The sequence below is a fragment of the Gavia stellata genome, chromosome 5 (assembly GCF_030936135.1).
Source record: "Gavia stellata isolate bGavSte3 chromosome 5, bGavSte3.hap2, whole genome shotgun sequence".
In the NCBI taxonomy this organism is placed as follows: domain Eukaryota; kingdom Metazoa; phylum Chordata; class Aves; order Gaviiformes; family Gaviidae; genus Gavia; species Gavia stellata.
This window is the reverse complement of record NC_082598.1, coordinates 44,473,806-44,617,984: the sequence shown is the minus strand read 5'-3', so window position 1 is coordinate 44,617,984 and position 144,179 is coordinate 44,473,806. Positions and strand designations below refer to the sequence as shown.

At 39.4% G+C, this 144,179-nt stretch overlaps 3 protein-coding genes and 1 long non-coding RNA gene across 4 annotated transcripts; 3 read left to right on the top strand and 1 right to left on the bottom strand.

The window, feature by feature from the left end:
• Nucleotides 1-25,617: 25,617 nt before the first annotated feature.
• Nucleotides 25,618-29,736, top strand: LOC132317091 (uncharacterized). The gene is made up of 2 exons (XR_009483993.1): nt 25,618-25,821; nt 27,619-29,736. It is a non-coding gene; the product is annotated as an uncharacterized LOC132317091 (long non-coding RNA).
• A 5,213-nt stretch (nt 29,737-34,949) lies between these two features.
• On the bottom strand, nt 34,950-51,630 carry TMEM192 (transmembrane protein 192). The gene is made up of 6 exons (XM_059817975.1): nt 51,589-51,630; nt 48,633-48,779; nt 44,233-44,497; nt 42,046-42,180; nt 37,611-37,713; nt 34,950-35,224 (listed from the first exon to the last, which is right to left on the bottom strand). The coding sequence occupies exons 1-6, from the start codon at nt 51,628-51,630 to the stop codon at nt 35,101-35,103; spliced, it is 816 nt and encodes a 271-aa protein (XP_059673958.1). The 3' UTR covers nt 34,950-35,100.
• A 15,302-nt stretch (nt 51,631-66,932) lies between these two features.
• KLHL2 (kelch like family member 2) lies at nt 66,933-125,368 on the top strand. Its single transcript, XM_059817493.1, has 14 exons — nt 66,933-67,058; nt 71,501-71,607; nt 76,427-76,548; nt 102,110-102,272; nt 112,796-112,905; nt 114,365-114,481; nt 115,498-115,647; nt 116,793-116,910; nt 117,547-117,744; nt 118,511-118,612; nt 119,573-119,701; nt 123,975-124,115; nt 124,279-124,422; nt 125,089-125,368. The coding sequence occupies exons 1-14, from the start codon at nt 67,021-67,023 to the stop codon at nt 125,115-125,117; spliced, it is 1,668 nt and encodes a 555-aa protein (XP_059673476.1). The 5' UTR covers nt 66,933-67,020; the 3' UTR covers nt 125,118-125,368.
• A 2,085-nt stretch (nt 125,369-127,453) lies between these two features.
• MSMO1 (methylsterol monooxygenase 1) lies at nt 127,454-135,675 on the top strand. The gene is made up of 6 exons (XM_059818031.1): nt 127,454-127,501; nt 129,180-129,489; nt 130,513-130,661; nt 131,563-131,689; nt 133,501-133,655; nt 135,222-135,675. Exons 2-6 carry the CDS (start codon nt 129,235-129,237, stop codon nt 135,427-135,429), a joined length of 894 nt encoding a protein of 297 aa, XP_059674014.1. The 5' UTR covers nt 127,454-127,501; nt 129,180-129,234; the 3' UTR covers nt 135,430-135,675.
• Nucleotides 135,676-144,179: the final 8,504 nt, after the last annotated feature.

The window sequence follows — 144,179 nt, the reverse complement described above, 5'->3', positions numbered from 1 at the left end:
AAGCACAGTAAATGGGAACAATCGGGATATTCTCCTGATAGAAATCCTAAGTTCAGCAAGCAGCTGGACAGTGTATGATTTCATGAATGTACATAGTTAGTGTAGCTACACAAAAACTTGAAGTTTAATATGCTTACCTGCTTTGTTAGAATTCAGCCAAAGTACTCAGCCCTAAAATTTGACATTTTACTCTGTTTCACATAGTCTAACTTTAAGAGCTGAATTTAAATTAGGCCTGGAAGCAGTCATGCTGAAAGATTAAAAGTCTGTTTGCATATTCCTTTTGGGCTACTACTGTGGATTTAGACTTTAAGATTACTCTTTGATGTAGATTTTCTAATTTTTTTTTTTAATCTCTCCATTATCTTCTTCATAAGAGCTCTCTATGAAGAAGTAATTTATCAGATTCAAAGGTATGATCTCTTCAACCGGGTGAAACAGATGAACTTGAAAAGAAAAGCATGTGAAACCTGACACTTTTTTCTGGGTGGCAGGGTTTGTTGGTAAGAAATCATTTCTATCCATGTTCGCTCATTTCTATAATGGGATGATGACTGTAGTGAAGGTCATATTCTTTAAATATAGCACCAAAAAAATTGCATAGAAAGTTTTGAACTGTACATCAAAGAAACGTCCTTACCATTTTAATAATTTTATCTCTGTTTCATTAGATGTACCATTTAACTATGCATTAATGTGGAACTGCATAAAGTGTAGCAATTTAAACACTTGGATGCAAGTCCAAAGTAATAACCGGAATTATAATTGATGAAAACATAGAGCTTCAACTGTTGCCTCTACACCTCCGTGTATTTTTTCCTCAAGCAAAAGATTATTTGAAGTGAAATATTACGGCTTGAGAACACTACAATGCTCCAGAAGAGCTGCACATCCGTTAGTGAGAGGAAAGTGAAGAACTGCTTATATAGATGGAAGTTTTTCATCTTTTCTGCTTTCTTCAGATATCCTGGGGAACCAGGAAAATAATAGCTATGTAGCACGCAGCTCCCATGCGGGCTCTGCCAGCCCTTCACATCAGCACCTGTCAGAGCTTGATCTACAAGTTGATTTAACGTGTAATCAAGCAGAATGGTTCCTTTCATATGAAACCTCCTTATCTACCTGCTCTGGTCATGAGAGATGGAGGAGGTCATGGCCTTGGGAGGAGTTATTCGCAGACTTTCCCTCCCTCTTTTTCCTTTAGTTTTTTTATTTTAAAGGGAATCTGAGTGGTGTTATTTACAGCCCTGTTAAGGAAGATTAGCAGAGCTGAAGGACAAGAATACAGATATAAATTTTATGATGTTATTGCTCCAGGACGAAAGAGATGAAAGTACAGTGCTAATGACACAGCGTTTTGGTGTCTGCTTTCAAGTTATAGCAAGGAAAGTGAGGGTAAGAAAAAAATATTGACAAAAGTATTAAAGGGCTATGATATGGATGGGTGCTTTTGGGTATCCAGTAGTTCTCCTCTTCCCTCGTCTTCCCCCTCCTCCTCTTGTTCCTCCCCCTTCTCCTCTTCCCTCCTCCTCATATTCTTCCTCTCTCCTCCTCCTCTTCTTCCTCCCCCCTCCTCCTCCTCCACCTCCTGCCCCCTCTTCCTCCCCCTCCTCCTCTTCCTCCCCCTCCCTCCCTCTCCTCCTCTTCTTCCTCCCCCTCCACTTCTTCTTCCTCCCCCTTCTTCCTCTTCCTCCCCCTCTTCTTCCTCTTCCTCCCCCCACTCCTCCTCTTCCTCCCCCTCCCCTTCCCCTCCCCCTCCTCTTCCTCACCCCCACTCCTCCTCATCCTCCCCCTCTCCTTCCTCCCCCCCTTCCTTCCCCTCCTCCCCTCCCTCTCCCTCCCCCCTCCCTTCCCCTCCTCCCCTCCCCCCCTCCCTCCCCCTCCTCCTCTTCCTCCCCCTTCCCCTCCTCCTCCCCCTTCCCCTCCTCCTCTTCCTCCCCCTTCCCCTCCTCCTCTTCCTCCCCCTTCCCCTCCTCCTCTTCCTCCCCCTTCCCCTCCTCCTCTTCCTCCCCCTTCCCCTCCTCCTCTTCCTCCCCCTTCCCCTCCTCCTCTTCCTCCCCCTTCCCCTCCTCCTCTTCCTCCCCCTTTCCCCTCCTCCTCTTCCTCCCCCTTCCCCTCCTCCTCTTCCTCCCCCTTTCCCCTCCTCCTCTTCCTTCCCCTCCTTCCCCTCCCTCCCCCCTCTCCTTCCCTTCCCCTCCTCCCCTTCCTCCCCCCCTTCCTCCCCCTCTTCTTCCTCCCCTTCTTCCACCCCCTCTTCTTCCTCCCCCTCCCCCTCCTCTTCTTAAGACCCTATTAATCAACAAGAATGGAACTAGCAGTTCATATACCACATCTAATAAGCACAGCAGCTTAAAAAACAGAAAGTCTTGTAAAGCTCAGATTGCAACAGAATTGCAGGTTTCATTTAGAAACACTACAGGTATATTCAGCATCAACTACTGATTAACTGAGATTTTAGAAAACAGCCTAAAATATACCACAAAACCATAGTTACACAGGGGACAGCATGGTGATTTTAGCTCTCCATTTTGCAGCAGCTGGAAAGAGAAGAAAAGAGGAGACCAGCTACTATGAAGTAGGGCAAACCAACCATTTTTGTTGTCTTTTCTAAATTATTATTGAAGACTAGGAGCAAAGTAGAAAAGCTGATTTTAGTATCAATCAAGGAATGCTGGATCTGAAGACTACTACTGAAGAAAGATCTCAAATGAACACACATTTTAATATCAATAATCAACACAAAAATCTGCTGAAACACCTTCTCAACCAAGCTTGATTAATGTTAAAAATCTGAGCTAATCGTTCCATTTCATTCAATCCAGTTCATTCAATCACTGCCCCTTCCTGGGAAATGACCCTGTGAATTTATTGCCCTTATAAGGCTTCAGCAAACTTTTTATGTTATTCGTCATTACTCCTAGTCATTAGTTTTACAACTGTATAAACCTAGAAAATAAAAATATTATTGGAGAAAAAAAAATTGTGACTTCCTTCTGCATAGAGGAAGCAATCAACAAGGATGCATTTTATTTAGCATTTGGTAACATTTTCATTATTTCCAGAGCTGATATGAAAGACTTCAGTGTTTTGTGCTGTGTTATATATTTAATGCAAAATATTTATTTTACTTTACATTTATGAAATTTTACATCATTTTCTTATCCTTTATTTACTACTCCATTCTTGCAAATGTGTTTTTTTCAGAACCCTTTAGTAAAAAGTATGGATTTTCTTGCCATTCTTTTAATTATTGTATGCAAGTTTTATCATTTTGAGACTGTTAGTTTTTCTGCTTAAACATGGTATTTGAAACAAAGCTTTCTCTACAGCAAATACCCACCGTTTTTCCATGTTACATGTTTTTACCATGCTAGAACAAGCACCTCTTAAAACTACCCATTACCACTTGTTTCAGAATACAGCTATTAACGTTGTAATGTGCTGAACCAATTATGCATGCATGTGCAGAAATGCCTTTTCAGACCTGAAGTCTTCAGTCAGATACATTTGTAGTCATAGTTTTCATAGCTAACCATCTCAAACCCAGTCATAGCATCTGTGAGCATCTATGAATCACTAACTCTCTGCAGGAATTAATTCCCTAGAATGCCTACACACTCAGGAAAATGTTTCCCTTTTTTAACAGCATCTTTTCCTCTGTTTTCTAACCTTGTCTCAGAAAAGCTTTCAGATCCTTCTGCATCCTTGAGTTTACATCAATTGTATAGCTTGAATGATACTGTAGGGTAACACTGTCCCTCCCTTTTAAAATCCAAACTGATAGTGAAAGAATGTAAAGTAATGTATTTTTGTATATAAAAAAGTTAGTTGTAGAATTGTTATAATTACTGTATTTATTAAGATGTTTCAAACTGTTCTAAACTACATCTGTTTCATTTACGTTTTTCAAGAAAATTTGCTGATATTTAAGTAACTCATTTTTTACTTAGAACAATTTTTGGTTGTAGATTTAAAAGCAAAGAGTCAAGGACTGACCTAACTTCAAAACAAAAACTCCAAAATTTGGCTCGTCCTGAACATTCTTTAAACGTCCCCTCCTACTTGACATTTATAACTGCTCATCTTTGAATGATAACACATGAGCTTAAAGAATGAACACTGAATGAAGTACAAATATCTGTATAGCCACATGCCAAAACTGGCACAAACTTGGAGATTTGTTTTTACTTTTCCTTTCAAGACTCTGAAGCTGAGCTATTGGAGATGGCATACGCTACTACCACTGTAGCTGCTGTGGCCTTGGTACATTCAAACTGAGTTATGGAAAATGGTAAAAAATCAAGGGCATGACAAGAAGAATAGAGTCTGGAAGGAAGATGAGAGTTGGAGTCACAAAATGAGGGATAGAGAGGAAGGATAAAATGAAAAGAGAATTATAAAAAGAATTATGGAGAAAGGGAGTAGGGAAGGAAGAAAAAGTAGGATGAAGAGAAAGCAGGAAATCAAGCAAGAAAGAAATAGGTTTTGGACACAATGTTTTTTACTCAACTGTCTATCCCTTTTATCCATAGTTACTCAGGATCTTGTTCTAAAGAAGCAGCCACTGCACTGGAGTTCTTTTAATTGTTTAGTACAAGAACTACCTCTCTTCTTTGCATCACTTAAATGAATCTTAGATGTTTAAGACTTCTTTTGCTTTCCAATTTAGTTCTTAGTCTGTCTCTCTAAGTTCTAAGACTTTTTTTTTTTAAAGTCTTCAGTGAAAGCTTTTGTACTGCCATCCTTGGCTAAACAGTTGCTCATAAACACATGCAACAGGAAAATGTTATGCTTCTTTGGTTTGCTTTTCATACGTTTCAGCCAGGCATAACACTTCCTTGACAGTGGTGCCATTATTATTGCCACCATCAGCACTGAAGAAAGCACAACTGGCAAGCAAAATAGCTTCCTTTTTTGTCATATGAACAAAACCAACCTCAGCAAGTCTGAGAACACAAACTCAGCAACACTAAAACACATGGAACAAATTCTAGCAGAGAAAGAAATCACTATAAAAAGAAACTGAGAAAGAAAAAGAAACGATATCCCTCTTGATTAAAAAGAAATTGATGTATACATTCTGCATGCTCAGGAAAACCCAGTGTAGACATCAGCATCCATTGTCACTCATAAATAGCACAGTAAGCTCAGTGCTTGAAGAAAGTACAACATCCACTCATTCTTTAGAGCTCATCAAATTCTCCACCCCTTTTTTTTTCCCCTTCTTTTTTTTGGCAAAAACCTGTCTATGGGTGTTTTAGTTATCTCCTTCATCAAAGTATCAATTTCTTTATCTTTTGCATTCATAACGTCTCTTATTTTATTGCACTTCTCTTCTTTCTCCCAGATATCTCCCACAGACTTGGTGAGTGGGAAAGGACATAAAAAGGTGCAGTGGGAATACAAATGGCATTTCTCAACTAGTTTTCTTACATTATGTGTCTTTATCAACTTCCTGGTGTAGGGAAAGAAGTTGTCCATGGCTCCTGTTGTAGGCAATTTATATTCATGTGTTGTTTGCTTTTAAAGTATTTCTTTTATTCGGGTGGATATCTGAAAAGCAGTATTATTTCAAGGAGGTAGCTTTTGGTGTTTTGGTGACAGGTGGCCCTACTACCTAAGTGTTGGTATGTATTTGCTTAGCTGAATTGGCTGTAGATAACAGTTATACTGAATAGCCCCCTCTTTCCTCAGAAAGTGGTTAAGGCCCACGTAATCTGTGATAAAACTTTTCCACTTTCTCACTGTTTCTCTTCACAAAACCCTATTCCCTTTCTTCATAGCATTACTAACTAGGAGAGTAACCACCAGGAAGGTGCATGGACCTTAACGAGTCTTACCCAACAGCCTGCATCAGATATTTGACAAGTTCGTACAACGCCTCCTTACCTTTGGCACTAAAGGAAATTAGGACTGGTCAAAACTTTGCAAAGGAAGCCAGATCAGTACTTACAGATTCAGACTGAAAGTTCTCACACAGCAAAGCTGTTAAGCAAGTGCTTAAACTGATCTCTCTTCAGCAACCAGCCCTTGGACACATGCTTTAACAGCCTTATTGAGCAACGACGGCCCACTGAAATGAGGCCTGAGAGCAACCATAGCTCAACTCAAGCTGGGAGGTTCCCTAGTGACAATGACAGTATTGCACCCCTGTAATTGAAATTGTGGTGATTTCCAGCAGTCTTAGATTTTGAATGATTAACTTTTTTGGTTGAAATTGTTTTCCTACATTTAGGCTCTTTTTGAAGCGTCTTTGTCTTTCATCTGGAACTGTCCTTTTGTCTGAATTGGTTGCCTATGCTGAACATTAAAAAAAAAAAAAACCCACCCAACCCCCCAAAAAAGTTCAGTGGGTTGCAAAATAGAGAAAATGGAATTATATAAATAAATTGTAATACAATGGCAGTTACCAGAAACTGATGTTATGTAGGTTGCCTACAGTGACAAAAAAAAAAAGTTCAGTGCCTTAGTAATTCAACACTTGTTGAGGTATCTTTCAAAATGTAAAAATTTTACTTTTAGTCAAGTTCAGACTTCCCTTTGCTGAGGACAGAAGGTTGTTTTAAACTACTTCCAGTTCCAACCATTCAGTTCAAATAGGCATTGGTTTGTGAACCTAATGAGATTTTAAGGGTTGCTTTTAAGACATCAAACCAAATTTTTGAGTATGCTGAACTGCAACTTCTATTTTTAGCAAATCAAGAATTTCAGCATAAAGACATTGTCCTCATACATATTCACAAACTCCTAAATATATGCCTTGCTCATGTGAATTATTAACAACATAATAAAGAGGAATTTAAGACAGAATCGCAGTGCTCCATAAAAAATGAAAACAAAGAAAATTAGCATGTAATGTTTTGCCTCAAGCGGCTTCAGGAACAAATATGTAATAATTCACAACCAAGCAGTACCAAAAAAATGGGACAAACTAGAATTCTGCCCTTGATCCCCTAGCTTATTCTGGTGTGCATAGCCTTGGAATGGCAGAGTTTCACAGATTAAGGTGACTATATTTTCTCATTAGTAATACACCTCCACAGCTCACATTTGTTTTTACACGGCTGGGGACCTTTAAGTGACTGTCTGTGATAAGCCAGCCTCTACAACACCTTCTGTGGCCCACTGTGGTTCTGCTCAACTTACCTCCACTGAGATGGTCAGTGGTTATCAGTTGTCTCCAGCATAACTGGGTGCTATGACAAGATGGCCTTACAGCTAAGTCCTTCCCCTTCCCAAAGGATCCTAATACAGTTCATCTACTGTTTCTGTCCTTTGTTTTTCAGCATTCCCAACATCTTTTCATTTATTTGCATACTGCAAGCTGAAAAAATGAGTTTTCTGTGTTAAAGACCACCCCTGCTGGACTGTAACTCTTGTTATGTCCAATTATTCCTGAACACATGAGCACAGCTTATTCTGAAATGCCAGTTCTACTTCTGTTCTGCCCTTCAGGGAAGTTCCAAAGCTTAGGCTTAACCTAAGATGTTAAGAGGCCTCTGAACCACCATTTCAAGACATTAATACACTCAGAAAGACATTGCAGCGCCATTCAACTCGCAGCACACTGAAGCTCTGAGGTAGCCTAAAGATGCGTGTTTTCACATTTTTCATCTTCTTAAAATACTCCAATCATTATACTCATATATAATGTGTTTCAGACTGACATTAGAAATGGTTTTCTTTCATGTTTCACTGATAAGTATTTCTTTGACTCCTCAAGCATATATGAAAAAGTTCGAAACTACTTGATTCGAGAAATTCAGATTTTATATCCATTCCTATGATGGCAAGCTTCCATACCACTTTTATATTGACCAACAGACTCATGAGTCTCTATATTAATCTGTTCCTCAATACTTATCAGTTATGTATACTAGAAATAAAAGCATCCAGAACATTTCAGGCACCTCTCCAGTCACATAAAATATAGAAGAGACAGAATGCAGAACTATATGCATAGTCCAGGTAACTTGAAGTCCAGACAACTGTAATGAGAATCCATTCTCACAATTTTTTTCCTTATCTGACAGCCACCATCAAACAAGATGCTTAGACTGAAAATCTAAAATTTAAAATATCCAATCAATCACACATAGGACAGTTCATGACACAGCCATAAATTCCTACCCTACTTGAAAAATAGTTTTGGAGAAAGCATTTCACATATTGGCATAGACGATGGTTACAGGGCTGCTATACATAGTAGTTTTTCCCATAATTTTGAGTATCTCAAGTACTTAAAAACCACCTTGCAAGAGCTGTTTAGAAAGCTGTTCAGCAGTTGCTGCTAAAAGTTACCAATGCCTAAACTTTACTGCTGTATTTTACTTTGATTGACGATGTCACTTTTTATCAAAATAGCTACACTCCAGGATAGAGAAACAGTAATGTCAATAGAAAATACTCTCTACTGATAAAATATTAGGAGGCTAGCAATGCTTTTTAGTATGACGTTCTGGAGTAGACAGGTCTAAGGGACAGCAGCTGAGAAAAGGGTAGAATATGATCTCTTCAGCTAAAAGCACGTTTGCCCTGCGCTGTGGAGCACCATGCAGAAGTGTCCAACCCTGGTCTGATCACGCGAGCTCTTGAACTACAAGTAGTGAGGTCGCACTACCACAGCTGAGTGGCAAGGTTTATTAGCTTGAAAGCAGAGCCTATACAATCCAAGCCATACTGCTTTCAGGATACAAGCCACGGAGTGCTGCCCTATATTATGCAGAGGAAAAAGCAGAGCTGGCACTAGCTGTAACAGTACTGTTAAGGAGTTATTTAGAAAGAGCAAGCAAAAAAGACAACTCCTGAGGAAAATGAAGGAATCAGCGGAGAAAGCCTTGTGGAAAAACGGTAAAATGAGACACGTGAAATCGAGATAGTGAGGGCAGATTAGGAAGAGACCTTATCTATTCAAGAGAGGATTCAATGGTCTGGAAGCCAGGGAAGCTTGAACTCCCATACCTCTTTTCCTGAGGGCACTTCTAGCTGGGTAGCTCAAGGCATAAGTAGCCCCTGATGAACCCCACGAAGGACTGACCTGGGCAGTCAGTCACGTGTGCCTTGGCTGCATCCAGCCACACTAGCCCTTATGCCTGCCTGTGTGTGATCTCATTTACTTACAGATGAGCAGCACATCTAATTAGAAGAGTTAGGAGCCATATTTCAATAGTCAGTAATAAAAGCCTAAGCTGAAGAGGTACTAGGCAGCTAATATAATCAGGAATTTTGACCTTGCCATGAGCTTTTATTCTGAATGAGGTTTTAACACAGTACAAAAACCTCTTCACCTGTGTTTGCTAAGGCATACACAATTGCTACACCAGAGCAAATATGCCCCAATGGTCACTGAATGTATTCAGGCACTATATTTTTTTAAAAGTACACAAAACTAATGATAACTACTTCTATCTTTTTGTGTCTGTTTGTTTTAGAAAATGCCAAACAAATTGAGCTTTGGGAGTTATAACTCATGCTGTTTAAAACAAACCGCCATTGGCAAAACATAAATACCTAGTTTTGCTGCGTTTTTTTCATCCAAAACTGAAAATCAAGGGAATAGACAGGCTGCTGGTCACTGCCTTTTAAACTTACTGATACTATTTCACCATCTGTCTCTTCCCTCTACTGTTTCTTGCACTTACATTATAAAAAGATTGGGATTTAGGAAAGGATGATACCTTTTATTAGGCTGATAGATGTAAGTAGGAGAAGCAGACAAGCTTTAAGATAGGTTTGAGATAGAAGCCACAGGTTGAGAACAGTTTCCTTTAAGCTTATATTAATTATGTTAATGAATTAGACAATCTGAGGGATAAAAAAGTTGGAACAGGTATAGTAAAAGTGGGTATTAGTAAGCAGAGAGAATTCAAGATGATTGGTTCTTGTGGGACAGAGCCCAAAATGCAAAACTGTTAGGTAATGGTAAAACATATGGGGAAAATCACATTGTGCTATAAAACCAATACCTTTACTGCATTCCTAATAGCAAATATTTTGGCTTCCATCTCAGACCTAAAGTAGGGCTTGTGTGCCTGAAAATTCATCTGTGTTTCCTCAGAGACTGGGTTGATCTAAAGAGAGATTCATCCACATATACCATCCACAGCCACAATAATGCTATGATTATACAGTGCGGTTTTGGTGGGCTTCAGCTTTGTTTTTGTACGGTGCCTACAGCAACAGGCAGCGACTGACCCACGTCCAGGCTGCCTGGGCGCTGTGGTGCCAATACTAGTTGTGCCAACACAGTGGTGCCATTACTGACCGATCGCTTCTCTCCTGCTTCTTATTGGTCTTCCAGATCCGGGATAAACTTCTGATGAACATGGGACTAGATGGACCAATGCTACGGTAGGAGGTTCAGTTGTTACAAAATTTGTTACATCTTCTAAAAAAGAAGATTTCTGAGTTTGTATAGCCAAGGACCAGCAACTGTGACAAAATCAAAGCCTAATCAAATGCAAATGGAACTGTATAAATTAGTACCCAATTAGCATTAAGTTGTTATGAGAAAACACTAAATCATCCATTATTGTTACAAAAGGAGCAGTGCCAACATACAGCAGAATCTAAAGAAATTAAGTCAGCACAACTCCTGTGTCTAAACAACAATCACAGCAAATTAACACATTCTCTAATTGTGTGTGAGCAATTAAGACAAAATGAAGTAATACTGTAGCAAATGTATTTTTAAAAATAAGTGATTGACAAAAAGAAATCAGGGATCCCTTTCTCAATAAATCTTCATGAAAATTTGCATTTAACTACTTCCTCAACACCCTTTTTTTTTTTTAAATAAAAGACTTGCTGGTTTTACATGTTTGTTAGAAGATCTGGTTTAAGGTTTTTATTTCGTCTTAACTTCCCATTTACACAAGAATTTCAAATATTCACTTATGTTTACTTTTTTGGGGTAGCTCACTTCTAGCAGTTTTGGGATGATTCAGTAAAGAATATTGGAAAGGTCTTTTACTATGTATGTTAATGGGTAGATGTTCAGAGGGCAATTTAACATACTAGTGTTAAATCTGTTTTAACAAAAAAATAAATTTACATGTTTTGCATTAAAACAGTCTGATTAACTGGGCTACTCTCATCAGTATGCAATGCTGGGATCCCCCACTTTTGTCAGACAAAGATAATTCTGGACAAAGTAGTGACTATCTAATGCTAAAACAAGTGAACACCCTGGTTCTTTTAGTTCTTTCCAAAAATAGAGAAGAATGCATTTTGATTTGGATAGCCTTTTTCTCCACACAGGATGATCACTAAATTGATCTGGATAAAATGAAAATTCAAGGACTACAGCTAGTTTTGGGACGAATAGTTCCAAAGCATTAGGGATTGACGCTACCCTTTACGCAAACCTAAAAATATACAAAGAAATGGAAATGTTTCTTAAAATCTCTTAAACGTTTTTAGAAGGGATATAATTGTCTATAACTACTATAACAGATATAAACACAGCCAAGGCCTTTCAAAGTTTATTCTGTTAAACACAATAGGCCTTTCTTTATAAATTACCCTACCAAGTTTTTCCTCCCTATTTTTTTCTCTGAAACACCATCTTATTTTTAATACAGAACAATACAGGTGTCAGCTTGCACTGACTTTGAAAATGAAGATGTTTGCTATACATGTGATGAATCCATTAATTCTAAGCCATGCTATCTTACCAAAGGGTGGTCACGAGGTTGGAAGGAGAGAACATCACTCTCTCTCAGCATTAACAAAACCATTCCGAAAGGGACACTCTTCATCTCGTTTGTAAGACACATAGTCCCATAAAGACAAGATTTATAATGCTGTATAAATTATGCATACATGTCAATGAGACAAAAGCAGTCTCTGTCAGCACCAGGGTGTGCTTTCCATTGCTTAACAAAAAAGAAAGGAGTGTGCAATTTTCAAAATGTCTGCTTTCATCACCTGGAAGCTAGATATCTACAGGATAAACTGAAAGCGGAAGCAAATTTATTATGCTCTCTGAGTATATCCATTGGGCTTACGGTTAGACAAGGACAACCCCAGGGGGTGGGGGTGGTGTGAGTGTCAAGAAAAGAATTAGCATCTTTGCTGTGAGAATTTGAAATCTGTAACAAGCTGGATCTTAGATGCCAAGTTAATGGGTGAACAACTATGTCACCTTACAGAAATAAGACTCTTTAATTTACAAGTGTAAAATAAAATATGCATTTATTGTTAAAAATCACAATTCTCCAATGTTCCTACACATTCGTTCAAGTAAAGGGACAGTCTTACCACAGTCAATTAATATATCATTTACCTCACGTTTGATTAATTTTCTGCTTCTGCTGGCCTTTCTGTATGGATAAGGTAGCTAAAAACAACCAGAAAATATGAAAATATAACTATTAAAAACCCCAACCAAATTATTACAAGGATTTAGCTTTGTTTTCATTCTTTAAAGCTGCACTACATCATGGTTGGTACTCAGTGTGGGATTATATCTACATATCAAACCTGGGAGAAATTAGTTATAAAAAAAAGGACCATACATGAAGACGATTCTCTTTTTCTTCACAAAAAACCCAAGCGAAAATACGCCACCCCAAAATACATTCCTAAAGTCATTCCAGTTCAAGATGTTTAACTTCAGGTAACTAGGTTTTATATATCTAATATCATCGGTGTTACGACAAAGCTGGTAATATTGCTAAGCACAGTTCTGACATCACTGAAGGCAAGGACCCTTCTGAGCAGCAATTATATTTTCTGTAAGTGGAATCCTAAGGAAATTGAAAACCAGGCCACTTTTTTTATCAGCCTCAGGGAGTCAAGATTAATCTTTTCTGTCTTCACCCAAATAAAATATCCAATGGTGTGTACGAGTGCTAAACACAGGCTAGCTCCACCTGCTTCTTTCAGAGCTAATCACTCTGGGAGATGCTAGAAGTGGAAGAAACTTTGGGGAGCCAAATGCAAAGAATGGTTGGTTGATAAGACTGCCTTTCAGGGGCAGTAAAGCAAAGACAGGATTTCCTGTTTGATAACAGACAAGATAATGAAACTCTGAATAAACTGATAGTATTTCAACAACAAAACAAAAAAAAATCAAGAAAATACTTTTCCTTCTCTATGTTTTATACCAGTATTTCTTAGTGGTCTCTACCACTCACTAGGAGAGGGGCCTCGTACAAATGTCCAAATAACTTACATTTTCATTTCTGTTAGGTTTGCTTGATATTAAGAACTGATCATTAGTTTTCCAGTGCAAAGTGCAAAGACTTTGAGATCTTCTCCTGTATTTACAATGAAATACTTCAGAAGATAAGAAGATACTTTTCCTATAAATTACCTCATTAAAGAATGTAGTTATTTTCTTTTCTGCATTTCTACTTACCATGTTATTCCAGTTAGTGGCTGCTGCAACACAGTCAATCCATCAATCCAAATTATATCAAAACTACTAGAGACGATGTGGGGTCAATATAAACTATTCCCTCCGAAATACTGGGCTGGGGTGGGTAAATAGCTGGCTTTCAATTAAGCCTGACGTCATAAGAAACATGCCTATTAGCCTAAAATCATTACTTTCATGGTTCTGCATGCATCATGTCAGCTATAATGATAATTTCTAGGCAAGGATAAAACAAGAGTACATTAAATGTATTTATGATCTCACTAACTGCAATCAAATAGAAAGCAACACTTTTTGTAGAGAAAATCAGTTGCTGCTCACATACATTAACGAACAGCAACATAGCATGCTGGACGAAGATGTTCTCAAGTCTTTCACCTTTTTGTACTGAAATTTTTTAACAATACTTATTTATTCCATGCCACTTCGGTCTAGCAAGGTATTCATTCCTGTACATAATTTTAAGCAGACGAGCTGCCTTAGTGAAGCTGATGGATCTACTTATTGGCCTAAAGATATGTATACACTCAAAGTGCACTGCTGGATCAGAGCCTACAAGCTGTGAAGGATGCTTACTTGCTACAAAATTCATTGAGACACCCAGGAATTGTAAGCTCTCAGGACCTCTCTGTATGTTATGACCTCATTTAGAGCTTCTGATCAGTTGCCAAACATTTACTTAGCTGTTAGCACACTGTTAGTTAATGTGTAACAACTGCAACAAACCCTGAAAATAATGCATTTCAACTAGCTAGCTAGTCACTAAGTTTTATTTAAAATCTCTATAAAAATTCTATATAAAAAGCGTAGTCACAGTTCTATAAATATGAACTATGTGTCACAAGCTTAATTTAGAGTGTAATAAACCTCAACTTTCTGTTTGGGTTCTTCTCAGGTCTTCTTGGAAAAACTGAAGAGAAAAAATATTTTTGCAGTATAAATGTTAGTTTAACAATTCAATTATTACTGATACACACTGAGAAAATTATATCGTATTGTCTTTATCAATAAAACTGTGAGCTGAGTTTGTTGCTGTTGAGGTTCAAATAAAAGGTCCTAGTAAATACACATTAATCTATTAAAAAACAGGACAAGGAATAGCAAGTTTGTTGGTGCCTTCCAAAGATGACTGCAGTCAATTTCTGTTTGAATGCTGAAAGAGTTTTCATATTCCTAGTATTGTAAGTATTTAAAGTCATGAAACCCTCCTGTTAGTACAGAAAAGTACATGAATTATCATACACAAATAGATCATGGTCTATTTATACTGCTACAGGCCAGAGACGGACAACAGATAAAAAGAATAAAAGCTGGAGCTGGTGGCCTTCAAGTAAAATGCACTTATATTAATACATAATTATATATACCCCTTATATAATTTATTTAACTCTCTAAGTACACAGCATTTAATGTTGGTTAATCAGGATGAAATTAGTACCAATTCAATGATGGCCTTAAATCAGTTAGCTCAGGAAGGCTACCCCTGTCACCATGGCAGCATGGCCCTAAGAACAGGTTGTAAACACATCAGAGGATGTGAGCAAACACTCAAGAGCATGGCTATTTCACTGTTACACCGCTATGGTTACCTGAACTAACACATCTAAACCTGGTATGGGTAAGTCACTGCAGTGCTAACACAGTCTTGTAAAGAACACCTCTGATACTCATTCTATAAATTCATTCTTCATTGGGATTTCCAGCTGAAATACCATCTACAAGTTGCCCAAGCTACAGTCTGCAGGACATTTTCTGTCTGCCAGAACAAGTTGTGGAGCTTGTAACACGTTCTCAACTGCTCCCAATCTTCAGGCCACAGCACCCTTTCCATATCTTCTGAAAACTATACATCCATGATATGACAGATGGGAAGCCAAAGGACTCCTCAGGAAAGACAGCAGAAGCAAGATGCTACTGTCACAAAAAAAATACATCCAGCTGATGTTCTCCGTCCTGACCATTCCTGAGAGTGAAGACAACCAGGAAACGGCTGGAAACCAATAAATGCCTGGACAGTGGTGGCCCACATCTCCGGCCACCTTCTCTCAAAGCAGCTTGGAGGCCAAGAAGCACTTGCATGTGTCACGAGTAGAGCAATACATACAAAGAAAGCCCAGTGCCTCCAAGACCCCATCCATAAAGACGCAGACTGGCAGATCTGAACCTCTGCAGTGTCCCAAACACGTGATAGCGGAGTGCTGAGACCTCACCAGGCTTTCCACGCTGGACATCACCAAAATCTACCGTACATAAAGAGTAAGTCTGTGAGCGCAATCTGTATCGAGAACATGAGATAGATGTGTAAACACTTTGGGTTTCTTTCTTTCATTGTAAAAACTATAAAAGGGAAACAAAAATACTGCAAATAACTGCAGTCATATTGAATCCAAGCCCAAAGTTCTTGAAAAGACAGCTTTGCAAAGATGATGGTATGTGATTTCATATTCAGTGGACCTTTGCTATGGTGCCCTTATAGCAGTGGGACAAGACAAAGGGGGCATCGGGGAGAGGGAAGGTGTTACTGAGCCCCTGTGAGACAGCTGGCGACTCACAGCACCGAAACGGCAGCGGAACTACTGATAGCTGCCTCTGCCACTTCCCTGCCTACTCAACCTCCTTGACAGAAACAAGCCTGGACTCCTGCATCCCATTAATCCCTGCCTGTTGTCATGACAGCTCCCTGGAGGCTTTAAAGACAGTTTAACCTAAACCTAAGTAACGCAGCCGGGACACTGCACAGCTACCTCACATCTACTGCACTCGGAAGGACTACGGACTGGCTCTGGTTTACTACCTAGCAGAACCACAATACATACTTGAGCTGTGACGGTCATGCTGGGATTTTACCATCCTGCATGTATCATGCTGGAAAACTGCTAAGCCAATTTGTTATTTTAACTACAAAGGTACAAATCACTTTGTCTCCAAGTATATCCTGTAAGCCCACTGCTAGCTATCCACTAGCTCTTCCTGAAAACGTTTAAACAATACATAGCCGTTTTCATGAGCATTAGAAACAGCATTTCAATCAAGTTTTTTTTTTGTGAGAAAACATCATGGGTATAATCACGGAAAACAAATGAGATGATTGTCTTACACAATCTATCACAAATGAGCAATGCAACTTGATTTTAAGCTGTGCAGTATCAGTCCAGAAAGCTAAAATAAATTAAAGATTCTTTAAACTTACATAGTTAAGAAATTCGATGAAATCACTAATTACTCCTTGACCCTGTATACACATTTATATACATTAGCATCTTCACCACTGTATCAATAATAACATTATCTTTGTATTTTTACAGGATTCAAACACTGCAATCAGGAATAAGTTGAAAGGAGCAAGGACCACATCTCCTTTTGCAAAATAGACTTCATAAAAGAGAGCACATCATAAGGGAAGTTCCTGGGGATCTCTGGTAACAGAGATTTTTATGACTATTTTGTAGAAATTTGCAAGCTGAAAATATTTACTAGCCTCAAAAGCAAATAAAAACACTGCCAAATTCAACTGAGAGTTTCTAAAGTTGTGATGCAACACACCTCATGAACTGCACTTCCTGACATTAGGTTAAGTTATGCACGTAACCTAAGGTAACCTCTCTTCCACGAAGCATGTATTTTGTCTGAGGGTTGGTGTTTTTGGCTGCTGTTTTGTTTCCTGGATTCATCTATTTTTGAGTGAGTACAGTATCCATTACAAAACTTCGACGAGCCTGGAGTCTCAAGATCATCTTTGAGGGCTTAACGCAAGGATCGACTCAATTTACTTTGAGCTTTGCTTTGTGCCTTTTATTCACGTTAAAGATGATTATTATTTAATACATATAAATATATTGCAGAAGCAAAACCAGTGCAAATCATCATCACCTTTCAATCCAAAACATTGCTGAACTGCTGCATAGCTGCTTCAGCTTCCACAGGATATTCCTTCACTGTACCCTGTACCTAATGTCAGGCATTGCAAAAATTTCCACTACATCATCCCTGCTAATTTAGTCTTTGGTCCTTCCATTGACAGAGATAACCCTCTTCCATTAAAAAAATGACCGGACCTTATTTGGTATAGCTATAGGTGTTATACAGCCAGTAATCACCTTATGGGATTAGAAGGGGGTGACAGGTTACAGTGCTCTGTCTTGTAGTAGGCTTTTTTCCTCAAAATTTCCTATCAGTGCAGCTTCAACAGTGGGAGAAGTAGTAGGGTCATTAGTGTACGAGATCCACAGAAAGCACGGATCAGAGCAGTCATCTAGCAAGTGCAGCAGTTAAAGCAGTGACAGCTTCTTCAGAGCAGTCTTTTCAGTGGGGCGGACTTCGTTACTGCTGCACAGTAACTGAATTATCCAGTGTATGTAATTAAAAAAAGATGCTGGCTTAGACAGGTCTCAAGTCTATGACATAAATCTTGTCCCTTGGAAAATCTGTTATTAGTTAGAAGTATACAGTATCTAGAACAGCTAATAAAATACGCAAGGCTAGTTATCATGTAGGTGCTGTTACCCTAACTAAGAGTAAGCACTGCAAAACTTTTCAATAAACAAAACTGTGTAATATGCAACTGGAAAACATTGGCCTTTCCCACACAGCAGTCAAGGGACAAACAATGTAGGAATTCAATAAGAAATTCACCATTTTCCTAAATAAAAGCTTGACGTTCTTGTTGTCCTTCTTTTCCATGCATTGATATCTTTTATTTGAATGTAAGCTTGCAATTCCTGCTTTTCAGCTTGCCTGAAGTCTGGTTCTCTGTTTTTGCACCTCTCACGAGTTGTGTCAGCAACAGAACAGACCTTCCTGACCACAGCAGATGAAGAAATAATTCAGATAGGAAAAATACGAAAAGGCAGTACCACAGCCTAGCCGTTGATGAAGAGGAAGGCAGAGCTGCTATCTTTTTGCCAGGAGGCAAAGTTCAAAGGACTGTACTAGAAAGGTCCAAACCCTCACAGGAAAACCCATACATAAAGTGCACATTTCACCTTGTTGCAAGTTGGTGACCGGGCTTGCAGAGGGTTAATTTTAATGGTGACAATTATTTGGAATGCTAAAACATCACACCAGGTCCCCTTATAGGAACTTGAGCTTCCAACAGAGCTGCTTCATGTGACACCATATCCCTAATGATAAACTGCAAGCAACAGAGAAAAAACCCACTGAAACTGCAAACCAAATTTACTACCCAAAGTCAGAAGTATAAATACGCAACGAGCTGGAGGGTCATTTGAAATTCTTTCTCAAGTAATTACTCATCCAATCTCTACAGAAATTTGCCAAGCACGTCCTAGCACTTCCTGCATTAAAATTTTGCGGTGGCTAGTGGCTGCCCAGATCCGAAACAGAAGATCAGTTATGTAGAAAATGATCTCCAGGAAATTAAATCTTTCTATCTGAAAAACTTCCTGACATTTGTACAACTAAATGGATAGATTTAGATAAAAACAATAATTTTCCAACCACATGTGAAGCTCTAAAACAGAGTTTAGGACAAAAATACATCTGTGTTTCTCTACTGAACTTTCCCTAGCAAATATAAACAATAACATGTATGTTAAATACTGCAGCAAGCACCTCTCACTCCTCAATGTGTATGTTAGAAGCTGTAGCAGAAAGGTAACCTTGCTCACCTTATTTACATGATCACTTATGAGAGTTTTCATTACAACATGAAAAATACACTTTTTAAAGACTTTCCCTGCTGAAACCTAGGGCACAAAGGGTCTAGATATGGAAGGCGGTTACATATTTGAAAGTTAACCAGCAAATAAAAATTAATTATAGAACCTTGTGCTTCACAAGCATTGCGGTTTTTTTCTTGAACATCATTAATTCAAGACAACATAAATGTCTCTTCAAATTAAAAAAAGCTCTGAAATTATGACTGGTGCCAGAGAAGAATCTGACCCCAAAACGGGTTGCCTGAAACGGAACATGTGGTCGCTCTGGTGGGGATCACAGGCGCCACTGCTCCAGAGTTCACCGTTGCTTTCCTATTAAAAAAAAAATAAAAAAATATATATATATATAATGTCCTAGATGAATCTTAGAATCAAATTTACTTGTTAAGGCTAGAAAACAACTGAAAAATAACCGCAACTTCAAGCCCGTGTAAACGTCTTTTCCTTAAATAAAAAGAAAAATCCATCAATACAGTTCTGTAACTGTAATCATCATTTGTCTAGGAGAGACTTTATGATTATTCAGGTGTGTGGCTGCTATGACTTTCATTGTATGAAATGAAATCAACCCTACAGATTGTAGGGTTACAGAAGGAAGACAGACTGAAGTCTACCAGAGAATCTTTTTCCTTTTTATTATTATTCTAATAATTACAATTATGACTTGTACTGCAGTAAGACCCTGGAGATGCTGCCATGGACACAGCAAACTTTCTTACCAGTTTAAAATGAAAGAAAATGTACTTTTTAGGTTGTGCATCTCTGTAACACATGTGGAAAACCTCTCAAACAGGAAAAAAAAGTCAAAATTATACAAGGTTTAGCCTAGTCTGAGCCGTCCCCCATTTCCTTTCCTTGAGCACATCTGTCTCCAGTGTCAGGTTACTGGTGCGCATTCCTCTGCCTGATGACCACCATTTTCTTCCGGAGCACTGTCACCCCCCAGGCAGGAAAGGCAGCTGAGCACAAACAGGCAGGGAAGTGGATTTTTTTTTTTTCCTCCAGAAAAAGCAGAAAATGCAAAAGAGGAGGAATGGGGTTTAGTTTCTGAGTGGGTTTTCATTTCCAAGCACAGATTAAAATCATGACAAAGTCCATCATTTCCTCATGAAATCATAATTTTCAAGGTAATGACTTTTGTCTAGAAAAAGTAGCCTTCACGATTATAGTCAAAGAAGGCGGTAAACGTTATATTCAGCTTTGGACGCTGTACCCTGGGCTGAAGAAAAACTATCCTTTATGTTTGTGGTTGGCGCATAGACCCAATAAAACCATGAGATAATAAACCCAATGAAATTTGTGGTGAAAAAACCCACATCACAGATGCCTAAACAACACTTCAAAATTTATCCCTTTGAGCATTTCTTTGCCAACTTTTTCCCCTCAAGCAGCAACTTATGTAATTTTTTTGCATTTTTTTCTTTCATTCGTGGCACAGCTCATATACCGTTTTGCAATGTAATAGAAAGGAACTAGGAAAAGCCTAGAACTTTTCCTAATGATATTTGCCATTGAACTTGATTATTTGCTTCACCAAATTCTTTGGAAGTAAATGGTTTTATCCCTTATTTTGTCTGGTTAATGAAATAATTCCTCCAGATCAGAAGGTTGGATAAATTCAGGGAACACAAAGTTAGAAAACCTGATTAGAAACTCTGATATCAAATCTTATCTGACACTTCTAAGCCAAAATAAACAAGAATTTTCATCATTATCATCACTCTGCTGATCATTCGGCATGTCTTCTCATAGCACAGTAGAGATCCACAATGATCAATGTACTTTTACAGATCACTAGGAGGGGAAGAGGTATTATCCAAGGGGGTATCCAAGATACAGAGATTGAAACCAGTATTACCATGTATAACAATTAATTCGTGTACTTGAGAAGCATTCAAAAGCTGTTCTCAAAGATTAGTGACAAGCGCTGTTTTCCGCTAGAGTTTATAGTTATGTGCTGGCCTTCAAAGGAAAGGTAGGATTCAACTTCTGACTAGCAGCCCAATAGGGAATGCTAATTAATCCCTTACTCCATACTAGGAAGTGCCCCATTATCCTTCTCTCCTGTTGTTCTCATCCAACTCTGCCTATTCTACTTCTTATTACTCTTAATTTTCCTGCTTCTACCTATTATTCTATCTTTTGTGCTTCTGATCCTCTCCCAGTACAACTCCTGTCATATACAACATCTGTTCTCAGAAAAAGGCATCTTTCTGTAAAGAAGCATCTACACTCAGTCCTTCCATCTCCCTGCAAAATTTGACTTAAAAATGTAACATTACTTGGTCCCTCATTCAAATTATCAAAAGATTTTATATTTTTCCATATGTGACAAAATAATTTGATATTCCCTCACTTGTTTTTTCCCTCGTTTCTCCCAATCCTGTTCTTAAAAATGGCATAAAGATTTCCAATTATTTTTTCCCCAAATAAATAAATAGGCTGTAACAGACACTCTGTACTGAAAGTGCCATGCAGAACTACTTATATCCTGTGAAGTGATACAGTACTGGATATGACTTACCGAAATGTGTCAAGCAAAAGAGAATGCCATGCGTGTTGCTTACAGTTAATCTTTGCTATCCAGGAAAGGCGGTTCTAAATTTTCCTTGTTGTAACTTTTGAAATTATTTCTGCTACGTGCTAACTGTGTTTTTCACTTTCTGGAATTAAACTGATAATTTGATTATTTTGATCCTATCAAGCGGGAGGTAGGGAACAGAGTACTTGCTGGAAAGATAGCAATGATACAGGTAATAAATGCTGAAACCATCATCCTCTTACTGTGTTCCTTTCAGGTTATAAAAGAGAAGGGAAGCTTTTGATTCAAAGAACTACCTCTTCTAGCTCATAAAGCATTATCTACAGACCTCCAGCTTTCCTATGTACTTTACATTCCCTTTCCTCTAAAGCCAATTAAAAAAAACCCAAAAACCAAACAGCGAACCATGAAAAAAGCAGAAACATCACATTGTTACATTTTGGTTGTTCTTTGCCTAATTTCAGGTAGTGGTATGCCATATAAAAGTAAGTACCTGAAGGAAATCTGCTTGCAAAAGAACTATAAATTCTAGAGTGGGACTGTAATAACACATTTTAGAAATTTCTTCAGCGGGTAAGCATCAAAATAGTACACTAGCTTACATGAGGATTACAAGAAATCTGTGATGTTCATGTTACCGTGACTTGGATTCATACAAACCTTTGAAAACTTTTGCACAGAGTAAGCGTGGATTGAATAGCTCAAAGTAAGCTAAGGTTAAAAAAAATAAATATCGCACTTAAACATTGTACCTTACTCAATTCCCTGAAAATGTAATGTCTCCTCAGAATGCCTGTAAACTTCACCAAATACAGGTGCAGAAGAGGCCCAGATAGCCCGAGGGACTGGTAATGGTCTATGCATTCTTTCTGCCCTTTTAGCTATTTACAGAGTCCCTATCACTTTGAAGTCTATACTAGTTTTCACCTTAAGGTTATGAGTCTGAACCTTATATAGCTCACCGCCGAATGAAAGTCATCATCATTTACCTGGCTGTATGAATGAGGTGGCCAGCCTGTTCTCATTCGTGGTGAACAAGTGACTGCATCCCTACAGGCATCGGCGCAGAAGTGAGATTTAGGATATTGAGGACGTAACCCTGATGCTGTCACAAACTGGATGTGTGACCTGGCCATGCCACTTCCCTACCTCTGTGCCTTCTCCACCACCTTTCTATTTGAAAAGATGCACTCGTTAGGACAATTCTGTCACTGGCACCTTGGGACCCTGATTTCAGCTGAGCTATTGGCATCAATATTAAACAGAAATCTAGTTTAAAGGCCAGAGATCGTACACAGAAAACATAATGACCACCAACCTGTACAGACGAACGCTGGGAAGTGTGTGCTGCTTATGACAGATCAATGCGATCAAACAGCAGAGGATTTCCTTTGTTACTGTTTTGTCTGAGACATCTTCCTCAGCAGTCTTGACATAATTTTGAAATAACATTTAATAACTATTCCCACCATGTATTCAAGCTGCAAGTTGCCTTTTGATTCATACACACATACTTCACGTAGACAAATCAAGTAACCCAGTAATGATACAACTCTGTGAGAAGGGACCAGCATGTGCTATTGCATGAAACAGGCTTTTAAAGAAAATAGGAAAACCCACAACAGCGGAAAAATTACCAGGACAAGTGAATTAAAACACATCTATTCCTCTCTTTAGGGAATTAGGCAAAGAACAACTTCAGGCAACTTTAGATAATACTAACCTATTAATAATAGTAGTATTTCATCTATACAGAAATGTACTCTTTCCTGTATATTTTAAAACACAAACGTTTCCAAAAGAGGGACAAATTTCCATTTTCCAGATCACTAGGTACTATTCCATCCCAAGAAATCAGCAGGTTGAAAATAAGAAAAGGACCAGTCGAATTTCAACTGGTGCCAGTAATTCACCGGATTTCAAAACTGTCACTGCTGCTAACACATATCGCAGGGTTTCTTTCTTCTCTTCAGGCTTTCACATCTGCACTTTTATCACACCAGCTGTTTTCAGCGTGGTTTGTTAAAGCAAGCTCGCACCGTAATCTAGTACAAATATAATGCAATGTACAGGTGGGTTATGCAAACGTAACGTCCCATCCAAAACCGCTTTCCCCAAAATCGCAGTTATAACAGTTACATGGTGTAATACTCCTATTTTACTCGGCATGGAAAAAGAAAACAATCTCGCGAATTAATTCCAGAATATTCTGATCCTTTGAAAATACTTGAGGGTACAAAAGACGCCCATTAGCCTTAACTGCTACCAGTTTCACTTTGAATAGCCACAACTTCACAGCTAGTTTAGAGGAGAGAGAAAGCATTTGAGCCGCGAGGAGCGCCGTGCTCGGGGGAACTTCGCAGCCCTCGCTTTCGGGAGGGACAAAGGCGGGGGGGCCGGGGGGACACGGGACTTCCTGCCGCTGCCATTGCCTTCTGCATGTGGGACCAATATGGGCAATGCAAAGTTTAAACAGTTGCAAATGGGGGAGGGAACATCGGGGCTTGTTTTACATTTTTTTTTTTTTTTTCCCCTGCCTGGGTTGAATTTAAAGTGAAGTCGCTGCATTGTTCAGGAGGCTCCTTGCCCCTAGTGCATTGACAGAAGCTACTGTTCACACGGAGTTTTCATTCCTGCGTTGTTTGCTTATGGAAAGTAAGGGGGAGTGACAAAAAAAAAAGAGCGAGAGGAAGGGGAGAAGGGAAGAGGGAGGCACTGACCGCAGTGCAAACCAGGAACCTTGCCCCTGCCTGATCATTAACCTTGCTGGAAACGCCTGTGGCGGCTGGCTCCCCGGCTTGTCCCTGGCATGTGAGGCAGGCAGGGGGGCTGCCCGCCGCGCCGCCGGCCCCTTACAGCCACGCGGGCCGGTACTCTGTACATTTCTTCGCCTGGATACCCACACACACCACGGAGCGCGCCTCCACGCCGACCGCAGGCATGAGACTCCAGCTGCTCCTTTGCATCGTGTTCGTTCTCCTGGCGAGCCTCCTCCCCGCCGGCGGGCAGAGGCCAGGTAAGCCGTGCCGCAGCAGGACTGCATGTGCCGGGGGGGCCGTGCCTGCCATGGGGGCCTCCGGCGCCTTCCTCCAACCGCAGCCGGCAGACGAACTCGTCCCGGAGGGCAGAAGGCGCATCTGCCTGCCTCCCGCAGCCACGCGTTTCACGGGGAGGTTTTGCAGCCTGGATACGTGCGCTCCATCTCTACTTACAGCGGCAGCGTGAGATGATGCATCACGTATCTCGGGAGCCTGCCAACTTTAGGGGGGCTGGAATAAACCGGGACTCCAGGTGGGCAGCTGTGGCGAGCCTGCTCCCGGGGAAGCACGGCGGGCACGGGAGGAGCGGCGGAGGGCACCAGTAGCCCCCGGGGAGCGCCGGGGCCGGGGCCGCCCCGTCCCGGGAAGAGCAGGACCGCTGGTCCCCGCGCCCCGACTACCGGGGCGCGTTGCCGGCAACCTCCCCTCACGCCCTGACTCCCTCCCTCTCCCTCTCTCCGCAGCCAACCTGGCCCTGCGCAGGAAGCTCCACCGGCACGGCTGCTCCCACCGGCGCTGCATGCCGCTCCACTCCAGGGTGCCCTTCCCCTGAGCCCCGGGCGGAGCGCGGGCGAGGTAATCCGCGCGTGCCGGGCCATTACGGCAGGAGGGCGCAATTGCGGCCGCCTCCCCGCGAGGTGTCCCCGGGGAGGCGGTGCGGTGCGGTGCGGTGCGGACCACGGCCGGGCGCGCTCCCCGCAGACAGCACGTTTCCTGACTCACACCTGCGTTCCGGGAGAGTTTAAGAGGCGATTGACGAAGCGAGCCAAGCCACAGGTGTGATTCCATCTGCTCTGCGGTGGTTTGTCCTGACAGCAGGGCTGCGGACAGGCGCACGGGGGGACGCGGAGCGGCCGCTTCCCCCGAGCCCCGGCGGGCGCCCGGCTTGGTGCGGGGCGCGGGTCTCGCTCGCCGCCGCCTCCGCCTTGTCCTGCCCCGGGCCACCGCTCCCCGCGCAAAGGCAGAGGTGGGAGATGCCCCAGTCTGCTGAACAGGACGAGCCACTGCCCTACAAACGTTTGAGACGGTCGGCAAAGCTGCGGGCAAGCAGTGCAGGGAGTGTGACGGAGGCGCGAAGGGGAGCTGGAGGCGGAGAGGGTGCCTCGGGACCGCAGGCACTGGCGCTTCTTTCGGGTTGGATGCAGGGCGAAGTCACCTCACTCCGCCGTCAGTAACACGAAGGTAGTAGCATTTACCCACTTCAAAGGGGACTGTAATTCTTAATCATTGTCAGCAAAAGACTTTGAGCTCCTTGGATGAAAGGCTATACAAGTGGAAAGCATTAATGCTTTACAGCTGGCATATACATTCAAATACTAAGTGACTGCAGAAGCACACAGGTAGCATATGCAAATAGGGTGGGCATCAAAAGGAAACCAAGGCGCTCTTGCGATTTAAGGATGAATAAAACATGCAGCCAGTAGTCTTGCATCTTCTAAATTCATTATATATTAAAATAATGTTGTAGCCCCAGGCGTGACAGCATCATAAATAAATGATGGCAGAACCTGCACTCTGTGGACCCAAGATGTTTCGATTTACTAAGTGGTTAACACTGAAAAGGAGACCAAAGTCAACCTTTTAACAACCCTATACCAAGATTCTTGTCAATGCATAAACTGCCTGGGTGAAAAGGGCTCCCAAAAGAGCCATGCAAAAAGGTACCATTCCACTCTATAGTGCTGGCCTATAAACACGTGGAATGTGCATATGGGATGGTGGTAAACCGGCAACTTTGTGAAGCTGAAAAAAGATTACCATATCTTAAATTTAATCTCAGATGGGCTGCATACCAAGTGGCAGAATTGAGCTGCAAGTAGAAAGAGGGACATGCCAGAAGGGTGCTTTACTACTGAATGCCACGTCTCCTCACTGCGTTCATGTCAACAAGAGGCAGATTAAATGAGATTCCCTCACATCAGTTTAAGCATAAATCTAAAAAGATAAGCAATCAGATCAATTCACTCTGCATGCAGAGACTGAATGACAGGCACAATGGAATTTAGGTCCAGCAACTTCTTGAATCGCTTCTGAATGTCTTGCTTCAGTTCCTAAAAAAGTAAATTTAACCTCGCTTCCTCCATCCTCCAGCATTCACAATCTGGAGATTGTCTGCAGAAAATTATTACATTTTCTCTAACCTGCTCTGAAACAGTATGTAATGCATTTTGCTTGAGACTGCAGTAGCTGCACAATGCACGTGCACTTACACTACAGAATATCAAGATAAAAGCTATTTTCAGTGTTATCTCCTTCTCTGTGGGGAGCTGATTTCTTGCAACAAAAGTTGATGATGAAGCAAAACAGTGTACTTAATAATTCGTAATATATCTTGTAGACATTTAGCTAAAGATAATTCTGCTTTATAAAGCTGTCTAGAAATCCATAAAGCTTGACTGGGGACTAAGGGGTGACAGGCACCTGAACCAACTCTCTTAACTCCAGTCATCATTGTGGGTGCTCAGCTCCTTTATCTTAAGTAGGACTTGCCATCTACGTTTACATTCCCTTCCAGTTTTAGTCCTAATTCAGCAAATATTTACATGCCTGGGTAACTTGACTCACTAGAGTAATCTTACTGATCTCAATGGAGTTGTACATATGGATAAAGCTGTTTGCAGATGCAAACAGGATGAACCCTTAAGCCTGAATTTCAACAGGTAGTTGGAAACTGGGATGAACGCAGCAGCATTCTTTTTTGCAATGGCATTTGAAATTATGAGGGGATTGAACGTGATGTTTCATCAGTTACGTAGGCAAAACATGGGACAAAAAAAAGTGGAAACATCCCTTATATTTAGAGGCCTTCTTGCTTTTGGCTTTTTGATTGTTTTTTCTTCACCTTTTTGCTGAAATTTCCAAATTAAGAAACATTATCCCAAATTTCAACCGTTTATTTCATAAATAATATATTCTCTTTTGTATGAGACAGTTTACTAAATCTCTCATTAATGGCTATTTATCTCCTTTTTTCCCCAGCAATTTCATAATGGGCTTTTCAGTGTTTTAAAGGAGCAACAATTAAACCGATGGAGAAGTTAGTCAGAAGTCCAGACTGACAACAGCTGACCTGATAGAGCCACCACAGTCCCATGTTCAGCAGTCCTGTCTGTCACATTCTGCAAGATCTGGAACAAAGGCCCCTGGCTCACACCCTAGGAAGCGGGGGGAAGAAACGGAGGGTGGTGATGGGAGGATGCACATGAAACTCATCTGGTTGAAACACTCTGTATAAATTCTTTGGCTCTCATAACGACCAGTGAAAGTTAAAGACCAAATCGAACATCAGGTGCCTGAGACGGGTTTCCAGTAGCATGAAGAAGAATCTGTCTAAGGGGACTCTTAATGGTCTGTACTGTTCAGACTGAGAGAAATTGGATGTGCTGTTGCTACTCAATTCAGGCTGCGTGCATGGCAGTATTTAGGGTAAAATAATGTCAGACTCCAGCACAGAACTGTGAAAGTCCATTTTTTGTTTATACTTTTATATATTAATAATATATACATATATGCTTTAACACCCAACATTACATCTTTATGGAATTACCTTAATAACAACGTAGAATGTATTACTGTAATAGACTGTAATAGTACCAAAGTCAGCACTGCAGTAGTGGTCCTACTGGCTTCGTGTATAGTAAGCATAGTAAGGGTTTACAATATAAGAAAGCAAAGGGAGTATTATCCCTCATTCTATAGATAGAGAATTGAAGCACACAGAGATAAGAGATTAGCCAAGGGTCACGCAAAACTGATAACTCGGTTCTCTCAAGTCAGGCCTTAAGGTCAAGCCCATCCTCCTGTCTAATGAGCTGTTACTGCAAAGCCTATCGTTTGTTTTCTTAAACTGGGCTGCCAAACCAGGCAGCTAAAACATACTTGAAAATTCAGTACTACAGAACTATTTGCTTAATAGTAGTTTTTCCTAAAATGCCCTCTACAGTGTTATAAATAGAGCATAAAAATAGACCATTGAAAAGAAACCTTTGTTTGGTGAACCCCAGTGTTGCGTAGAACTCTATTCCTGTAATTTAAATGAATGGGATATTTGGAACATGCCACTACAATGAATGAGAACTTCAAACAGAAAACAGGCTGTGCTTTTCAGCACTGGAGGTCAAGAATACATTGAGCTTTTATTTTACATTTTGTCTTTAAAAATATATGCTTCACATCTCCTTTTTATATCAGCAGAAATTAAAAACCTACATATAAAGCAAAACACGATAGCCCTTTCATTAGCAGAACTAAACCAAACCTGAAAATAAATCATACCCAGATTTTTAAGTCACTGCACTAGTCTTAAAATGTCAACATCTTTCATAAATTGCGTAAAGATGAGCGAAGATTAGCAGTGTCACAATTTAAATCCAGTATTAGAGTTTTGTCATGCAACACTTATTTTCTAATAAGTAAAAGAACAGCAACCAAGAAAACAATTAAAATTTAACATCACATCCTATTCTGGAGCTTTGGAAAATCATCAGTGCCATAAAAAGATGGTCAAACTTTTCTATACCAACAAACAGCCCTGCAGGTAAACCTTTGGAGCTTTGAAAAATGCAGTTTTCCAAAATTGGAAGCATACTACCACTAATTTTGGGTTTTAATTATTTATTTAGCCATGGATACATGTGAAAGCTAAGTTATCTGTTGAAAAGTACAGGCAGAGTATGGAAAAGTAAGACAGGTGAAGAGTAACTATTTAACAGTTATGTCTTATAAATGAGTATATGGATTTAGTGTGGCACTGGATATTTTATGTAACCATAATTATTCAATTAACTTTGATAAAATTGTAAGAGAAACTTAATGCATCATATCAGAGAACTATATATGCATGTTCCTTTACGGATGTAAAAAATAAAACAAGTACCAAAGTCCTAGGAAGCCTGTTGTCAGTCTATAAAATTATTGTAAATGTCCTTTTTAGACATGCTGATACCATAAAATCTTCTTTAAAAAGGCATTGATTGTGATCTTTGATAGATATGTTTATAAACTAGCTGGTTGACTGTATATTTTGTAAAAAGATAGTATGCACTTCAAATAACAATGTCTCATTTTAAATAAACTTTGTACACATTTCAAAATTTATATTCTTCAGCTGTCAAAGGCAATGAATCTAAAGAAAATGGAGAATTTGTCTCATTTCCCTGTGGATTCATGCAGGATCAGTGCGTAAAACTTTTCCTTACCCAATTTCTGACACAAATAAATAGTAGTTATTCATGTAAACATTTTCCTCACATTTTCTACCTTTCTAAAAATAAGAAGCCATATAGAAAGAACTTAGTTTAAAACTACTGGTTAGTGTAATCACAGCATGCTCTAACATCATGATAGCTTGATAGGATTACAGCAAAACCCAGACTACGCATTGTCTTCGTGCCTAGAATAAGCAAGATTTTAAATTATCTCTGAGTGGTAGGTCGTGAAATCTGAATGTTCTGGCAAATTAAGGAAAACGTGTTTTCCTTATTTCAGGAGAAAAAGTGAGTTCAGAAGTAGTCTGAAGTGTAGCAGAAGCTAAAATGTGCAGTAACTTTTCCCGTTAGAAGTTGGATACTATGAATTTCTAAGTGCTAGATGTCTTGGCACAGTAGAATTATAGAGAGCCAAGTGATGCTACTACAGCACAACTCTACGTTGACATTTAACTTCAGTGGGAGCAGGGCTTCAAGGGACCTTATTTTCAGGTGAGCTGGACTTGCCTTTGACTTTGTTGAAATTACCCATTTTCTATTGATTTGTGCAACATAAGCTTCATCTGGTAAAAAACATTTTGCATGGTAACTGTGATTACATATATAAACATGAAGCATTTGGACATGGTGCTACAACAGCTGAACTGACTGAACTCTCCATGTGCATGTATGAGTGTATGTTTAAAGGACGTTTGTACAAATACAAATTGCTGTGTATCGAAAGTTAGAATTTACGTTTGCATGGATGCATTCTTAACAAAAGACTTGATCCAAATGTAAATTCAGACCTCAAATTCTGAAAGCCAAAATGCAAGTTTCTGAAACTTAGAATTAACTCCTTGTCTTGTAGAGTTACGTAGGAAAATTTTAAATTTTATTTGAAAGTCAGTTTCATTAAGTCTTTTAAATTGCATTGGCTATTTTAGAGTGAAATACAAAATGGTGTAACAGCAGGTCAACAGGAAATAGAGGTAAATGTAAGGTTGCGGTGAGAAACAGCAGATTAGTGTGTTCCCAAAGGATAATCAACAATTCACCTCTTCCCTTTCCAGTATGGAAAAAAGGAAATTATAGAAGAATAAAGACTGGAAATATTTCCCGTACGCCATATACATATGCTATAAATATCTCAGTGTCTGTACACACAAAGCCAAATGTTCCTAAGGGTCACATAAGATTTATATCAGCATCAATCAGGAGAAGCATTAGTATGGTAAATAAGTTTCAAATGTCTGACTATCATCAGACAAGTACAATTAGCATACTGATCTCTCACTACTGTCGATGGCCTTTATCTTTCTTGCTAGTGATCAAACTGCAAAATATTTGTGCAAAGTGGGAAACACTCCAACAGCACGACCTATATCTTTAGTTAGCAATAATACCTAAAAGCATAACTCATTTCAACACTGAGGACGCTTTTTCTCATCCCTTGAGTTACCTCGAGGTTAGATTGTTGTCTATCCAAGTGCCTTTGGTCCTCGATACTTTCTTTTTTATATTAAGAATGACCTTCAGTGGGGCAAGCCTGCATATTCGTGTAGAACCTTAAAGCACGAAAATCCCATTAAAATCTTTTGCCATCAATGATTTCCTTTGTGAGGTGAAATACTGAGGTGTTTATATAGAATTTCTACTATGAGCTACTCAGAAGGAGAAGACACAAATGTCAGCTGAGAATTTTTCCCTTATATATGAAGTGCATTCACAAGAGATCATCACAATGTCTTTTCTTTAATGTAGAAAGCATTTAGCACATTTCAGCATTTAATCCAGAAATTATTAAAAAACCCACAGTGTGAACATTTTTTGGGCAACCCTGAATCTTTTATGTTTCTTAGGTGGTCTGAAATACTTATTTTCCCAAACCTGAAAAACATATACTTGTTTTTCTACAGAAACAAAAAGCTATTGGGGTAAAAGCTGAATAAAAATAAAAAGCAAAATAAAAATATAATACATTATAAGGGGTTTTTTTTAAATGTACAGTTGCAACATATATTATGAAACATACCTTCTTTTTCATTATCTTCTTGCTGCCCCGGTTGCAATCCACTAGATCTTACCAATTTAAGACCTTGGACTTGCAAATATTTATGCATTTCAGTAGCTGTAATTACATAAAGAGCATCACTAATTTCTTCAGCTATTCAGATTCACATCTGTTCACCTATGTGCAGGTTCACCGCACCGTGCCCGAGAAGGGCTGCGATGGTGGTTAGCAAAGCGCCGCTTTGCAGCAGAGCACGTGCAAACCAGTGTTCACCAGGCGGTACATTTTTAACTGAAACTTGTCCCTAATACTTTACTGCTTGCTGAGTGTGCAGCACGCTATGAATTTTACTTCAGACAGCCAAGGTCCAAGCTGCTATCAGGTGCTGGCCCTGTGGGCCACGGGGGCAGTTACCCAGGCAGGCTGCATCGTTGGTGATGGACCAAGAGTTGCTCCGAAGCTGATCGGATGGCGTTCGCCACCACAATGCCCAGCATCTAACCCTACGATGGCAGAGGGTAAGGTTAACATAAGCAAGACACAGCATAACCATGCAAAGCAGCGCTCAGCGTCTGATTTCAGAGCCGTGGTCCGTCAGACACAGCGAGGCCAGGGCTGGGCCTCCTCTCACTTGTGCAACAGCAGCCATTTGTCCTTTTACTTCGCATTTCAAGCACCGGCTTGCGCAGCAAGTCTCCCTGGTCAGCACCGCCGCAGACTGACGAGCTCGGTCACGGGAAGGGCTGCACGGCACCAGGCAGCACTGGCCACACCAGTGGGACCTTCTCCTGCTCGGGGGAACCCACCGCCGAGCCGGCCAACAACACCCGGCATGCCGCGCCACACCGCCCCGCGGTGACGCCACAACAAGCGCGTAACGTCACAGCGTGCCTTGCGCGCTGGCAGGGAACGGCGTCGCCTCCCGTGCGGCGCTGGTGGAATGCTGGGGGGCCGGGGAGCGCCTCTGCCTCAGAGCCGGGCAAAGGCTGTTCTTGTGTCGCCTGGGGCAAAGGGGTTAGGGCTGACACGCAGCGGTGCGTGCGGTCCTGGCCATGCTGCAGTAGTTCCTACTCAACAATTTGTTGTAGCCCTACCGTGGCCGGAGGCTAGACAGCGTTCAGATGAGTAGTGAAGAGGGCGAGCTCCTAGTTGGAGCCTGTACAAGTGTGAAAAGCCATTTTTTTCAGACACTTAAAGATACTAAGAAAACGAGATACAGTGGGGGTATGATAAGATATAAACATGGGGGGTGGTTGGTGCAAGTTGTTAATCATTTGTGTACTTACAAAAAGCTATGAATTACAAAGGGCAGGAGACATGCGTGTTCACTCATGGAAACCTGCACTTCACTTTTCAGCTGCCATATTCCATAGAAAGCAATACTGCTGGTTAATCCAAGTTTTACCTTAAGCAGCCATTAAGGAAAGTAGGAGGGCAATGCTCTCAAAATACAGTAAATTTGTTCTGCTACACGACACAGCCTATTTCTCTATGTTGGAGAGAAACAGGACTAGCAGAGAAAGGCTGAAGTGTAACAGAAAAACATTACGCAGGAAGGAGAATAAAACTGAACTTTAAGCTTTGACATGAGTGCACAGCTATCCTTGCCATAACAGTTTTTGGCTAGTTTTAAGCACCAAAACTGTGCTGCAAGAACTTCAACATAACAGAAAACCTGCACAGATTGCCTGTTGGAACAGTCTTCACCAGCTGTACATGAGCTTAGAAATGACAGAATTCACGCTTTTTCTTAGTTGCATTTATTGTGCATGAACTTCACAGTCACATTTTACTTCTTTTCATAGAAATTATAAATTGATATACATGATCACATCAAAACCTGAGTTCTAAAAACAAAGACATTTGTATTCCTTACATGTATACTATAAAATTCTAGCTGCATTTTCAAGAAACAACAGTTTAGGAGAACAGTTTAGTGTTGGATAGCAGCAAAAGCTCCAATATTTATTGTTTTCCTTTAAATGAGACAGCCCCCATGTTTGTTGCATACTGAACAGTTCAGTTATTTCTAAAGTTGTGCCCTACAACCAAAGTAAGATGGATTAATTTTCTTTTTTCTTATATTCAACTACAAGACCACTCCTCATGAGAGCCTTCTTCCCAGTTTTGACTAGTTGATCACCCTGTCTCCCCACAGAGGTATTGGTTTCTAAACTAATTCTTGGTCTACCAGTGGTAGACAAAGTAGTACCCAGAACAGAATGGTTCTTTTACCAGCCTTCCCAATAAATCCATGAAATGGAGAAACAAGAATTTTTGGTTCTAACTTTTGGAAGACCCTTCTGTCTTCTGCTGCTTTTCACCTCCCCACATACACCATTTTAGCTTTTGAAGAGTCAAAGTAAAGAGCAAGTATGTGTGTAACTGATGCATCTTTAACAGGATCTTTAAACCTATTCAACACAAGTTAGTTACTAGGTCAATAAAAAAGCTTACTCAAGTATTTTTGTACTAAGTTAGTTCAGTCAGCAGAGTAGGAATCTTGTTGATTATTAGCGGACACAGACTCCTAGTAACAGAGAAGTCACCAGCCCTGAAGATCCCTCTTACAGGTTTTAAAGCCAGAATTCTGAACAACTGCTCAAATTGCTTATCATGACATTGTTTTGTACCACACACTTATGTGTGAGATTTGCCGTTCTAGGGCACCCACCACTTTTTTTAAAATCCCAAATTGGATGCCAAATTTTCCCCCTGGCACAGGCAACAGTTTCATTCCTTTTCTTGACAATGGAGAAAAGGTGACTGATCTAGAAAGCCAGTATCTACTTTGCATAGGATTATTGAAGTATACCACCTCTAATACTGGAAGTAAAGGGACTCAGTGACAGAACATGTCCGGTCTCAGCTTCAGCACTAGAAACTGAAAAGATAACCTTCACAAAATCAGATTTTTCTAAATTTGTGTTCTAGAAATATAAAATAACTTTGGTAGTTTGAAGCTTAAAGGTTACAGCAGTACAAAATAATAGCAACAACTGAACAAAATTAAACCATTACCTCAGGTCCAACTTCAACCTACTAGGAATTAAAAAATCCTTGAAGCTCCAGAACTGATGATTTCAAGAGAGCCAGAGTGTCCAGTTGTAATAGGTTTACAGTGTATGCAGAGCTCATCCTTCCAGCTTCTATTTCAAAATGTGAAAGGTGATTGAAGAAGAGTCCTCTGTACAAATCAGTCTGGATATTACGTTACCTCATGTTCCCTCCAGAGCTCCAGCAGCAGTTTTCCAAATGCTGTTAAGTTTTTATTTGCTGAGATGTTAGTGCCAATAGTCTCTTGCTGAGCAGTGCGTTGTGTCGCTGAAGATATTCTATTACATCTCCTTGCTTCTCAACTATCTCTTCTAAACTTGAATTTTCCCTTGAAATAACAAAAGTGAATATAGGTTTCAGTAAGTGACAACAGCTTTCTAACATATGAAATGTCAGAGCTAATTAACAAGTATTTAAACAAGTTCCTTCCTTCAGTTTTACTTTTCTTGATCTCAACTAACTTTTGAGGAAGTAGACAATCTATACCACCTTTATGTTTAACCTCTGTTTGGCATGAGAAGGCAGGAAGAGAAAAGAGTTCAGCTAAACTTCATGCCATGTATATATAATCAAGCTACATATTTCCTCGTAGACAGTTACAGAAAAAGTTGTAGTAGTATGAGGGTTCTTACTGTTTAACAAACTTAAAATTAGTGAGCCAGACAACGTGCTAGAATTGTACTAAGAAATCCGTGGCACCTTTTCCAAATACATTAGGAAGCTTATTTTAAGCAGGCATAGTAATTTTGTTCAGCTGTGGGGATCATAAGCTGTTTAGGACAGAAATTTCTGATTAACCTGCAGTAGTATACATGATGTACTACTGTATACAATGACATCATCTGTCACAATACCATAACAGCATCAGCACCAAACAGTTGTGCTGTTTCAGATCTACAACCTCATGTACAGCTAACCTCCCACTTCAAAATATCTGCAGCTTTCAGACATCCTTCATTTTAACTAGGATAGTAACACTGCAATATTAAGTAAAGCCAAGTTAATAGAGAAAAATCTGTAAGAGTACAGAATTTTGTCAAATCTGTAACTAGGAACTTTCAAGAATACAGCAAGAACAAGTACCGATGCCTGAGCATATTCCAGTCTTCCCTTACACATGATTTCTTCCTAGCTGACTTGGGAATCTGCCCTTTTAGTACACACGTGAGCATTTTGGAGCTTAGAAAGTTGCTCTTCAGCCTCGCAGCATTTTGTGGAGGAACATTGCCCTTTTCATAGTTCTTAGAAAGTGCTGAGGAGGATAGCTAGAGTGGAAAAAAGCTTAGGTCCAATTAAAAACCTACATAGTTAAGCTGGAAAGAATAAAGAAAACAAGTTTTGTAGACAGAAAGCTTGCAACCTTAACCAGTAATCTGCGCTACCAACTTAAAGCGCCAAAAGAGGTCCTGATCAGTAGCTTAGGTTGTAGAGGTCATAATACTCCAAAAACATTCTTTTAACCAGGGTCAACTAAAGGGCTGACAGGATTCACTTTTCAATAGACCTTAACTCTCAAGGGAAAGAGAGTCTGAGTTGTATAGAGTTGAATTAAAATAACTGTTTTGCAATCAGTTCTCACAGGAAGTTTGCACTCTAATCAAAAAATCAGAGTCTTTTCCTCAGCTGGTCATTGTTGCAGATTCATTCTCTGGGCATTTGAGAATTTCTCAGGGGAGAAGCTGAATGAGAAAGGAATGAGGTCTATAGTGCATTCACCATGGTGTTTATATCAAGATGGAAATCAGACATTGTATCAAAATTCAAGACAACTCTAAATCCTTCCTGTATCCTGGACATCTACTTCCAAGTTCCATAAAAGCATGTGCATGCTGTATTTGTGACACCAGGGGAAGTGCCAAAGTATTAGTCATCTCTACACTTCAACTTTTTATTAAGGCACACATACAGAAGCAAGTCATACTGTATTAAAAAATTTCTAAATAAATTCTTATATGGAAATCCATGTTAGTTTTGATGATTGGGTTTTGTTAAGTCATACCAGACTTATTTCAGCAACTGGAAGATGTTCAAGCAGTCAGAAGGTACATGAAAGGCAAACAAGCAACAAGTCTCAGTGCTTGTGAGGTTAGTGTTGGATAGCTTCTGTCTCACTGAGAACTTCCTTACCTCTTAAGTGCCCCACCCACCTTTAAAATTCCTTCCCAAACTAGAAATATATTCCAAACCCCTTGCTAGAATTTCATGTCCAACTGCTGGCACAGAACAAAGCTGCAAAGCTTTCTTCTTCATCTATCAACTGCTCACAATATATTTCCTTGCCTGAAACTGTTTGAAGAAGCTAGGCTTCTGTAGGCATACTTTAAGTAACAGTGAAAGACACCAGTATTTCTCCTCAAACTCCCATATAAAGTCAACCAACACAGATTAAGCACAGTTATTTATAGCACGTTAAAGATTCATGCAACCAGCCATAAGTGGTCAAATCATTTCTGTCCTCATGTTTGAGGATTTCTGTATCATAACAAATTGCCATTACTATGTAGGAAGTACAAGATTGTGCTATTTCTCATCCGTGCATGTAACATAGCAGCCTTAAGCATATAGTTTCCTTCAAAACTATTGTCCCACCTCTGCTTTGGTCAACAGATTTAAGATTACATGTAAGTCTACAGATAGTAATGCAATTACATTAGTCAGTGTTACCTATATACCATGGCTGAACACAGCACAAGATTAATACAGAAAAATCTTACCTGAATCCAACTTCTGAGGTAATGTGACTAGGGTAGGCATACATTTTTTCTTCTTCAATTATGTCAGGTCTTGGCTTTGCACGATTAAAGTTGCTTATTTTCACTGCAAAGTTTTATAAATTAGTTGGAAAGCAACCAAAAAAAAGCATTATCACCAGGCTCTAAGGTAAAACCAAAAAAATCTGTAACAGATGATTATAAGATTGCCTTAGGATAGGAGATGAAAATATAGTAAGGGAATCTGGGGAATGGGGAGGAAGGAAAGAAAAAGCAGAATCTGTATCTACTCATTTCTGGAATGGCTTTGATTGTAAGTTAGTGGTGGTTTTTATTTGTGCTTGTTTTAAGCCCTGCTGCTTAAAAGACCACAGTGAAGTGAAGACCTGAATGGGGAAGCTTGAACATGCTGCTTAACATCTGCAAAGTTTAATCTGTCACTTAAGAGAGGATGAAACCTTAGTTGCCTTTGGGAGGGTACTGAGATTCAGCCTCCAATTTCTGGCCATAAATTAAGCAACATGCCATAAAAAAGTTGTAAAATTTTTCATACTAGTATCTAGGTCAGAACTTATAATTTAAGCTCTTTGATAAATATTATTTTAACTAGACTACCTGCAATGAAGCAGTAGCTTACGTGCCTGCTCTAAAACTAGGGCAGACTGGCTACAGAAAGTGATTAAACATTCAAACTGATTCAGAGTGGCCCTGTGATCAGCTTCACATTGTGAACCTTGCAATATTGGCGATCTAAACCAGAAGTCATTCCTGGGCACCTGTGAATAAAGTTCACTCTTAAATTTAACAGATACGGAATGGGGATGGGTGGGAGAAGCTGTAATTACCTTCTGCATTATTTCTGCAAAGAAGCTGAAAATATTTGAAGCCATTCAATGTCAGATCCTGATTAAGGGAATGTACGGAGAGATCCAGAGTGTGCATTCTGAACTCTGCAATTAGGGCTGCTTGTGAAGCAATACATCTAATGCCACTGAAAACATAACAGCCTGGCTCCATGAGAAATCCACACTACTGCAGCGGAGAAAGACTGTCCTTACAAGTCAATAATATGATGGGGTTTATTATAGGCCACCCTGCTAAAACAATGCTGAGACCCTCCAGAGGTTAACTACAAGTTAGGCTCAAAGGTTAGTTATTTCTATGATGGTATTCCTCTACAAATAAAACCATGAAGGAATGGATGTGGAATTCCCAACATGCGTTGTTTGTGGGAATGTTAGTCTTTTATTCAAGTGATATTAGAAGTATGTAAGAAAGTTGTTAAAAACATATATTTAGTAAACCTTTTAAAGCTTGACTCCCTATCCTGTCAATGACAAACTTAGAATAGTAAGCTGACATTTAGAGCTGCCTGTATCATACTTCATTCCATGCACATTTACTTCACTCAAACAATTTATGTATGTCAAGTCTGTTATAGGTCAATCACAGCAATTCCTTGTAGATTTCTGAATCCCTGCCTCTGCATCCTACAGCTATATATACATACACTGCTGAATTGAGATTTTTAAGAAAGGCCATAGTACTTCACAGGACATTGTGCATCACACAAGTCATAAAATAGCTCCAACAAGCAAGAAGAAATATGTAGAATTACAATCAGGTATTCTCTGCCACTGCTTTCATTTGTAAGGCAGTAGTATTTAAATGAAAGTAAGTCAGGTACACGAACCTTCTACAGATAAGCACTTATACCTCATTCTAGTAGATAAATAATTCTTCCACAGTGGAGAAACAATGTATGAACTGGTGCTACCTTCCCTCCAAAATTTCAGAGTAATATACTAACACAAGAAGGGGGTTGATCATGAGTTGCTAGTGTAAAGTGACCTTAATCTCCCCATTGTTTCTCAGCTACATTAGCTGATACCGTCTTAATAGTAAGTGGTATCTGCTAAGTGCTTGCCTTGGAGAAGGGCGCTCTGACCCTGAGCAGAGGGCTGCCCTTAAAATTATCTGCTAAAGAAGCTTCATGCTTCCAGTCACACAGTCTGCTCTGTTTGAGAGAAAAAAAATAAGTTAGCGTGTTACTACAGATTCTCAGGCTATTTTCAAAACTGGCCAAATACATTTGTTTTGCTTCAGTAGAGCTTTAATTTGATGCTTAAAATGTTAAAAACCTAAAAACAGCACTACACACAAAAGAGAGACATGCAGGCAGTCTCTTAGCTTACCTCAAAATGTATTGGGATGGAAAACATGAAAACAAGTTACACCACCCACTGGAAAAGGCAACCTAGGGTGACTGGAGTTCTTCCCCATCTTGAGGCAAGTGTAAGTTACATAAAAATTAACCCTGGTTTTGCACACCAAGCTTTAGAGAATGAAGCTTAGACTGTTGTTTTGGGGCTGCTGAGGAAATAAGGTTGCTGTTGCCAAAAGAGACTGCCTTACTCCTTCCTACCAATGCAGCTCTGTCCCTCCTTCACCTTGGTTCCAGGACTCCCTGGACACTTCAAGCGTCCTTCAGCTGGAAAGCAAAACATTGCACCCCACAACTTCCTAGTATAAGCTGGTTAATGGATTTGGTGGGCATAGGAACTGGTACAGTACGAGCTAGGAAACAAGACCCTTTTGGTGACAAATAAGCAGAAAAGTAGTTTGAGAGCTCTATGGAAGTCCAGGCTCAGACCTTTACACTATGAATGTTGACTTTATTGCAGTTGCTTATCCTTTTCTGCCAGGGTAAGAGACACACAATGTAGCTATAAACTCCAAGAGGCCTCAGGGTAAGAAATAACGTTTCACTGGAATTCCTGACGTTCTATTTAAGTTTTGCAACTTATCCCTTATTTCCCCGAGTTTCCCAGGAAAGTAAGTATGCATACGCAAAGAAGGGATGATCTCCAGCATTCTTGAAATAGTTCTCTAGGACTGCCATGCTTGTGTTCCCTCATCATTGCTTTTATTCCTCCAGAGGACAGTTAAGTCTACTTGAGCCATGCTAGTCCATTCAGGGGAAAGCCTGACAAACCTACAGCATTCAGGCCTCTGCACAGTTGTAAGAGGAGGACATAGTTTAGAGCTGGGACCTTATCTCTTGGTGCATTTTGATTTCAGTGTTATTGCAGAAGAGTTAAGAACATATTTTGTTTCCTAGATGACCAAGCTACTCAGCAGTATTTCTCTGTGTGTCATTAAATTATTAATAACATACCAAAGTTTTCTTCTCTAAAAGAAAAGATATCCTAGATTAATTACTAATTATGAAATCACAAAAGAAGTCAGATTAACACAAATAAAGCCATTTCTATGGTGGTCATTAAGTTTTAAGCTTCATGCAGTCCTGAAGGAGGCGTTTCCACCATCCTTCCTCCTGTTTGTTTAGAAGTCAGGAGTAAACTATAAGTTTTGCCCATTGGTTTTGTTTTTTCCTCCCAGAGAAACCAGTGGTACTGAGGCTACTTAGATAAGGTATCATCTCCTAGTTTGTAGCTGTAAATAATCAGAAAGCAGCATCTTGGAAGCAGGAGTATAAACTAATTGAACTCAAGAGCAGGAACTACATATCATTTAAACAGACATGGGCTTCACAGTAAACGCTCTATAGTTTTCTTCAGACAACAAGAATAACTGTATTTTTAGTGTCTTGTACCTTTTCAGTGTTTTTTTTCCCCAGCCCAGTTATTTTCATTTGAGTTGGTGCAAGCCATAAACCCAAATAGTTTAAGATGAGATTAGAGAAAACTATTTGGTTCAAGCATTTATTAATCAACATTTTAGATACTCCTGCAATAGTTTAATGGAAAGAGGTTTATCAAGTCTTGATAAGTTACACCAAAAAGCAGATAACCTTACAAGCAACAGTGACAGTACAAAGCCATGCCTCACAATTTTATGATGCAGTATCTTATTTTAGTATTAGCACAGATTCCAAAAGCTACGATTTTTTTTAACATTCATTAGAGGGAATCTTCCATTTTAGTGACAAAGAGAAACTGAGGCTTTTGGGGTGGGACCAGGGAAAGAGGAAGAGTCTGGAGACTAAGGCACATCACACTATGAACTATGCAAGTCTCACATGTAAATCCCAGAAGCAGTTCTGATAAAGCCAGCTAGCTCTTACCGCTTCACATCTTGTGCTGCACACATTTGAGAACACACTGCTAAACAGGCAAGCCTGTTCACAGGACACTTTTGCAACCCTTATGCATTTATCACCACTTCACTGATCAACAGCTTTGAGATAACATGGAACTTTCATTTAGCAGCACTTAGAGACCAAATCAAGCCTGACAACCTTGCCATTTATTTTGCAATTGCCTTAGTTCTCCTTCTACAAGCATAGAATAATTCTGTATTTTAGTTGCAGTTAAATGTCTTGGGGTACACCAGGTGAGCTACTGCGAGGGCAAACAAAACAGTTTAGTAGCAGCTATAACAAGTCTCACTCAAGAAAGCAAAAATTGCCTCTCACCTGTGTAAATTACTAGGCATGTCAGGGAGCTAATCAGCTCCAGGCCCAGGACTCCCAGGATAAGATACAGGTACACTTTACTGCGATCAGGAAAGGAATGCTGCATTGACAGAATCAAAAGCAGGGCTGCGTTACCTAGAAAACAAACGTTGTATTTTACAGGTGTAACAATTTCATTAGCTGTTGAAAATAACTTAGTACCCTCTTAACCGCAGTATCTGCATTAGGTTGCAATATTTCAGTAATGCTTTTCCATTTCATACCATACTTGCCTCTTTGGCTAGTTTCCTTAACACACATGATGCAAGCTTACAACTGCCAGCAGCAAAATAGGGTTTCATTTAAACATTTGACTGTAATGTTAGAGAATTATGAGTTTTCTTACAGATATTTGACTTAAAAACCAAGAGTGGAAGAAATGCACTAGAAATACCTAGTATACATGTGTGGGCTTAAACAGTTTCTACCCTTGTTGCTGCTATCCATCCCCAAAACTGCTTGCAGACTATTAATTTCTTTCAGTTCCTAAAAGGTCACATCAGTCAAGTCAAAGTGAGAGGGTGTTTTCCTTCAAGTGGTGGATTTGAGTGTATTTAAATGAGGCTAACAGAGAAAAAACCTGAACACCTTCCTTTCAGAGAGACACTTGAATAGAATTCCAGTTGCCTGGCTATTATTTTAATACCTGCAAGTTACTGAAAGTTTAACTGACATGAGCACAATTAGTCAAGGAGAGCAAGTGTTGAATTACAGATCTAGCAAGCGTTCTTAATTCTTTACACACCCTTGTCTCCACTGATACAGAGAGTGAAATGTTCTTTTCTTTCCTGTAGAAATGCTATAACCAGTGTCTGGATAAAGCACTAAGTGTATTAAGACCATTAATGTAGCTAGGAGATGGTACAGTTATCTTTTATACTGGGTTAGGCAACTGAACTGTCAGGATGGAAGTGGTATCAGCAGTTATTAGCACGGCAGGGAGCTTGCAGTAATGGAGCTAACCACCTTCTGAACTACAGATTATTTACATCAAGAGTCCACAGCACACAACTGATTGCACCTGAACTTTTACACATGCCCAGAGTTTGTCTGGCAGGGGAGAAGTGGGCTTCATCTAAGACTGAAAACCGGGCTAAGTATTCCAGATTACACTGCAATAGGCAGAAATAGTCCTTTTACTCTTTTGAAACATCCTTAAGCCTGCTGTAACCCGATTTTAACACTACACTCCAAACACATCTTTATCTTCAGAGCTCTATCTAGTGGCCAGAGCCTGAAGTTTTGCACATTCATCAAGATGACTAGCTCTTTTAGTGACTGGGTGGAAAGAAAGTTAGGGTTTTATATAAAGCAGAACCACCTAACTCTACTCCAGTTATTCAGAAGATTTACAGAAGGGAGGTGGGATTATAAGAGGCAAAAATATTATGAAAGCCACCACTGTTCCCTTTTCCCCTGCTATTTCTGCGTGAAAAAACCCTTCAAGTTGGATGTATTTTAGATTTGTTGAAGTAGTTTGTTAGAAAAGCTACACCAGCTAATTGTACCAATACTTCTTTCAGCTTCACTGTCTGTGACGTAACTTCAAACATACAGAGTTAAACCACTCCCATACACCACCCTTTGTCCACAGAAAGTAGAAAAAGGCAGTCAGAAGTAGAGCTGGATGTTACATATAGCCCCACTGGAGATTATAAAATTGCTTATTTTACTGATTTCAGACAGCTGTTGAGCAACAGGCAATTCATCTGTTTCTACTTGAATTACGGAGCTAGAAAAGAAGAGTAGCATATTTCTTGGAAGGACTAGCAGTCTTGACACATATCCAACTAGACAAATGAGTATGCAAATCAACATCATTAGCAGCCAAACACAGACCTTGCTGGCTGGACATTTTATGGCTGAAAACTGGATGTGAAAAACTTGATGTTTTACTCAACTTCACACTTGTGGACATTTTTCCCACTACAAAGAGTTCTTTACAACATGCAACTGGCAGGCCAGAAAGGTCAGTCAGGAGATCCATCTGACTAAAATAAATATGAGCAATCATAAATGCTCATAGGCAGGTTTTTTTTAAAGTTCATTATATATAGATACATATGTTTATATATAAACTGTTCAGTCTTTTATTGTGTCATAATTTAAAGCTTTAGAAGAAAAAACAGGAAGACAAGTTCACTTCACCTGTGGAGTGTATCAGCAGTGGAAGCCTTTTTAGATGTCTTGTCGATCGGTATATTGAGAAGTAACCTCTGCTTCTGACTTTACTGTGGTGGTACTGGATGTATCGTTCAAAAAAACCATGCAGAATCCACAGAATTACTTTTGCAATGATTATGACAGTCTGCACTTTAAGTGGGCTAGTATAGTTTCCAGGGCATTTATCCTGATTTGGATTGGGGTAAGAACAAAACATAGCTGCTAAAAATGCTAGAACAACAAAAGCAACCTGGAAGAGAAAAGGAGAGGAAAACTCTTAAAGTCAAGATTTGACTATAAAAAGAGACAGGCTTATGTAATTTATTCATTATGCATTACTATATGAATTGATTTTATTAGTGTTGAGACAACATATAAAACATTAGACACTTACTACAACCACTACATGTCATTCTGGGAACATACTGATGACTGATATTGCCAAGTAGTAAATTGTCTTCCAGGAGGGCAACCAGTCTCCAGCTGAACAGATCTAAGAATCACCACTCCTCCATGAATTTCCTCTAAATCAATTTCACTGTTCCCCAAGTCTCCCCTTTGTAATGTATTTAATCTCATTTCTGCACCCTCTTTACTATGTCTGTTTACTTCAAGGGGAACTTGATTTATAATCCCTCAAAAAATAATCACATCTTTAGACTCATTCAATTACACTTGTTACTGCTCTGCAGGACAGCCTCATATCTTATTGGTACAGTCTACGTTTCTTTAAATTGACATTTCATAAGTGAAAATCAACGCTTTACTGTAGCCATTAAAAATAACCTCCAGGTTATGACATTAGAAAAAAGTGAAACATCATCATAGTAACTTACAAATTATTAACACTGGGTAGGCATCTTTGCCAGTTGGTAATCACTCTTTAGTATATTTACTACCAGATTTTTCCATTTTGCTCAGAACTTACATCAGAATGACCAGACTATAATCAGTCAGATTGTATATACACTTGTCCTTTCAGACTAGTGCCATTATGCTGTAACTTTTCCTGTCTTCTAGACTTTTCTCTAAATTTTCATCATCAGCAGTGAGCATCAGCAACCTTTTGGCCAACTAGAAGGCAGAGTCTTGGGTGCACATTATCTGCGGTATATGTACACACACGGGGCTTTCTTAATCTTTCTAGAATGTTTTTGTTATAGAAGATACTCTCTCTAATTAGTTTTCATTCAGTGAACAAGTAAACATGGTATTTTCTCATTCTGGTTCATTCTACAGAATAAGAATACTTTAAAACAGAACTGAAAACAAAAAACAACTCCACCAATACAGAAGTAAATTGAGAGCTGATATATATATAAAACAAAAAAACCCCAATTTGCCTCAAGTCTGTAAAAGTCTAATACCTCTAACATACTTAGCTTAAAAAAGCATCCAATGTTGTGCATCTCATAACTGACAGAAACACATCAGAACTGAAGATGGAGGAAAGTGTCTGATTTTCATTTGCTAGCTTTGTTTCAATATTTAATTCTATGGATATCCAAGAACCCACCACCCCCTTCCTACTCCCTTGAACTTATCTTTCATATTTTTGTGACTTCTCAAGCAACTTTCTTCACAGAAATTAACCTTTGAGAACCACTTAATTACTTTTGATATGAACTGCCCTTAGCTTGCTCTGGTTGTGAATAGAGTTACGTAATTGGAGGGAGGAAGAAGGCACAATAACTTTCAACACAATCATGAATACCTAAAAGAGACATTATAGAGGACAGACAGGGTAGAAAGTGGGAGGAAAAAAAAAGGAAGGGAGTGTGTATTCTGTATTATCCATAAGACCATTACTTCAAATACAAATTAAACACCAAATTATCTTGAGATAAGTAGCTAGATTAATAAGTGAAATAAGAGGGAGGGTTATCAACAAAACATTCATTTAATCTAGTATTTTACCACCTCCTTTTTTTTTTTTTAACAAAGCTAAGAATAATCCAGCTAACGCACATTTTATTTGGTCCATTTACTGTTTGGTTTGCCATTTTAAAACAGTAACGCATCTAGTTCTACTCCCTCCAGGTGTTAAAAATATATTTCAGTACAGAAGATGGCTATATTAACTGATATGAGCGGGAATGGCCTAGCATTGCAGCTCTACTACACCAGTGTATACAAGAGGAAACAGGTAGTTGGCATTAAGGGTGGCATTTGTTAAAGATGTTTTGCTTACATTTAGGGTAGTCCAACAACAGGTGCTTCACCCCAGTACAGGGGATTTTTGTATACAAAAAGTTATTCTTGGAGTAGTATTTAAGTTGTTTCGTATAGGAAATTAAGGAAAGACAGGGTTAATATGAAGAAGTTATTTCTAGCCTGTACACTTTACACTGCTCTCCAGAGTCTCCTGATAGGAGCCAGAAGCCTGCATAAAAGCAAGTCTTGGCAAAAGGAAAGCCACCCAAAAACCCAGGCCCACCACACTCCAGCATATCCTACCCAGACACTCCAGAACTGTAACTAGGCAGCTGCACTGAAGCAGCTATTTGCAGCCTAACCCCATTTCTTGGCACAGGAGGGTGTAGAAGAAATACTCCAAGTAACACGCAAATTACTTTAGAGATGCATTACAACTCTACCGCATAATACTATGATGGCTTAACTTCTCCGGGATACTTGCCCCTTTGGCAGGCTATGCATCAGAAGCTAACCTGGTGTCTCCATGTTCCATGAGGTTTATGCACATTTGCAGAAGCAGAGGGGAAAGAAATCCAGTAAGTTTGTTTTCCCCATCCATCTTTTCGGCAAGAGAGACAGCACCATTTCATGTGGCAATTATAATGCTGTATTTCACCAACAGAAAAGGATACTTCTCCACTTTGCTCCAAGGACCAACCGGCCACTGCAGCAGGTTCAGCAATAGCAGCAAGACTTTACCTGGAAAAGTGTGTGTTGACAGAGGCCTCAGCAGTTTTCTCTCTCTTTACCTCCCTACACTTCTCTCCATTTACAGGACATGGGAAGTGATGGGGACAGAAGAGGCAGCAGTTTCCTAGGATGTGGGTGACTGACATTTGGCTACATCAGTTATGGTAGTAGATAGTAAGGACCCAAGGCTAGGTGAAAACACATTTACTACTCTTCTACAATAGCAGCATCTACCTTTGTAATGCAGACTTCAAGTGCCATCCTAATGGGATGGCACCACTGTTCTTCTGGTAATGGAAGGGAATAAGGCTAGATACACAGTTTCCATTGGGAATTTTGGTAATTTAGGAAAGACCTCTGCTGAATAAGTCCACTTGACAAACAGAGGGACATTTCTTGATATTATGAAGTGGCCCACAAAACATTTACTTCTAAAATTAGAAGGCCGGGGCATAATGTTTGAACAGTTTTGTGCAGCTGCCCAAAGAGAAACCTTAGAGGTTGGTATATGCTTTTAAAGTTCTGGCAGAGAGTACGTTTTGTAGAGCACTGGGCACAGCATTTTTTGTTAGAGATCAAATGAAGCTCTAAAAGATCTAGCAACACATACATACATGTCTTGTGCACTCTCTGGCTTTATACACATAGTATCTTCAGGTCAGTGGTAGTGGCGTTGTAGAGTCATAGAAACATTTACATTGGAAAAGACCCTTAAGATCATCAAGTCCACCGCTAAACGATGTCTGCAAACACCATGCAAGTACTGTTCCAGTTAGATCTTAGGATCAGAACTCTTCACCCTTCCTTCTTCATGTTTGGTTTCCACACGCTCACAAGCAACAATAAGCCTCTTCAGCTTAACAAGGGTAAACTCACTACTAGGCAGGAGTCTCTCTACTTCTGTCTACCAGCCTTGAAAAGGCCTTCCTACTGTTAGGTACAAGATCTGTCCTTTATCTGTGTTTTTCACCCTTAATCCCCAGAAGTCAGAGCCAGAAGTAACATTTGGATTCCTTTATCTCTCCATCTACTACCATGCAAAAACCCCTGGAGCACCATGCAAAACCCCTGGAGCAAGTCCAACTTTACTTTTTTAGTTACCGTAAGAAATACCTTAAGCCTTCCCTGTGACATTAAGTTCAGCCTCCAGAAGGCACGGCATCAAAATTATCTTTGCTCTCTATAACTAGTCTAAGCACTTCTACAGAAGTAATATTATTTTAAAGTACATTTCCAACAGCATAGACGAAGAACTACTCAAAAGGCTTTTCTTCCTAACAAGATGTGTCACAGCATGTTAGCACCAACAAACAATCAGAATGAGAATGCAGCAAGTATCATGTAGCATCTACATTATCAAAATTCATTGGCAAGTAAGACTTCACTGGTTTGGAAGAACAGTGCATGTGATTATCGGGAGAATTCTGTCTACGTGACCTGTAAGAATTCAGAATAGAAACAGCAAATTTTCATAAGGAAATCCTGCTTCTTAAACTTACATGTATTAGCAACAGAAAATTGGCAAGAAGAACTGCTGGGATAGCATGAAATCTTGGCCTCAGTTGGGAATGCAATGTATGAGACGAAATAAGCGGTGTATCCAGCAGAGGATCATCTTCCAAACTCTGTGTTATTTCCAAGGAACCCTGGAACAGAAGAAGAGGAGGGCAAAGAGTAGTGACAGGTAAGCTCTACAAGTAAAGTACAAAGTTTTAGCAATTTCCTGTTAGCAAATCAAGCTTTGAGGAAAAAAAACTAGGTTAGTACCTCGAGACAAGCTCTTAAATTCTAGGTAAACTCTCATCACATCTTTATGCAAGAACTCAGTCCCTGAGGAATCCAATGCTAATCTACCTCCCAACATTGCACTGAGTCTTCAGGAACTTTAGTCTTTAAAATGTATTACAAGTATTTGAGCATCACTCTTGAGAGAGGCCAGAAGTATTAGTATGTTTACATGAAAAGGTGGAAAAAGCAACAACTGAAGTCCCTCACATACTTTATAGAGATACTGCAAAAATCCTTGTTATTCTTATTTCCATCCAACTATGGTTAGAGGCAATAACAAAGACAGCTGCAGCATACCCATAACTGTTTCAAGTGATTCAGCCACTAAGATGTCAAAATGCCTGCAGCAGTAGTTCAAACTGAACCCAGGCAAGAAAGAAGCAGCAGTTGACAGAGGGAAGAAGATACTACCACGTGCTGGGTAAGACATTCTCTGCTTTCACTAGAAAGCATGCAGCCCTTACCTGTCATGTTGGCACCAAGTATTGGAGCTTTGACTTCACATTCAGCTCAGATGTTTTGGCTATGTAAGTTCCCAGAAGTACCTTTTACTTTTTTTTTTTTTTTAAGTAAAAGATAAAACTAAGTATGGGTGGAGGGAAAAACCTTTCTTTGTGGACAAGGAACTTGCCCCAGTGCTATGTGTCTCTGCTCCCTCCAGGCCAGGACACAGTCATTCAATACATCTAAGCTGAACATACACAGCCACTATGAATGCTCAAACTGCTCAAGTTTCCCTCTTAGAATCCTGTTATGTCCCATGCTATGACTTGCTTACTTCAAAAGATAAAGAAACTCGAGATTCCTGATCAAGTTTTGCCTACTCTTCTCCTGAGTGATACCAACCACAAGCCCAGAACAAGACAAGGGCAGACCCCATCCCACTCCAGACTTCTGACTCTTTCAGAGACATGCCAGGGTTCACTGGGATATTTACTGTTTAACTGAGAACAGCTTCTTGCCATGACAGGAAGCAGCATAAGCATCAAGACAGATAAGGCATGTCATTCCTCTAGACACTAACACAAGAAGAGAGAGATAAATAAGTTTTTTGATTAGACCTAGGTTTATACTTCATATTAATCAGGACAATGTAGATTGACTCCCCAATGTTATTTCACCTACAGACAGCTGCCTACAGCAAAGGAACTAGTCATCAAGGCTTATTTCAGTCAGCAGTCACTTTTATTTTAGCACTGTGAATGCCACACTTGCCCAACCATCAAAGAGGGTGAACAGGCCTCCCTCACCTATTTGATACCTTTTAATTAGCCTAGTCTTTGACTGTAAACAACCCTTGCTGAAATACCTGCCTGGTAAGATGACCTTTTACTGCAGGCCTAAAGTTTTACAAATGTCACTCCTTTTACATCACTGATATAAAATCTAGATGCACAAGTACAAAGATGCCCTCTGTCCCTCATCCCCCATTTTCAGGGGCCAAGTACAATTTCAAGCTCTGAAAGCAAGTCTGCAGGACCAGCACTCCAGCAGCCAAGACATCTTGCCTCATTAATAGCAGAGTTAACAGCTCTCACCTCCCACAAAGGCAGTGATCCTCCTTAGGACAATAGCCTTTGTCTTATGGGAACAGGTGAACTCATCACTTCTGCAATACCATGACAGATCAGCACACTCCTTCACAGACAGAGCTTTATCAGAACATGTTTGACCATGTTACTTACTGTGAGACAGGCTACAATCCGTCTCTGCATCCTGAAATACAGCTGGCGTTAGGAAGTGCTGGATGACATAACCTCCCTGAGTGGGTATTATTACAGGCAACATGGGGAGGAGGGGAATTAAAGCAAGAGAGATGATGATGCCATACAGTCAATCTGACATTAAGAAAAATCTAGTAAATGTCCTAATTTGATGAAACACAGGTTTCGTTTGATTTAGATGAGCCAAACCCACTGCTGTTAAAAGCCCAAACGCCTTAAAAAAATGGGCCTTCTGTTAGGCAGTGATGTTACCACAAGCACAGGCTAAGGCTTCAGCCTCTTGCCTCCCTGATCCTTTTCCAGCATGTGACCACCGCCGCAGCAGCCCGGCACCGGGAGGAGGCGGAGGGCTGGCAGGAACAGGCAGAGCGGCAGCCAGCCAGCCCTGCCCGTGCGGGCTTCCAGCTGGCGGGCGGGAAACAGCCAAACACACAGAGAAACGCCGTGGTCACGCCAGCGCGCAGCATGCAAACCGAAGGCTACGCTTACAGGATCTGTCTGTGGAAAAAACAACCCCGAAGAACTAAACAAGCTACACGACCGCCTCAATTGAATTAATAACCTCCATGAAAGACAACCCCACAGCCCAGTTACTTGGGGGCGTTTCAAGCACGACTGCGGAGGAGCAGCGCTCCACAGGGCAGCGGCCCCTGCCCGCAGGCAGCGCGGGGGGCGGCGGCCCGGCCAGGGAGCGGCCCCGGCGGCCTCTTCACTTCCGAAACAGCCATTTAAGAGACGCCTCGGTCGGCCGCTCCCCCCGGAAGAAGATAAAGCCCTCAGCGCTTAGCACAGAAAACAGAGAGAACTGGAAGGAAGAGACAAAGCGAAAAGCGAGGCGCTCTCCCAGCAGTGCCCGCCGTTAACGGCAGCCTGGCCGCTCACCCCCGGAGGAACGGCCGCCGCCCCGGCCCCATTCCCGCCCGCCGCGCAGGCCCGCACTCACGTTGTCCAGGTCCTGCCGCCGCCTTCCCGCCGTCAGCGCCATCTCCGCTTCCCGCCTCGGCCGCCCCGCCTGTATTTAGTCGGCACCCCCGCCGCAGCCCGGCCGCCGGCTGGCCAGGCGCAGGCCCCGCCGCGCCGCGCCGCCCCGCCCCACTATTAGTGCTCCCGGCCGCTATTGGGCCCGAGCCCCGCCGCAGCGCCGGCCCCGGGGGCGGAGGCAGCCCCGAGGGGCCTTGTCTGGTGGGGGCTGCCCGCCTCACGGGGCGGAGGGCCGGGCGGCGGGGCGCTGCCGGCGAACCGCCCCCGGGAGCTGTAAGCCAGCGGCCGGGGCCCAAACGTGTGCCCCCCGAGCCCGCCCCGGGCTGCCGCGCTCTCCCTTGGCGAGGCTCGGTCGGGCTGACCCAGCAGCCAGGGGCTGAATTTAAACGGGGGGCTAGTTAATGCAGGCCCAGGGCTGCTGTCCCCGCCAGGCAGGTGGCTCAGGTGGCATCGCGGGGAGGGGAAAGTAAGTAAGAGTAAAGAGCAGCAGGTGCTTAGCAAAAAAGTGTGGGAATAAAGGCAGCGTAGTGTTGCTTTCCGCTTGTGTGTAGGTAGCTTCTCATCTCCAACAATTTGTCTTGGGGGGACTTGCTGAGGAAGGGACCGAGTCTATGCACTTAATTATTCTCAGCGGATCTCTTCTCTATGAACATGTCTCATTGCCCGTTCAGGCCGTGGAAAATTTTAGCATGCATGAGGCATGTAATAAGTCATCAATGACATTTCTGGCCCAGTTGTATATTTTATGAAGAAACACATTTTCTTTAATACCTGCCCACTGCTAATTTCATTTTATAACCCTTTGTTCTTGAGAGAGACTATGGCCACTCACAGTGTCCATGCTACTGACTTTATAGAGCTCTGTCTTACTACTCCTTGAAACCCTCTTGTATGCCAAATATTCCCTGACCACTTTAGTTACTCTTTGGTAATCTTTGTTAGCTTCTCTGACCTTTTTCAGCTGTATCCTTTCTGAAATGGGAATCATAGAATCACAGAATCGTTTAGGTTGGAAGAGACCTTTAAGATCATCAAGTCCAACCGCAAACCTAACCCTGCTAAGTCCACCACTAAACTGTGTCCCTAAGTGCCTCATCCACATGTCTTCTAAAAACCTCCAGGGATGGTGCCTCAACCACCTCCCTGGGCAGCCTGTTCCAGTGTCTGACCACCCTTTCAGTGAAGAAGTTTTTCCTAATATCCAGTCTAAACCTGGAAGGGTCAGAATGACACAGTATTCAAGCATGTGCATAGTATGAGTTTACAAAGCAGTGTATTTACTATCAGTTGTGTGCTCCGTTCATCTGCTGACGTTTCTTAACCACCTGTTTGCTTTATCATCCCTGAGCCTTGAGCTGGTGTTAGTGAAAACACTAAAGAGGATTAAAGCTGTAATAGGGGCTTGAAAGACAGCAAGATTGTGTCATTGCCAGGTTGGAATTGTTTATTGTGTACTGTTTAAGAGAAGCCAGGGCTGTCACCCTGAATAGCTGGTGTGGCTCTGCCTCTCTTGAGGGAGTGCTGAAGTGCCAAAAGGGAAAAGGTACTTTTGAGGTATGGGCTTCTTCAGGCTGTCCCAAGTTTTTCATCTCTGTTTCTGTGACTTCTCTTGGGTATCTTTTTGTAGAAAAATACCCAACTGAAACCTCCCACCCAGAGCATTACATTCGTAACTTGCATTCATTTGTTCTTGTTTTACATAGAGGCATATATATAAACTTGCTGGTTTCAGTTAGATTAAGTCCAGCTCCTGTGATAAGAGCCTGCTCAGTTCCACTTTCTCAGCCCAAATGTTCTTTTTTCCTCTTCCTTATTGTGCTTCCTCTTTTTTCCTTCCTCACAAGAACACAAATCCTACTGATCAGCAGCCAGAGGACGAAGTTTTTCTGTGACAGTGGTTGCTGTTCAAGTAATTGGCGTTATTTTTGTAAGGTGTACTGCCTTGCCAAGTAGTTAGCTTGGCAGGTATGGTCTACATCTACACAGGTCTAATAAACATCAAAGATAAGGGTGGTTCAATAGATCAGTCAGAAACTTGATGGTGCGATTTTTATGAGGATGCTGTGTGACTGCCAGAACTTCCCATTTCTTTGTATAACTATAAAATTTACCTCCGTAGTGCCTTTGTCTGAGCTTTTGCTCAACTTGAAAAGCATGAAGTCTTTACCTTTCTTTTGTTTTGCAAGGAGCAACAATATCTGTGTTTGGGTTAACGCGTCTGTTCTGGAATAACCAGAAATGCTAGTGTGCTGTATGTTGTACCTAGTCACACAGCCAAGAAGCTAATAACAGTGCCAGTTAATGACAATGGCCAGAATATTTTTTTTTTACTATAAATAGATTTATATTGATTAAAAATACTTTATAGCAGTTTATTTTTTAAAATAATTAAAATAGCATTAAACTTCTTGAAGAAACAAAAAACCTAAAAAATCCCCCAAAAAAGTCTTTTACAAAAAATAGTCACGTCATCTCATTGCTGACCTGCTATCGCTTTCATTTATGACCAAATAAAATGCTGACCTGCACATTTATTTCTCTTGTTTCCCCACATTTTGTTTTCTTGCTTATGTGCATGCTTAAGAATGCACACATGGTTTTGTCCTTTAATCTGGGAGGTTTGGATTCTGAATTTGGCAAGGAAGATATCTGAGGGGAAACAGTAGGGGGCAAAGAGATATAATAAAAAAGATATGAAGTGATTTAGAACAGTTGTTCAAAGACTTAGGAACCAAGAAGCCTAAAATCAGGGATTCGATTCATCACTTGGATACCCAAGCTCAAGCAACTACATTTTTATTAGCATAACAATTTCAGTCGTGGAAGTACTCCTCCTCCTGTTGCCAGTCTCTGTGAAATACTATAGGCTAGCTATAACCGGGTTTAGCCTGTTTCTTCGGATACCCAATAGAGTCAGGTAAGAAACACATACTTCATCTACATTATATCAGCAGCATACTATTTAAAAAGTGGACACAATTGCTGCTAAGTAGTTGCCGTTTCTCTGTGCTTGTTCAGCGATAATTTTCTAACAATCTGTTTGTTCAGAGATTTAGAAATTTGGTCTAATGTATAATCCATTACTGCAAACTGCTGTATACTTACAAAACACCTCTATTCAATGGCTTGCATACATATATGCAGGTTGCAGGATACATGCCACTAGACAAGTGTTTAAGATTAAATCAAATAAATACATGCTTCTAAGTATAATTTTAGAATCCTAAAGTCCCAGGAAGTTTACATTTATCAGCACTCATTTGAATATGTATATTTTTATATATAAGTATTTTTACTGAATGGAAAATGAAGTGTTCTCAATGGGTTACTGAAAAGCACAGTTGGGGAAAAAATGCAAGTTGAATTATTTGGAATGCATAAATATTTATTGTACACTACACCAGTTAGCATTTTTAGAAATATGTGACTGCCAATTTCAACTGGTTTACCTGAAATATGTATATAATCTTTATAGTAGTATTCTACTCTTGTTCTTAGTAGATCACCCAATCTGTGTTTTGTTTTGGTATATTGTTTTAATTATTAGATTCACAGGTAATTTTTATTACGAGAGGTTTTAATGATGTAAGATTCTCTTCCACTCAATTCCTGTTCCATCTTCTGGCAAATTTTGCAGACATTGCCATTTTAGTGCACCTGACTTGAAAGTCCACTCCTGAGGGCTGATCCTGTGCTGGGGAGTCTAAAACAGGTTAAGGTATTTCCTGTTCTTAAATTACTTCCTCTGCAACTCCATCAGCAATGATGAAGGTATCTGATAAGTATACAGTAAAATGATACAGTATGGCCCAACAATGCCATGCTGTGATGTCCTTATTTGCCGGCTGTCCATAAGGAAAGCTAGTGTAGATTAGATACCCAGGATTAAATCCTATACTTAGGCATAACCTTTTCCATATCAGTAATTACAATATTTGGGGACTTTTCACAGTTGTGTCCTCACAAAGAGGCCTAACATCTACTTTTCTTCCTCGCAGTTTTATTTAAAATTTGGCATGAATGGAAACAGGATTGGGCTCACAACCTTTTTCACATTCAACTATAAGGTGTAATTATTATTACTGTTTCTTATTCATATTGCAGGTACAATTAGTACTTAAACTGTATTCAGCTCTATGTAAAGAATACAGTCTCTGCTCTGAGAATATGGGGTTGTGACAGATCCCAGCATGACTAATAATACAAATGGGAAGTGAAAAGGTAAAAATAACAGTAAAGACAATTTAATTTGCATGAACTGGTTGTAATAGTCTTGACAGTCACACTGCAGTAAGCGCAGTCTATATTCTAGCCTCAAATCACAGACGCTTCACAGGTACTTGTTTTATTTCAAGCTTTTGTAAGTTTTAAAAATCCTATGGAGATTAAAAAGCAGTTCACTGCTGAGTACTTTTGAATAAAGGAACCTTTCTCTCCATGTACAGTTTCAGATTTTCACATCATATAAGTGTAAGCTTTTTGTGGTGAACAGCACGGGGCTGTTTATACACGGTTATCATGTAATCAAAAACTGCCACTTTCTGTGAAGTTTTGGCTTCATAAATAAAATGCCCATTAAAAATTCTGTAGCCTTTAAATGCAAGCTATTGAACAGAGAAGAGCATAGCCTGGAGAAGAGGAGGCTCAGGGGAGACCTTCTCACTCTCTACAACTACCTGAATGGAGGTTGTAGAGAGGTGGGTGTTGGTCTCTTCTCCCAAGTGACAAGTGATAGGACAAGAGGAAATGGCTGCAAGTTGCGCCAGGGGAGGTTTAGGCTGGATATTAGAAAAAAATTCTGCACTGAAAGGGTTGTCAGACATTGGAACAGGCTGCCCAGGGAGGTGGTTGAATCACCATCCCTGGAAGTTTTAAAAGATGAGGCGCTTAGGGACATGGTTTAGCGGTCTACTTAGCAGGGTTAGGTTTACGGTTGGACTTGATGATCTTAAAGGTCTTTTCCAACTTAAACAATTCTATGATTCTATGATAACACTGGTATTAATTAAAAAGTCTTTCAGTCTTTCACCAAGTCATATACAAATTTGAATGCTGGAGGCTTACTGTGGCCATTGGTTAATTCAGCTAATCTATTAGTACAAATCATTTAGCAAAATGTCCTTTGTGTCCATAACGAAGTCCAGACAGAGGACTGATGAAAACAGGTAGATAAAAGTTAGTACATCTATAGAGAGAGAATTTGGGCTGCTTAATGCAGGTGAGAGAAAGGACATAACATAAGAGTGAATGGAAAAATTGTGAACAACAGAATGGGCGCTCTTGCTTACTTTTTAAATTCTACTGAATTTGCGGCTATATTCAAAAGCAAATAAATTGAGGTTAAAGAAGGGATAAAACTCTTGATTTCATATTTATTTTTAGAAATATACACTAGAAGTATAACTCAAACTTTGAAACAGAGTATCATAATGTATCTTATTTACTTTGCACTAAAGATGAGTTTGAGAGTTTTAAATCATTTAGGGCTTAAGCAAATCCTTAATTTGCAGAGTGAAAAGTTTTCCTTCTGCAGAGTAATTTTTAAGTATGGATTTTATCACTTTCTTCTGACTTTTCAAAATAATTTCTGCTTATGTTGTATTATAAAGCCATCACAATAGCAAGCATTTACTTGTTGTAACAAGCATTTACTTGAACTATATGAAGGGAAATGCACAGCTGTTTCTGAAAATATTTGGGTTTACATTATATACCATCTAGGGTGTTTGTCATTGAAAAAGAAGAATATTTGAGATAACTTGCCCCAAGAAAACTACTGATAAAATTAAAATAAAGACAGAGGATGAAATTTCAAGGAAAAATTAGTGTTCCCCCCAGTTCTTTTTCCATCTTCTAAGTATTTTGTCTGAAAATCATAAAATGAACATGTCAAGAACTAGCTTGCATAAACTAACTTTTTAGGCTGTATGGTTAAATATTAGCTTTCTGACAAGGTAGTCTTTTGAATATTTTAGATTCTGAGGATACCTATTTTTTCCCTGGTATACTAGTCCAGATCACAATGTTCTCCTTTTGCATAGAAAAATTGGCAAAAGACTTTCCCTGATGCCAGTGATAATTGTACTCCAGGAACACCATATAAACTACTCCTTGTATGAGCATCTGCTTGTACCAGAATTATTGGAATAAACCTTTTCATACTTTTATTTTTGACTTAAATTTCCCCTTCATTTTGTTTATTTAATAGGAGTCCAATTTTACTAAACATTCTGGATAGTTAAGGGTACTGATCCTGAGCTCTTTTCTTAATCTTTACAGTGAGTTTGCAATACCTTCTAGTCTTTCTTACACAAATAAATAGACTATTCCAAACAAGGATTTACTAAGTTTCTTGAATAGCAGCATGATATGCTTTTCACTTTCTATGAACAACCTGTCAGTGCAAAACTATATGCAGTAACTGCACCTATATGATGATTATTGTTATGACTCCGTGAATATAATCTTCTAATATTTTAATGTCTTTGATTTCATTGCCTTTTTATACAAGAGAATTTGTACAATGTGTGAACTATATCCCACTTGCTCTTTCCCAGTCTACAGCAGTTTTCATTTTCGCTGAGTGACCCTCAGTGCTGCCCCCCCAGAAGACTCTGCAAATACTGTTCCTCCAGTCTTATTTATATGCATACAAAACAATACATATTCAGATTGATTCTTTCAGCATACTGTGTCACTTTTCACAGTGTAAAGTGGTCCCAATTACTGTTCTTAGGTAAGGTCACTATATGCACGACTACATCAAAGTGGTGAGTTTACCTATTCTTTTGCTATAGGCCAATCATACATACCAAGATCTATTGAAATTATTAGAATTTCTGTGTATAGTTGTGCATCCAGTAAGCACTAGATGGCAGTATATCAATTGTTTAAATATAATGTTAATTAATTAGCCATACCTATTTTCTTCTCAAAAAGCTGATTGAATTGGTTAGAACTGTCTTATAATATTACTGTTAGACTGGAGAATAATTATGATGGAGCAGAAGTGCACTGACTTTGATGGACTTACACTGATAGGTATAGTACTATACCTTACAGTAAATATCTATGAAGAAAACTACTTTTGCTTCATTTTTCAAGAAAATAATGTTTTGGCAAGTTAAACAAGTGTGACTGAACATAACAATAATCTACACTCTTTGAAAGTAAAATGATCAGGAGAAAAACACCAGTGACTGGCTACCTTAACAGTCCTGCTTATCCACATGATATATTGTTTGCTAAGGACTGGATCTTGTAAATCAAGTTGGGTTGGTTTTTTTTTTGTGCAGGCTGTACACAAAAACTGTGCAGAACTTATTTCAGTAAGGTATCACTCTGTTGAAGGGTGGAGCTCCATCATCAGCTTTGCCTGCAGCTGATTGGGATGGTCCAGCTTTCCCCAAGAAAGTCCTGCTGTGGGTTTCTGCTGCTACCTTTGCATCATGTCTAAGTAATCGCATGGCTGCAAGGCGAAATCTAATAATTTATGATGGGTTTTCTGCTGGTTCAGTGAATGGAACCCACTCAGTAAAGAGACCCGATTGCCTTATCCAGTGCGCAGGAAGCAACACAAGTCTGAAAGTAGGAGCTGGTCCACCTCTTCCACAGTCATCTCAAGGATACACCATACATGAAATCCAAACCTTCACAGCACTGGGCCTCAGATCTGCTCATCAAGATCTCTACTTTGCATCTTCGTAATTTGCAGTACTAATATGAATCAAAGCTATGACCTATACTTTCTTCCATTCGTAATGGTTGCTTGAACTAGGACTTCCTTTTTCCATGGCACTAAAATGAACTTGTAATCTATAGGAACACTGCACTGTTCAGTACTGACCACAAGGATCTGACTTCTCCATTGAGTAGAACTCAGAAACTTCATAGTATTTGCTTTTTATTTGGCCCTTCTTTTGCAAGACTAGGATTGGAGAATTTAAAGCCTGTTTACTAGACTGTGTGCCGTATCAAGTCTTTTCAGAAATTACACCATGTCTGGTTTTGAACACTTAAAAGCCAGTTCTTAGTTACTAATTTTCATGATCCGTGAACTTTACAGAATAAATCTTACTGTTCACCTGTTTTCATTATGTATCACTCTTAGTGCTCCAGCAATTGCTTAGACAGAAGAATAGTGGTAGAAAAGACTAAATATTTTTATCCATGCTTAATTGTATTTAACTGAATTTGGTCACAGTACAATTTATTTTTGATAGCAGCTGCTTTGCTATTCCTTATTTCACATTCCCAATTTACCCTTCTTATTTTTTCTCTCTCTGCCTACTCTCCAGTACATATTCCTCTGCAGTCTGGTCCCTTTCTCAGTCTGCTGCATGCACTTTTCCTTTTCACATTACTTTTCAACATAATTCTTCTCAACTGCATTCATGTCCTTAGCTCAATGGTTCTCTGAAACTTTAAATATTCCACTCTTCTGGGGGGAAAAAAAAGTCTCTTACACTACAGTAAGTCCTTTTAAGATTAATTAATGCTGGATTAATGCTGATATTAGTGCTTAGACAAAAGAATGCAGTAATAGCTAATGTCTATGTTGACCTCAAGTCCTGTCATGAATTCCACATAGGTCCTTGTGTATCTATTTAGATGCAGGGGCTTTGGTTGTATAAAAGTATGTTGCTGGATGGTAATGTTACTGGTGGTGAAATGCACAGGGGAAAAAAAAAAAGGATGTGTGCCCTGAATGATTTTGGATAAAAACATACTTATTTTTACATAAATTTTATACATAAATTACACAGAACTAAATTCAGTAAGCTACAAATACAAAAGATAACTGGTAACAAAGTGAGGAAGGACCTTGTTTTTCTATTTGAAGCAATACCAGACAGGTACTTAGATTAGGTCTTTACTTCTAGCCCCTTCCTTTCTTCTTCCTTTTTCGTGAAAAGAATCCCAGCCTTAGCAGCACCTTCTCATAAACATTGTGCCCAAATTGTTAAGAAGGTATGGCTTCTAATATCTGTAACGAGAGTAAATGTTCTTACAAACGTATTTTTTGTCCTTTTTGGAGAGGTCTTCCTAACCTGCGTTTGTTAATTAAAAATACTGGCAAGAGCTGCTTTCAGTGTTCTCTGTGGCTAAACCTAATACAGATTTCTTCTAACATGACCACATCAGCATGGTTCGTGATCCCTTAAAGATGCTTATAAAACACCATGTATGCATGCAGTTACATTGACTTTTACCAGGATTGCTTAATCCATTTGTAGGACTGTGTAACTAACTTGTGGAACTGTCTTGCTAGAAAGCAGAGCTTCGCTGGCATAGCTTCATTTTCAGTGGATGTACTTCACTGATGTATAGTATCAGGATTTCTGTGTCAGTAAAGTACTTCTAGTGTCAATATATCCAAAGAACCGCACAATCACTAGTAAGCGTTGGCAGCATTCCTTTGGAACTCTCTAAAACAAGTGGGAAAGGACCAAGAGTTATTACAGGGGCAGTCCTAACCATGATAGGGAATTTTCCTCAGTAAATGCAGTGATTTGAATTGCTGCAGCATAAACAAAAATGGCATCTGTTTCATCATCGTTAAGAAATGTAGCCTATTTCCTTTCAAAACTACATATATACACCCACACTTATATAAAAATAATTTTTTTCTCTAAAAGTTCTGTTCTAAGAAGAGATATTGGATCAAGCAGAATCCCATAAATATCCAAACATTGTATTTAAAGGATGTGTTTTCTCATGGTTAGATATGTAAGTTGTTTTGCCATAACCACATAATGTATTTTGGATGCAGTCATTTTTGTTTCAGCCATTTATGATTCCTTTCGGGATTACTGAAGTACAAAGACATAATTTTAGAAAAAAGATAGAACCCTGCCCTATTTGTGTTTCTTTTTGATGGTCTGTGTTACAGAAGTTACTTCAACTAACGTTAAATGTTTGGCTCAAAAGCCAAAACAACACTGTGAGAAAACGAGTGAAGTGACAGGTTGGAAATGCTTAATGTTCATTTAAGAATGAACATTATTAAACAGTTCTGCCCTGTTAACAAGGGGCAGAATCTGCAGCTGCCTACATGCTTGCAGGATCTATACGCAAGTAGTGTACAAAACCCCTCATCAGCTTCCGGACAAGTTTACAATGACTTCATAGTCTAATGTGGACCCTGAAAGACAGTGCAGTCTATTACCAGTAGGATTCACTTAGGTCTTATGGATCAGTAAAAGCTGGGATCCTTGTCTTAAAAAGTAACATGTACAGGAGTTTACTCTAGGCTATAGAAACCTGAAAGTACAATGTGACAGTCGTCAGCAACTCTCTGATCTACCCAGGCCAGACCTGCTTACAAACTCTGAACTCGCTGATGCTGTGACACCCAGAGCTGGCTGAATTTTAAACCTCCATTTCAGACCGCATTTTTGGTAGCTGGCCCCTTCAGAGCAGACTGCCCTGCAAGCAGGTTTTGTTGCGTCTTTCAAATCTTTAACAAGTAGCTTGTCTTCTCTAATACAGCCTAGAGGCAAATCCAGTTCTCTGTCTCTCTCAGAGACAAATTCAGCAGTTACGAAGCACAGTCTTCATAAAAACAGGCACTGACAACTGTGATTATTTAATTTAGAAGAACTTCCAGTGGAAACCCATTGAAAAAATTTCAAAGTGTTCCCAGATCAAACGTAACAGTGTAGTGAAAGAGGATTGGTAAACTGAGAAAACTAAAATGGCATTTTCCAAGTGAGGAATATTATTAGACATTAGAAAACATGAAATAATAAATTAAAATACATTTAGTTTTAATAACTTGTGATTTTATTAGAAACATTGGTGAAGGCTTTATGTATCCATCTGTAATATTCTTCACCCAAAACGCACCTGCCATTTTCTGTTTTGCTTTCTACTTAAAATGTGCTGTCCTCAAACTCCTCTCACTCTTAGAAAAATAGTGGTGGTCAGTTAATAACAGATTTATGAGCTTTAGAGTTACTTTGTCAATATCAAATCAGTTATTCCAGTGAAGACGCATTTTATTTTTACAGACACTATCAGACTTAAATACCTGAATTGTGTTCAGCTTGCTAAACGCATCTTCCACTACACAATCTTCTAAGATTTAGAAGTAAATTACAGAGGTTTAAGTACAGTAAATTCTTCTCAAATGCCCCAAGTCAGAAGTTGCTAAATGTAGTATTCTTCGTTACTGTCTGAATTAGTGTCAATCCCAAAGACACACGTTTGAAATAGGTCGCTGTCCCGCCTGTGTTTCTTTTTGCCATTCTGCATCACACAGGCTGCTTAAGCAAACATTAAAACACAACTCAAGTGCTTCGCGCTAAATGTCAGCGAGGCTGGCGATTGTACGACTGAAGACGGGAGGGCGGCAGCTCTGAGCGGCACAGCCGCTCTTCCGCTGGAGCAGGTCAGGCAAAGGCGGATGAGATACAGCAGGTCACAGCGAACTGGAGCACCGGCGTCCAACCGCAGCACCCCTCTTCTCGCCCCAGTGCGCTTTTGGGCTTCGCCTCGGCCCCCGCTCGAGCTGCCACCTCCCGTGCGAGCGGGTGTCGGGCCCGCTGCCCGGCCGGCCCGGGGCGAAGCTGCAGACGCCCCTCCACTGCGCGCGTCTCGGGGTGGGTCTTCTGACGGGAGAGACCTGCGACCGCTTTTAATTTCTTTGTCTGAAAGGAAAGAGTCCCGGCGCCAGGGCCTAGAGCACGGCTGTGTGCCCTCGCGAGCGCCCCAAGCCGTCCTCCCCGCTGCTGAGGACACCCTGACGTGGGCGCTCTGTGGGACAGGTCCCCGTGTGGGACAGCTCGGGCGTGCCGCTCTCCCGCCCCGCCCTGAGCCACCGCTCTCCTGGGAGGTGGGAGATGCGCTCTTGGGTGCCCTCGGACCGAGAAGGGCGCTGCACCCAGGCTCACCCCCTTGAAGGAGACGCTTCTTCCAGCAAAGGGGAACTGCACCGACTCGTCCCCCTCTTCCTAAAGCCCTGGGACGGGCCTGCCCCACCGAGAGGCAGCAGCCTGCCCCGCCGCCCCGAGGGCACCCAGCGCAGGGCCCGGGCGGGAGGCTCCGCTTGGGGGACCCTGCCCACCCCGGGGACCGGGGCCGCGCGAGGGGCGGCAGCCCTCCGCGCCGCACAGGGGCGGGGCGGGGCGGGGCCGGGCCGGGCGCCCCCTGCCGCCGCGCCTGCGCGCAGCGGCCCGTCCCCGCCGACGCTCTCCCGCGGGCGGGAACCCGGAAGTGGGCAGCGCCGGCGGCTCCCGGCGGGCCGGCAGGTAGCGGGGGCTCTGCCGGGCGGACCTAGCCGGCACCCCGCGGCGGGGGCAGCGGCGGCTGGCATGGTGCTGGCGGCAGCGCGCCGCGCCCGCGTTGCACGGAGGGAGCCCGAGCGGAGCCGCGATGGAGATGCTGCTGCCGCCCGTGTGAGTGCGGCGGCGGGGCGGGCGGGGAGGCTGACGGGCTCCCGGAGCCCACCGGGGCGGCGGTGTGGAGCGGAGCGCTGTGCCGTGCCGTGGGCTGGGGGCGCGGGGCCGGGCCCAGCCGGGTAGCAGCGAGCCCAGCTGCCGCGCCGCTCCGCAGCCCGCCTGGCGCGCCGTGCGGCCGGCCCTTGCCGGGCCCCCCGGCCCCAGGCGGGGAGCGGTGCCCGCGGGCAGCCTCTGCGCCGGCGTGGGGGACCCGGACCCGGACCCGGCGGCGCGGGGCAGCGCTGGCGGGAGCGTCGTATCGGCGACCCGGCGGCGGAGCCCTTGAGCGGCGGCCGAGGGCGGCAGCCGGTGTCCGGCGCTCCCCAGGGCCAGCGCGGCCGCCCGGTGGCTTGGGATGCCCCGTCGTGCCCGCTGCGGTGCCCGCGTCGGCGGGGCGCTGGGTCCCGGGGCGGGCATCGGCCGGGCGGGCAGGCCCGGCCGTGGAGGCAGCGGGCGCCGGGCTCCCCGCGGGCGGGCAGGGCTGCCGGCACCCCCGCCCCGCCGCCTCCCCGTGTGCCTTCCAGCTTGCGGGGACAGGCTTTTTTTTTTTCTTTTTTCCCCTCCTCCCCCTCACTCCTTCTGCTTCCTCCATATGTGGTCCCAAATTACTCCCTGTTTGACTCAGCAGTCATGCTCGTCACACTCTCGGTTTTCTGGTTATTTAGTTAAGCATCTTTTTAGTAGCAGTGCGCTAGGCAAGCCACGTTATTTCCAGCTGCACTTCAGTTGGGTTCAGCCAGTATTTTATATGCTCCACTTCAGCGTAGCTTCATCCCACGCCTTCAGGAGGTGCGTTTCCAGGTACGCTGTGGGCGAGGCTCTTGAGAACGAAGGAAAGGGAACCAGTTGCAGACAGCTTTGACCCACCTGGTGAAATGGTAAGAGAGACTCCAGTAACTTCAGGCAGACTAGCAGGTCTCAAAACAGAAGGCATATGACTGACAGATTTGTAGGCTTCATTACCTTAAAACAAAGTCATCCTTTGTGACAAACTAATGAAACTTCAGCAGATGAATTTACGCTTCATAGCAACTCCTCCATCTATCCAGGATCCTTGGCAGCTCTTTACAGGCCACTCTGACCACTTTTTTTTTTCTTGCATATCTCTATGTGATGTATATATAGTCTGTATAGGTATCCAAATATGTACACATCAGTATCTGATGCATTGCTTTGGGATGTAAAAAGGTGCCATAGAAGAAGTGTTCTTATCTTGGACTTCATAAGTCAGTGGTGTAATTAAAAGCTGGGTCTCTTCCTCACAGTTAGTCTTTGGTGTTTTAAATATTTCCTGAAGTCACCGATTTCTGTGTATAATTTTTTGAATGCTGATTACTACATATCTCACGTAATTTAGAGGGGTAATATTCAGTCTAAAGGATTTTGCTAGGTAGGATGTCTTTTTTCTTACCTCCATACAGCAGCATGTGTATGTGCTATATAACATGTAACTACTTTTTTTTCTGATTGATGCAAAATTTCTGTCTGTTACTTGCCCCTTTCAATAAATGAGTTGTATCATTTTCAAAATTGAGCATTAAACTTTTAATTCATAGCAGTTTCATGGTACAATGTAGTAGGTTGTTAGTAGTTTGAGTTCTGTAGATGGACCTTACTTTGTTAGCCAGTGTTTTACTGAGACTTTGTTGCTTGATGTTCCTTTGTTGCTTGATGCATTTTCATGTTGTTTTGCCCCAAAATTTTGTAGCTAGTTTCGAAATCATGAAAAGGAGAGCCAACTACTTTGCTTTGCATGTTGCTGTAGTGCACAGAATGTAGAGTTCCAGGTTAAAATCTTAAATTATTGTTGAATTTGTCTTTTAAGCTTCTTTAGACATGCCCAAGTAAAAAGTTCTAGGTATGGTAGAAGAGAGGCTGGAATTATGGGAGTCAATACATACATTCAATTTGACTATTCTTATCTAAAGCAAGTAAGATTGAGTTTCATTTGAAATCAGATTTCTGATGTACCAGGGTCAGTTGCCCCACCAAGTGACTTCAGTGACTTTTACAATGTAATTTGCTTTGTAAGAATAACATTGAGATTGTAAACACAAAACCCATTGGCTTGGCTTGGCATGAAAAATCCACTTGCTGTTTAGACAGTCCTAGTGACTGAGAGGTGTACATAACCATTTTTCTACAGAAGTTAGTGTTTGTAGAACTTGGGTATTTCTTATAGAAAGAGATAGTTGTAGATAGAGCTAATGATATTTCGCACTGCTTAGTTTTTCTCTTGCTACTTTGGGTGGGGTGTTGAGAGTAAGAAAAATGAAGAGTCTGGTCACTCTTGCTTTTCAAAACATTCAAAACTACCCAGTTTTTCTCATACTCACTTATGTCTGGGGAAAGCTTGGACAATTATGGCAGTCATCATGTGGTCTTCATGTTAGAGATGAACTGGGAGCTGTGTGAACCAGTAAGGGTAGAAGGACAGAGAGCAGCTCTTGTCTCGCAGGTGGTGAAGGCGTTGAGAGACGGGGGTGATGGATGCTGTGTTCTGCCGTTGATCTGTACGGGCACCAGGCTAAAAGTTCCCGAACCTCTGTTCCTCCCCTTACTTCAGGGCTTATTGGAAATGTTCTACGGCATCATCCTCATGTTTTTCTTAGTTGAGATTATTGTTAGTCCTGAGTGCCTCTGTCAACCTCACTAATGTTGGTCACCAACTTAGCGCTTCCTTGGGAATTCTACCTACTCCTCCATGCTGTTGGTAACAGGGAAACCAAAATTGCTTGGAGTAAAGAATAAGTTAAAGTGCAAATCTTCTCCTTCTCCCCAAGATGAAGGTGGAGAAAATAAGAGTGACAGAACTGGAGATTAGACGGAAGTATTAACTCTCTTCTTTTTTTCTCTTTCTTTCCAGATGTACCAAACTTTGCCATCAGAAGCCCTTGGATCTGAAAGATGATAACACCGAAATTCACTGTCCTGTTACAGTAAATCCATGGCATATGAAGAAAGCTTTTAAAGTTATGAATGAATTAAGAAGGTATTACTTCACTGTGTATGTCTGCCTGTCCATAATACATTTTTTACTTTCACTTGCATTTATTAAGTTAATAATAGTTTATTTATTAAGAACACGCAATTCCAGAAGTGTAGCTGATAAAAAGGATTAAATATACAATGAAGTGATAGCTGAATGATAGTCATGTGATGATAGCTGTAATGTGTGCAGTATGTTTTTGCCCCTCACAAGTTAATCAAAACTAGGCTTATGGGACTTGAGAAATACTTAGAGGTTACATTTAAGGAGTTACAGCTACTGATTCAGTCTTGTATGTAGTTGATCATGGATAGGTGAAAAGTGACTCTTTAGTTGAGCCTAAGGCTCTTCGTATGCCTGTTGTTGATTTTTGTTGTAGGCTGTGAACTGGAAAAATGTTAAAATTTTCTAGTCCGGAGACATAGGGCACAGTCTAACAAATGTAAACCAACTGACAGTACGCTTTCTTTTCTTAGTTATCTTTTGCTTGCCCCCTGGGAGAAACTGATGAACCCCCAAATCAGATGTTGAAAGTAACTTTTCTCAATAAAGTTTTGTAAGACCTTGAGTGATACTACCATCGGTTTCAGCAAAACTGGGAGACTGGTACTGATGCTGTTCTTAGCACCCATATTGATTTATTTTCTACATATGAGTAGGTGAGATGATGTTGAAAACTGTGACACCTGGTAATTAGAGCTCACAACTGAGCTCTGGTAATTAGGACTCACAGCTGTCACTGACAGTAATTCAGCTTTATAACTAACAGCAACAATGGAGAAATTAAATAAATAAAACACTTTTCTAGCATAGACACTACCGGAGGGTGTGAAAATCCTGTAGTCCTTTGTTATTTCCCATATAAGATTAAAAACTAGAGAGGCTTCACCTGAAAAAAAGACAGCAACTGATAACCTATTAAAGTATGCCTCTGCCTGTGATATTCCCTGTTCTTTGTGGGTAAATCTTTAATGCTATGGTAGATACTATGATCAGATCAATGTATTTATCTGGCTGTGACAGTTTGTACTGTACTGGAAGATTGGAGAAAATCATATGCTGACTATAAATGACTTAAATCCAGCTCAAAGACTTCCATGGTCTGAGGATAATGGGGTAAGAGCAGAGACTATTTTTCTAGTACGTTAACAGCCTAGTGACCTTATGCTGGAAGAACTGATACTTGTTGCTTCACCTTACTTATGTCCTTGGTTTTTTCAAGGATCCCAGTAAACATATTCAGTGTCTCAAGGAGTGTAATAAAGCCTGGCTAAATGCAGTAGCCATGACTTCCTAAGGATGAGCAAGAGTTTAGATGAAGAAACAGTTTCCCAGAATGAATCTTGCAACAGTTGCAGAAGTCAGAAACCTTACCTGCATTTTGTTGTGTTGCGAGTAAAAGATACATGGTCTTCCAGCAGAGTGCATTGTTGAAGGCCGTGGATTATTTTCAGAATATACTTTAGTTTCCATGGTTACTTAAATTCGAATTGCTGTAGAAGCAGTTTGAGCAATTTTGTCTTAACACGTATAAATAGTTGAAGTTGGAACAGGAGCAGTGCCATGCAAACGTTAACTGTAGTTCTTATTAAATAAGGTAGTTGATGCAGCAATGTTTACTGTTTAAGCTGAGTACAGCTTTTAAAATCGTAAGTGCCAATTAGATAAGATTATAAACATTAATATTTGCATTTATTTGTTTGAAATAATAAAATAAAATATTTTAGAAATGTTTCAGACTTCATTACTCTAAATGAAGACCTAATATTAATCAAGTAAATTATGATTTCACTGACTACATTTTTGAAGTGGTTTCTGTCTCAGTTCTTTTCATTAGTGTAGCACAAGCAGGTATTCGCCAGAGGTATACTTTTGAGAAAGTGGATAACTAGTGAAGAAATAATCTGCTTAAGCATCTAAAATACATTGGTTTTGGAATGCTTAAGTCTGTGAGTTTATATTACATTTTTGGTTGCTGTCAGGTTGCCTGGTTCTGTTAGCTCATAAGAGGGTTTTTCTGTGCCTTCAAATTTTGACAGATTTGAGTAATTTTGTCCTTGGTAGTTTTTGTCATTTCATTACTCACCATCACCTCAACACTGAGTCAGAGAGATCATTAGGGTAGCTAATTAGTTCTTGACATATGAAGAAATTACCCTCTGATGCCTATCTTGCCTCTTCATTATAATTTGCTTTTATCACAATGGAATTTGACCTTACCTATAGTTGTTAAAATCCTCATTCTTAAAAACAAGACTTTACCAAAATCTTTTGAAGATGTGGATAATGACCTTTCTCTGTATAAACCAATGAAGAATAACCTGCAAGCTGGTAAACAGTTACTGTTCTTAAATCTGTACTCTTTTGCCCCTCCATTTCTCATTTTCTCATTTCCTTTACGAAGATGGTGTACCCCCCACGGGTCTGTTCATTCAGTCACTTTATACAAGCAAATTAGTACAATATCACTTCAGAACGCAAGCTTTTCTAAACTAAATTGGTGTGCCCTCATGAAATGAAGGTGCTGAGTTGATGTGGAAGCCACAAGATGCTTGCAGCAGAGTACATGATTAAGTTTATAAGCTTTTTTCTTCAGTAGTTTATTTAGCTTGTCAGCTTTGTAGTAACGCAGAGCATATTCATTCACCTAATGCAGTTCCAGATGTATCCGGACTACCTCTAAGTTACCATGTCCGTATATGTGCACTGTAATTAATTATCTGGAGTTTTGCATTGATGTAATCCTGTTGCTTCTGGCTTCATTGTTATCTTTGGTATTTCTGTATAGCTAAGTATGAACCCTTTTGTTGCTGTTGTCAGGATAAGTGCAGGTGTCTGAAAAAGCTGGCTATCCGATGACCTGTTATGTGCAGCTTTCTGTTTCAATTTTTGTATAATAAACTTAATGGTTGTTTTCAAGCTCCTCTGAATTGTGTGTTTCATCTGGGTGTTGTTGTTACCTTGTATTATACATCTTTTCTTATAATAACCATATTGCAGGCTAAACTTAGGAGATTTAGATAGTTGCTGTATGTATTAAGAGCTGAAAGAGGGAAAATATTCTAATGCTAGGATTGCAATATGTCCCCAAAGGTTAGATGTGGCCACCAAAATTTTTGGTGTGTGACCTCCCCAAGGCCACCTTACTTGAGTCTGCACTCAAGAAATTGGACGATTGCAGAGGCTGAGAGATCATGGAGTTTTCTTTGGCCTGAGGGGAATATCTGAGCAGTTTGGCTGAGAGCTCTAGCTCTGTCAGAGCAAAATGCAACAACTCACCCCAGTCTCTGCTACAACTCTGCGTGGTGGTTGCAAACTATCAGAAAGTCTGCACTCTAACTGTGATATATATTCAAGAAGGTAAAATTTATCTTTTCAGAAGTACAGAGAACAAAGAACACTGGATTGACATACAGCTCTAGCTCCATCCCTAAGGAATATATTCTGTTAAACCATACTTTCCCCTCTTCCCTTTGTTGCCCTGGTTCTGAGTTTTGTGGATTGTATGCTACTTCTCCAGGGACAGTGCTAGCATGAGAGGGAAATAAGACAACTGTGACTATGGCTATTTGGATGCTGGGAAATTGCAGCCTTTTGGTGGTGTGGTGTGGTTCCCTGCCCCCCCAGCCCCATCCACCACCCCCCTTTCCATCTAGAAAATTGGATTATAAAGAGTACGTGGTGTGGTGAGTTTAACTGGAAGAGGTATATCCAATAGCTGTAAACTGCATTGGAAACACCTGTATTAGGAATGATTGTAATGAGATGTTACTTTATTTCAACAGAAGAGGGAGGAAATATGTATTACAGTTGCAAAGGACAAGAACGCAAATGCATGTAATGAAGATAAGTCAGGCAAGATACGAAGTTAACTATAATAAATTCTAAACTGGTCAGAGTGGAAAAAATAATTGCTATCGTGTGCATGGGCTGTGTATGAAAAATGCTTGGAAAACAGTAAATATAGATATGATCGAGTAGTGATTTTGAACAATTAAGTAGGCATGAGCTTCTGGTGTAATGTGACACAGGCATCACAATTGAAGTTTGGATTCTTTATTTGTAAAGTCTTATTTCTTACCTCAATTTTTTTAGTGTTGGGGTATATCAAATTCTTTTTTTCTATCATAATTATTCAGAGGCTCAGACTTCCAGTGAGAAGGTTTGGGCTGATACAAGTTTTGGTTATTCAATGCAGAAAACTTCTGTGCGAGAAATCACAATTCAGTAGTTTGATTTTTAGAAAGTTCTATGTACCCAAGCACCATCTGTAATCTGACTGAGTAATAGCCATGTGATTGTGTAATGCATTTAAAAACAATGCTTCATCAACATTGTCTGCCTGCCTCTTTTGAGGGCATGGGAAAAGAAATGTGTGTGATATTATATGCTCTTCTGTTGTAGTTCACTTATGTGAAATTGCCTTCTCTGATATTTCTAAATAGTCAAAACTTGCTGTGTGATGTGACGATAGTAGCTGAAGACATGGAAATTGCAGCGCATAGAGTTGTGCTAGCCGCCTGCAGCCCCTACTTCCATGCCATGTTTACAGGTACCAAATGTTTCAATACTTACTATGTTCTAATCCAACCCAACTGTATAAAGCACAAAATTAAATGACTTTTGCTTTTTAGGATCTCATTTAATTTTTAGATAAGGCAATAGGAACATTTGGGTTTCTTAATGAATTTTTTTTTTGCAGTCTAAGGACATACTGGCAACTTATTTTTTGTTAGCGTGAAGAATGCTTTAAAAAGCCTCCTTCATTTAAACAAATTTAAATATTAAGCCAGGAATAGTAGAGTTGTTATACCCTTCAAGGATCTAGTAATCTCACTTGTAGAAAAGAAGGTTAAAATAACTTTGCTGTGAATTTTGCAGTAAATTATATCCTTTAACAACTACTGCTGCTATGTTCTTCAGACCCTGAGTGCTCTAGGCTGTTAGTAGATACGAAAGCTTTCTGTGGCTTTGGCAGCCTATCGCTGGAGTGCATGTTTCAGTATTTTTAGGGTAATTCTCCATGACAGATGTACTCTGCATCATTGCCCCAACTTCTCTGTGCAGGCTTGATTCTGCCTCTGCTTGCTCCATGCTGGCCAAGTTACTGCTTTGCTGCTACAACAGGAATGCTGAGGGCTTACAAGGCTAAGATAGGTTCAGGTTCATAGGAGCCTCCAGCTGAATTCCTGTGCTGTGGGTTTAATTCCATAATGGTTATAAATCACATTGAAATCATGTGGAATTCAGTGCCAAAGTGAGAATGCTATTAAATCATGTTAAAATTAACTTCTGAAGTTTTGTCTGTTCTTTCTCAAATCTTGTGCCAGTTTGGTAGTTAATGTTGACTGTGTGAAATTAAAAGAATTCTCTGCAACATATTGCTTCTGACCGCGAGCTCAGGTGGAGGCAGAAATGTGACTCTTGGCCTACTAGTATACAAGCAAATTGGAGTTTTAATAACTTTAATTGTATGCAACTGGAAGATTGAAATTTGAAATACTGTTGTGTCCTGATTATTCTTGATTTTATATGCAAATATTTTGACACAACCAAATCTAGAAGTGGAGTCACTACTAGCAGCAACAATGCTTTAAAGTTGTGTGTAAAATTAAATATCTATCCCTCTAGTAGTTCTTCATATTTGCATTTGTGGTTGAGGCAAACATTCCAGGTGACTGAGACATTCTTTCTTAATTTTCAGCTCTTTAAAGTTAGAGTGAAAACAGCTGTTTCTACAGTTCCTTATTATCACCTTAGTAACAGAGAAACACAAGCCTCTTACATTAGTTCTGTATTAAAGATTAACTGTTGTTGACTGTCACATTGAAAATATTCTTTACTCAGAGTGTAAGTTTTATATTATGCTTCCTGTGGCAGACAAGACATTTCTGCTTGCCCTGACTGCCCTTTCTGTGGAGGAGTTTGACTTGTTAGGAGTGCCAGTGCAGCAGTGTCTGTGGCCACTCTCCAGATGGAATCGCTGAAGTCTTGGTCCTTTCCTTGCTTCAGTCCCTTTTAAAATTTTTTGTTTGTTTTATGTTGTTAAATGTAGGTCATCTTTGGCCCCCAGTGGTGTAGGAGGTGGGAATGCTCACCTGAGTAATGGGTGGGAAGCATTTAACCCATACATCTGTGGCAATGTTTGTGTAGTTGGTGAACCAAATTGGTGGGAATTTAAATAGAATTGAGCTGTGGCTTCAAGGTTTATCGACAGATTTTATACTACTATCATAGGCTGCTTTCAGCAGGGCCCAACTGTTGTGTTGGTGTGTTTCAATTGTTCCCTGCAAAAAAAATCCTGAAGTTCATCATAATTGTTATCTATGTGAACCCTGCAATTCACACTCCTCAGGTGGATTTGTAGTCTCATCCAGTAATCTGCAAGTTCAAATAAGCAAGTTTGATCCCTTAACCAGCTACAAGCAAATGGAAAAGTATCTTCCTCCATCCAGAATAAAACAGTGACTGAAAAGACAGTAAAAAAAAAAAAAAATTGCACTTCTATGCTTCAGGGTTACTCCTTGACTACAAATTAGAAGCTTATATTTGGACACACGTTTGCAGGTTACTTTCATCTTTGTCTGAGTCATTAGGTACTGACTGCTGTGCAGGATCGGGTATGGCATTAACCCTCTGCCTGGGTTTTTTTCCGTTTCTGCTTATTGCAATGGTAGAAATAGCCCTATTAAATACTGAAAAAGAAAAAGTTACTGCCTTTTAAAGTTAGTAACAATTATAAGTAGAGGGGAAAAGGAAGACTAAACATCTGGGACTATGTTACCAGGAATAATTCTTCCTTCTGTATACAGTGAAATTCTTCAGAAAAGTGTATTGTGATCTGAATTAAATACGCCTAAATTGTTAGAGGAAAATATTATAAAACATCAATGAAGGGACACTTCAGTGGCCCTAGGGCCTGCCTTGGGACAAGGTTTATTTTTCTCTTCTGCCAAGGCAGTTATCCTTAGGGAATTACCTCCTCTCTTCTCTTCCATCCTTCATTTGTAAAATTCTGTTTAAAAAAAAAAGAAAAAAGAAAAGCCTTCCTTACATTACTTTGTGAGGAACCATATAAGATTTTAGCCTTTTAGTAACTTCAACTTAACCAATGCTCTGCTGCTTCTACTTGGGAGGTTGGATCAGCTCAGTGCTTTCCTTTCTGTTCACGATATGCTTTCCTTTCTGTTCACGATATGCTTTCCTTTCTGTTCACGATATGCTTTCCTTTCTGTTCACGATATGCTTTCCTTTCTGTTCACGATATGCTTTCCTTTCTGTTCACGATATGCTTTCCTTTCTGTTCACGATATGCTTTCCTTTCTGTTCACGATATGCTTTCCTTTCTGTTCACGATATGCTTTCCTTTCTGTTCACGATATGCTTTCCTTTCTGTTCACGATATGCTTTCCTTTCTGTTCACGATATGCTTTCCTTTCTGTTCACGATACGCTTTCTGTCACTAACAACTCCGTGGAGATATGGTGGTGCAACTTCCCAGGCCTGAACTGAGTTCTTCAGCAGGTTGAATTCTAGTCTGAGATTGCCTAGCGAGTGAACCTATGGTTTCCTGCATATGATCTGTCAAACAAGTCTGGATCACAAGAGAACAGATCTAGAATTTTAGTGAGACTGCATGTCTGTTTAGCATGAAAGGTAGAAGCAAGTCTTGTTTTGTTTTTTTTTTTTTTTTTGCATATTCTGGGCTCTGTTGTTAAACGGAGAAGGTGCCTATCCATGGCTCTAGAAGCCTTGACACAAAATCTGAAAACAAACCTAATGTACTTGCAGAATATCAAACTGTACTCTCCCACACACACAATTTTCCCAAAGGACCACCTCCACAGCAGCTTGCATAATAAATAACTTGCAGCATGCATGCTCTGAAGATCAATAGGTTTAAGCTGTGTCAAACTAGAAGTAGAAACGTGGAAAACAGGGCCCTGCAGAGAACGTGCTGCAGTCATCCTTCAAAGGCGTAGGGATATGTTTCAGAAGAGCAGGTGAAAAAAAGTTCTGCAGGGGTTGGATTTTGCTGGTTTTGATGTTGTTCATCATCATTGCTTTCTGGAATGCTAGCAACCTGTGCTGCCATTAAGTAGTAGTACGTTGCTGTAGATGGTCTGCACTTCCTACCACTTATAGGCTTGATTTTTAAAATGCCATCCCTCACCCTTCAGCTCAAAAAAAAAAAAGGCATGAATAACAATAAATTTCTCAGTGATGATCCCTTTGCCAAATGCACTGGGTAAAATGCATTGTTTGGCACCAATCCTGGAGACCACAGGGTACCAAACAATGAAAATACGTATGTACTTCATAAGGAAATATCAGCAACGATAAGCATCTTCTGATTCACTTCCCCATCCTGTCTGCTTCTGTTGTTGTATACATTAAATTTGTTACCTCATCAATACCCTTATCTCTAGATGCCTAGGGGAGACAAATAAGAATACAACCAATATAGAAGAATAAGAAATGGATATATCCAGAGACTGGGGTATACTCTTCCAAAGTCAAAGTTGATATATCTACCAAAGTAACTGGTGTAGTTCATGTTTCATTTCCCAGTGCAAGTCAATGCAAAAAGGGTTAAAGGTCTGAGATGACCAGATGTGTGGTTGGTAGTCATGGAGAAGGTTGTAATCATTACTTCAAAATATATCTTTGGGCAATTATTTCAGATATAAACAAAATGTTGCATTTTGAGAAACATAATATTTTAGAAGGCAGAAGCTATTTTGCAGGCCTTTCTATGAAGATCAGTTGTGGCATATGGCCAATGGGTCAGCCTCCGCAAAACAAGATTCAACAAGTTTTCCCTTGCTTACCATCTTATCTTAGCTTGAGTTTTAACTATTAAATCAGATCTGTAACAGAGGTGAAGTTGCTAAGGGAGCAATAAGTAGGCAAGCAAATAAATATGTATGTTAATTCTTCTGTGGGGATATAATTTTTCTTTTTTAAATAAAATGACTCCAGACTGCATTTGGTATGCTCCTTCAATTAAGAAGTTAATAAAGTATATAGTATTTTAATAGCTTGCTTTGCTAGCCAAATGTTTTTGTATGCATTTGAAGAGTCTTATTTAAGTCTGATAGTAATATTTTCTTGATAATATACACTGGAGAAAATAGGTCAGCTGCAGTAAAAGTATTAACCCAGGTAGCATTTGCATGATGGTAACAATGAAGTCTTCCTTTCTCATTGGAGGGAGGAAGGAAAGAAATTGAATTATTATTATTAAAGTTGTTTTACTATCACAACTGATCATACACAAAAAGTTCTGCTGCTGGCAGGCAGGAGCAATTACTAGTAAACTTTTACGTATGTGCTGTCTAATTTACTTGACTAATAAATTGTATTTGTAGGTGAGATGAGTGAAAGCCGAGCAAAGAGAGTTCGAATAAAGGAAGTCGATGGCTGGACTCTAAGGATGCTTATTGATTATATTTACACTGCTGAAATTCAAGTTACAGAAGAAAATGTGCAGGTAAGAGTGAGATTATTTTCTGCAACAAAAGAGAAGTAGTATGCAGAGTCATTTATTTTGTCAGTGTGGTTCAACTCCAACATGGGAAATCTCATCTGCAAACTGGAATTTTTTCAGACCTTGTGCTTACAAAGCAAGTTGTCATGCTGTTTAAATTCTGGGTCAAATTCAAAGACTGTTGAAGTAAATGAAGAGTCAGTTGACTTTAATGGGCTTTGCAACCAAACCTTATGTAATACAATAAAATAGATGGTCTACTCTGCCTAAAATTAATGCTGTAAGCCACCTCTGTACCACCCCCTCTCTGATACTTTAGTGCAATTTACATAAACAAAGTAGATTTGCTCCTAAATGTAAAACCATGTTCTCCAATTAAGCTGTTCTGTTTGTTGTAATGTATTTTTTTTCCTGCTAGCCTGCAGAATAACTTACTTTGTCCTGCTCAGTCTCTGTACTTTGCCAGTGGTGCAGAAATTTTTAGGTACTGCTATTTTTTTTTTAAATCAAACCAATATCTAGCATGAAGGTATTGCCCATCCCACACAAACAGAGATAATCAGTTTTTCTAGTCGGCTGTCCTTTAAGCTGAAACTTCAATTAGAATAAAACAAACACAAGCTTAGAAAACATAGCTTCCTGCCCTTAATGTTTTCTAACCACACATCCTGAAGATGGACAGGGTAGATTTTCCTCCCACTGTCTTTTTGAGATTTGGTGTAGATTTTTGGTAAGTTTAAAACTAGTCGCATAACAGGCGATATATTTAATTCTCATGTTTTTTCTTCTTGCTCCTATGCCCTTGGTTCTGCTCTTGCCCAATGCCAGATTACTGGCAGTTATTTTGTTGCTTTTACAGGGGACAAAACCATGTTGCTGTATGTGGCATTGAAAACTTCTGTTGCAGTTGCGTATTCTGAAATTAATTGCTTTTATTTGGGCATTAGGCTGAAAGTAATGGCTTTTTATTGGCTGTTGAATCCGACAGGGTTATTGCTAATTTTAGCTGTGCTTGATTGAAGGCCTAGAAATGAGAAATATTACCAACTTGAAACAAAATATCCTATTACTAAACCTTCCATATCTTAGGTCATACCATAAGTCTTTTAATTCTGTAAGACTAATTTCTTATCACCTGCTTCTTAAGGAATTGTCTACTTCTGATCTGTACTTCTAAGTGTACATAGTGAAAAAACTGTCTGAAACTATGTTGTATCTTGCCAGGCTGGTGGTTGCACAAATCTCTGTATCATTGTGGAAGACCTTGTGCAAAATCCAGAGGTGTCAGAGGTTCCCTAATAGACCTCTTCTTGCTTGATCACGTTGGCTTAAAGCAGAATACTCTGTCTTGCTGACACGCCTCAATGACCTTAATCTTGTACTTTTGATGCGTAATACCAGACTGGACTTAACAGGTAGCCTACTGTGTTTTGGCTGTAGGTGCTGCCTAGGAGGATGCATTTTAGCCCATCGTTAGCAATACTGACTCTTCTGCGTTCATGGGGAGGAAAAGTCAGTGTTATGTTTCTTCCTCATACAGGACTCACTGAAGGCCAGAAATCTCCAGGTTTAAAGCTCCTGAGTCTGACAGGGCTTTCATTTTCACAGCTCCAGATTATCTCTCTGAAGATATATCTGATGATATTGGGGATGGTAATATAAATAATGTGGCCTGGTGAGTGATATTACAAGTTTGTGGTTACCTGAGTGCTGAGAAGATAGTCAAGCTTTTAAGTGGATTTGGATTTATTGCAATACAGTTGCACTTTAATGTTGATACTGAATATACTTGTAATATGACTGGTAATGAATGTAAAGCTATTTTTACTTTGTCACTTTCATCCTTTTTGCATTATTAGTACTAGATATGTACTGTTTATTGGCATTATGGCAGAACCAAACACTATGGATAAAAATGGATATGCTGATGCAAGTCCTTTTCCTTAAGTTTGAAAGCCAAGGTGGGAAAATTGTTACTGTGAATTTCTAGAAACCTAGGTGCAGACTGTCAGGCCTTAATTAAAACTGTATTCTCTCTATAAATGTGTTGCATGATCTTAAGGTTAATTCTAGCTCTCAACTTCTTGTCTCTATAACAGGAATAAGTATTGCTAGATGGTATTGTGAAATTTCGGTAAAAGTTAAGGACTTATCTTGTAGGAATACAGAATCATGAAAACCTAAGATGCCATGTAATACTCTAACTTTTTTATGTTTGGGCTAATGTGCTGAACTGGAGCTTCAGCTTGTAGGTAGCTGGTTATGATTCTTATTCTGATACCCTTCATGGGATTTCAAGTGTGTTACTCTGTCTCTTCAGGTTATACATAGTGAGGATTGCTGTTGAATTAATTTCTAATACGTGATCCAATATTGGTTTGAAAAGGGCGTGTGCACTTCATGTTTAAGTAATGCAGAATTGCTAAGTACTCTTTGGTATTAACGTAGCTACACTGTATATTTAAGAAAACTAATTGTGAATGAATACTTAATGGTATAGCCAAGCTCGCTGGTCTATCTCAAGAGGCAGGTAACTATGAGCTTTTTTCATTAGTATCTTACTTGATCTAGGTGTGGACAGGAGATTGCTTCCTTACCGTGCCTTCGCAACTTCTGAGTAAGAGCTGTTCATTTCTGCTCCCCACTGTTGTGTTCTCACTTGCATGTTTTTGGGCAAGGAGGGGGGAGGTGTAGAAAAGTCAGGTGTAATCAATGATTGAGGAGAAAAACACATTCCTCAACACAGGAGGCCCTCAGCACTGGTTGTTATCACTACATTAGTTAAATACAAAAGAACACTTGTTTTTTTTCTTCATTTCTTGGTTCAATAGGTTCCCCCCAGCCCCCAACAGTAAGACAGCTGGTATATGAACATGATGAATGTACATTCTTGATTTTCTTCTAGTATTTGTCCTTCATTTAGAAGGTGTTACTTTATCATTCGTCTCTAATGGCACTCACTTTCGCGTAATGCTGTACCAGTGTTTCTGTAATATTTGCATTTTATGTCGTATTTTCCTATGTTCTCAACTCTCTGCTCTTCATTTCTTTTTTACTTTTTTTTTCAGAAATGAAATTAAATGTCAGACTTAATGCAATATCACATTTTTCATGTTTTAAGAAGGGTACATCAAAGTTAATGTTTTCAGAAGGCAAATCAAGTTTCTCGCATATCAATTTTTTTCAATTTCCAGATAGGTATTAACTACACACAGTGCACAATGTGGGAGCGTTAGTTACTATAAGAAGCTCATGCATGAGGAACTCTCCCACACTGTGCCTATGCATTTCAGCATGTATTTAGTCAGCGTTATACCTAGGGCCTCCACTGAGCACAAATATATCAGAGAAGAAACTCCGGCAGTTATTTGCGGGCTGTGGATTTGTTATGGGCTTTAGAGGTCAGCCTGATACAGGGTGAGTGGGATGTGATTGGGGTAAACATGGGATAAAGTTGGTTGTGTTACTTTCTGATTCCGTGCTACAATTCTCTGTTCCTGTAGTTATGCTGATACAACTGTTCACTGGACTGCATTATAAACCAGATCACTAAACTTATATAAAAAAACCCAACAACAAAACACTCCTATTACCCTGCCTCCCCTTCTTCTTCCCCCCGGCATTTTTTTTTGGAGTTATTCTTAACTTGGATCACTTCAAGGATCTGGTTTATAACATGGCCCTGCCAGCTGTTGTGTTCACACAATATTGTGAGTTAGTGTATTGAAGTCTGGGAACATACACCTATGTTGGGAGTGGATGTTTTCCTGCTGCCCGGGGTAGCTTTACTTTGGACCTACTGAAAGAAATGCTATCTTGCTTTTAAACAAGAAGTGTTTCCAGAGAGATAGCAAAAGAGAAAATCACAAATAACAGTATTTTTACAAAGCTCTATCCTGGCATATTTTTCCCTTTAAAGAATTTTGTTAGGTACAACCAACACAAAGTTCAAAATCCTGAACAGGATCCTTTTTAATATGTATCATTTTTGTGTTCATTTTCTGAAATTATTCAAGAATTATGTTGCATAGTAACATACATATTATAAACACATGAACACACAATATGTATGCATCTGTCTTTTGTAACTCTTACTGTTCACACACATTGCCATCTAAAGTATAACAGACACATTTCTATTTGTACGATGCTATGGGGCATGGGCATAAGAGTTGACAGTACATTTGATTTGGGGTGCTGTCAAAATAAGGTCTGAAAAAACAGCTGATTTCCCTAACAAATCCTCAAAAAAGAACATCCTCGTGTTGTCCAAACTTTTTACTAAGGCAGTCATTCTACAGTACAATATTTGGCAACATGGGCTTTGACTATTCGTGCTGTACCTCATCACTTGTAGGGTCTACTGGTTGAATAACTTCGCAGGGTTGTTGAATCCTGAAAAGTCCTCTGGCTTGAAAATTAACAGATACCCCACACCAAAACCCAGACAAGTCCCACAGCTTATGAAAACAGATGTGCTTTTCAAGATGATCAGCTTCTGAATTTTGTTTGTGGCATGACCCACAGACAGTTGGATAGGCAGGACTGAGTGTATGTTAAAGGATCACAAAGGAAGAAGGAATGGGAGGTTACAGGGACTACCATAAAAGATAATTGCTGTTGAACCCTGTAAAGTGAAACAGTGACTAAATGTATCTAGTCTTGGAAGAGCATATTTAATCTAACAGTGGAAACTTCATAACAACCCTTATGTAGTTTGTTGCAGTTAATTTAATAGCTTTTCTAGTTAAAAAGATAGTATCTGACTGAAATGGTCTTTGGTCTGTACTAGACCAATTTCTGGTACTTCCTTCTGCTGTCTTGTAAAGCAACTTGTTGCTAGTTTTGCTGTAACAGTCTTAAGTATTGAAAGACTGTTCATCATAGACATTTCTTTGAAGGCAATGCTTCCTAAATCTTCTACTATTCTTCTTGCTCTCCTAGACTCTGTCCATTTCATCTGTATCTAAATTTTTAACATGTGATGGCCGAAATCAGACCCAGTAGTCCACTGAGGCCTTGTTAATGCAGACTAGAGTGAAATTATTACCCTGTGAGTAAAATACAGGGCCTATTTCTTTATGTCATTGTGTGGGATCTCTTTTCCAGTAACATGACATTGATTCTAGCAGTCACTTTCTCTTTATGCCAGTGGAGAGAGAGAGAGAATGAGAACATGAAAGTGGTCATCATGCAGTGGGAGAAGGAACTTGTGGCTATCTCTTTTGATAAATGCCAGTTTGAGTGATTTGTTGTTGTAAGTATTTATGCTTATTAGCGTAATGCTTCTGCTGGTTCTGTTTTTAGTTTATTAGAAGTCGTCATCTGACTTATAGTAGTAGAGTGTCTTTCAATAAGTGTAGTGGGGCAGACATCAGTTTCACACTGGGAACTATCTGTTATGAAGAGGTGCCAATTTGCAAGTCTGTTTGCAGAGTACAGCCACATGTTAAAACTGGTTTCAGTCATAAATGTAAAGAAATTAGTTGTTTTCTTTTTGGAGAAATGTTCAATTATCTTTTCAAACTCAGCAAGAACAGAAGAGAACGGCCTACTGAAAATGTTGTAAACTTACGTTTGATTTGGGGGTGGGAGGGCAGGGGAGGAGAAGAAAGTTGTGTACAAGTAATTTTAAAAATGTTTGAAAGAATTAAGTAGAATATCTTTTGAAGAGACAATTACACAGAATAGAATGCAGAAGAATTAATAATCCAGAGTTGTTTCTGTTGAGGAGGACAAAAAAACACCAACAAACCACCAAGAAGTAGATATTAGTTCCAATAAAATGTAGTAAAAGTATGGGCCATCAGGAATATGAAGTCCATGTAAACACAGGGTCTATGTTTACCATGCCTAATCTTTACTGGATACTAATTTAAAGGGAAAAATAAAATCCATACAGCATGTAACATTCCTTATTTGTTCTTCCGCTGAGCACTAGGGTAAGCTCAGATCAAAATATTCAGAATAAGTTGTTGTATTATATTTAGAAGTGCAGTTTTATGTGTGTGGGACATGTGAAATGACCTCTGTTTAGGGGCTACCAGTTTCTTCTGAAACTTGTATTATCAGAATATCTGATTTGGTACCAAAGTTGTTTTTCTCATGCCTGTATCTCATGATGGTTTCAGATTGCCTCCTTCAGTACCCATCCCACTAAGGGATGGGTACACGAGTTTACAGGAGTTTAATTGAAAAGGGGGTTCAGGAATATGATGGAATTACCAGTTTAGCAACTTACTACTGCACATCAGCTGAACAACAGCAGGTGTTTGTGTGTGCTTTTAGTGTGAAGAAAATATAAAACAACTTACTATAAGCCAGTTTGTAAGACTCATTGCTTTACTTAATATTTGCTACAGTCTTTGAGCACTTACATAATCAAATTACTATAGCTTAAATTCTAGTGATCGTCAGAGCCATACTGTTTTTGTATCTGAGCTGACAGTCTAAATACTCCTAGGAATATTTTGATGCTTGTCAAGCTTTATCCTCAAAAGAATTATTTTGTGTATACAAACTAGTGACTAATCTAACAGACTTTACATGAGTTAGCAACACTGTGATGTGTAAAGAGTATAAAGCATGTTTTTTGAAACTAGTTTCATTTTAGATACCTAACTTGGAGTGTTTTTCAAGAGTTTCTAAAGCCTACCAATAAATTATAGTTTTGAACACTAAAGAACATCTCTCTTCCCTTATTGAATCAAAAGATGGGGTATATTCAGTTTCCTTTATGAACATAGGAAATTTTCTGGTTTAAATGGGGTAGACTTTTCCTTTTCAGAACCAAAGGCTGGCTGTCTTATACAAATGTGTGATTGGGCATCGTAAGAGGAGAGAGTTAATTTCAGTACTTGAACAGAGATGTGCATTCTGTGTCCTGGAAGTATGCCTGCTGCTGTGTAAGTGGGTGGGAGAGATAAAAGAAATATTTATTCAACTGAACTGAATGCTGTGAAGCTTTCACTGAATCTTATCATACAGTAGGTTCTGTTTTAAATATAACATTATATATATAGTTTATATATATAACTGCTTTGAGACAAAGTAATACTGAAATTGCTTCCACGGGAACTTGGCTGTTCTCCTTCAGGGAGCCTATGAAAGAGATGCCTGGAAAAAAATGCTACACTTGATTTAGGAACCTAAAAAGGACAGGAAGGGAATAAGTCTGATCTTGATGCATTTGCAGATGTGCCTCTGTAGCCACCTCTTTTTTTAAGGACTTTTTGATCATCAGGGAAAGTGAAACAGCTTAAATGAAAGTATGCCTTGAAAAGAGGGAGTGCTACGTAGGCTGGATCTAGGCAATTACAGCCCTATTGGTCATGATTAACACCTTGCATGTCACCAAGAGACCAACAGATAATTAATCCACTACCTCCCCAGTCATGCACTCTGATGGAACGCAGGGGTCCTTAAGAAGAGTTTATCCTGAATTAACAGCAGTTGCTGAATGGTTTTCAAATAGACTATTATAAGCTAGATAGTGCAGTTTGGTGATGACAGTATGGGTAATGACAGCCATTTTCCTGGCTAGAAGCTGTCACAATCTTCTAGCAGATGCAGGTAACTTAATAAAACTAGTACTGCTGTACCACAGGTTAAATTCAGCACCCTTCAAGTTTTCAGGCTGGTTGTTGATAAAAGCCTTTTGTTTACTTTGATTTGCCTCTATTTACTGACCACAACTGCCTGGTGACAGCATTTTAAAATCACTCTTCAGAGATTACCTGTATTTCCCACTGAAGTCTTTACTATATTATTTATTAATTGAACACAATTTTGAGTTCCTAGATGCATGTTTTAAGCCAGTGAGGTTTTTGCCCCACAGTTCTTTGTACAGCTATCCTCTTGCACCTCCACAGTACCTGGACAGCCACTTCTTACAACTTTTTCATCTTGGTTTAGCTTCCAAAGTCTTTCCTGCAATACATGGCCACTTGCATGTTTGGTGCTGGAGACAGAATATTGGGCCATGTGAGTATCCTTCTGAGAGGGTTTCTTGCTAAACTGCATGCTTCTAAAGAATGAATTTAGGTCAGATAATAGCAATGCTATTGAATATACGTGATACTTTTTTTCTTCTAGAGAACAGTTTTTTGGAGTGAATGAGTTTTAAGTTGTTTCTCTTATTGTCCCTAAAAAATTGGAGCAATATTGCACTGATTTCTCTGTCAATAGCTGCAGCAGATTTTTTTTAATGAAAATATCTCTGACTTTACATTAAAGTTTATAAATAGCATTGACAGCATCTTTTGAGCTGAAATCTGTGAATCTGTATTTCCTGTGACTTAAATTTAACTTGCAACTCTCAGCGAAGTATCCTGGTGCAGCACGTATTTTTTTAGACCGTTAGGCCAAATGTTCATTAAAACATCTTTCAAGCTGTTCATATAGTTTTATTTTTCTGAGATGATATTGAAATCTGGTACTTATCCTGTAAGCTTAACATTTTGGACAGATTTGGTTACTAATAATTGATACCAAAAAATATTGCTCAAAGATGAGTTTTCCCTCCATACAAGGTTAAATAATGTGAGATGTTAAATTGTCATACTGCATAATTTCTCAGCGCCATTCAAACAAAAATGGTCTTTGCACTTTGTTCTGGTGCCTCAGGTGGGCACAAATGAAATCTTGTTTTGATGTTTTGGCCTGTTAAGACTTGATAATTATCTTGCATGCCACAACACCTTGTCATATCTGCCCCTGCAGCAAGTACATGTGTCTCAAAATTTTTCAGCTGAAGGGCTAAGTGTTAAACCATATACCTGGGCTCTTTTATTACTTCTGTGAGTTTCCATAGCTAGAAGATAATTTGTCAAGATAGGACTTTTATAAATGAGTTACAGGTACATTATTTTTCATCAGGCAGAAGCAGGTTTTGCACTGACAGACTAAATTGTCAGCTGCATTAATTTTTAGATGAAATACTGTTGTCAAAAATGAGTAATTAACACTGTTGTCTGTAACTACTGCTTTAAGCATTGGACCATGCACTTAGAATCAGGGCCAAAATTCAGGAATGCCAATACAAAATGTTTCTCCTCTGTTTTAAGTGCATTGAGGCATTTGAAGACTACATGGTGTGCCCCAGCATGCAGAAACACGCAGCTTTACTGGTGGTTCTCTTCACTGTGGTTCATGGGTTATGCCCTTGGGAGAACATCTTGGGAAGAGACAAAAGAGGAAGGTTGAAAGACAGCAGTATATGTAGAGGTCTTAAGAACAGAGGGTATCTCAACTGATGCTTTCAACTTTCTAACTAATGTGTCAGCTTTGATGTTCCTTTAACAATCTTTTACATGATAAGTCTTACAAAATACTTGCAGACAGCCCCCCCTTTCAATATATGATGAGTAAGGAGCTAATCACAGTATCATGGAATGACAGACATTGGAAGGGACCTCTGGAGATCATCTAGTCCAAATCCCCCCCGCCAGAGCAGGTTCACCTAGAGCAGATTGCACAGGAATGTGTCCAGGCGAGTTTTGAATATCTCCAGAGAAGACGACTCCACAACCTCTCTGGGCAGCTTGTTCCAGTGCTCTGCCACCCTCCAAGTAAAGAAGTTCCTCCTCATGTTTAGATGGAACTTCCTATGACCAAGTCTGTGCCCATTACCTCTTGTCCTGTCACTGGGCACCACTGAAAAAAGACTGGCCCCATCCTCCTGGCACCCACCCCTTAAGGATTTATAAGCACTCATAAGATCCCCCCCGTCAGTCTTCTCTTCTCCAGACTAAAAAGACGCACGTCCCTCATCCTTTCCTCATAAGAAAGATGTTCCAGTCCCCTAAGCATCTTTGTAGCCCTTTGCTGTACCCTCCCCAGCAGTTCCCTGTCCTTCTTGAAGCGGGGAGCCCAGAACTGGACACAGAACTCCAGATGTGGCCTCACCAGGGCAGAGTAGAGGGGGAGGATAACCTCCCTTGACCTGCTTGCCACACTCTCTTTGATGCACCCCAGGATGCCATTGGCCTTCTTGGCCACAAGGGCACATTGCTGGCTCATGGTCATCCTGTTGTCCACCAGGACTCCCAGGTCCCTTTCCACAGAGCTGCTCTCCAGAAGCTTTCCAGTTTTGTGTCATCAGCAAACTTGCTGAGGGCACACTCTATCCCTTCATCCAGGTCATTGATGAATACATTGAACAGGACTGGACCCAGGACTGGACCCAGTACTGACCCCTGGGGAACGCCACTTGTTACAGACCTCCAGCTAGGCTCTGTGTCACTAATCACAACCCTCTGAGCTCTATCTATCAGCCACTTTTCAATCCACCCCACTGTCCGTTCATCTAACCCACACTTCCTAAGCTTGCCTATGAGGAAGATGTGGGGGTTAGTGTTGAAAGCCTTGCTGAAGTCAAGGTAGACAACATCTACTGCCCTCCCCTCATCTATCCATCCAGTCATGCCATCGTAGAAGGCTATCAGATTGGTCAGACATGGCTTCCCCTTGGTGAATCCATGTTGACTAGTTATTGAACCCTGAGGTGACAGGTTACAACCCTGCTTGGTTCTGAAGGAATTAAAATATTTGTCGATGATCTTAGGCTCCTTCATCTTCCATATCCTCTACCAGTGGGTGTTTGCTGGACTTAGCTTTATCTTGAAAACTAGAAACCTCTCTTATGCTGTCCACTGTCATATTTCAGCTTACCATCACTTTTACTCTGCCTTCTCAGAGACCTAGAACCTTCTGTCCATAAACTCATTTTTTTTCTGTGCTAATAGGTTTCAGGCAACTGCACTAATTCTTAAAAGTGCTTTTCTTTACAAAAAGTGGTTTATGTAATAGAGCTATTGAGTGTCAAAAGCTATCAGCCCTTGGTGGTCTTATTCCCCTGACACAGATATTATTAAAGGTTTAGGAGGAGATGGAGTTCTTTATTGGATCATCTTTTAGAGCTGTAAAAATAAACAAGCTTTTAGTCTTTCTGTTCATCTCCATCATGGCTGCAGTGGCATAGCTACTAAGTTCTGGAAGCTCTTGCAAATTCTGAAGTTGTATCCAGAGTCATTCAAGTTAAAATGTTTTCTAAAACTAGCTCATCCTAATGAATTAATGATTAAAATAGAATTAAAAAAAAACCCCAGTTAATCCTGATGTGTGTTGAAACCACTCTTTATACGGTAATCCAAACTTTCACTTTTATTCTTTTATTATAAGAAATATAATATATAAGAAATACAATATATTATTATATAATATGTATAACACATAGTATAATATAATATATTATATTGTACTATAACATATTATTATAATGTATTATATAATATTAGGGGCTTGCTGACACTGCAGAGAGGTACTTAAATCCAAGCTGATATTAGTTTCATTACAAACCCTATTCATGGAAACATTATTAAGTCTTACTGGGCAAGAATTTAGTGTTGACTAAACAGCCTTAGAGTATCCTGTTTGATTGTGCGCTGAAAGAGTACCAGTGGAGTACCACTGTGTTTTCCTATTGTACATATTTTACACATTAGGCCTCAAGTAACCATCTGGTTTCCTCTTCTGACCCATTTTTTTGTATTTGTGACAACAGCTTTGAGGATTTTAATAATGTGAGGGCACAACTAGTACGTGGCTTAGCTGAAGGAGAGACAGTGGCACGCTTCTTGAATTTCTGTGCATTTTAAGACATGTCAGGCAACAGTAAATGATCTAATTTTTCGAGTGAAATAATCCTACTATGCATTCTTCATTTGCTTATACATGCCTGCCTGTCAGGAGAGTGAGTGTAGGAGGAAAGGGAAAGGAGGAGTGTGATCTTTCTACAGGCATATTTAATTACCAGTGCAAGCTTCATTAATTTGTGCTTTAAATGAGTAAGCTTCGCATAAAAGAGCTGCTGACCAAAATACTAAGCAAACAACTTTGTGGGGTAACTTAATATTTTGCTTTCTGTCAGTTTTCAAATGTGTATTGAGTAGTATGTATTTTTCTTTACCTTTTTTTCCATAGCGTATCTTTTGTGACTTTAGCTATTATGTATGTGTAAAGTAGAAACTGCCTGCTTTTTGGGGCACAATATTATTAAGTACACTGCAGAATAGATGTGGTTGCTATATTGTCACTCCCCTTTCTATGTTTGTTTTTCTTAAGACTGAGAAACTTTTTTTTTCTTTCATTGAAGGTGTATTCCAGAGCCTCGCACCTGGCTGCTAGGCATTTGATAATCTACTAAAAAGATTCCATTTCTGATTTAGCTTACTTGGTGATATGTGACAGACAGAAATCACACTGTGTGTGCTTAACATGAGAAAAGTGTTAAGGGTTGCTGAATCTGGTAGCTTGATAACGGCAAGGTGGCTGCAACTCCATGTCCCCAGGCTCCAGCTGGTAGTGAGGCTGAGCATGTAGTTCCAGTAGGTACATACACAATCACATGTATACAGCACACATACACGTGGCCAGCCACACAGATCAATGCAGACAGAAACACTCAGCTGCTGTCCCAATTCTGTCTTGAGTTGGGCTATTTTCCCAAAAAGTCTCTTGGACAAGTCTGTTCAACACCTTCTTTTTATTGTGGTGCTAGACCTAGAGCAGACCTTCCCAAGTTATGTTTTATGCCAAGCTGAATAAATACAATTCATGCTGCTTCAGTTAGGGATAAAATTCTTTACTGTTCTCTCATCTTGGTTATAGACGGTAGGGTGGAGTTCCAGGAGGTGGGTAGCAAAAGGAGTTTGTAGAGAAGGCAACTAACTGCTGTTTCTGTACAGCTATAGATTTGGTTAAGGCAGAGAGAAAAATGGTGGTGGGACCATCAGAACGAGGAGAAGCAGGGGTTGCACAGATATGGCAACTACTCTTTCCTGAGGTATTCACATTTTTACATTCCTGCCTTTTCTTTTCTGAAGATGTCTTGCTGCTATTTCTCTCTGTCCTCCAAGTGATGTTTTACTCACATTCTGCTGGCATTTTCCAGCCAATGAATCTTCTTATAACATCTTTTTTTTGCTATGGTCTTGCTGAATGGGAGATCCCAAAACTTTGTTCATAAAGAAAATTGGGTAGGCAGAAGGTTATGAGCCTGGTAAGAATGAAAAGATACCTGAATGGGAATTAGAGCTATTGTACACCAGCTTGTAGTTACTAAAGAGAAATATGTAAGGGAGAAACGGAACTGACAATGAGCACAAGAGGTAAAAGATGAATCTAAAATTTGGATCAAAAGGTACGAGAAATGAATTAAAATTGTCCTGAGGCTGTAAAAGACTGTCTTGGACTATCCAATGCCAGTGTGTGAGGGAGACAGAGAGAGCCTTGAACAACTTCTGGAGAGAGATTGAGGGCTTATGAACGGAATCACAGATTTTCTCTATCTCAAAATCTTTGTTCCTTCAGAAGATGTTTTGAGGGGTGGTGAAAAATGCTTGTTTCTGCTTATTTGGAAGCAAGACTTCTGGGCAAAGGCAGCAAAGAGGCTTGTAGCTTGACTGTGTCAGCGTGGTCTCAGCAAGAGCCAAGGAATGAATCAGAAACTCATGGAGGAGGTGATGGGGTGAGACAGAAGTGGGGTTGAGGCAGGAATACATTATAGAAGAGATACTGATGTGTAATCCTGCACTTCAGAAGCATGTGATTCTGATTACTGTGGGAGGTGAATGGGAAGTCACTGAGGGATTTAAACAGGAGTGTTTAATTTTAATGATAAAAAGAATAAAACACTTTTACTCAGCACTGCAGCTCTAAATATAACAGCTGTTCATTTCCTGCATATTGTTTCTTTAATGAGTGATTTAGGAGCGCATGTAGGCTGCCAGAGCCATGCATGAGCAAAGTGCCAAAAACTAATTAAGGTAGAAAGTCCCAGTTACGCCAACGGACTGTGCAAGGTGCATCCTCTTACACATCAAGGACAGGATTAGAGAAAGGGTCAGAAGATAAGGCACTGAAGCAAATGAGTATCAGATCACTAGGGCAGAAAGGATTTTATAGACACATACTACGTAAAAAATAATCCTTGCATACCCACAGAGAAGAAATTTTCAAAGTGAGGTGGCTGAGACTGTATAAAAATACTATATTCTCCAGCTGGCTATTCCTTGCAGTTTCAGCTCACATTTTAGTGAATCAGTACGATGTCACTAGTGATACTGAGCATTAGAGAGACTATCAAGGATTTTTTTTTTTTGTTAGTGTCAGGTAACCTGAGGGAAGTTCAAACTTCAAAATCAGAATTCTACTGATGAGTTGTGCATAGCTCCTAAAAACCTCCTGTAATTCTTTGAGTGGTCCAGAAATAACCATATCAAAGGCTTTTGAAAGTCAAGTTAGTTATAGTCACTCCTAAATTGTCACATGATGAGCAATAAATAGATCAAAAATCCCTAAGAAGCACAGGAACAAATAGGAATAAATAATGGGTTTTCACTGTGTCAAAATGTTTGTAATATGTCACAAGCTTCCAAAGAAGGATGGATTTTCTTTTAGTTTTGAAAAGTAGGTAGCAAAAGATGTAGGTGATAAACTGGTTTAAGGATTTTTTTTTCAAGACCAGACAAAAATAGAAAATTTCACTGCTTTCTGGCTAAGCTAGATGTCGGGCTAGCATGATTGCAGACCAAATTTAGTGTTGGAAAGTGTAAAGTAATGCATGAAAAGAAAAAATTGAATTGCTCCTACGTATTGCTATGTTTTACATTAACAACTTTTCCTAGAATAGAATAACATACTGTAGTCACCTTAGAAAAACTTCTGCTCATTGTGAAATAGTGGCTTTAAAAAGGAGTGTAAAAATGGCACGGCAGCATCTGTATATCACTGTATAAATCTGTGTTCTCACCTGTAACACTCTGCTGGATGGTCTAAAATATGACAGGAATAGCATGCTTTGAGGAAAGGCTTAAAGCTGTTAAAGGCATGGAAGAGCTATCATTTAAGAGAGGGAGAGAATTCAGGCCTTTTTTAGGTTGACTGTGAGACGACTAAAAAAGGACTCTATTTTTCCTCCAACATCTGTTTGTTTCAAAGAGTCCATATATCCTTTTTAAGGGTCAAAGAGCAAGTTATTTACTTACGCTGAAAGATAATAAGCTTCTCTTTAGGATATCTAGAGAGAGGATTGCACAAAAACATACATGTGTGTACGTATTATTGTTATTACACTTAAATAGTGGGTGCCTAATGAATAGAGCCTGTTGCTGCAAAATGCATGAGAGGAGCTGCCTAGGATGCAGAAGGTGAGCACTGTGCTTTTCTAGCTGCGCTGGTTGTTTTGGAAATGATTACCTGTGAACCCTGGGTTACCATTAGATAGACTGTTTTAAAGCAGGTATTTTCAGCCTGTATGGTTTACCTCCCTAATTAGGTGACAGCATATGAAGTCCAGGTCTGGGTTGGGTTCACCTGTTCTATTTTCCTCCATTCTAGGTTTCCTCTTCCCCTTTTCTTTAGAAGGGGGGAAGGCAGAGGAAGGGATGGTGCTGATGGAAGCAGAGCAGTGCACATATTGGGGAAGGGAGGAGGACGTAACAGATTCTGTCTCGAGCCAGCCACTAAACTTGCTTCCAGTGTGACTGAGAGTGTGGAGATCCCTGGCTGGTTGCAGCAGAGCTAAACAAAAACAGTTCTAAGAAGGGCAAAATTTTTGCCATTTCTTCCTCTTTATCTTCTACCCCTCTCCTACTCTTAAAAGAAGCCTACATCCCTGACCCATGTACCAGAACTATAGCCGCCACTACCACAATCTTTTACTATCCCCTTTCAAACCTGGAAGACCAGGCTTCTGTCCCATTGCAGCCCTTACATTTATTTACCTGTGAAGCACTGAACACTGCCAATGTTTCTGAAGTGAAGTTTGGTTTTAACTAACTAGAAATGCTGTTATATAAGGTAAGATGTGTCCCTGTGCTTCAAGAGCAACCTATTCCTTACATTTCAAGGAAGTGTTCTCTGTTGTGGCTGATTTACTCCAGATTATGAGGTTTCATGCACCTTTCTCTGATAGTGGCTTTGGTCTAATATATAGTTATCCCTGTATTTTCATTATTAACATGAGTTAAGGTTGATCTCGGAACTGATCTACAGCTTCTACACCAGAAGGGTGTTGGCTTTCTAAAAGCAAGGTGGGAAGAACATGCAAATGGAAGAGCATGCAGAAGGAAACTCGGAGATTGGTTTTTTCATGCAGTTGACTAGAGAGGGATGCATTGCGTTTTCTTTTTGGAAGACAGGGATTTTACCCATTATTTGAACATATATTTAGCTAAAAACCTGTAAAGTTCTAGGCTAGCCTGGAAAATATTTTTAACTGTTTGTTTCATGGGCCAGATGGGATTGGGATTCTGTTGTGAGAGGTATTACAGCAATAAGCTGTAAGTATGGTGTGGCCCAAAAGAGTTTACAGACTTGAATGGACTATTTAACAAAAAAAAAAAAGGCAAACAGAGAAACAATGACCCATGAGTAGGTCAGAAGTAATCAGGGCTGAGATCACAAGTTTTCTGATTCTAAAAACCTGGTGCCTTCATCCTGCCTCACTAGGATGTCGTTGCCCTTTAACTAGACATTGATGAATAAGAACTTTTGTATGTAAACTGCCTTCTCAGACTGAACAGCTTTTGCAGCTTTTCTGATTCTGTGATCTTCAAAATCATAATGCTGCTAGGCTGTGTTAGAGACGCTTCTCTGTCAAGCTGGATGAAAGTAGCTACTTTTGTCTCAGCTATGACCTTTACCATAGACATCCATGTATTTTTTTTTTTCTGTATATGACCATAAAGCTACCTGTGGCAAAGCCTGAAAGACAGCCCTTGCCCAGCTTAAAGTGCAGGGGTCATTTGCTCATTTTTAAAGCATTCTATGCAAATGAAAGCATGTGTGCCCGTCTACCTCCCTGTAAAATTCAAGGTGCTTATTATGAGTATCTAAGTCACTTAAAGAAGAGACTGCATGTTTGACATCCCTCACTTGCAAGTAGGTTCAGCAGTATGTTGCTACACATAAGATGAAAATTCTGGAAGCTGAATAAAGGCTTTCTTGAAAATGTTTCTGTTTTCGGGATATTGGTCACGCTTTAAATCATGAAACGTATGCATTAAACCTGCATCTGAAAAAAATTTCAAATGGAGGCTAGAGATGCCGTTTGCTTTGGGAATTCTGTCCATACATACTTGAATTTTATAAGCACATCATCTAGATTGAAGTGATTATGAAATTTGACACTAAGCCTAATGCTTTTTTTTTGAGGAGGTATTCCCCTGTGACATTTCTAGGAGAATATAAATATAGTCTGGTGTAGGAAACTGAGAATAGGTAAAATATTATCTCAATAAAATATAAAAACGTAACAGTAATGCTAAAAGCTCAGAGTAATCAAATGTCTTTTGAGTCCACTGAAGGGCCATTTATTGCACATTAGATGTTAACCTTGACACAATTTTTATATTGAAGATAAGCACCATGCACACAAAGCATTTCTACTTCATGCTATTTCTGTTGTCCTTGGTTCTTGGTTTTGTATTAATATAAAACCCGGTAGTATGGATGCATCTGTACCAGAGAATGGGATAACAGAGAAAGCAGAGGTTCACAATCTACTATCCTAGTTATGCTACTATTTGTTTCTGTCACAGGCTTTAGGGTTTTGCAAATGGTGTTTCAATCCCTCTCTTTAAGATTGACAGCAAATATGCAGTTATACTAGGAGAACAAGCCTTATTTATTACAAGTTAGTCAGTTTGTAAGGTAAGAAAAAAAACCAACAAACAATTCCTTCCTCAATGCGCTCCCCCTCAGTCCCCCCAAAGTCATCTTTCATACTTCAGGAAACATAGCACATGAACGCTTTGACTCTTTTGTCAGCCTTTTACATCTTTAGTTTTAGGGAATATTTTAAAAATATTTCTATCATAGTAATGTTTGGTATAACCAAACTCAGTTGTATCTGTCAGTGGGGTCTGAGGCTGAGGGTGATCTGGTGCTGAAGGTGTGAGATGTTATGGGTAAATCCTAGAACTGAAGCACACTAGCTAAAAGCATCTGCTGATACAGTGATTCCTTATGTGGGTCAGCCTTTACAGAAGGATTGAAGACCACATAGTGTGAGTTATGTTATCCTGCCTACTTAATTTTTTCAGCTTTTAATCCTTCTGCAGGGGAACTTTCTATATTATTTGACTGGCTAGCACTTCAGCTCCCATAGTTAAAGAATAAATTGTCCAGTTTGTGAATGACGAAGTACCAGCAGCAAGTGGTTTTGTTCAGACTCTAGTTAGTCTTGTTTAAATTATCTTTCCCTAAGAAAATATGGAGATATTTTTATGCAGCTGTATAATCTTATAAGCGCTGATTTACAGTATGGTGAAGGATTCTGAGCTTCCTTTTTAGATGACTTACTGTACATATATTTAAATTCAGTGACCAAAGTTCAAATCAAAAACTCTATGATTTTTTTCACTGAAAGAAAATTCTAAAATTAACTAAAATTATTTTAGGTTCAAGAATGTTTCACTCCAAGTGAGACGATGTTTCAGTTCTATTTCCAGTATCTTTTAACAGACGAAGAGGATATGAAAGGCTAAGCTCATGACTGTTAACAAAAATAACCGTCAGAATAGAAAATCAATCTGTCTCTCTTGTGTGGAGGCTTAAGTCAAAATGTGCTGTTACGTGGTGGTTAGGGCACTGTTCTGGTAGAGAAGATGTAGGATAACCCTCAAGTGAAATAAGACTGCATGGTTCTCCCTTGTAGACCAGATAGATACCATTAATTATAGTGTATTACTTGATTAACGTGACCCTTCTGTTACTTTGTTTGCTTTGTGCATCTTGGTTCTGCACTTCAGCAACCCCTAACCGCATTCCAAAACTTCCACATCCACCCTCTTCAAAAAAAAACAAACAACCCCAAGAAAACAACAAAACAACCACCTCCACCCAAAATGTTTTAACTAATAATCAGTAGTTCATTCAGATTAATCTTCTAAAGTGGTATCTCTGCTAAAGCCATTTTTTGAGCAAATCAGATGCTTTCTATAAGTTGCATGTCACTGTAACTGAATTGGACTTTTAAGTACAGATTATGATGCTGGTTAAAAAGCAGGTATGTAGAACATACCTGCTTTTTCCTTACTCTCCATTTTAATCTGTGACACTGCTTGCCAAGTTGGGAGCTGCTTAGTATTTTGTAGATTGTGTCAGTCATTCAAAATGTTATGCTACCATGATGGTTTGTTTGTTTTCAACTGCCACAGTGCTCAACCAATTTATGACTGGTACTAAGGGAGTGTGAAGGAATAGGACTGTATCTTGATTAGCAGTCTGATACCTTCCTCTGATACTATAAAACTGCCACCCACACTTAACTTTTAATTGGATGGGGCTTATTAAGCTAAAGGATAAATTTATACATCCAAGTCTTCACATAGCCTATAAAGTCAAGGATGTTAAGATAGCCAAAAGGCATATTTTATAAGATACATGGTATCATGTTCTAAACTTGGAGCTCGTGCATATCTTTAAATCCAGTGCAGCATCTTATTTGTGTGTATTTTAACACTGGAACAGTGCACTTGACTTGCACATGTTGTTTGTATAGAAATGCTAGCAGGGTTGAATTTTCCAGCATTGGAACTTCTACATTTTATTCCACAAATGCAAGTGTTAAAATATTTGTATCTATTTTAGTGGTTTTGTATGCATACTCCCAAATAGCATAATTTCGATGCAGTGCTGAATTATTTCACTAGAACTTGGACTACACTTCAGTTACAAACCACAGTTTTAATTACAGCACAGATGCATGTAGATGAGGATAAAAAAATAAGATAATTTGGATGATCTTTGACCATTATTTTCATTTCCTTCTTCCTTATGCCACAGTAGTATAAACAGCAAGTGAAGGAGTTTATTTTGCTGAAATCATTATTTAAACCTTAGAAATAGAGGTTAAGTTAAACTTTACTGTATTTCCCCAAGATTTCTTTTATGACAGGTATTAACATAACTGCTGCTTTCTGAAATTTATTTAATTTTAATGTCGTAACTGAAAATATGGAATATCTGCAATTAGCAAGGCTGTAACTTGCTCTCCTGTGTGCTTCTATGTTGCATTGTATTGTGTTTGGATTCTCACACATCTGCTTTCCTAGGTTAGTCTCTTTCCTAGTGTTAGAGATTTGATTTTTTTTTTCCCTCCATGTGATAAAGAATGAAATTTTTCTATTTTAGACAGCACATTATTCAATTCTCTTGGCATACGCTGCTTTGATTTTTTTACTGGCTTATTTGCTTGCAAAGTACTTTAATGTCCTGAGAAATTTTGGTTTTGTTTATGCTTGTTCCCAAAACCTGCAATAGGTTCTTTCATTATTTTCATATTGGCATTATACTGATCTTAATGCATTGTTCATGGGTAACAATTTGAATTTGGGTGAGAATTTGTGACAGAAATCTTAAAGAAATTCCAGGAAATTTAAGAATAGTGGAGATGAAAATATTACCTTAAGCATCTTCACACTGCAGGTAGCAGAATATGTTCTGGCTAGGAGAATCTTTCAGTAGAAAGAGGACTGCAAAGATGATAGCATGGATTGATATAAAATTACTGAATCAAATTGATTTAAATCAGCAGGCAGAAAGCTTGAATCAATTTAAATTTTACTTTGAATTGAACTTTTAAAAGCAGGTCTAGTTAAAACAGGTGAGGGGCCTGTCCACTGAATTTTGAATAACTCCATGTGTGGAGATTCTGCAGCTTCTTGGGGCGACCTGTTCCGGGGCTTAACCACCCTCATGGCTTAAAAAAACCCAAACACCACAACAGAAAGTAACAAAAAAAAATGAACTTAACTCCTTTTTTTCCAATCAGATTTTCCTGTGTTCCCATTTGCCTTTTGTCCCACTGCTGTGCATCTTCAGGAACAGTCTGGCTCAGTCTTCTCTACCCTCCCATTAGGTAGTTGTGGACGGCAATAAGATCTCCCCTTTGTCTTCTCTTTTACGGCTGAACAAATTCAGTTTTCTTAGCCTCTCCTTGTAATATCATACGCTCCAGCCCCCCGATCATCCCGGTAGCCCCTTCTACTGGACTTGTTCCTCCATTCTCAACCAGCAGGACAGATAGTAAAAGCTTATGTGTTGCATAAAGTGATACCAGCTTGTGGGAGCGAGGGGCTGTGTGAAGGGGAGTGTAGCACTGAACTTTGTTGGAGTGCATGTAGTGCGAAGGGATGCCTGTTAAGTCATCTAGCGGCCTTCAGGTAGGATGAACTCCCTTATCTGGTGCGGGGCACTCCAGGGCAGCTTCTCTGACCAGCTGCTTCTAGATCGTCCACGAGGAGGGTTTAATGTTTGATATAAAATTTACTTACTTGAAGATACTTGGTGCTACATGTATGCTATGTTTTGATTTAGCAGAGAGATACAGCAATATACTGAAATTACAACACAAGCAAAATTCAGCAATTGCAATATCCATTTGGATCACCATGCAAAAGTGATTCCCATTACCAGTCTCTGTATGCCCACTGTCTCAGGATGTTGGGCATCCCCAGTTCACTGGGAAGGATTATGTGGGATAAACCCAGCTCAAGCGTGTTGGTCTCTTCAGAGTTCCTTCTGTTGGTCATCCAGTTTTTATACTTTGTGTTGGGCTGAGCCACATGTACACCTCTCCCCTCACCGGTCTGGCTAGCTGGGGAAGACATTACACTCTACTAATTATCTCAGAGAAGGCTGTTTACACAACCTGATGACTCACTGGTACCACCATGTATTTAAAACAAAGATTATCCTCCAGTCCCCCTTGTGTTGAGAGCTCGGCTTTCTTTATGCTACTTGGTGCTGCTTGTTCCTTACACTTCTTCCCTGAGCTCATCTCCTCTGAGCCTTCTTCCATTGTAGTGGCTTGTTGGTCAGTCACGCAGGCTGTATCTCCCTGAGACTGTGGTAAACATGTTCCTTGTGAACTGATGGGTCACACGTAACTGGAGAGGTGCCTGCCTGTGCCAACTGCTCCTCGCCTCAGAGCTCAATATGCGTATGTTTGGGTCACATGAGGTGACTACATCCAGCTGCACAAGGGTGAACAGAGTCATGATGCTGTCTGGGGAAAAAAGAGGGAGAAAAGCTGCAGGCAACATCAGTACCCTCAGCCCTCAACATACTCCCGGCATGTATCTGAAGGACCACAAAAGAGGGCAGCAGCCTCAAATACAGGTTCATGATCTAGCTGAGTTATTTTGAAGGACTTGAATCTACTCCAGTGAAAACAGCACCCAAGTTTAGGGCCTTAAGTGGATCTCCTGACTGTGCAGGTGAACCCTGCAGGTGGATTTTAAAAGAAGTACTTGTACCTGGTCATAGTCCTTTTTGTCTCAGTGAAGTTGGAAAGGTGTATTGGCATGGCGGGTGCACACAGCTTTGGGAATAGGACTGTAATTTCAGGAAGGAAAACCGGGAGGAGATAACCAGGGAATAGGCTTCAAAGACTTGTAAGAGTTAAACGATCTGCTCTAGGAAATGTAGCAGTCATTCCAAGATTCATCACCACGACTTTGACACGAAAAAGAGAATACGTAATTTCTTACTTGCCATCTGTAATAATAATCTGTTCAGTTTCTTTGATTATGAAAACAACAACCTCTGTGATGAGGATACATTTTCATAAAATAGGCAATTGCAGATTTTTTTTTTCCCCTCTGCGTTTTTTGCAGTACAAAGCGGTATGCATATTAAAGTATTTTTGATCTTTAAAGGAAAGTTAGGGTACCCTCTACTGGCTATTTTTGGAAATAAATCTGAGCTATAGCCTACCAGTGTGGAGTCAGCAGCAGTTGAACTTCATCTGTACTGCAGTTCTAATATAGCTGCTTTTTTTTATGGATTTGAGAGCAGTTTGGGTTTTGGGTTCCCCCCCCACCCCAGCTTCAGCAGAGTGAATGTGCCTGTGATGAAACTGTATTTTTAAATGCAGGTTGCTACAGCTTCCAGGCTAACAGTTCTATAGGTACAAATGGAAATAGCTAGATGTTATCCCAGCTCTTGTTGCCTAGTAACCAAAGCCCAATGTCTAATTTCAGAGGGATAAATCTGATGCACTTTGCCTCTCTTCTCCTTTTTAGTAGCAGAATATACATAGATAGATTTATGTCTTATTGTCTGATAACTAAAATGTATTGAAATCTGTAACTTTACAAACTTAATTACAATGATTTAAGAGCTGATGTAAATTTCCCATAATGAAAAGTGATCTTCTAGTTCTTGTAACATTGCTGTGTAAGCAAGTGTCTCAGTATGACTGTGCATACAAATCTTGAATTCTTTTCTGCATACCATTCTCAAATTTCACCTTTCCATTTCATTTACTGATTTGATGATGATTTTACAAATTTTTCTACTGAATCCATTTAAACAGTCAAGGATCGGTCTCAAAATTATTTGCTCAAGTATATTGATAACATGCCTAAAATTATGTAGGACTGTGTTTGAATTAGTTACTGAAGTTGTAAGCAGGTGTGAAATGCTTGCTGCTTTGGGACAAGTTGTGTAAATAAATACTTGTATTAGATTTCTAGCCCCGATCTTTACTATTTAATTTCATATCTTATCCTAAAATTCACTATCAAATGAATTATCCACTCGCTGTTATAACTAATCATACTGTAGTTCTAGTAATAGAAATTGTATTACTAATATTCACATTTTCATAAACATATGCTAAAATAAAATGAGTTCACTGTACTGTTTTAACCTATAACCTTTAAGCTTACTAAATTTGTTTTGAATTGTGTGACTTTATCTGACACTTCTACCTATAACAGATCTTCTCCATCTATTTTGCTGGACTTACTTGATATTTGCAGGCATTATCTAAATTTAAACTAGTTTTTAGTTGTTTTGCTTAGCAGCAGTCTCTGTATCTCAGTGCAATCACTTTTGTGTTTTTCCTTCATTTCTCTTTCCTTAACAGTTGATAATCAAAGCAAACTCTTGCTAAATATATGATCCTTCTTTTTTGCTGTCTACATTGATAGCCAAATGTGTAAAACAGAGGCTATAGTGGATTATTGCTTCAAATTAAGGATTAATTTCTTGAGGAACAGAAAGATGGTTTTCCAGCAGGCTTCATATATGGCAGGCTGAAGGGAGAGGAACAGCCATGAACAGTAGAAGCTGGACCAAAAAATGAAGTTTAAAGCAGACATTAGCTTTACAAGGTTGTATCACCTGAAGTGTCCTTATTGGTTTAGTTTGGGTCATAATTGTTAGTTTTATTTGAAGAAAAAAGTCTGAAGAGTAAACAGTAGCTCTTTAGAAGCCAAGTAGATAAATGCTTACAGAGATAATGGCAAATACTTGATTCTACAGACAATTGCAAAGATTAAAACTTCTTCCAAAGAGCAGTTATGTAGAAGGGTATTCTGCAGCTTTCACATACTAAGTGTTACACAGGTTTCTAAATTGTTTTACTCTGCTCTTCCAGCTCTCTTCTTATTCCTCCAGTTTTCTTCTTGTTTGACTCTCTTTAATTCTACCCAAGTAATTGCTTAAATGAAAAGCATTAACAAGAGTAGTGCAGCCACTGTCTTTGGTGTATTTTTTGCTTGCTTATTATTGATGCAGCCCTATAGTATATGTTTTCTCTATATGTAAGTGAAAAGTTGCAAGACTTCTGTGTTTAAAATCTTGCCTGTTGTCATCCACTGAAGATGCAAGCTAATATGAATTTCACACTTGAATGTTCTAAAATAGAAGTCTCATTAAAATGTCAAAGGCATAGAAAATGAAAATATTGTGAAGAGGAAATTGTAGATAGCACTATGGAATTTCGCTCAAAGGCACAATTATAATTCACCTAAATCTCATGTTTAAGTTTTACTAGGCAAATAAGATTTATGTTATACATATTATTAAATTATTCTTTACTTTTTGCTTGCTTTGTGAAAGTTGAAGGACAAATGTCATTTACACTAATTCCTGACTGATAGGGAATTTTAATGAGTTATATAATATTTTATATGCTCAGGCTTTTAAATGTCTGAATTGTCATTCTTCCAAAGAAGGTCACAGACTTATTTGGAAGCTGAATTGAATCCTCACTGGAATCAGTTGCATAAAGTTGCTTATTGATGCTAAAAAAATGGTACAAAGTCCAGTGCTTGCACGTAAACAAGATTTACATATTCTGTCATGGTCTAGAAAACTTTGATTTATAGAAATATCTAGTGCTGAAGGTTTGGAAATGAGATTGTAATTATGGAGTGTTGGGAACAGTAAGAAGGGAACTTTTGAATGACTATTGGGAAAAGTTTACATGAAGTGTGAGAATTACAATCTATGGAATGATTTCCCAGTAAACACAGTGGTAGAGATGTTGCTTGTTATCTTAAATCTTAAATGGTATTTGCAGGGAGGTAAAGTCACATTAGTATTGCGTTTTAAGTTCTTCAGTTGCATAATGCTGAAATTCTCCTCTCTGTTTTAGTCTTTTATTTTTTTAATGGATTATTTTATTTTCTTTATTAACATTGAGAATACTCTTGCATAAGCTCAGAATTGAATTGGGGTATTAACCACCTGTTGCTTCTTACAGGTACTGCTCCCAGCAGCTGGTCTCTTGCAACTGCAGGATGTGAAAAGGACTTGCTGTGAATTTTTGGAATCCCAGCTTCATCCTATCAACTGCTTGGGGATTCGTGCTTTTGCTGACATGCATGCATGCACAGATCTCTTGAACAAGGCCAACACATATGCAGGCAAGTTATCATTAGTATAGCATATAGCTTGATACCTGTGTATGTGGGTACATACACATGGGTTCCATGCCCACCCAACCCCATCCAAAGGAAACCGAATTTTATCCACGATGTTGCAGACATGTATCTTCTGACAAAGAGTGTATTTGATATGAATGTCTTTAAGAGAAATAAAGTCTCCTGGCTGGAACATAGTTATAATAAGCACAAAGGGGCAGCATCTTCATGGCCTATCAGGGCCATACAGGGTCCAAGCAATTTCTAATCCAGAAAGAAGCTAGCTTGCAGTTTAAAATTTTGCATCATCACTTAGGGGAGGAGATCAGGAAAGAAGAATTAAAATTCTGGCAACTGCCACGAGCCAAAGTCTGTAGGAAGTACATGGGGGAAGAAAGAAGACGAGGGCATGAGCGGGGCTCTCTGTATCCCCTGTACTGCACTGGCTAAGAAGCAATACATGTACCATGCATACTGTGTTATCAACTTGTCTTCTGAAAATCCTACTCATCTAGCCCAAGACTTGAAATTTCCTACTATAAAGGGTACCTATAGTCTCATTCGTCTATCCTGACACAAAGTAGATAGAGGTGCATCTTCTAACTAACCATATAGCTCAACCAACAAAATTCTACTTACCTTGTAAAGAACACTTGCCGTTGGATTGTTTCTCATTTCTTGTCCTGAAAAAAAACGTTCACAGAATTCTTGATTTTATTACTAAAAGTGCGTAATCATGGTCATCTTAAAGACTGTTTTTCATATATGTAAGAGGACTGGCTCATGTCAAGTCTTGACATTTTTGAAAATTAGGTTTTTGTTTTGCTTGCTGTTGTGAAAGAAAAAGCAATTCTGATTCTGTGGTGACCTAACAGTAGCGTTGTATGAGGCGACGAGGAAAAATAATTATTCCCTTTTTCTTGAAGCTGGTGAGGCCTCAGGTGGAAAAATGCTAAGCCGAAATTTAAGATGCAAAAAGGCTGCAGTGAATCCAAGGAAGTCTAACATGAACATATTAAGAAAACAGATTGACCTATGACAAAGACTGTAAGAGAAGAGAGTCCTTTCAGTCAAGAAACTAAAAGGCTAGGAGGCTGAGAAGGAATGTAAATCTTCCTGTGTGTAAAAATGACTGAGAATGAGTAGGCTTAACTTGTGAGGTATTTTTTAAAGTTGTTTCATGTATTAAGGAAAAATCTAATGGTAACAGTAACACAGATCAGGCAAGCTGTCTGCAGTAAGTTATGGACTCTCCACTGTTAGGCAGCTGTAAAAAAACCTGGTTAGACTAACTTCTGATTTCGGTTGATCTAAATCACATCTGTGTGCAAAACTAGGTGACTTTAAGTTCTTTCTAGCTTACATTTCTGTGATTCTGTGAAGGCTAAAATACTTTTTTTTCCCCTTTATATTCCAAATAAATTTTCTACTGTTGGAAATTGATATACATGTAGTTTCAGAGAAAGTATTACTAAATTACTAAAATTACCAAATTTTTAACATAATGGATTAAAACCTTGTTTGACTGTTCTTGGTGCCAAGAAAGGATGCATAATGTAGATTACTAAAAAGTAAACAAAACTCTGTGCAAGTTTGTAAGTTTGTAGCATAACACTGTAACCAAAACTGAGGCTTTTAATTTGCTCAAGTAGCAATGATCTTAGTGTTCTTTTGTGTGTAGCATGTGTTGGGGTCTTGATATTTGAGGCGAGACTGAAGATGTTATGCTGAGGAATTACTTTTTAATCAAAGCTTTTTGTAGTGATCAAAAAAACCCCTCTTTTATAGGGCTTAACTTACTAGCCAACGAAGTGGTATATTTTGATTAGAGCTTTGGCAGTGAATATTCAGAGTAAGACAAATTTGTTTGGAAATTCAGAGTCACAGGTTGACAGAGCTTGAGAGTGACTCTCGGGTATGCCTCTTTCCATGCAGCTTGCACTATCTGCCCAGTCACAGATCTTTTCCTGTCTTTTCAGTGTATCTTGGATGTTTCATTTCTACTTCAGGTTCAGCAAAACTGAATTGCTTTCCATCTAAGCCTTTTTCCCTTCTCCTCTGTCTTCCTCTGTCACTGGTGACTTCAGTGTTCTCCCTGTTATTCAGGTCAGTAAACCTGACAACTTTAACTCTCCTCCACCATTTTCTCTCAACTACTCAGTTGCATGTTCCTCTATTTTGTTTCTTCCCTCCCTACCAAATCTGCTCTACATCATGTTTCCCTTTTGCTGCAGTGTAAATCTATCTCTGCCATAACTTCCTCTCTGTCTGCTAGGGTCATTTTGCTACTCTTGCAATATTCCTTTTCCCCCCAGATCAAATTCCAATCTCTCATCCTTGGCTTTTCCAGTTCAGCAGAATTACCCTCACTGGAATCTTTTATTTAATCTCTCTACTACTTTTGTGCTTAGAACTAACTTTCTCTTTCCTCCGTAATCAAACCACCTTCCATTTCTGTCAGATTCCTCCAGAAAGTACTTTCCTTGTCTATGGTTCCCTTTTTGTCATCATATTCTTGGAGTCCTGCTGGTCCGTACCATGAGCTGCCAGCTCAACTCCTACTGTGTTTTTGCTGTATCTGTGTGGTGAATTTTAAAGCAGTGCACACTCTGTTCTTACTCTTGAGATAAATATGCTGTGCGTAGTCAGGGTGTGAACTACTTCATTGCATTGCACTCTCTGCGCTGCCTTCCTTAATCCCTAGCACTCTGTCAGGCTTAGTACACGAGCAATACAGAAAAGAGAATTAAAACCAAAATATCCTGATAAGGCTGCAGAAAAAATTCATATGATTGTATTGCTTTTCGTAACTTTTCTAAAATGCACAGTGACCAATTAGCATCATTAACAATTACTGCAGGGTTAAAACTGAAGATTTTCCTGAAATAGAGCACTGTATGCTTCAATTAATATGTCTAGGTCCAAATAATAGGCTTTTTATTGCCTTGAGTAATTTTAGACCTCATAAAAAGAAGGACTTTGATGAATGCTTTCAGTTGCCTTAATTCCTAGAAAATCTTTTCCAGTATAGATTTTTTTTTTTACCCCCTTCCAGAGGATTATAGCATCTTTATCAAGAACGGATGTTTCAGGAAAAAACAGAAATGCAGCATACTCATATGATTAGGTGTCTGTCCACAGAATCCTTGGTTGCTGTCTTAAGTGTGAAACCGAGGTATACAAATCAGCCATACTCAGAAGTTTTTAATCTAGTGAAATTGTATTCAAATTATTTACATAAATTTAAAAAAATTCAAAAGCTATTCTGGTTGTTTTTGAAAGTACTAACTTATGTAATGCATACCTTACTTGAAGTTCTAACGTGTATGTGACTGAATGACTTTGTAATAACTGCATTTAGACTATTATGCAAAAAGTTTTAATTGAATCTTTTGTCTTTGAGTAATATAATATAAAATCCAAAAAGCTATCATGTTTTTGACCTTTTAAGCAATAGGAAGCAAGGCTTACATTTATTAACTAGAGTTCTTGTTCAGACATTTAATGTTTTAGGGAACACAGTTTGATACAGCAGTTGTTTAATTTTGAATTTTAAATTATTTTTTCCAACTTCTATTCTGACTATGTCTTAGTAACTTCAAAACTACTTCAGTTACTTCTAAACAATCTTTGTTCAATTTAGTAGCTGAAGCTAATATTTATGTAGATTACTTTCCAGAAATATAAAATCTAAGACCCTGGCAAGACCTTGAGTGCAATACTTCTTAAATGTGTTTGAGAGCACAGGAACTGTGTCCAAATTGTAACTCTCCCTCTCTGGGTCATTTTATTCAGGCATCCTTTGCTGGGCTCAGAGAGACTCTGCAAGCAGGATGCAGGCAAGTGGAAAGGAGAAGGAAGCTATTTGTTGGCCCTAGCTGGGACTTGCAAGCTGCTAGGCTGAGCACCGGCGTGCTCCGCACTCCTGGTAAAAATGCCCAGGGAGGAAGGGTTGGCCTTCATTTCTCCTTGGAATGGGCTGATCATTGGTCTTGCTGGATTTCTGTCTGTTGAATCCTGGGTTTTCTTCTGTATGGTTTTGTACCTTTTCAGGACAATGTTTCTCCTGTTGAATTTTCAAGCTGCTTACTGCCTGTATCTCAACCACCTTCTTTTCCCCCCGTTCGTATCTCAGATGGCTCTTTGTACTTTGTCAAGGCTCTTCCTTACAACTGAAAAAATTTTCTCAAAAGTCTGAGCCAAAGATGCATGGCTGTGCCATTTCAGAATTAGGCCTTGTATCACAGACAGCTAAACTCCCAGGAGCAGACATTTCGGGGTTAAGGCTCTAGAAACTAGAATGAGTACAGAAGAGGATTATTGGATTGAAAAAGCAGTGAAAATATTTCCCTCCCGGAGAAAATGGAAAGCATTTGGATGTTTAACTTCCCTAAGTCTTTATTTTGTTACACTTGCTATTTTATATTTAGGAAAAAGAGGTAAGGAGCTAATTCTGCTAATAGACGATGATAGCATAAAACCAAATGGATGCTGATGTAGATCACAAGTTATTAGAAAAGTGAAACTCTGGAACTTCCTTCCAGTGAGAGTAAAAACCCAACCTTCACTAAATTGGAGCTTCATAATCCTATGGTGGGGTTGGTCCTCCTGTAGCACAGTGTGGGATTTCTGTCATTCAGGAGTGTCACTTGCATGCATCTATGATGCCTATGGAGAGATCTGAAAACAGTGGACAATTGACACAGATTACTTGGAATGAGCTTCTGTTGCAATTAAACTTTCTGAGATGCTACCTGTTTGCATGATGTTCCAGAAAGCATTCCTGCTCTGGGTCTTGTTGCACTTGCACAGTCAGGGACTATGTACAGCTGAGGCCTCTTATCTTTCTTGTGTCAGGATTCCTATGAAGAGTACGTGGCATGAGCGCTGCTAATCCAGCCTCAGTTTTAGTCTGGGATACATTTTACGTAGTCTTAGAGGATGTTCACAAAATAACAATTTTTTCCTGAGAATATGGTGCATTTTATAGTTGTCATAATGTTATGTACAACCTCGAGAGAGATTGATAAAGCCTTTTAATGAAGAGGGGTATGCCATCTTGGGCTAGAGAGACACTTGCTCGGTGCTTAGGCCTTGACATTTCTTAGTTATAACCAAAGAATAATAATGTACTTCCACTCACCACATAGGCTGGTACAGGGTTTGGAAACATTGGATTCCCTGTGGAAGAAGTGTCTTTTGAGGACCAGCTTTACACAGCAAACCTTCTTGGCTTTTAGCATTGTGCTGAGCAGACATTGAAGAAACTTTTGTTAGGGAATCTTAGCATGTGTTGTGAAGCAGGGATTGCTGCATTGTACTTAACTGTGGGATACAGCGTCCTTGATTCTGGTGCTCCGAGTCTAAAACTTTGAGCCCTGACTAGACTTAGAAGCATGCATGTCTTCTGTAGACTATTCCTATGCATGAGTTTGAAAGGATGTAGTTAGCAGAATCGTTCTTACGATTCTATTCTGAGTAGCAACGTCTGTTGCTACGCTTCTGTTACCTTGGCTGCTATGAATTTCATGGTGTTCTCAAAAGCAGTTACTTAAGGATAAAATTGACAAGTAAATCAGATTTTTAAAAAGAATTTCATTCTGCAATGTTTAGCTTCTGCTGGTTCTTCAACTGGCAGAGCTTGTGTCTATCCCTCTGTAATAAGGCTGGGGCTCCTGCTTAACCAGTGCCTCATGTCAGGCCATCAGCAAAGACCTTTTGTCGCAAGCCAAAAAAATCAAAACGTGACATTGTGAATTGAAGCAATAATTTAAAATACTAATTCTTGCTAAATATTTTTGTTTCATCTGCTTGAGAAATTGTCATTGTTCTTTTAAGTGAATGTAAGGCTTACATCTTTCCAAGCTCTCATGCTCTGCATTGCTCTAAAACAAGATGTTATCAGTTCAGAAAGCAGCTACATCTCTGGAAGGTTCCAGCTGGTTTTATAGCATTATCACATCAGAAAGATGCAGGTACTCACACACTAATATACATTGGATTACTGTCATGAACAAATGTAGGGAATATGAGGGGTTTTTCCCTGTTTTCCAGCCTCTGGCACTGATAAGCTCTGGCCATGTTTTTCATACGTGTTAATGTGGCTTTGGGAAGATCTTTGGGAGAAGATTTCTGAAAGTGTACAAAATGTTAAAAAGATTTCTGGAAACAGATATTAAGTGTCGTCAGCTGCTGGAATACCTCAGAAAAATGTTAGAAAATGACTGACGCCTATTAATGATGGAACAGAAATTTAGGCGGTCTTCAACATCTTCAACATCTTCAACATTGTCTCTGTCATCCACAGAGACAAACACTGACAACAGCCACTGTCGTAAAACAAAAAGGAGAAGATGGGTTACAGGCTTTTATTTTTGGCCACTGTGATTCCCTGAAAGGTTTTTAATCTGAGGGAACTTCAGCAGACCTTTGCTTATGTATTTATGTATTCCATTTAGTAAAGGCAATTAAGCCAGAGAAGGTCTGACTGTAGGTATATAAATGAATGAAATAGTGTTTGTGAATTAGTCCATAAATATTTATAGCATAAAAAGTCCTGTGCAGATTTCAGATGTAGCTTTCCTTCCTATGTAATTGAAAAACATAAAGTTACAGCAAATATCTTTGTGGCCAGCAAGACTATGTGCCTTTTGGACAGAAGAGCTAGGTCAAGTGCTTATTGCTGCTGTGTGTATGTATAATACACATCTCCAGACTCGTAATGAAAAATACCAAAAAGTGGTACGTTTACAGCTCCTGTTATGTTCCTGCACTCTCCACACTGGCATCATTTATTGTACTTCCAAAGATTTTGTTACTAGCCCCTTTCATGTTGTTAAGAACTTCCTTTTTGTCCTTTTAGTTCGTCCCTGAAGCTGAAGTCCCATCCTACTGGTACAGGGCAAACAAGGACAGATCTCTAGCTATTCAGATAGCAACTGTCTCTTATTGGTTGCAAAAATGTGAAAATCTTTTTTCATATGCAATTGGAACAGATATTTTAGAAATGTCCTAAAATGGAAGGGATTTTTTTTAAAGGCAGATTTTAGTTTTGATAATAAAGAAGTAGGATTCTACTCGCTTTGGAAGTGGGAATTTGGGAGCCAAGCCTCTGCAGCTTCTAGGCAGCCTGGAAACAAGCTGGCTTGACTCTGGAGCCAGCTGGCTTCAATGTCTGGGTAAAGTGGCAAGAAATGGGGCCGGATTCCAATATGAATTTGTCAAAGTTGCACGCTGTGTGGAAAATTCTGATTTGGAAAAAAAAAAGTATTTTGTTCTCTCACGAAAACTTCCAGTCAGATAGTTCTATCTGCTTATCTAGGAGACGTTCATGAAAAAAGTATGTTACCTAATGCAACAAATAAAAACCAAGATAATTTGAGGTTTTTGCAGGGGACATTTAATCATGTCGTAATTTTCATGGTGTTTGATGTTAATATCTCCAGATTATCGAAGCTTTCAGGATGTGAGGAATAATATGGGATAATACAAATCCAAACCCAGAAGGCAAAAAAATACACACACCTCCAATACTATTTTTCTCTCAATTATTAGAAAAAGAGGATCTAAGTGGGATTTTTGGAACTCTTAGTACTGAACCATTTTATTTCAAAGATGCTGATATCCTTCTTGTTAGAAGGAAGCAAAAAGATTGAATTTCATAAGCATTACTTTTATATACAATAAAATAATGCCTTCTGTCTTCAACACTTGAACAGCTTTATATAAAGTGCTGTTGGCAGATTTAATTGGTGTTATTGCATTTCCTTGTTCTTTTTCAGTTTCTAATTACTTTGAATAATCCATTTAGCTGTAATTTAAATTGGCTTCTGCCAAAAGGTTATTTATCAATCAGTTAAGATTGTCTCCTTGACAACAAGAGATCTGGTTCTTAAGAGACAAGTGATTTCACCTTACCTCTTTTTTGATGACCAAAATTTATATAGCAATCTACTCTCCTATTTCTCTTTTTTCTGTAATTCATTCAGCTGAGGATTCGTTTCCAGGTATTGCTTGAGAACCTGAGCCTGTAGCTACTGACAGAGTAGTTTGTTTTAATTTCTCCTTTTTTTCACTCTTCTTTCTTCTCTTGGCCATGTGCCTTGTTTTATGCTTTAAGCACAGAGGCTGACATCCAGTAAAATAGTCTTAGTTTTTGTTCAAGTACTGTCTATTTTTTTTCAGTTTTTCTTCTACAGTTCTCTTGCTAGCATGAAAACAGTAGACAGCCTCACATTCATTGTCTTACTCGGAAAATTCTCAGCTTTCACTCTTCTGGTTTAGAGGTTGGATCTCTTCCTAGTTAGAGCATGTCATAAATCTAAATCAACTTTTAAAAAACAAGACTTTATATATGAGTCTACAAAATCAACTGGCTATTTCTAGCTTATGAAGTGTATCCTGTCGGATGTGATACGCTCTTGGATCAGCTTTCTCAAGGAAAGATCAACAAGGCTTCTGAATCTCAGATTTGTTTGAGATTTGGATGGGTGTTGCTTCCCCTTTCTGCTTGCTCCTTAACTTAGGTTCCGAGTACAGTTAGGCATGCTGTTTTGTGGCACTGTCACTTGAAATTTGGAGTTTATCCTAAAACTAATTTATGCAAATTACCTTTATCAATTTCTATTTGCTATATGCAAATAGTAAAATTCATCAGATACTTATTTCAATAAGTGTACTGCAGAAAATTCTACTTCAGCTTAAGGAACTGCATATTTGTAGTCTGAAAAGCAAGTAGACAACGATTTTTAAGGAGTGGAAAAGTAATGGTGGTGTTATAAAAATCAATAGTATTTCTCCTCGTCCTTTCTCTCCCATTGCCTGAAACACGGCAGAAAATACTATGTGTCCATCATAAAGAGAGTGCTGCAGAATTGGAGGAACTTGTAGTGATGGTGATTGCATGAATGAAAAGGCTGGTAGGATAAGGGACTGAAAAGGCAAGGACTGTCTACTTTAAATAGAGATGAAGGCTAAAAAGGAATATAGAATAATGGATGATTTTGAGTAGACAGGTTGTGGCTTTCCCTAGCATCGTATTCAGCATTAGAACATGGGGATATTAATAGAAAACTGATTAATGGTAAACTGTGTGTTAAATTTAGATGTGGGCTTTTTGTTCAATGAGACTGAGGCATTATTTCTATAGGAAGGTATTAAATCAAGAATTTAACAGGGTTCAAAGGTACTGGACTGTATCTCACTAAACTCATTGTTTAGTAAAATGTGGCTAAGATAAAATACCATCCTCCTGGCTACCAATCTCTAATCTTTCATGGTTGTAGTGAGACCTTCATGGGAGGAGGTTTTATTATCATACTTTTCATATATATTCTTGGACTTTTGTCTGAAGCAATTTTTGCTGCCTGTTTCAAAGAACAGGATGCTGAACTAATAAAGGACAAGATTTATACTGTGTTAAGATTTATCTTTATGCTCTCTAATCTTTAGTACAGTGCAAAAAAAGCTGTTGTACCCTGCAAAGTTGACCTGAAAAATTTAGACTTCTGATCTGGAATCATTCAGCATTCTTTAACTTTTTCTAATAGCTTGAGACAGTTTGTCAAGCATGGAGTCTTGACTATAGTGGCACTAGTGGAGTGATAGAAAAGGCTTTAAAAAGTTCTTTAGTTTGAATATGTCTGATGACCTTTTTTTACTTATTCTAATTTTGAGTGAATTCTTAAATTCTCACTAACAGCTATCCCTTCTAACTTCTGTTAAGAATAGCTGAAGAGGGGAAAAATAAGTGAACTGGATGGAGTTACTTTTTAAACAACTGAATGGCTTAAAAAGCAATTTTAAGGAAGGAAGAGGACAACTGAATAACTGAATGACAACTTGATAAAGATACATGCTCTATGTTAAAGGAAAATGTCTGGTTCTACAACTAAAACACTGAATTTTGTCAGTTTTGTTTAAGTTGAAGTGTTAAAAAAAACCTGAGGAAAAACTACATGTCTTCTACACATTGTAGGGATTGTGAGATGTAGTATTTTTATGACCTTGGAGAAGCTCTGAGAGATGCAATAGGATTCAGACCTGTTGTTTGATTTGACCTACATTAGACTGAAAAACTACTGGTTAGTTCTAATGAATCAGCTGTTGTTCATGTTGAACTGCAGGTTTAAAACATGTCTGTCAACAACATAGAGAGCGTATTCTTTTTGTGGAATCTTTTTTGCTGTATTTGTGTGTACAAAGTTAGCAAAATGAGATTTAAGTAATTGTCAAGGACAAGTACTGAGATGAAGCAATGCTGAAAATGGTATATTGCTATGATTGCTACTTTTAGTATAATGTGGTTTAATATTTCAATTATTTTTAAGAATCTTTAAATATAAAAGCTGTTTGTGAGACCAAGCTTTAACCTATATAAAATGTTTTAAGTTAAGGTATTGCCTCGAGATATGACAAAATAGCATGCATACTGACTTGTTTTCCTCTATTTTTCCTCTGCTGCTTTAATGCTTGTTGTGAGTTATACTTCACACTGTATCTTAAAGTAATACTTTTCCTCCAAACAGAACAGCACTTCTCTGATGTTGTACTTAGTGAAGAATACCTCAATCTTGGTGTAGAGCAGGTGTGCAGTCTTATATCCAGTGACAAACTTACAATTGCCTCAGAAGAGAAGGTAAGTCCATCTGTATCCCAGTATTCTTTTTATCCTTTTGGGTTAGAGAGCGAGCTTGCTCTTACTGCTCTTGTACACTTGTTTGGATGTGTTCTTTGTTTCCTCAGTGAAATTAAGCATGTATTGTGCTCATGTTTAAAGGATTTTTCCCAAAAGCGTTGTCACTCTGATGTTGAAAATTAATCTCAACTCCTAAAAATCCTAAAACTGTATTAAATCACATAACTTTTTGTTCTTTGAAAAAATGGAAACTAAATTAAATGGAAATTCCTTCTCGCCTTCAAGCAGAACAAACGGAACACATGCTGTGAGTCACATACACAGGAGTTTGGTTTACCAAGGGATAAATGACTCAAAAATAGTAGTTTGAAGAGCAAGTACATGCCATCTACTAACTTTAACATCAGCAGTCCCACAAAGGTATTAAAACTCTGTATGTATATGTGGGCTGTATAGCCTAACTGAACAAATGTGGGTTGCAGAGGAGATGGCTAGGTAGCTTGGTATAACCAAACCTGAGTTTAAATATGTGTTGGCTCACCTTTAGCTAGATCTCATTCTTTTAAAGCCATTTTTTAAACTCTCTGATCTTCAGTGAGCCCAGTGCATCTCTTTGAACCTCTAATGGTTTTCAGGTTGTAGATGTATTCATTTTTTTAATCCAGTTGTGATCAATTTAAAATCTGTTGGTTTTCTTTTTTCCAAGGAGTATATAGTTGTACTAACACCTCTGTTCAAATGAGTCTAAAGTGTATTCAAAAGCATGTTCAAATGAATCTAAAGTGTATTCAAAAGCATGTTTGAATACTGATTTGTATGGCTAGGTAGTGTTTCGTGTTAAAACCTTTTCGAAACTTTGAATCTAAGAACTATCTGCTTAAAGTGCAACTAGCAAAGTCATGTTGCTGTTCCCATAATACCCTGAAGGTCCCGATCTGTCACTTTGACTTTGATACATGTGATGCTGCTTCTGTGGAGTATAATTAAGGTTTTAATGCTCTGGTGTCTGATGAGTTGCTGTGCAATAGAGGTGAAACTAGGCTTGGGATCACTTTTCCCAGTAAGGCTCAGTGACGGTAAGTCATTTGAATGATGATGTGGCAGGTTGATTTTCCAAGAAAGGAAGAAAAATATGAGGATTGTAATATCACTGCTGCTGTGTTGTTTACCTAGTTTTACTGGATTTTCAGTATCAATGAAGTTACTGTGTGCATTTTGTCAATGTAGCACAGCTATCCTTGAAACACCAGTAGAGGATTGATAGAAAAAGAGACTGGCTAATGCATCTTCAGAATTTTGTAGTGGATAAATATGGAAATAATGGGAGCTGTAACTGCTGTCATCTTTTCTTATGTTAGGAATTTTAGTATAAGCAAAAGCTATTTTTCGAGGCACACTGATATTTTCATACTTATGAACTTGTAAGTCAAGGGACTCGCATTTGTTTGTTTTCTGGAAGGTATTTGAAGCAGTGATAGCGTGGGTAAACCATGACAAAGATGTAAGGCAGGAGCTAATGGCACGCCTGATGGAGCATGTTCGGCTGCCTTTGCTTTCCCGGGAATATTTAGTTCAGGTAAGCAAAAAGGAATACTAATTCTGCTGCATGTGAACATTTCTGTTTATTTTTTTAATGCCAGATGGATAATTTTAAATTTAAACAACAGTGTAATGTAGTGTGTTACTGATAGTAAAAATAAACAGACAGCCACCACCACACATGCATGTGCACATACACACACAGAGTGTCAAATGAGGGATTGCCACATAGCGGATGACATACATAAGTAATTTATCTGTTTGGCTGACTACTTGTCATACTACACTAGTAATTTGAATGATTTAATTTTCTGAGATCAGGTTAGCTTTCATTTGTACTATGAACTTTGATAGAAGATGTGTTTTCATAAGTGAATTTTCAACGTCAGAACTGTATCTGTTGTTTAAGTTGATCAGGAATTAATGACAAGGAAACATTCCTTTACCTGTTTCAGATATATTATATTTTCTCAGATTTTATAAGCTCATTTTGAATATTTTGGTGTCAGGACAAATATTTAAGATTGAAAATACAAGTTTGCTATTAACATTGGTTAGTAGGTATAGAAGTAGGTTGGTAGGTGTTTATTTTAGAAATTCTGGTTTTGTGATACGAATTTCCTCCACTTCATGTGAGTTGTTTTGGGGTTGTTTTTGTTTTGGTTTGGGTGCTTTGGGTTTTTTGCTGTTTTGTTTTGTTATTGTTGTGGGGTGGCTTACTAGTTTGTTAAATTAGTCTCCGCTACTCCCCCCTTAGTGTTCTGTACTCTCTGTATTTGAAAAGTCAAGAAATGTGCCTGATTGTAAGAAGTGATTTACCTTGCTTAACACTGTTTCTTCTGCTTTCTAATTGAGAATCAACTTTTTTCTTTTTAGTGACTGCATATTGCCATCACATAAATTTGTATCTAACTGTGGTTAAATGACAATCTAAAAAATCAGATTCATCTGCGTTTGTGTGATATAACACAGGCTTTATTACACTTCAGATTGTGATTTCTGTTTTACTTCCTTAACATGCTCAGACCTTGTTAAACTTCTATTAATAAACAGAGAGTTGAAGAGGAAATACTGGTTAAGAACAGCAGCGCTTGTAAAGATTACCTCATTGAAGCTATGAAGTATCACTTGCTGCCAACTGAGCAACGAGCATTGATGAAAAGCACTCGAACAAAATTGAGAACACCCGCTAGCCTTCCAAAAGTAAGACCCTTATTTTTCCAATGTATTTGTTTCTTCAAACTCCATTTTAAAAGATTTCATGAGAGCATGACTGTCACGTGGGGGTACTCCAGTAAAAATTTTTGTACCAGAATTATTTATCACAAAAATATAACAAGTGATTAGCTTTACACTCCATACCACTTAAGATATAGAAGTTTTAGTCTCCCACCTACACACACCACCACAACTACCTCCTCTCCCAATAAATATTTTTTAATAAGTGCTTCAGCATTTGAGAAATACACAATTACAGGGAAGTAAGCCTGTTTTTTTAAAAACCAATCAAAACAAAACAAAGACTGAAGTTTCTGAGTTGAGACATTTTATTCAATTTTTAGCTAAATATTGCCTTTCGCTCATTTTAGGAGAAAACAAAACAAAAATATTAGATATTACCTTCTTCCCAATGAATTAAAGAAGTTTTCTCGTAGTACTATTATGGCAACTGCAATAATGGAATAGGCGATTCCATTCAGCAGATTCAGCACGTTTCTCTCAAAGGAACCAGATCAGGCTGTTCTGTGATGGATGGTCACAGTTCTATTGAACATCATAGACAATGAATTCTCATACCTGAGGTCAGAGTAGGATGTAAAGATACAGGAGGATCTGCCTCGTTCATGGAAGCTCTACCTAGATTCTAATTGCTTCCTGCTTTTCTACCTCAGATATTTCCTCTGGATGCAACAATTACAAATTGCATGTGTTTTTAAAAAAATTAATTTTGCGTACCTTGCAAGACTCAATTTTCTTGTTTAGGAGAACCATCCTTTAATTATTTCTTGTGCAGAAGCTTGCTTTATTTTTTAACACTTTTTTGATCTTTCAGATGCTCTCATATATGCAAATGGCCTCAAGTTGCACCAGGGGAAGTTTAGGCTGGGTGTTAGGAAAAATTTCTTTACTGAGAGAGTGGTGAAGCACTGGAACAGGCTGCCCAGGGAGGTGGTGGAGTCACCATCACTGAAGGCGTTCAAAAAAACGTGTAGATGTGGCATTGCAGGAACATGGTTTAATGGGCATGGTGGTGTTGGGTTGGTGGATGGACTTGATGATCTTACAGGTCTTTTCTAACTTTAATGATTCTGTGAAATAACTAACAAATATTATTATCTCCCTTTTAGTTGATGATGGTGGTTGGAGGACAGGCACCAAAGGCAATTCGCAGTGTTGAATGCTATGATTTTAAAGAAGAACGCTGGCATCAGGTGGCTGAATTGCCCTCCAGAAGATGTAGAGCGGGTAAATGATGCCTAATTTTTTGTTGTGGTTGGTAATGCTTCAGAATTTAGGTGTCTCTATTAAGCATCGTATGTTCTTTGGAACAGTAGTTAAGATATTTATCTGAGAAGGACTAAGCCTTGACTTCAGTGATCATCCTTAAAATTTTAATTCCTTGCTAATCTGGACATAAAAGTTTGATAACTTCTTCTTAATTTGTGCTTTTGTTTGTAATCTCTAGAATAAACTACTTTATTACCTCCCATAAATAAGAGAATAAATACATTTAAATATTAATGCATTAAAATAATGAGTAATTTTACTATTAAAATACCCTATTATTAAATGATATGAAGAACATGAAGTGACCAACTGATACTAAAAATGTGAAAGTATGATCTTAAAGCAGCTGAGATACCTAAGCAAGAAGAAATTCAGCAAGCATGATATTCAGATGTGTGAACTATTAGTAACAAAGAGTCAGAACATCTAGTGCTTAATCTGAATGAAGTGTGGCTCTAGGACACTGTCAAAAGTCTGATAGTGTAGTGAGTACTGTAAATTGGGTCAAGTATCTGCATACTTAGGACAGTACGGAATAAAATTAATTGACAAAGACTAAAGTGCTCATCTTTCCTCCCCATTTCCCTGCTCTAGGAATGGTGTACATGGGAGGCATGGTTTATGCTGTTGGTGGTTTCAACGGTTCTTTGAGAGTTCGCACAGTAGATTCCTATGATCCGGTGAAGGACCAGTGGACAAGTGTTGCTAATATGCAAGACAGGAGAAGCACACTGGGAGCAGCTGTATTAAATGGCCTTCTTTATGCTGTGGGAGGATTTGATGGGAGTACAGGTATATTTGCCTTTATAGGCTGCTGATTAGCTTTGACTACTCTTGACACAATTGTATCAAATTTAAATCTCTCTTTCCTGGTAGATGCGATGAAACCAAGCACGAGGGTAGCCTGGCATCTTGTGGTGTGGAATGTGCTTTAGTGGTCACATCCCTCTACCTGAACAGTGGACTATTTGCTCCTTTCTAAGAGTTTATGCTTAATGACTAGTGAATCTTTGACAAGTTCCCTTTCAGTATTCCTCCTATAGTGAGAGTCTTTAACTCATGGCAGATGTGAGCAGAAAAATTACCTGGTCTCTTTTGTCCTGTTTGCATATGAAATATACCTCTGCTTTTTCATGTAGTGTAAATAGGGTTACAAACAGCTTTCCCTAACTTGTGGGAAGGCTTTGGACATACACTACTCAGTCTCTTCACAGATGCATTAAACCATTTGTGCAGAGATGATCCTTCTCCTTAATAACTATTACAGAAGCATATGTAGGAGAGAGCATTGTGACTTAATTAAAAAGAAAGAAAAAAATCCAAAGAAGAATTTTTCAGAGTTCCACAAAAGCTTTTATTAATTTGCTCATTTTCAGACACCAAGAATGGGTTGACTGTAATTTGCTATCTAAAGGACATCAGCTGTGCCTTTTGCACAGTAATTAACAGTCCTTAAAATGAAATAATTTGAATTTTCAGATATGAAGGATTTTCCAGAAGGTAGACAGTATGTTTCACCTAGATTTATAGAGAAAATAATGTTATATTGTCTCCATAGGTTTATCATCAGTCGAAGTTTACAACTTAAAGACTAATGAGTGGTTTCATGTAGCTCCAATGAACACAAGAAGAAGTAGTGTTGGTGTAGGTGTTGTTGGCGGTAAGTTTACAAATTATATTAAAAAGAAGAGGGGGGAAACACAATAATTTACCCTACTAACTTTTTTCTCTTTTGAAAAGACTTCAGATTTATGGTTTTGCTCAACCTTGTAATTCAAATGGTATGAACAACACATAATCATTCTACTTGGTTTTGACCAGCTTTTAGCATAGTTGTGTTAATTTTTTTTTTTTTCCAGAGCTTCAACTGTGCCTGAGGCCAACTGAGAAAAGATCACTAAGTGTGCATGCTCTAGGGTTTCGCATGTCAGCAAAGCTAGAGCCTGATTACTGAAGTAATGACCTTATAAGTTGGTCTTTAGTCATGTAGCACTGCAGTATTGACAACTCTGTTATCTGTGGCTGACTTTGCTGGTTGCACACTGGGGATGATCTCAAGGACAGTGCCAGGAAAACTGCTGACTTTCGAGTCAGCTTGGTGGTGAATAGCCTGGATGTCGCTTGCACAATACAGACCTGGGCTGGCTCTTGTGTCTTAAAACAGTTTTAAGTGTGTGTTTTAACTGCATAGGAACCACTGCTGTTTCTGATCTGAAAATGCAGACTGTACAAGTAATTTTCGTCTGAATTTTTGATATTTCTAGGAAGCCTATTTGCAAGCTTCCAATGTTGGATATGGTTGAATTAGCTTGCTTTTGAACAATTCTTAATTAAAAACAGGGTAAAGTACCTTTGTATTTCAGCTAGGCAATTTAAAATGTTTTGACTCGCATTGCTCTTGTTAGATACTGGTTGACTTTTACATGCTAAAAATGACAAGAACTATAGTGTACTATCTTAAACTATTTACAAAATAGAAACTCAATAACTGATAGATGACAAGTACTGATTATTTTAGAGAGTGATGCTAACTGAGAGAACAGACTTCCCCTCAGCCTGTGTACCAATTACAGTCTGTGTGCATTAGAAATTTTCAGGTTTCTGTTGGTTACCTTTCTAGGTAAACTGTATGCTGTTGGTGGTTACGATGGGGCGTCACGTCAGTGCCTTAGTTCAGTGGAATGCTATGATGCTAATACAAACGAGTGGACCTATGTTGCAGAAATGAGCACTAGGCGGAGTGGAGCAGGTGAGTGGACAAGAATCAACTATCCTTGTAAAACTGAAACAAATTTGTGGTTTTAAAATGTATCTAAAAATATAAAAGGTAAGCTAAATTCTGAGTCTAATGGAATGTGTTAGTCTTAAATGGCTGATATATTGCAGGTTATAAATACAAAACTGTCCTACAGTGTAAGATTCAGTCTGTTAGTAGTAATTATCTTTCCTTGCTTTTTCATACTTTCATATTCCTCCTCTTCCCATAACTTCTGATGTTTTTAACATACAGACTAATATGTATGGATTGTGACAATCAATTTAATATCACGTAAATACCGGAAGTATCAAAATCTAGATGGCCAGGATGAAAAAAAAGTCATTTCTTTTGAAGATGTCTCTTTGACAGTGTAGGGCTGATTTTACTATAGCATTTTCAGGTTGACTTTACGTGTGAACTGTGACTAGATTTCCACCTCTTTGGAGGACTTGTTCTGCATTCTGATTCGCTGCAGGAAATTTTGTCCTTGTTCATTCCTAAGTTTGTATTACTGGTTTCATCCTATTACTTCCACTTATGTACCCTTTGTTTCATCTTCAGTAATTCTTATCACCTGGTGTTTACATCCTTTGGATATGTAGAGGCTACTACATGTTATCCTTCCTTATCGTTTAGTCAAGGTATATCCATTTATTTCTTTATAATCTTAAAAATACCTTCTTTATTTTTTCATGGAATTTTTTTTTCCTTCTTGCGATTCTGAGTATGTATATTTCTCTTTAAAGACATCAGAAGTGCCTGTGGTATTCTGCTTTTGTTTAATGAAATGCTTCCACAGCTCCAAATTGACTTTAGCATTTTCATTATCTATTTATATTATGGACTCAAATCTCATTTACTGTTCACTGTCCTCTATTTGTCTTTTGGTATTTCAGGTTTTTTCAACTCGCAGAAGTTGTTTTATTTCTCTAGATGCATTCCCATGGACTTTTTCAAGTCAAATTGCATGATATTATTTTTCTACGTTTGTTTTTTAGTTAAGTCACTTTTTTGCCAAGTACTCAATGGTGTTTTTTAGCAACACCCTTCAAATATCTACTGGTGATTGCATTAATGTGCTTCATAATTGGAAGAGATGTTGCTACAAATAAAATTGGATGGACTTCTAGTATGCGCAGTAGATGATTAATAGTTATCCTAACTTTTCGTCTTGCCTTCCATTATTCTTTATTAACTCTGAACAGTTTTTAATCTGTATAATGATGTTTAAATTAAGCCAAAATTATTTCAAAAGAAATACATAAAAGTATTAAAATCATTACTAAAATTAAGATATTCAGTTTGTGATACTTCTATTATACCATTACAAAATCAGGAGGTTGGTATGTCTCTTTTTGCTAATAATGTTTTGATTGCATTTCTAAACTAAAACTATGACGTTAATGAAGGAAACATGATACACTGTATCTCAAGAAAACAGTTGTCTTGTGAAACTTCTAGTTACTCAGTCTGTGCATCTTGGAAGTAAATTCTGGACTAAAAACTGGCCAGAGTTACAGTAAGGGTACTGTTAAATACTCCTGTCTAATACTGGCAAGTTTTGAGGAAAATATTTATATAAAATGAGCAAATTACAAGTATCATTATAAAGGCAAATAGTGTTGGTGGGTTGTGACAAAGCTTCATTTTGTAATCTGCCTGCACACCCATTTTATCTCGGTATTTTTTTAAAATATTCTGGTTTTGCAAAGTATTGTTGTGCTTGTAGCCTATTTATGTGCCAGATATTTTCATATTTTTTTAAATGTTCAATTACTTCTATGACTCTGAAATTTAGTGCCTTAGATACACTAACTACTGGGATCTTTCTGCCCCTCTCTTCCCTCTCCTGGTCCCAGGGTTCAGGACCGTGTTTCTTTACTCAACTGTCTACTGCCTTTTACCTTGTCCTCTGATTAAAAAAAATTGGAGAGGAAAAGTAAACGTAGTCAGTTATTTCAGATTCATATAATGGAGTAAAATAATCAACATTCTTCTGTGCCACTCTGCTAAACACATGGAAAATTGTATTTTTGCGTGGGGGAGGAGCGGGTGGTAATATGAAAATCGTGACTATTGATTGAGCTTGGCTGTAGTGGCCAAATACCCAAAACCACCAGAACTGTTTCAACTGGCAATCAGTCCTGGTGGTGTTATGGGTGCTAACTAAAGAGGATTTTGTTCCTGTATTACACCTTTGGATCTCTGGTCATCTCAAGGAACTTAAGCCCATCTCTTCTGTTCCTACTGCTTCAGCTTCGGAGGTTAACCCTCAGTTACTCTTCTTTAGTACCAACTGCTTCTCAGTTGATCAATACGGGGACAGATCTGTTTCCAGCAACATATTGGGATGAGGAACTTCAGATCCAGATATAGGCCATTTGGGAGGGATGAGAGATATAAGACAGGGTCCTGAAAAATGGGCAGGAAAGAAAAGTAACAAAGAAAGGAGAACTCAGAAGACGGCAACAAGAGGATACAGACGGAAGGAGCAAGAAATAAGGTAGGACTTGGAAACTGGGTGTGGGATTAAGGGAAGATGAAGCACCAAAGAGGAACGGAGGACATTAGTAAAAATAAAGGGAATATCAAAGGAAAAACGGCAATGTGGCAGAGGGAAAGTTCTACATGCTAAATAGGAAGGTCAGTAACTATACAGAAAGCCTGGGTGGGTGGGGATTTATATCACATCACATATTCAAACTAAAAATCTTAGCCCTCCTTCTAGCTCTGTGATGTTTAATGCTACAAAAGATGAGTGTTGTATTATCCTGCCTAATAAAGTGTGATCAGAGTGGGAGAAAGAAAAGCTGTCACACTATACTGTGACAGGATAACTAGAAATAATAGCAATAAAAGAGGAATTAAATTAACTGGAAAGGATATTGGGAAATGTTAGTAGTGAATATTACTGATAAAGCATTAGATAGCATGACTTATAAAGCAGGGTCCTATTAAGAAGCTATTTTTCAGATCTGCAGTACCAATTAACTCTTCCATGTTTCCTTCCCCTTTCCCTTTAATTATTAAAATCTGTCTTTTTAGTAAGAAAATTTAGCTGTTTCAGCAGGAGTCGTTTCTCTCCCCATATAGGAATGGCTTTTACATACAGTATTAGTGATATGTTTTCAGAGATATTTCAGCTAGCTATTAAGGTCTCAGGGTTCTTTTTTTAACCCAGTATTTTTTTTTGCTGAAGGACTTAACTGATCTTTTGCATTCATATTTGCTGTTTCCCTTTAAGAAAAATTTTAAGCTGAGCCCTTTCCATGGAAGGCTTTAAAAACTGTATTTGCAAATCTGTATCTCAGCTTTGAGTTTCATAATCTTAAATGTGACATATTCGATTTCCCAATGTACTTTCATAGTAGTGTTTTTTCAGTTGTCTTTACAGTCCATCACTCACAAGTTTTAATGCAAAAAAACCCCTACATCTCTGAAATCTGTTATGTTTGGGTTCTAATAGTGCATTATAAAGTGAGGAATAAACAAACAGGCCTTCCTTTCTGCTCTCCCTATTACCATCTTTTCAATATGTGCAGCCTGATTAGCAAGTACACATAGACTAGCTTTACTTATTCCTTCATCCCAAGCTTCCAGATTGATAAACTTTTGTTGTGAAGGAGACCCTAGGAGTAAAGGAGACCCTTTAATATTCTTTTGGGTATTTTGATAACTGAAGCTTGGTTCAAAGAACCATGGTGTTCTCGTCTAAACCCCGGAGGTGAAGGTGCTCACCCTAACTAACTGTTTACTTTTGTTTCATAAGTATGTTTACAAGGTATTCCAGCACTTCAGTGGAAACATCCCTATTGTATAATGTCTATCCATTCAGCTTTTATTCTCTGTACTGCACAGTTTTTACTTTCTAAAAATTCACTTAATCATCTTGTCAGATTTCTGTTATGCTGCCTGAGCACACTGTCTCATTTACCGTCACTTCTAATTAGTCCTAAATTTCAACAATCCTCATTTTCCTGCACATCATTTTTCATCCAAAATTTTCTAAATCTTCTGTTGCAGAACAGCTCTGGTCTTTGTATGCTGCAATATTGTAGATGGGCATGCAAGACACTTTATCAGTGTCTTGCTGTAGTTACTGTCTTTTTTGCTTTAATGCATCCTGACCCAAATGTTTTCTGAAATAGTTCCTAACATTGGCTGGATGAAGGATTTGTGTTAGTGGACGTAATATTTGTTGTTTCTCCTTTGCATGAGTCAAACCATTCTCTGGTTAATTTTGAGTATTCTCCTATGTTCACAGGTGTTGGAGTGTTAAACAATTTATTGTATGCGGTAGGTGGTCATGACGGTCCTTTGGTAAGAAAAAGTGTTGAAGTCTTTGATCCTGTCGCCAGTACATGGAAGCAGGTTGCAGACATGAACATGTGCAGAAGGAATGCAGGTATAAGCAACAATTAGTTTAAAATAGTGGTAATATCATTTGGTGTAAATGGCATATTCCTGGATTTCTGCTGCTTTCATGATGTCGCAGAATAGAAACCATGCTTTTATGGGGTGAACAAGCCAATTGCTAATTTTCATATTGATTTCTTGTCTTTTTTTAGGTGTTTGTGCTGTAAATGGTCTCTTGTATGTAGTTGGAGGAGATGATGGCTCCTGTAATTTATCAACAGTGGAATATTATAATCCAACAACTGATAAATGGACAGTAGTGTCATCTTGTATGAGTACAGGAAGAAGCTATGCAGGTAACATGTATAGATATTTCTTTAACAGACTTTTTACAGTGTAACAGCTAGGATAAGAAATTTGACAAAGCATCCAAACAAAGTCCTGTCTAAGGTAAAATCTGAGATACTAGAATGGGTATGAAGAATCTGATGGTATGTTTTGAATGATGACTTCAAACAATTAGTCACCACAAGGAAAAAAATGGTATTAAACTGTACTTAAGAGGGATTTAGCATGTAAGTGGTGAGTCAGAAAGATGATTCTGGTATGACCAGTCCTTTTTTTAACAAGAGATTTGTGTCTCAATCTACAGGGGTCCAAATCTGAAGTTCTTTGGGATTTGGTATTTAGAAAACATGAGCTGTTTCAGGAATCTTTTCCTTCAGTAACTGCAGTTTCTCAAATGAGTTATTTAAGTGAATGTCAAGGATCTATTTCACTGATAACAAAATTAAACTTGAGTAACGGCAAATTTTTTCAAGCCACAAAAACTTTCAGAACTTTGCAGTGATTCAGACAAGTTTGTCAGAGAGAAATTAGGGGAAATATGAACACTGATGCTGGTGCACAGTTTTGATGTTATACTAGTTTCAAGGTATTATATTAAAACTTGATTTTCATATTCTTGATTTTTTTTTAAATACTACCTAAAGATTTATGCCCTTTTTTTCCCCTCACTCTAGGTGTTACAGTTATTGACAAACCATTATGATCAGTAAAGGGATTTTCAACTTGATTATGCACTAGAAGCAGTCTTCAACAAGTGTATTTGAAGTGACTGAATATCTAAGCACTTCTCTACTTGTAGCTGCACCTTGAGTCACAGTGGAAGATGTGGCTGTCTACAATTACAGATGACAGATGATGAAGATTACTCTAGGTAGAAGCAATGCGTAGGATTATTCTGCAGTTGAGCAGAAGCTGATTGAATTTTTGAAGTCTAGTGGACCATTTCTTTTTTATTGCAAGGTCTTAAAAAAAAAAAAAGCCACTTTCATAAGGACCGACTTATCTCAGTCATGACTGAGAAATGGGATTGTCAGTGAAGAATGGTGTGTATTCTGGTGAAAGTAAATTTTTGTCTTATTTTTTCCAGAGACTAATAAATATATTTAAAGAAATGAACTGTCAGTCTTCATAGTAGGTATTGAATCCCACCTCAGTAATTCAAGCTGGCATGGGGTAAATGTTTCCTTTTATAAAACTTTTGTTACAGAACTATAATATGTGCATATGTTTGTGTGAGCATAAGTTGCTTTCTATTGAAATACTTCAAAACCTGATTTTACTATTTATAATTTGGCACAGTACTTTGAATATGCCAGTACTATGTTGTAAAACAGAGTTGTATTTTTTTGATATGGTAACAATGCTTAACATTACTAATTCCCACTGAAGGTGAGAGCAGAGATGGTGTAACACTTCTTGAACAGGTGTAATTTCAACATCTTTTTAATAAAAATGTTGTCTGTACTTATATTTTTTTTTCTGTTCAATTTTGGTCACATTTAGATGTTACTACTTTCTTACCTTTTTATCCAAAAGGTGATTTGGCATGAAAATAACTGAAAATTTATAATGAATGTATGAAATTGCGTTGAACTTGCATGGTACTAAGGCCTATTTATGCGTGTAACCTTAGCTTCTATTAGCTAATACCTGAGTATACTGTATGTGGCCATGCTTATAAAGCAGCTCATTTTTATTCGTTTTTGGATGGCCTCCTTTTAACATGACCAAAGTTACTGTCACATTTGAGACATTTTCTTCAAATAAAAGTTTGTATATTGTTTCCTAATGCCAACAAGTTGCTTAAAACTTGTGTTTCTCAATACACGTCTCAAAAGAAATAATCTTGACATCAGTGATTTTTTTTTTGGGGGGGGGGGGGGGGGGTGGGATGGGAAGGGGAAGCTGGTGCAAGCAAATTGAAAAGAATTATTAAGGCTTAGGAACCGGTCATGTAAATATCACTGGTTTGCTTTGGTTTTGAGTTAGTTAAGGTAGTGGCCATCTCTAAGTTCCAGTGAAACTATTTGAGCTGTGAACTTAGTATGATGGTTGAGAATAACATAATTTTTTGGCAGATGCTGCAATTAAATGGATGATTGCATTTTACTATTGATACTGTACAACGCATCGTGGGTTTGGGTAGCAGGTTTCACTAGAAACATTTTATTTGAATTGTACATTTGTATTATTTGTAGAATTTTACCTGCATGATAGGAAACTCAATGAATGGCATTCTCGTCCATTGCTACCCTGACATACCCTTGTATTTCAGTGTTACTTAAGCAAGGAAGCCTGCGTGTAGGCACACGGACACACCCGTCCCCGTCCCCTGCAGCCGCAGGCAGCGCTCTAAGGGCCCCGGCTGGGTGCGCACACGGCCTGCCGCTCCGCCCCAGAAGAGAGAAGATGCCGGGTCAGGCCCCAGCCCCCCCGTGCCCTGCTGCTCCTGAAAAAGAGCCAACGCCGCTTTACACGAAGCGTCAGGAGCAGCGCGGATGGAGGGTAACGGCCAGCGGGGGCTCCTCTGGGGAACGATCGTTTCCCTCGTACCGGCCGCCGCCGCCCCGTGGGCCGCGCTGTGACTCCCCCCCCTCGTCCTGCGACTGTATTTCTCGGCAGCTTCTGCAGCCGGTCACGCCCGAGTCGGCCGTGTGGAGACAGGCGGCGGAGGCCCCGTCGGCGGTCCCCGGGGAGCGGCACCGCGCAACGGCCCCGGGGCGCGGGAAGGGCCGCGCCCGCCTCTGCCCACCTGCAGTACGGGTCTCCGCCTCATCACGTCTTTGACGTCACTCGGCCTCCCTCCCGTCTCATTGGCCGCGCGCCGAGGTCTCACTATCCTCACTCCACCCCTTCAGCCAATCGGTGCGCGGGAGTCGCAGCTCCGTCCCGGCCCTCCTCACGCCTGACTCTCCGCCGCTGCCGCCAGCCAGCCAATGGGCGCCGCGCCGGGCGTTGCTGCGCGGCCAATGGGAGGGCGCACTTGAAGAGCTGGCGGCCCCGGCTGTTGTTACTGCTGCGACAGGCGCTGCCGCCGGTGCTGCTGCTGCTTCTGCCGCGGCGTGAGGGGCCGCCGCTGTCACCCAGGTGAGGGGGCGCGCGGGGCCCGCCGCTGGGGGAGGCGGAGGGCGGGGGAAGGCGGGCGGGCGGTCGCGGCCCGTGCCGTTGCCGGGGTGCGGGCGCCCGGCCGGCTCTGCGGCTCCTCCCGGTGGCACCCCCATACCGCTCCGGGCCGCTCCGCGCGGAGGGCCGGCTGTGCGCGGGTGCCGCCGGCCGGGCGTCTCCCCCGGGCATTCCCCTCGTCGCCGTCGTCGTCGTCCCGCGCGTGGGCGAGGTGTGCCCGGCGCTAGCCGGCGGCGCGTGCCAGCGTCTCTCCGCTTCCGGGCAGGGTCCTCGCAGGGGCCGGACGGGACAGAGCAGCCTGACCCAGGCGCGGCCCGGCCTCCGGTCCCTCGGCTAGCCGGCCGCTCTTCCGGGGGGGTGAGTAGCCTTGCGCGCCCATCGGCTCAGGTTGTAACGCTTCCTTGGTATCTGCTATGATGTGTTTACCGTTAATAAAATGGTATCTGCTACGATGTATTGGCTGGTAATAAGAAATAGTAGCATCTTGATGCTGTTGCTAAGAAAGAAAAATGGTAACTAAGGTTGTTGGATACCGAGCTTGGTGCGTTATTTCTGTTGGACCTAGTCTGAGTGTATCAACTGGGGACGAACCAGCATCCTCCGGCCTGTGAATTGTGTACACATTTTAGAGTGGAAGATGGACCTGTTAGAGGGGGTCCAGAGGAGGGCCGTGAAGATGATCAGAGGGCACATCGCCTATGGAGAGCATCTGAGAGAGTTGGGGTTGTTTAGCCTGGAGAAGAGAAGGCTCCAGGGACACCTTCCTGCGTCCTTTCGGTATACAAAGGGGGCTTATAAGAAAGACAGAGAAAGACTTTTTGCCAAGGCCTGTAGCAATAAGACAAGGGGCAATGGCTTTAAACTAAAGAAAGGGTACGTTTAAATTGGACGTAAGGATGACGTTTTCTACAGTGAGAGCGGTAAGATAGTGGAACAGGTTGCCCAGAGAAGTTGTGGATGCCCCATCCCTGGAAGTGTTCAAGGTCAGGTTGGACGGGGCTTTGAGCAATCTGATCTAGTGAAAGATGTCCCTGCCTATGGCAGGGGGTTGGACTAGATGACCTTTAAAGTTCTCTTCCAACCCAAATCAACAAACAGCCTACTCTGTGGAAACGGCAGAAGTTCTGGGCACCTGTGGGTGCTTTTGGGAGCTGTGATGAAAACTGCCTTACTTGTGGAAAGGTGGATTGCCTCAAGCCAGCTGCAGTCTAAATGCAGTCTGCTACGTTGATGTAATTTGCATGGATTCTGGCTCACAGCTATGAGAAGAATGAGGCTGGATAATCAGGAGATCACAGTTAATTTAATTTCTAAGTTGGGTTTGAACCTTTCTGTGCTCTTTTAGTACAGAATACAATTATCCTGCAAAAGACTTGAAATAAAGTTGGGTAATAATTAATATTTCTTTATCCTTTTGCTCCTTTGACCTAATCTCAAAACTTGAGAGCTGGTTGCCTCTCAAATTGGTTTGTCTCTCAAACCAACCTTAAGCTTTGTTCTTCTACACTATTCTGTAGAAGGAGAATCTGTCTTTCTCTTCCCCTCCCTGTTTTTACTTTAAAACTAGGTAACAACTAAGATAGGTAATGTTTTTTTTCTGAAGGTTAACTGCTGTTTATTCATTTTTTCTTAAAATTTGCAGGTTACTTACAGACAACTGTAGAAGAACTGTAATTGTGATGCTTTATGTTTGAACAATGGCAATGAATGACAGCGTTAATATCTTGAACTCTGCTTACCTGGCGGTGGAATATATAGACTCTTTCCTGCCTGACAATCCCTTGCAGCAACCATTTAAAAATGCCTGGAATTACATGCTGGATAACTACACAAAGTTCCAGATTGCAACTTGGGGATCACTTATAGTTCATGAAGTTTCATACTTCTTGCTCTGTGTACCTGGATTTGTCTTTCAGTTTATACCATACATGCAAAAGTACAAAATTCAGCAGGTAAGACACAGTTGTGAACTACACGCTTCCAGATTTGTCTTTGAATTTGTGAAGTAGAACATATAACTGCAGTATCCTAGTTTCCAATTTATATGACCCTGTTTCCTCTATCACTGAGGACATCCTGGAAATGACGGCACAAAATTACACTGTGTATGAGGAGAGAAAGAGTAGTGGATTTTTGGGGAAGGAAGGGAGTTATATCTGAGGGAGGGTATCCTTTCCACTGTGGCGGTATAGAAAGAAAAGGGTGTGTCAATCTCTATCTCAGCAAAGTTAAATTTTCTCCATGTAAGTATATATCAGCAGGGGAAGGTATAGTAGAATCACAGCATCTATTGGTAGAGGTGTGTCTTAGTATTATGGAAGAATTACATGGTGTGCTTATTTAATAGCAAGTGTCTCTTTTGAAGTATCCCAGTGCACACCCTTTTGAAAGGATTTTGAAGTATTTTAACAATGGAGAAAGCCTAGGATGGACTGCACACTCCTAATTGGTAGCAAAGGCACATCCAGTATCTAAAGATGATTGTTTTCCCCCCAGTTGCTTGTAATATGAATTAGAAATTACTAATACCACCTTCTGAAATTATTACAGCAATTAGTAAAATGTCTCTTATTTCTTCACAAGCTTGTATCTTCAGCTGCTCTTTGTATTATTTTAGCTATGGAAATACATTGTATTATTTTAGCTATGGAAATACAAACTTAGATTTGTGTTAAACTGTTGAATCTGAAATATTCCTGCTAATTACAAATACTGAAATAACAAGAATAGTTTGGGGTGACTGGCAAATACAACCTGTTAAGAGAGGCTTTAAATTTTACAGAAAGCTAGCTTAGGAAAACAAGAGGTTTTTATGAAACTGAATCCAATCCCATGTAATTTGTATTGCCCAAGTTAATTTGTATTATGGGAGGACCTGCTATCTGTCTTCCTAGGTGAAATGAAATTACCTCCAAAGTAATTTTTGCAGAACTTCAGTGTATGTAACACAACTGATTCTTTTTGCTTCTTCTTAGGATAAACCAGAAACATGGGAAAAACAGTGGAAGTGTTTCAAAACACTCCTCTTCAATCACTTTTTCATTCAGCTTCCTCTGATTTGTGGCACCTATTACTTCACAGAGTATTTTAACATCCCGTATGAGTGGGAAGAGATGCCTAGATGGTAGGTAGATTTTTCTCGTATGTTGATCCTGAGTTACGTACAGTTGGAGGCAGAATATTTAACAAATAGTGTCATGAACTCTAATACACAATAATTTTTTGGCAGTGTAAACCGCGTTTATTAATCTTGCTTCTGTTGATGCTTAACTGCTATAAGAGCTAATTAGAGCTTTCTAGGGTTGTTTGTTTTTTTTTTTTTTTTAATGGCCCCAAATTGTTCTGATACTTGGAAGAAGGGGGGATTAGGAGGGAGTTTCTGGAAGTGAAGCAAGATTCATGATGGTATGGGTTAAATATTGGACTTTCTGAGGTTTTTTAGGAAACATTTTTTGATTCCTCCTAAGTGTTTCTTCCCTCGAACTTGTTTTAATATCATAGCAGCAGCATGTTCCTCAAGGGAGAGAATGTACCACCTGCTTCACATTCTCCTTTTTTTGCACTGAACTGATAGACTTTAAACAAAACTGAATTAGTTACAAGTGTCTTTTTTTTTTTTTCTGATAGCTGTTCTTTACAACAGAAGCTCATGTTTCTTGGAAATTTATTTTCTGTCTGGTTTTAGATAGCTGATGCAGCTCTCTGTTTTTACATCTACCTCTTATACAGTCTGTAGATGTTCTTTATAGACTGTAATATTGAAGTGACCATTTGTTATACTGCGTGCTAATTCACTTCAGCATATCAACAGATGAGCTGGTAGGTACAAGGACTAATGTGCTTGGCAATTAATGTTTTTAGTATGTTGAAAAGGTGGTGTCACAGAATCACAGAATGTGCACTGTTATTCAATCAGTAATATACATAAACATTTCCCACCCTTACTAGCATATAACTATTTTCTTTTTCAAGATTGTACATCTGCTAGTATATTCTATAACTAATAGCTCTTTTCCTTTTTAAAGGTATGTTCTGGTTGCCCAGTGTTTTGGATGTGCAGTGATTGAGGATGCCTGGCACTATTTCCTGCATAGATTGCTGCATCACAAGAGAATATACAAGTATATCCATAAGGTTCACCATGAGTTTGTTGTAAGTATTCCTTACTATTTTTTTTAGTAGTTTTTAGTATATGCAGTTTCATACAACTTATTTAAAGGTTTTATTTGAAAGACTTCAGAATTTTGCACCCCTCTGACAGTAGGATAGATGTCTTTTCTTGAGCTCTTTGTCCAGAACAGTCCATCCATTTTGTTTCTGAAAATACCTCCTGTAATTTTATTTCATTTAATGGGAATGAAAGGTGGCACTCCACTCTTCTGAAGTTTGATCGTATCTGTTAAGCTAGGTGAAAGCAAGCTTTAAAAGTGTGTTACATGCTTGATTGCTAGGGGAGGGGGAAATGGTGGGTTTCTGGTTTTGATTGTTCGTCAATTTGCCACCGCCTAGGGTGTTATCCAGAGCAATACTAATCCGCAGAACACGATCCAGACAGGCAGCTTTTGCACAGCCTGGGTGCGTGCATGATGTGTGCAGGACGTATGATTCAGGGAAAGATTATAGCTTTGGATATAGGCCTCTGGAAGCAGTATAGCCGGTTGTGTGATACCGCATCGAGAGCACGCTGCAGTACAGAGGTATTTTGGGTGGTTCTGCATCTAGTGGTGTTGGAGCTGACATTGAGCACGAGGTAATGAGCTATGCTTGACTGGAGGTGGCACTGTTCTGAGCCAGGTAGGGTCCAGCCCTGCTTACACCTTATAGTTGGTATAGCTGTGTTTAGATGGCACTGCCTCTGGATCACAGAACTCAGCGCTACTGCGTTCGTCTGCTGCTGTGTTTCAGTGTATAACCCATACTGTGCCGAAGGTAAACTGCAAGCTACTGGGTCAGGGGTGATTTATACAGGCTGCGATCATAGAGAAGCTTGGTATTGACTGATGCACGCTTATGTACATGCATCTGCAGCAGCAGCTGCTCTTCTCCTCTTGCTCTTGGCAGCCCCTCAGGTCTCTAGCAGGAGCAGCTTCTAGCCATTATTCTTGAGTGGTTAGCAGTTCCCACGGAAGTGATCTGTAAGCTAATGGCTGTTTCACTAAAAACTTTCCCTGATAGTAAAAGGTGATGATTTTAAAATCACCCTTAAGCTGAAGTGGGCTTTTCTTTTTTCCCCTGATAATCAAACTTACAACCTTGAGTATTAGGTTAATTTTTTTTAAATAATTATGTTTCTATGGTGCCCTACTTTTGAAAACTCTCTGTGGAATTTCTTCTTCTGTAAACCAAATGTAGGAATGACTGGAGGTTGTGTGTGTGTATATATATGTTAAAAAAATACCTGTATTAAAAAAAAAAAAAGAAAATGTTTTATTTCAATCTCATAATAATATTTGAACAGTAAGAATTTATCTTAAAAAATGTCAAAGATGAGGGGGGCTTTTAAATTATTTTTAAAATAAATTTCGAAGTGAATCCTGACTCTGAGAATGTTTTGGCTTCCTTCTTTCTTCTGCTTCCAAGACTGGATGTATAGAAAAGCTGATAGGAGCTTCCAAAACACTTTTAATATTCCTGAAATTATACTTTGGCCTTGGGTAATGGTAAGCCTAACTAAAAGTTTTCAACTTTTCAACTAGTAATGAAGTGTTTGGAATCACTAGTGGAATGATAATCCTTATGACCTTGGAATACTGTTTTCTGTTTTCCCAGTGAGGAGCTGAACACCTGTGTTAAGGCCTTTGCTCAGTCAGACCATTTCCTTTACCCACAGCATCATTCCGTTTGTCCTACTGTAGTCATGTGGGGTAATGGGAAGGGGAGAGTACCACAAAATGGTGATTCTGATTTGGGGGTACAGAAAATAGAAAATGGTGACTGTTTTCCTGTCTGTTATCTCTTTCTAGTCTCCATTTGGAATGCAAGCAGAATATGCACATCCTCTGGAAACACTTATCCTTGGAACTGGCTTTTTTATTGGAATTGTTGTTTTCTGTAACCATGTGATTCTTCTGTGGGCATGGGTGATATGTCGCTTGATGGAAACCATTGACGTACACAGGTGAAATCCTTACTGCTTTTTAAGAATTGCTTTTTCTCTTCTCCCTAAGTCTTGTCTTAAACTTACCTGTCTCTTTCACTGAGCTTTACTGTTTATTTTGCACTGAAATGCTTTTATGCATCTTACAAAGAATGACACAATCTGAACAGTTACACTGTCTTCTGTTTTGAGGTAGTGTTAATAGCAGATGTTGCTGATTAAAAGAGTGTAGACTGTAGCTAGAGCATCTTGAGGAGGGTTTCAGAAGCTAGGTGCCTCATTAAGATAGCTGGCTCTTGATATTTGGGGTACAAGTGACCTTATGCATATTAGAACACCAAAAATCAATTACAAAATATGATATTCCCACCAAGATATTTCCATTTAATACTTTCTCAACCAGTTTTCCTGGACAAGAGAAACTTTAGGCTATACAACCACTGACTGTCTTTTATAAATAATAATATTTTATAAATAAATAATATTTATTTATTTATTTATTTATAGTAGCTACAAAGGGCAAGACTTCTTGTCTCTGTAGTACAACTGACTTCTTTCAAATTTGGCACTGAAATGCTAGCACAAATCCCAGTAGGCTTAGTTGGGTTCATTTGCAAATGAATGACCTTTTCTTTCCTGTGTTGGAGAGGAAAGGGAAAGTCAGAGTTCATTTATTTAAATGCTAGTATTACACTTGACCTTGTATCTGTAAATATATTATGAAGCATATTACTGTATATGTTACTTGCATATTACTGTAAGCTGAGTGTCAGGTGTTTTAGTGGAACATGAGCTACTGACCAACTCATCGTACACATCATTGCTGGTTTAGTTATACATTGGTTGTAGACTGAGAACTGTATGTTGTGACATATCATAAAGTAATTGATGCAAAATATGAATCTCCTTTGATGATTATCATTTTAGTTTGTTGTCCACATGAGGTGTTTATAACAAATTACCTTGTGCTGTCCCCACTAGGTGGTGGTAGGATGCTTTCCAGTACTACTAAGCAAGAGAGTTGAAATCCCTCTAAAGCAAACTGTTCTGGTTTTAATATTATTTAATAATATATTTTGAATATTAAACATTTGAAGAACTTGCAGTAAGCTGAAAATAAGATTAGAAATACTACAGCTGTAGTTGATTTGAGACGCTGTTTGACAAGCAGCTGAGCTGATGTTCATAGCTTGTCACTAAAAGATAGTGTTGTTTCTTGTTCCTCCTTCCTAATGTCACTCTTGAGACAGTTAAAGCTGCTAAGCCAGCAGGAAGTCAGCCACTGTGATTTTTTTGGGGTCACTTGCTTAAATTTTTTTGAGTTGCCTAATAAGCTGAGCTGAAAAGTTCAGCAAGTGGCAAAGCCATTGTGGGATAGTTTACAGAAGCATTTGGCTAGGATAGGAGGGATCTTGTTTTCCTATTAAGCTAGTGTTACAGTGATTACCTCAGGGCCTTACAATACCAAAAAATCTTTTTATTTTACAAAAACAGCAAGTTAGTATCTATATTTTGTGGTTTATATCTGGGAAAAATCCTTACTCTAGTTGTTTGGTGTTTTTTTTTTTTCCTCCCCTTCCCCTGTAGCGGCTATGATGTTCCACTGAACCCTCTTCATTTGGTGCCTTTCTATGCTGGGGCCCGTTTTCATGATTTCCATCACATGAACTTTATCGGCAATTATGCTTCAACCTTCACGTGGTGGGACAGAATCTTTGGTACAGACTCTCAATTCATTGCCTATAAAGAAAAAGAGAAGCAGCAGCAACTCATAATGAAGAAGAAGGCTAACTAAATTTCCAGTGTAAAAATTCTGATGCTAATACTGGTAGTCAACTTTTGCTTTTCTGTAAAGCAAAATAGTGATCGGGTGTTAAGCATAAATCTTGTTCCTTGGCTACTAAGTGGTAGGGAAAAACGGCTAATTACACTGCGGTATCTTCCTAATGGGAATGCTTTCTATTTTATACGTAAGTACTGCATATATTTTAATTACAGATTTAAAGATGATGCAAAAAACCTGAGATGACATGTGTCTATCTTTTTTTTTTGGGGGGGGAGAAAAAAATTTTCAATTTTATCTTTAATGTTGCCCACTTTGGATCCAGGTAAAATTATATATGTCTGAAATTGGACTTAGTTTTTTTAAATATATATTCTTACATTTTTAATATCAAATAGCAGAACATATTAACTGATATCAGCACTGTATTATTTAAATATTGGGTAAAAGTTGCTTAAAACCAAAACATCTGTTAATAGGAAGCTTGGGCAGGCCATTTGCACACTGGATAACGCGAACTGTTAATAACAGAATACCTGGCTAAACACAGTTAGCAGAGACATTCCTGATCGAGATCTGTTACGTTATTTTAGATTACAGGTAAAAAGAATAGAAGTTTTTATTTGAAGAAACTGTTTTTTGCTGCTCTTTTGAAGTTGGTCTGTCAGTGTACTTAGCATTTACATTACATTTTTCTCTGTGTGTTGTAATTTGCTGAACTGACTTGTTGCTATATTTGCACTTGTGACTGATGAAATAAATGTGGTTTGGTTTGATGCGTGTATTATACCTTTCATATGTTTTTTTAATACAAAGTTGTGATAAAAAACATGTAGGATACAGCGTCTTACTCTGTTCATCTCTTTAATGAAGAAGCATTTCTGGTATTACGGTCTGCAACAGTTCCATTTGTAAACTACTTACAGAGCCAACAGTAAGAAATGAAAATGGAGAACATCTTGTAAATTCTGCTGGTTTGTGTTTTTAAGGACTTGGATGCATAGCTACTCAGTGTAGCAGCAACTTTTGGGCCAAGTACATGCTCAGGTTAAACTACAGCTTTCACAAACGAGAATCTCAAGATCTACTACTAGAGTTGTACTAGTAATAGAAGCAGTAGTCTAAAATTATTGAATCTACTCTAAATATTTGACTGTTGCACAGGAATTAACAGTGGAAGTACTTAAGAAGGGCTTAAACCCATATAAAGACCTTGCATTTTAAGGTCAGCTGCTCTTCAGACTTCAAATACCACTTCATCTACCCTGTAAGTCCTTTAGAGATGCTTACAGTGTTTTCCTTACTCATCATGCTGCTTCATATGCAGTCTGGTGTAATACTCAAGACAGGCACTCCTGTGAAAGTCCAGATGAGATCAGGCTTCTAACAAAAAAAACAAGGTGTTAATGATATTCAGAGTGATTAAAATATTACTTGAGATGTGGGAGTGGTTCAGATTTCTCTTCTGCATGTCTTTTATAGAAGCTTTTACTTCTCTATCTGTATCCCTGTTGAAATACGGTGTTCTTCCTTTTCCCCTTCCCTCTAAAAGGGAGTAAAAATACTTGACTGTGGCAGGTGAATGGAAGCTGAAATCCCTGTATTGTTCAGTTTTTAACAGGGACTGGTACTTACAACTTCCCGAATCCGTATGCACTGCCAGCCTGAGCTCTCCATGGTGGAAGCAATCTCTTTAATCAGATTTCAAAGATGGCCATTACCCTCTGCTTTGTCAACTCCCACTCTCATCCTGCAGCTGCAGATATCCTTAGCTTTATTTTACTGAACCCCCAGCCTAAAATACAAGGAGCTTTCAGTGCTTCAGATTTTCCCCGTGTACATGATTCTATTCACTGGTTCTCAGCCCACTGGCTTGTGCCTATACACACACTGTCGCAAAATTGTGTACAACTGTGAGCCAATTGCTTAAATGCTCCAGTAAAAGTGTTTGTGAAAGCTTGGTGCCTCCTCAGCTATTGGAGAGCTCAGTCAGAGCACTAGAAGTCTGATAGGATGACTTACAAAGTTACAACGTGTATTCCATTCTTCAAGGGATTTTGAAAATAAGGAATGTAATTTTAACACCTTATTTCTGCCATCTTTTTAGGTATGGTGTGCATGGGTTTTGTTTTTGTTCTTTTTTCATGACTTGAATCCACATTTTTCTGACACCCGTTGCTATTTCAGGTTTTTGGGTTATTTTATGTACATCCTTAGAGTAGAATGTGACCACATCATTGCTTTTGATCCTCTTTCTTCAACAAATCGCTAAAGAATTATGCAAGCTGTTCTTCATAAATTTTTTTTTTTCTGAAAAAATGTGCCCACTGGACCTCTCTCAACACAGGAACTTGCATTTGAAAACCACAGGCTTGTTTTGCTGCAGGACTCAGACCCACATTTTACCACCAACCCACCACCTTTTCAAATGCATTTAGTGTGTGCTATTTTCAAATGCAATAGTATTTATTAGTGAACATGATGCTGGCTAGTAAATGACCTCATTACTATGTATCTTTCATGCATATTAGGAACTATGTTAGGCAATAACATTTCTGAGGTTTCAGGGCTTTATTGAATAAGACTCCACTGATTTTTTTTTCCCCGTATTTAGTGAGACTATAGAGTATGTGTAGTTCTGAAAACTAAGAGGCTTTTGTGCAGCAGAAAAAAAATGAGAGCAACATATGGATGACAGTTTTTGGCTCTTGACAAAGCACAACAAAACCTTACACAATCTGTTGTCCTTTTTCCTCTTTAGCAAGGAGAGAGATTTAACTCTAAAAAGGGGTATGATAGGGCAGTAAGTGGGGGAGCAACATTTTTCGCAACTTAATCTTTTCCTGAAAGTCCAGTTTAGTTTAAGTAAGACTCATCTGTGGGAAATAACAGCTTGTACTGTCCCTTAGGATATGACAATAGTTAAGTCCTATGAAAGTCATGAATTAATTTCTTGGGTTTTCTGTCAAAAAACATGGAAACTTGAAAAATACAATAAATCGTTAAGATTAGGATTGCAAACCAATCAACTGCTTTTGGCTGGTGATGTGAAATACTAAGTAAGGAGTTTTATATTACAGTACAGCACAGCTTGCCAGAAACTATTAATAATGATTGATATTACGATATTTGTAGATCATACGACTTCATTTATTTTCCTCGCTGAGTTTATAATAAATGACTGCTGAGTGTTTTAAGATGATTTTAAAGAAAAGTGTGGTATGTTTCTAGATTTTTAACATTAATTTTTGTTGAAAAATTGTATTACTGAAACCTACATTATGGCTACTGATAGTTATTGCTAACTACAGTGTCTGGTTCATTGCCTCCAAATCTCCATTCTGTTATTGCTGCCTCTCTCTCCATCAGCTGCAGCCTTCTGGTAAATCTCAGCCATTGAAACCTATAACTGGCAGGTCTGTGGAGAAGGCAACATTTTGCCATTGGTTCTTGCTATAATTTTTCTACCTGTGAAGGTAATAAACGCAGCAATCAAACTGCTTTTCAATTGTATTTTTCACCGGCTAACCAGATTATATCATGTCCTCTGCAGTAAGGCATTTCCTCTATTTCTCAAATCACTTCTGTGGCTTGTCTCTGAATTTTTGATGTCTTGTTTCAGCTGTAGATATCAGAAGTGCATGTCCAGATCATTCTCTCTAATACCACCTTGGTGGTGTGATCACATCCTTCCTCTTAACCACTGTCCTTCTATCTAAACATTCAAAGATAAAATTAGCTGTTCCGCAGCATTGTTCTGGAAAATACAGTCAAGTTACCCATCTATTGTGATCTCTCAATGCTTCTAGCAATGCTGCTTGGCAGACTGTTATGAGTGTGTTTTATATTTCTTGCTCTTAAGTATAATTTGCAATTTGCTGCTCTGAAATACTTGAATGTGCTCGATTTACCAAGTAATCTAAATCACATTCCAGAGCTGCTATATCCTTATTATTCACCATTCTTTGTCATCCACAAATTTCAATCAGTTCTGATTCACATTTATGTAATCACTGAATAAATTAGCCCCCAGAGTTGAAATACCAGTCCCTGTGGAAGACCAGAAGAACACTCCTGTTAGGTAATGACTCACCACTTTTAAAAAACCCTGTCATCCAGTTTTGTGGACTCTCAAAATGATCCTGCATGGTAGTTTCTCTGTATGAGTGTTTGGCAGTATAGCCATGCTGTGGTGGGTTGACCCTGGCAGGATGCCAGGTGCCCACCAAAGCTGCTCTATCACTCCCCTTCCTCAGCTGAGCAGGGGAGAGAAAATAAAACAAAAGGCTTGTGAGTCAAGATAAGGACAGGGAGATCACTCACCAATTACCGTCATGGGCAAAACAGACTCGACTTGGGGAAATTAGTTTAATTTATTACCAATCAAAATCAGAGTAGGATAATGAAGAAATAAAACCAAATCTTAAAAATGTCTTCCCCCCACCCCTCCCTTCTTCCCAGGCTCAACTTCACTCCTGATTTTCTCTACCTCCTCCCCCTGAGCAGCACAGGGGGACGGGGTATGGGGGTTGCAGTCAGTTCATCACACATTGTCTCTACCAATCCTTCCTCCTCACACTCTGCCCCTGCTCCAGCGTGGGGTCCCTCCCACAGGAGACAGTTCTCCACGAACTTCTCCAATGTGGGTCCTTCCCACGGGCTGCAGTTCTTCACAAACCGCTCCAGCGTGGGCCCTTTCCACATGCTGCAGTCCTTCAGGAACAGACTGCTCCAGCGTGGGTCCCCCACGGGGTCACAATTCCTGCCAGCAAACCTGCTCCAGCGTGGGATCCTCTCTCCACAGGTCCTGGCAGGAGCCTGCTCCAGCGTGGGCTTCCCACGGGGTCACAGCTTCCTTCGGGCATCCACCTGCTCTGGTGTGGGGTCCTCCAGGGGCTGCAGGTGGATATCTGCTCCACCATGAACCTCCCTGGGCTGCAGGGGTAGAGTCTGCCTCACCATGGTCTTCACCAGGGGCTGCAGGGGAATCTCTGCTCCGGCGCCTGGAGCACCTCCTCCCCCTCCTTCTCCACTGACCTTGGTGTCTGCAGAGCTGTTTCTCTCACATCTTCTCACTCCTTTCTTCTCCGGCTGCTGTTGTGCAGTTGTTTTCCCCCTTCTTAACTATGTTATCCCAGAGGTGCTACCACTGTTGCTGATGGGCTCAGCCTTGGCCAGCGGCGGGTCCGTCTTGGCCAATCTGGCTGGCGTTGGCTCTATCGGACACAGGCAAAGCTTCTAGCAGCTTCTCACAGAAGCCACCCCTGTACCCCGTTGTGTGTGTCCCCGCCCCAACCTTGCCACGCAAACCCAATACACATGCTATCTCTCAGAAACGGCACTGCAGTTCAGTGTCCAGGACCTAGGATCACCCCAGGAGCAGTGATTACTCCTGCTGTCTGAAACAAGGGGCAGAAAGAAGCCATAGCCATTTGTGTAGGTATGCAGTGTGTAAGTGCGAATGTCAGGTACATTTTGTATGAAATTTAAGTTGCAGTCTATAAAGAGGCTGTACGCAGAATTGTTGCATGTGTAGGATGTTCACCACCCCGCCCAACAAGAGCACAGTAAACTCTTAAATACCTGACAGGGCTGAATTTCTGTAACACGGGTGAGTTGTCGAACAGCTGGAGACAAGAAAAGATTCAGTCTTGCAATACGTAACTGGAAGGTGGCTTTTTTTTTTCCTTTCCCTGTCTGTAACCTCCTGCGTAACTGCCTTGTCTGTATTTGCATTTTAAAAAATTCATTCTTTCTTTGTTTGTATTTCCTTTGACCTGCCTTATGTTAAGCCTGTTCTCAAGCTACTGGGAAAGCCGTGACTTTCCATCTCTCAACCCTGTTTTGCAAGCATCAAGAAACAGAGCCACTGAGTCGTGCAAGACATTTCGGAGGTCGGTAATAAAAGCTTCTGTCCTGAAGACAAATCTTCAAGTGACCAGAGCTGCCGGGTGTAGTATGTGTATGTAATCAGCATTCAGATACATTCTGTAAAAGCTTCTTGCACCTCACAAGTTATCTCTACCTGCTTGCCTGGTAATTTGTCAACACTGAGATCTGCTGTTCTCTTTTTAAAATTGATTGGAACGATTCTATTCCTATCAATTTCTTAATTGAAATCCTTACCATCTTTTCTGTGGTTTGATCTGGTCTTTTACAACATACATGGTTTATAGCTGTTCTTTCTGAATAGTTGTGCTGTGCTAATACCCTAATTAGTCTTTCAGAATTTTTCCAAGGCTTGAAGAGGTGATGTAACTGAATAGTAGCAGGCCCAAGATAGCCCTCCTCACCAACTAGTGATTTGGTCTTGCTGATCTGAACACGCTTCTCCCTTACACTTTATGTTCAGTATCCTACTTGCTTATTTGTATGTTAGAAAACACTGTCTTCCTCATGCAGTATAGTGCACCCTCTCACTTCTTTCCAAATATAAACCAGAGAAGTTTACTGAGTATTTCCATGGCGCCATTATTAACTACTTTGTTATTAATAATGTAAGTATCTGATCTCCGTCACAGAGTGTTTTTAGGATTTCTGTTGTTCCTAATGTACTTCTATTGTTTCTAATGGACATAGCTTTTGGGTTATAAAAGAAAATGGTTGCCTCAGCCTGCTTGTCGTGCCACACAAATGAAAAAAGTGCGGAGTTACTCAAGTCTTGTAAGCAGAACTCTGTGAGTGGGAGGGTTTTTTTGGGTAAGATTTATTATATACTTACTGGTGAGTCATGAATTGCTGAAAAAGACAGATTCAGGCAAGTCAAAAGTATTTGAAAATTTGAATCCCATTCAGCAAATTATTTTGGCCAAAAGAATGGAATGATATGTAAATATATGTGAATGTTATATATAGATGTTTGTATATATATATGTATTTGTCTATAAATATGTATTTTTGTAAATGTCAATGAAGTTCTCTTCACTATTACCAAATTATTTAGGCAGCATCTGTTAGCGAAATACAATCTACTATTTGGTATCATATACAGACATAAGAGAGAGGTAAACCAGGTTTGAAATCTGCTGATCAGGACATTTTCCATGCAGGGAGCACTTGAGCTCTATTCCCTGCTCTAATTAGTATTATTAGCTTACCAAGGCCATACCCAGGAGCCTGGTTATGCATATAGCCTGGGAATGCCCTTGGGGTTAGGGTATTCCTCTGGGACTAAGGCGAGTGAAAACCTTTTTCCATATTACAAGGAAATTTGGCCTTTGCCTGTGATGATAAGCGTCATCTCTGAACTATGGAAAATAGGAGGAGGGACTGTATACAAAGGAAGTCATCAATTTATTCCTCCTGCTCAGTTCTGAGAATTTAATCATTGTTTCTTAATCCCTTATTAAAAATAAATTAGTATGTGTGAACTCAAAATGAAATATTTGATAGTCTATAAAATGCCCTGTTTTACACAAGATGTGTATGTGCATGTGTTTTTGTAAGTACCCATTCTTTTAATTTTTTCAGGGGTGAGGCATTTATAAGTATGGAAATTAATGGCAATCCAGTCAGACCTAGTTGTGAGACTAATTTTGTGTAGTGGAACAATAATTCACTGCTTGAATAGATGAAAAGGAAGATTATTGCTGAGCCTACTTGTATCTTTTAGTCACCTTGTATTTTGGGGAAATAAATTTGAAGGGAAGCCAATGAGAGTTGCTACACTGCACAAAGTTTTTTTTTGACTGATCCGAAAGCTCTCCCAGAAAATGATACTGTGTCTAAAATCACAGTATCAGCAGATTTGTTTACTTTGTGTATAAGGCACAAGGGAAAATTATGAAGAAAACAAGGAATATTTAGCCTGTGATGAATGTAGCCAACAAAGAATGTGAACCTTTTGAATTCTAGGTCAGCTGCCTTTATCTGTAGTTCATTTTGGAGCTCTGAGAGCGTTGCACATATCGCACATAATTCTGAAGTGGTGTGGAGTCATAAAAAAATTCATAATACAATTCATGCTGTTCGGAAGGAGAGAAGGCAGAGGGATGGCACTTCTGTGATCCTAAATCTGAACAGTCATCTTGGTAAGAGAAAACAATATATCACGGACTCTCTGTCCATCCAAGTCTTGCAACATGCTTAAGCAAATTTGCATTAGCATTGTCATAACCCCAGAGCTAATGTGATGTGATACGATAGGCGTCTCCCAAAGTTTTCTAGCAGTAAGAATGGAGAGTTGAAGGCTCCAAGAAGTGCTCTGAAGGTGCCTTTGCACGTGGTTGCATTCTTGTAACCCTGGAATTAAACTGGGCAGAAAAGCTTCTGAACCCAATTGGCTTTGAAAGGTGCTAAGGACTGGGTGAGCTGACCTTTTGTTCTTGCTGGGAAGAAACGCATCAAATAATCCAGGACTGACAGTCAGGACACTGGAAGATAACAAGTATAGCTGAATACAGACAAATAGATCTCTTAAGTATTTATAGAGAGTAGCTGTATTTTCAGGTCAGAGTTTCAGATGATGGATGAGTTTCTGAGCTGGTGTGTCACCAAGCGTCAATGAAAATGTTCTCCTGGAAGACGTTATTTCCGTTATCTTCTCGGTCAAAACTAGACAATCCATAATTAAGGAAAATATCCATATGATCACAAAGAAATATTAACAAATCTTCCTGAAAATTGATTCAGTATCAATTGGTGACGGAAGGGGATGTTACACAGGCTCACCCTTTTAGATTAGAAGATCAGGGTAAAACGTATTAAATTATTGGGGACAAGATTCTATTTGTAGAAGGATTAATTGGATGTGTGATTTTCAA

Coding starts and splice junctions, on each gene's coding strand:
- MSMO1 (XM_059818031.1), top strand. CDS start 129,235: ATGGCAATGAATGACAGCGTTAATATCTTGAACTCTGCTTACCTGGCG. Junction 130,662..131,562: donor TGGGAAGAGATGCCTAGATG/GTAGGTAGATTT, acceptor TCCTTTTTAAAG/GTATGTTCTGGTTGCCCAGT. Junction 131,690..133,500: donor AGGTTCACCATGAGTTTGTT/GTAAGTATTCCT, acceptor ATCTCTTTCTAG/TCTCCATTTGGAATGCAAGC.
- TMEM192 (XM_059817975.1), bottom strand. CDS start 51,630: ATGGCGCTGACGGCGGGAAGGCGGCGGCAGGACCTGGACAAC. Junction 48,780..51,588: donor GGCGGCAGGACCTGGACAAC/GTGAGTGCGGGC, acceptor CTTCTGTTCCAG/GGTTCCTTGGAAATAACACA. Junction 37,714..42,045: donor ATGCCTAGTAATTTACACAG/GTGAGAGGCAAT, acceptor AAAACTTTGCAG/TGAAAATAAGCAACTTTAAT.
- KLHL2 (XM_059817493.1), top strand. CDS start 67,021: ATGAAGAAAGCTTTTAAAGTTATGAATGAATTAAGAAG. Junction 114,482..115,497: donor CCCGGGAATATTTAGTTCAG/GTAAGCAAAAAG, acceptor ATTAATAAACAG/AGAGTTGAAGAGGAAATACT. Junction 124,116..124,278: donor CATGTGCAGAAGGAATGCAG/GTATAAGCAACA, acceptor GTCTTTTTTTAG/GTGTTTGTGCTGTAAATGGT.